Raw genomic sequence first — 144,179 nt, forward strand, 5'->3', positions numbered from 1 at the left:
CTCTGGCTACCTGTTTGTTCCAGACACAATTCAGAGTGCTGGTTATGACCTATAAAGCCCTATCTGGCTTGGGTCCAGGCTATTTGAGAGATCGTATCTCCACATATGAACCTGCAAGAGCCCTAAGATCTGCTGGAGACTCACTCCCACCAAGATCAGAGGCTCACCTGGTGAGGACACAAGAGAGAGCCTTCTTGGTGACTGCTCCATTCTCTGGAATAATGCCCTTCCTCCAGAGGCTCGTCTGGCCCCCTTCCTGCTGGCCTTTCCCTGCTAAGTAAAAACATTTTTATGCCAGCTGGCTTTCTGTACATAATGCATAGCAGACTGGTTAAATGGAGCAGGTGGGCTTTTAATCTGTTTTTAACATGTGTATTATATTTTATGTGATTTTATATTTTATATTTGTTAGAGATTTGGCCTGTAAGGATTCTGTACCTTATTTACAAGTTGTAAACCACTTAGACACTGTTAGTTCGGTATGAAGAGGTATATAAATGAAGCTGTTTTGTTTTGAAGTTGTTTTAAGACACAAAAGACTGCTAATGCTATTTTTATTTTTTCTGCTCATTACAGTAAAGAAAGCTCTTTGGTGAATCTCTGTCTTCCTGAATGTTATTTCTTACCAGGATGAGACTCTAAGGTTTACTGCTGAAGAAACTAAAACTAGCAGTAACCTTAACAATATCTTGAATATTTTATATTATTTTATATATAGACGTTTTAATTGTTTGAATTTTATAACAGTTTTAATGGTTTTATCTGTGACCTGGTCCCTCTGGGGAGAAAGGAAGATGTGAAATAAATAAATAAATACATAAATTACTGGGGGAACAAGAGACATAAGAACGCAAAGGCAATTCACAGAAAACTATCTCTATTAGCATTAATATGACAGATCTAGGGGCAATATTCAAGCCCAGATGGGAAAGAAGAGATGAGGAGAGGCCAAGAGATGCAGCTTTCTTTGCTACACACTTGGACCAGGAACTAACACAGGAGTTTATCGCACACTATCGTCAAACCTTCTGTGGTTTGAACGAGGGCAGAACAGAAAGGATTTTATCACAAAGCCTCATTTCCATAACTTTCTCCTCCAGGACTCTTTCAGTTCCATTCGTGTCATCTTGCTCCAACGACAGGAAAACGTTATAAGGATGTTACTCCCACTGTGTGCGATATTTCTGGTGTCCCGATTGTGTCCCTGTCTCAATCTTTGCATTATGACATTGCGTAGAACCCCTCATCCTGTATTATCTCCTTTCCCTTACAACTGTTCTTGTCAAGATGGGATGGTCAATTCCCGTTGTTCCCCTTAGTAGTATGAAGGGTTTTGATTCTGTCCTTAACAGCTTTTGATGTATCCAGAGTGGAAACGCTTCCTCTATTGCCAAACTACCTCTTTTTTTTCCTTATCAAGAAAGTAGGATTCATATGATGACATAATGATAGCAAGTGGGTGAAAGAAATCACTATGGGAAGATTGACCATTGTTTAATATATATGTATGTATATTTCAATTGTATGTAATTAATAAACTGAAAATAGGTTTTTTTTAATGTTTTGTATATGAAATAATAACACTGTGAAGAAGCAATAAAGAAAAGCCATGGAATGCTGGTGTTAAATACAGAATGTAAGATAAGTGTGTAAGAATGTTACAGGTAATATTATCATATGTTCATAACAAAATATAAGTTCTGTTGACATTTTTAGTTCTCTACCATTAGGGAATTCCATTGTACTTTACGCCAAATCCTCTTTCAGAATTATGCATGCGCAGAGACATGGGGAAGAACGGGTCACGCTTGGGAAGAAACCCGGCTGTGCGGTTATATCCGTTCACAGCCAGGTCAAAAATATGTCATGTTCACAAGTAGCGCTGTGTGATAGCAATCGTTCCCAGTACGTTAACGTAGCAACTGGAATACTCAGTGTGGTAGCATCAGCCCTCAACTCATTTCACTATCTGTCCGCTTTGGGAACTGGAATGGAATGGGGGAAAAGTGAGTGAGCTAAGCTCCATAAGTCTCTTGTGCCAGACGTTTAAGGAGATCTAAGCCCTCCTCAAATACTGTAAGCTACCCCCATAACTTAAGGGCAAGCCACCATGCTCTATTAGACAAAGGACTTTCCCCTGTTTCCAGCAACAGCAGAAATATAAATATAAAAATAAATATAGTCTTTAGCCCCTTGCTAATCCTGACTGTAGGAAATAATATTAACCCAGCAGAAATCAACAGACAATTGGTAAACCAAACCAAAGCAGAAATCAAATTTTCATCCGAAAAAACCAAAGTATTGTCTGTCATCCATTAACCAACCTTCCTTCCTTCCTTCCTTCCTTCCTTCCTTCCTTCCTTCCTTCTGTAATTAACCATAGCAGTAATCAACAGACACTTGGTAAACGTTTGGTAAACCAAACCACTGTTATAAATCCCATTAATTCATTCTGGGACGGATGAGCCGTTGAATTTATCCCAAAGTGGTGAATATACTGGCTTCACAGAAATACATACATGCATTTACACATGGGGGGGGGGGGGGAATCTCAGTGGTTTTTGTATGTTCTCTCAGGAAAAGAAAACCTGACAGAATGAGAACATTTGCTCTGTAAAACTTCAACTGTTTCAGCACATTCACTTTTTGCAACCTGAAAACAGTTGTGAGATATTGCAGAAACCTCCTTCGTAGCATCCCTACTGCCTTTCAAATACATCATTGAGCTTTCTCTTCTTAGGCATCTCTCCCTAATGCATTTATTGCTATTGAAAAACAGAAAAGAGGGTTCACCTGATCATCCAAATGCAATTTCTGAAAACGGTTGTGTGGATTCTTCATAGGAACTGCCAGAAAAAGGAGAGAAGCCCCCCATACACAAATACACACAACATACAAAAGCATTCCCTTTTTAGTCATGCTGTGGAAAGAGAGAAGTTCACCTGTTCTGGGGTCCCTTGAAGTGTGAACCTCTTGCATCTGAGACACTGTATCCTCCTGATCAGTGAAAAGCAGCCTCCAGACCGCAGTGCTCCCTAGTTCCTCCCAGTAACCCCAAAGACCTTCTCTGGCTGATCGTGGAGAGAAGGCTTTGTTTTGAGGGTCAACTGTTCCAAAACCAGGAAAGCAGAGAATCCCCCCCCCCCCCCCCCGGCAGAGAACAATTCAACAGCAATGCATTAAAGGAGGTCACACAGTGATCAAATGCAAAGTGAATAAGGGATCAAATGCAAAGGGGACTTGCTGGTTATTTTTCTTGAAAGTTTGCTTTTATGCATGTATGTGATCTCCAGAGGCATACAGAATAAGAGACTAAAGGGTTCAGGGCCCCCTCCCACTATTGCCAAAGAGCATTTTACCAAAAACACAGCATTTCAAGTCACACATTTCCTGCACAAATGTTGCTATGAAATTTCCGCAAAGGAAGGCGCTAGAACAAGGTTCCCAAATGCATCCAAAGCACAATCGCGGCAACGTGTCAGAGGGTCACTCACTGTTCAGTTGCCTTCTCGCGTGAACATCCGGAGGAGCACCCAGAGATTGGCACAGGGAGCATCCGTCCCAAAAAAGCATCAGTTGTTCTGCAGAAAGGATCCTGCAAGGCCAACAAAGGATGCCCGTTATTCTGGTGCTGCCAAGGAATCACAGAACTTTCACTTTTGGGTGGATTGATCCCACATGAAAGCCTGGGATGTGTAGTTTGGTGTGGCCCCAGAGGTTTCTGACAGACAAGGCTATACATCTCACAAAACTACAAATCCCAGAACTCCATACCCTTGAGCCATGTGAGTGAAAGCAGTGCCAAACTATATCACTTCTACAGTATTGTTGCAACCTTGGTCTCCTGGTCCCTCTCCCAGAGAAAGAGAGAGAAAATGGAGAGGGAGAAGTTGGTCCACTTTCTTGCATGGAAGCAGAAAGCTGCTGGCCAGTAGCAAAAGCCTAGTGGTCACAGCATGGAGCAGAATCCCCAGGGACCATGTTGGCTTTTGGAAGAGCATTTCACTTGAAATTGGTTCTTCCCTCCATCTGAAATATAAGCAGATTTTCACGTTTATACAGTCAGCCCTCCATAGACATGGATTCTTTATGGATTCAAGCATCCATGGTTTAAGAATATTTTAAAAATGTATAAATTCCAAAATTCAAAGGTTGATTTTTGCCATTATATATAAGGGACACACCGTTCTACTATGACACTGTATTTAATTTTTTGTTGCTCCGCTTTGGTTAATTCTCTTTTAGTACTTCTCCTCATTCCCTTCCCATTACTATTTCCCCCCTGGTTTTGGTTTTTAACTTCTTTACTTGCACACATTTTCCTTGGAGGACTTAAAAAACCAAAGTATTCTCTGTCATCCATTTACCCTTCCTTCCTTCCTTCCTTCCTTCCTTCCTTCCTTCCTTCCTTCCACAATTAAAGACTTAAACCACTTGTTAATCCTAATTGTACTTCATAATAATGCTAACTGTAGCAGAAATGAAATTTTCCTTTGGGGACTTAACAAAGTAAGTATTGTGTCCCATCCATTTACCTTTCTTTCTTTCTTTCTTTCTTTCTTTCTTTCTTCTGCCATAAAAGCCTTAAACAACTTGTTAATCCTAACTGTAATAATGCTAACCACAGCAGAAATCAACAGATACTCTATTCACTCAACCTGACTCTCCCTTCACTTCTGATAAGAGAAGGGCATGGATACTGGCAGTTGGGCTGAGACAGCCTTGATCCTTCCGCCGTTGCACGCATCACAATGGCGCAAAACAGTAGTTCCTAGAAGCCTTGGTTCAGTGGAGGGAAAAGTGTTGCTATCCGTTGGGAGATATTTGATGGAGAAAGGACTATTGCTCTATTAGTGGACAGACTGGCTTCACAGAAATACACACACACATACTTTGGAATAAAATCTCTGTGGTTTTTGAAAGACCAGATTGAAAAAATGTGAGAAGGCATGCACATTCCAGAAGTGTGGACATATTGGCATAAGTGTGGACATACCGTCTTCATAGAAAGATGTGTGTGTGTGTGTGTGTGTGTGTGTGTGTGTAGACACACACACACTGGCACACAAACACTTTGAGGAAAATCTCCATGGTTTTTGAAAGACTAGACCTTTTAGAGACTGAGTGTTCACATTCAGTGGCGTTCCTGCACCAGGTGTTACCTGGTGCCAGAGGAGCAGACTTATGGCGTGTGACTTTGGGGGTGGGAAAGGCTGGGGGGAAAACCCAAAGCACACTCTCTCAGCCTCAGGGTGGCAAAAGTGGAGCAAAAGTCTTCACAACACATATTGTTCATTGAATTTACCCAAAAAGGGATTTCCACAACTGTAAAGGCTCTTCCTTGTGTACTTATTGCATGAAAACATGTCACCTTTAAAGATTGGGGGGGGGGGATATCTGCCACCTCTAATAGAATCAGCCTCCATCCCATTGGGATGTCCGAATCATCTTCTAATGCATTTTTTGTGTTGTATTAAAATGGCAGGAGATAACTCTGAACCTTTGTATATTGAGCCTTTTTAAAAATCAAATGCCTGTGTTTTGAAGTCCAGCTGTGAAATCAGAGCTTTTTACCTAGGAATCATTTCCAGGCAGGTAGGCAGCAAAAATTAACACAGAATCTTGTGGCAGCTTGAAGACTAATAAATATTTTTATGGCATGAACTGTTCCCCAAACTGTACACTTCATCTGTTGCATGAAGGGTTGCCTCATCTGGCAGATTTATGTATGTATTTAATTACCAATGTTTATAAATCACATGCCTTTAAAAAAAATATCTAAGTAGTGCACAAACAAGGCCCATCTTTTGGGCAACCTCAAGTAAGATTTCAACAGGTGCTGACAACTCAGAGGGCTCAATGCTTACCTAATTTTTATTGGTAAGGAGTTCCAAAGAGTGAGTAGGTGACATGAACGAAAGGCTATATTCTGAGCTACCTTGGATGTAGGCACTACTAGGACAAATCACGAGTAGCATGATATCTGAACAGGCAGATACAGGTTGAGCAGCCTCTCAAGTCTGTATAAAGGCTTAGGTCCAGACTATCTGAAAGACCGTATCTCTCCATATAAACCATCCAGAGTTTAAAGATCTAAAGAGGAAGGCTTTCTCTTGATCCTGCCACCATTACAGGTTCGCTTGGTGAAGACACAAGAAAGATCCTTTTCCATGGCTGCTCCCACCCTCTGCTACTCCCTTCCATGGTGCTGCCCCTGTCCCTGCTTTCCTTTTGTTAAACAGCAAAACCTTTTTTTAAGCAGGGTTTGAATATGTAACTATGCTACAAAGATTTTTTAACTGGTTTTTTTAAATTATTTTTTTAAACTTGTGTATGTTTTAAAATCATTTTATATTGTTTTAATTGTGACAATTTAATTGTTTTATTTATTTATTTATTTACAGTATTTATACCCCGCCCGTCATCCCTAAAGGCTCTCAGAGCGGCTAAACGTCTTTCTTTAGTTAGTCTCAGAGGTCCTACAAGACCTCTGTACATACTGACTAACACAGCTATATCTTTGAATTCAAGAGTAACATTGGGAGAGTACTCTTCAGTCCTGAGTGTTAAGGCTTGGGGACAACACTATTTTGGCCCCAATGATGGTATGACAGGTTAAGGCTCATTCCTAGATAGGAACAGCCTGATCACTGTGCTTCATTAATTGGTAACATCCAGACTGGATTACTGAAATTCGCTGGTGGATTGCACTGGAGCTTTGTCCAGATGCTGCAGCTCACTTGTCCGGGCATGGCCTATTGACATGTATTATTTCTGTGCTGTGGAAGTTGCACTAGCTGGCTCTATACTAGTGGACCAAGTTTAAGATTTTGGCATTTGTTTCCAAAGCCTCAACAATTCAGGATCAGGATACTTTATTTATATGCCTCTTTTCTCCTGCAGTGGGATCCAAGGCAGCTCCCAGAAGGAAATCAATTAAAATCTACCTGTGCAAATTTTAAAATGATGCATATGTCCTAAGAGGCCAGAAGCCAAAGCAGCACATAAGATGCACATGTCATTTAAACAGCTTACCTCCAAAGTGACCGGAAGCAGCTTTATTTTGTCCTGTCTGTATGGGCTCTAAGATTGATAAAGTGCTAAATCTGGATACAAACCCAGGAGTTTATTGCACCATTAAAAAAACCTGGCTTACCTCTGCTGAGTTGAATTCTAATTCGGGAGGCAGCCGGGCTCTATAGCACATAATTTGCACTGAATCTGCCGGCTGAATGCAGCCCAACTGCATCTTGGGTTCCAGGAGCACTCAGCAAACCACTTTTGAAAGTTGGGAGTTTTCCAACTTTGAAAAGCGACTTGCTGAAACCTGGGATACAGCTGGGCTGTACTCAGCTGTGGATTCGGTGGCAAATTATGTGCTATAGAACCCGGCTGCCTCCCAAATTAGAATTCAGTTTGGGAGAGAGGAGTTTTTTAGTGGTGTAATAAGCTCCTTTGGCTGGAATGAGTGTAGTGATAATATTCTCCAAGGAGGTCTGCAGTTTTTCTGCCACAACTCTTGAGAACCTTCTCCCAGAATGGAATATTTGTAACTGGCTGTCTAGTATCCTGGGGACCATAAATCACAATTGGAAGCAAAAACTACAAATTACAGGAACTGTTCAAGTAATTATCACTGTCTGTACTCCCTTTTTTGCATTTAATTTACCTGTCACCTCAGTTTATAGTCCTTTTACCCATGCAAGCATGGGTATAAATCTTCTGGTTGAGGTAATACTTCACAAATCTGCTGAAGTGGATAGTGTCCATGAAAACTTGTGCCATGATAAAAATGATAGTCTTTGGTTGGAAGCAGACTCTCTGTTGATTTAGTTACAGAGTTTCCCACTTCTATTTTTGTCAGTCATAAATGTTCATATACCCAGATATAATGACCGTTTCTATATTAAGAGGATTACTTGATTCATACATCTGAGGATGTGGGCTTTAGGCCATGAAAGCTCATGTCATAATTAATATGGTAGTTTTATGGTACCCTAAAAACCTGGCTCCGACCAAGACTGTCATATGTCTGTTCTAAATAACTTTAAGTGAAGGTTTGTACAAAGGCTGATATAAATAAACTTTTTTTAAAAAAAGTTTGATTCATACTTATTTGGAAATGACTAGTACTAGAAGGCTACAAAATGTTATTTGTGATTTCATATTTAGATCTCATGTCATGCCTGATGGCCCTCATGGTGTCTAATACTTAAACTGTAATAGTTGTAATCTTACAGAATTTTTACCCAAGAAAAAGAGATGGGACATGACACAATTCCTCTCATTGTGTAATTAGTGCCTTGTAGAAGTATTCACATGTACACCCTTTCACTGTTCCATATTTTGTGGTTTTATGACCCAGAATTGAAGTGGATTTAATTGGCATTGTTACCACTGAAAGTCCGACATATACTTGACACAGCGATGGTGCAAGATGTTTCTTTTGTGGCACAAAGGTAAAGTAGGAAACCTCTGTTTGAAGAGCTGTCCAGTCCACGTCTGATTTAAAGGTAAAGAGCCATAAGAAGGGAGATCTGGGACCTTGAAACTGCAATCCACAAAGTTGCCACCTGGATTATAAATTTAGCAGGCACACGGATCATCTGGTCAGTCTCCCCCAAACTGCATGGAATCTATTTCATTTGTGTGTCATTTTTAAAAATCTACAGCACTATATAAATAAAGTTTAATAATAATAATAATAATAATAATAATAATTTTTGCATTTATAGCTCCAAAGAAAGTGTTTTAAAAATTAAAAATTTCCACTTCAAACCACCTTACCAAAGGCTGCTCTGTTTAAAAGAAAGAAAGAAAGAAAGAGAAGTCCTAGTGCAGATTCAATAAACAGCTATGAAGAGTTAACCCCACCCCCAGGAACAAATGGATGTGGAGGTAACAACAACCAGTAAAACCTAAGTGACTCACTCTTCTTTAGACTAGTCTGGGAGAGCCCTCTGTGGAGTAGCTGAAGTAGACCTCCTTGTCTCATCTTTCCCTCTACAGCAGTCTGAAGAAATGGCTGAAGTAGCCAAATATCAATTGTGGGTATACACTTGTAATATGTAGGTTCATATAATTTTATTTCGATGGAAATTATATTTGTGTACTTAACTGCAAGCCAATGATAATGTTCTCAATGTCTTTAATACAACAGGTTCCTCAGTATGATTCAGTTCTTTCGGATATCAGTTTATGTCAGAAGATGTCAGTCACAATTGGAGAAATTCTAGTTGAAAATATCCAGATACCTGATTTAACCTCATGGTTATAGTGTCTGCTGAGCATATCTTTCTTTGTGTATGCCTTTAGGAGAGCTATACGGTTACATTCCCTCCAACTGTCCCAATTTGGCAGAGACAGCCCTAGTTAATCCTCAGCTGTCCCATTTTCTCGACTGCTTAAAAAATGTCCCATTTTCTCCCTGCTCCTCCTCTCACTTGCCCCCATTGTCTTTGGTTTACTTCAATTGCTGCAAACTGTTCAAAGTGCAAAAGTAGTTTGCACTCAAGACTTTATCATACCAGTACTGGTTTGGCATAATTTCTTACCACACTTTCCTCTGTGATAGAGCTTTGGTGATCTGATTGCATGAACTGTTTTCCGCAGTACCAAACGCATGTTGGCAGCCATGATTGCTGCTTTGCCCCCCTCCCAAAATGCAGGGCTGCTGCATGCACATTCCACAGTGACTCCATGCTTTGAGGGAACGACAAGTGATCGGGGCTGCCAATCGTCTCCCATAGTTGGCTGTTGTGTGAATACGCACACAGCAGCTGGCTTTCGGAAGGCATTGGTGGCCACAATAGGTGTGGAGGGGATCACACTTACTCACACTATGTGACGGGCAGAGAAGTGGAACTGCAGTAGAAGGGACCTATTGCACCAAGGCAATAATGGAATAGCAGTGAGATTGAGAACCTATTGCACTTAGGGTTGCCATATCCTGCTGGGGGGCGGGACAATCCCAGTTTGGGCGGTGCCATCCCGGTCCCGGTCCGGTTTGGCGCCCAAACCGGGACGGCCCCGCCCACCGCAGCCACCTCAGCTGCCGCGGCGGCTCCAAGGCCTTGCTGAGGCCTGGGAAGGCTCTCCGCGGTTGGAGTTCCAGCCGCGGAGACGCTCCCTCCCGGGCCCCAGCGAGGCCAGGGAGGAGGAGGAGGAGGCGGCCGCTTCCCACCGCGGCGATCACCGCGATGAGGGGCGGCCTCCACCTCCTTCCCGGCCTGGGAGCAGGCCGAGGCTTCCTCCCAGGCCAGGAAGGAGGGGGAGGCCGTTTGCCACCGCGGCGATAGCCGCGATGACAGGCGGCCCTGGCCCTCCTTCCCGGCCTCTGTGGAGGCTTGGGCCTCCACAGAGGCCGGGAAAGGGAGTGGGGGCCGCCCGCGATCGCGGGCGCTCTCCTCCCTCCTTCCCGGCCTCTATGGAGGCCCAAGCCTTCACAGAGGCCGGGAAAGGGAGTGGGGGCCGCCCGCGATCGCGGCGATCGCGGGCTCTCTCCTCCCTCCTTCCCGGCCCCTATGGAGGCCCAAGCCTTCACAGAGGCCGGGAAAGGGAGGGGGCCGCCCGCGATCGCGGCGATCGCGGGCACTCTCCTCCCTCCTTCCTGGCCTCTATGGAGGCCCAAGCCTCCACAGAGGCCGGGAAAGGGAGTGGGGGCCGCCCGCGATCGCGGCGATCGCGGCGATCGCGGGCGCTCTCCTCCCTCCTTCCCGGCCCCTATGGAGGCCCAAGCCTTCACAGAGGCCGGGAAAGGGAGTGGGGGCCGCCCGCGATCGCGGCGATCGCGGGCGCTCTCCTCCCTCCTTCCCGGCCTCTATGGAGGCCCAAGCCTTCACAGAGGCCGGGAAAGGGAGTGGGGGCCGCCCGTGATCGCGGCGATCGCGGGCGCTCTCCTCCCTCCTTCCTGGACTCTATGGAGGCCCAAGCCTTCACAGAGGCCGGGAAAGGGAGTGGGGGCCGGGAGGAGGCTGCTTCCCGCCGCGGTGATCGCCGCGATGAGGAGCAGCCCTTGCATCCTTCCCGGCCTGAGAGGAGGCCGAGGCTTCCTCCCAAGCCAGGAAGGAGGAGGAGGACAAGGTTTTAAAATGTAGGACCTTTAAAAAAAATGGTCCTACATTTTTAAGCCTTGTCCTACATTTGTCCCGGTTCGGAGCTCCTCATTTATGGCAACCCTAATTGCACTAGAGTAACAAGCAGAAAGCAAGACAGCAGCAGGATGGACATAGTATTGTGTGATAAGTACCGACGAAAGGAGCTTTTGTCTTAGTGTAATTCTGCTTTATAGCCTGGTGTGATAAAGTCTTTAGTTAGCATAAGGGGATGGAGTCTTGACCTCCCTAGTAGACACCCCCCACTCCCTTTCTCAGGCTTTCCTAAACTGAGTACATACATTCTAGGGTTTGTTTGCAGAAAATAGCCATTTTGTGTGTTCTTCCTCAGAACTTTCACCCTCTTGTTGCCTGACCACACCCTTCTGAACACACTCTGATGTTGCTTGTGTGTCTTGGATTTCATCTTTGAATTGCTGGCAGGTATGAGCATTATACTTAATATACCTCTGTGAGAAAGGACAGTAGATTAATGAACTTAGAGCTTTTTTAGTTCTACAAGCTGTGTAAATTCTTTGGTGCCGAAGGTGTTGGAGCTGACTGCTGCCTCCCTTTATTTCCTCCTTAAGCTTTTATTTGGCAGATAATTAGAAATTCGTTAAAATATTGCAAAGCATTTTAAAACAGTACTAGGGAACCTCAAGTCCTTAGGAAGTTCTGGGGTGCGACTCGTATCCTTTAGCATCATGCTTGCTAGGGTCAGGAAGGCATTTATGCTTGTCACAGTTTAATTCAATTTTTCCTCTTTATTCACATTCACTGAATAATTGCAACATTGTGTGATGCCATGTGATAATCATTGCATTATTGCATGATATTGACGGAAGCATGCCGCTATATCCCCATCTTTTTTGCCAGTGTGATAATCTCCTAAGAATGCAGTTCTATTCCATTGGGAAAACAGCATCTTGCCTTGTTACAAAGGTGACCGCAGGGAGTGGGTGCATTTGGAAATTTGCTATTTTTGTTGTTGTTGTTGTTGTTGTTGTTGTTGCTGCTGCTGCTGTTAAGTGACAAAATAAAAATTACTTTTGCTATTATGGTCTTTTTCTTTTTTAACTGACCCATTTTAGTGAGATATAGAACAATAAAAGAGCTTTGCTCTTTAACTTGACTTTGAGAATTTTCTACCCTCAATTAGGTTTTGGGGGTATCTACATACAGGCTTTCACTATATCAGTCTAGAAGTCTTAAGTATGGGCGGCCAAACTCTTTGTCTTATAATCCTATGGATCCTCCATGCACTGAAATTTGGACTGACACCACATTTTAGTTAAGGCGCATTTAGGGGAACTCATATTAGCAATACATTAAATAGCATTTGTTCAGAATTTCTGAAGCTATTTAAATAATACGTTATGTTTTGCTTTTAATCCTACTTTCTTGGCCTTTGCCTCCATTATTTTCTTTTCCCCTTTACCTAGATGTTAGGATAGGGTTTTTTTTTAGTGATGGTGTAATCTGATGAATTATTTTGTATAAGCAGAAATGTCATATCGAAATACTTTTTGGAGATCCCACTTTTTAAAAATGTATACAAAAATGGAGTGGAGGGGGCAAAGAATTGTTGCTGTCCTCCAGTTCATGACCCATGCGAAAACAACTCCACAGAAGCATATTGTGAGTGATGAGCAGGGAAGGATCACAATTTCTCAGCAACTTGGTTGGCCACCTATTGTCAGGAAAAGGTTGTGAGGAGTGGGATTGGATATGTGTGCACTGAGCACATCAAAACCATATTTACCAGGAGTGTTTCAGATATGAGGGGGCCAATGGGGCCATTGCCCCATAAAATAAGGATTATGCCTCTCCATAAAATTTTCCTTCAGTCCCCAAATTTCTAGCATTCAAGAGAGTGAGACAGTGAAAATTGTTCACACCTAAACTTCTTCTATTTCTTGTGTTTGCATTCCCTTGGTAACTTTGCGTGCCTCATTTCTTTGGTTGCCTAAAATTTATTTCTAAGTACTCAACTGAAATTTAAACTTACTGCAGTGCTAGAAAATGTTGGGCTGAAGGGAAAAAAATTATTGGGGGCAGAATTCTTATTTGGGAGGACAAAGCCCTCATTCCCCTTCCTCCACCCCTAATTCTTAGTCTTTGAAATACTGAAATTACAAAGAATGCTCCAGAACTTCTCCTGCGCCAAATCCCTTGCTTAACCCGACGATGGCCTGCTGTGACGCGTTTAACAACTTCTTCGCAGATAAAATCTCTCAGATAAGAGCCGACTTAGACGCCACTGTTGGAACAGAATCTATAGGCGAGGTGTCCAGTGACTCCGTCAATGAAGTTATTCTGGATCAGCTCCAATCAGTGAGTACCGAGGACGTGGACAAGCTGCTTGGCAAGGTGAGGAAAACAACCTGCCCTCTCGACCCTTGCCCATCATGGCTGGCCGTCCAGGGGGGGGATGCATTGAGGAGATTCCTCACGGATATCATCAATGCATCCTTTAGGGAAGGGCATGTTCCATCTTGTCTGAAGGAAGCGGCTGTTAAGCCGCTTCTGAAAAAACCTTCCCTGGACCCCCTGGATATGAACAACTACAGGCCTGTTTCTTTGCTGCCATTTTTGGGCAAGGTAATCGAGAGGGCGGTTGCTCTTCAGCTCCAAGCTGTCTTGGATGAAACCGATTATCTAGACCCATTTCAAACTGGCTTCAGGACAGGCTTTGGGGTTGAGACTGCCATGGTTGCCTTGACTGACGATCTGCGTCTGAGCATCGACAGGGGTAGTGTGACCCAGTTGGTGCTCTTAGACCTCTCAGCGGCTTTCGATACGATAGATCACAGCATCCTCCTGGACCGCTTGGGGGGATTAGGTATCGGAGGCACTGCATTGCAGTGGTTCCGGTCCTACCTCTCAGGCAGGTCCCAGAGGGTGCTGTTTGGGGACAGTAGCTCCAGAAAGAGGGAGCTCCTTTGTGGAGTCCCTCAGGGAGCTATTTTGTCCCCAATGTTGTTTAACATCTATATGAAGCCGCTGGGTGAGATCATACGGAGTTATGGTGCTGGGTGCTATCAGTACGCTGATGACACCCAAATCTATTTCTCCATGTCTCGTTCGTCGGCCTCGAATTCTAATGGCATCTCTTCTCTCAATGAATGTCTTCGGGCGGTAATGGGCTGGATGAGGAAAAACAGATTGAAGCTGAATCCGAACAAGACGGAGGTGCTCACGGTAGCGGCCCCGAAACCAAGAATTGGGTTGCAACCACCAGTCCTGGACGGGGTCACACTCTCCTCTAGTGACTGCGTTCGCAGTCTGGGGGTGCTCCTTGACTCGTCGCTCCTGATGATAGATCAGGTTAATGCGACGGTCAGGAGCGCCTGTTATCAGCTTCGGCTGATACGCCAGCTGCGCCCTTTTCTGGAAGTAAGGGATCTCGAGACAGTTGTGCACGCGCTGGTAACCTCTCGCCTTGACTTCTGTAATGCGCTCTACATGGGGCTACCCTTGTGCCTGGTTCGGAAACTACAGCTGGTTCAAAACATGGCAGCCAGGCTTGTGTCAGGAACATCCAGAAGGGACCATATCACTCCGGTTTTGAGGTCCCTCCACTGGCTGCCTATTGGTTTCCGGGCCCAGTACAAGGTGTTGGTTATTACCTTTAAAGCCCTAAATGGCTTGGGTCCAAGCTATCTCAGAGACCGCCTCTTCCCATACAATCCTCCCCGCGCTCTCCGGTCCTCTGGGAGGAACTTGTTGCAGCCTCAAAAATCGAGGCTTGCGGCGACCTCCCGGAGGGCTTTCTCTGTTGTCGCCCCTAGGCTCTGGAACGGCCTGCCGGATGAGATCCGTCTTGACAGCCTTTTTGAAGCTGTCCAAAGATGTTAATTGACGGCCTTCCCAGACTGAAATATGCCGGCCTCAGGATCTTAGGATTTCCCCCTCCTCAGTAATGTCTCCAAAGCCCCCTTTTCTTTAGAACTGAAGTTGCAGTGGTTTATTGGTTGGTATTATTTTGTTTAATTTATTGTTATTTTAACTAGTTATTGTGGTTTTAAATTAGATATGTTGTTTAATTACTTTTTAAGGGGGGAGGGAAATAAACTGTTTTTATGCTGTATGTTATTTTAATGCTGTAAACCGCCCGGATTGGTTCGCCACAGGGCGGTATATAAATAAAAATTTATTATTATTATTATTATTATTATTTTGTATAAGGAGGAAATAAAATGCTATAGATAGATCAGCTTCAGCTGTAAACCTGTATGTTATTTTTATACCTGTTTTAAGTGTGATAGTTTACTATTTCACCTTCCTCATAAAAAAAGAAATCACAGGAGTTAGAGTTTGTGGAGCATAGTTTTATAATCCTTCACTCAGTTCCCATCATTACACCACTGAAATAAAACAAGCAGTATGTTACTCTTGAAATGTGATTTTATTGCACCCTCATTATACCCTCTCCCTAAAAGTAATATGTAATAGGCAACACTGTCTCTCACACACATTTTCTTTCACTAATATGGACCATGAGCATGGATTCCTTTTCTGGGCAAGTTGAAACACATTGGTTTGCCCTCCATCCATGACTCTGGTGCATAATAAGTACAATAAATAAGCCAACAGTTGGACAACATTCCACTTTTAGGACTTTGTTGCCACCTTATTCCACTGCACAATGTGCTGGCCAAATGAGAACAAGCTGGTACACGCTCTGAACAGCTCTCCTTGATACGATCAAGAAATAAGACAGATCTTAATTAAAAGGAACGGCATGGCTGAAGCAGTTAAGACAAGCATAAAACAGCCCTTGTCTCCTCAAGTGGGGCAGATGCCAGCTAGCTTTACTCATTTCCTTCTAAAAAGCCAAATAGCTGGATGCAATTGACTCTGAACGCAACAACAATGCCTCTTGCTGTATGCATGGTCCCAGCTGGGAGCTGGTGTAAAAAACTAGTTCCTGTAGCAACACAAAGATGCCCCTCTGAAGGGAGCAAAGATTTTTCTTGTGTACTGAGAGCAGAGTTGGGGAGAAATTAAGTGGAAGATTTGATGGAGAAAAATCCAGGCTTTCAGCAGGCACATAGTTCTACAAAATCACACATCTGATGGAAGAAACCAAGGGTGCTTGTTTCAAGAGAGATAAACAAGTGATTCATAGCATGGTTGCCTGAAAATCCAATAAGTGTTTGCTACTTTGATGGGCTACAGTGCCATGCTCTGTTGCAGATAATTTGAAAAGTTAACTTCAAAATATAATTTTTTCTTACCATGGCTGCCTATTTTCACATTTGAGGATAACACCGGGATTGTAAACATGCCATGTCACCTCACTCTGAAAACATTTAGCTACTCAGAGTTTCTGCCAAATTCAGCTAGGAAAGAAGTGAAATCTAATTCTCAAATAAAACAGACAGGGCTGTCTAGAACAAATAGATTTGAGTAAACAGTGGGAATAAGTAAATGTTTCTTACAAAATAGGCATTGTTTGTTGGAAGAGTGTGTAGGCTACTCTTACCACACTAGTTATTTGAAGTGGAAATATCTCAGTATGTGTGTGTAGAACATTGGACCTTACCACACGGGGGCTTTTTGAGCGTCAGTTCGCATTGGCCGATTCGTATTCGCGTCATATCGCATCGTTCATCCACACTCGCGCTCTCTGAATACACTTTGCCGATTCATATTCGCGTCATATCGCATCATTCATCTACACCTGGGCGGCCTTCCGGATCGAGGTCTTGCGCATCGGCCAATGTGTATTCACGCAAAACGAGGCCAGTGCAGATTGGATCACCACACCAACCCAATACAATGTGTGTTCGCCGATGCGCATCAGCAGCTTTGCGCATGCTCTGTGGGGCTCTGAACGGGGCACAACATTTTTAACTTCCGGGGGTGAAGAATAAGGTCACTGTTTAGCGCGGTATATCGCAAGATTTGCTGCCTTTAGCCACTTACGAAAGGGGTATGCACCATCTGTATATGTGTGTGTGTGTGTGTGTGTGTATGCACACACACAAATACATACATACATACTTATATATATACACATAGTGGTACAGCCAAAAGTGTGTACACACACATTTGTCTGTATGAGAGTTTATATACTGGAGGGACCTAGAAAAGGTAGTATATGCGCTGGTAACCTCTCGTTTGGATTTCTGCAATGCGCTCTACATGGGGCTACCTTTGTATCAGGTTCGGAAACTGCAGCTGATTCAAAATGCTGCAGCCAGGTTAATTATGGGGACACCGAGGTCCGACCATATAACACCTATTTTAAAATCTTTACACTGGCTGCCTATACGTTTCCAGTCCCAACACAAAGTGTTGGTTATTACCTTTAAAGCCCTAAATGGCTTGGGCCTGGGTTACTTGAGGGAACGTCTCTCCCTACATAATCCTCCCCACACGCTCAGAACTACAGGAAAATGTTTACTTGACCACCCTAAGGTGAGATTGGTAACAACACAGCAACGGGCATTTTCAGCTGTAGCGCCCTCCTTATGGAATGCCCTCCCTGAAGATATCCGCCACAGTGGAACGGTGGAAGCCTTCAAGAAGGCTTTAAAGACTTATCTCTTTCAACAAGCCTACCCTCCCAACTCCATCTAAGATTCTACCTCCCCTATTGTTTCTGCAGTTTGGTTTTAATAGATTGCTATGTTTTTAACAGTTTTTTATCCGATGCTTTTACTGTCGTTTGAATTTAATTCTATTTTAATATGTATTTTATGATGTAGACTCTTTTTTACTGTTTTTACTGTTTGATTAACGACATGTACACCGCTTTGATCGTTGGAAAAGCGGTTTATAAATAAACATTTATTATTATTATTATTATTATTATTATGTGTGTGTGTGTGTGTGTCTTTTTAGATTGTAAGCCTGAGGGCAGGGAACCGTCCAATTAAAAAGATTGTATGTACAGCGCTGTGTAAATTTACAGCACTTTATAAATAAAGGTTAATATATATATATATATATACACACACACACACACACACACATATACATACAAAAACACACTGTGCCACAGCCAAAAGTGTGATGCCTTATTTATATGTGTACACACACATCTGTCTGCTTGAGTGTTTATATATATATGTGTGTGTGTGTGTGTGTATATATATATATATATATGTATACACACACACACTTATAGTGTTACTGCCAAGTGTGAAGCCGTATTTATATGTGTATATACACAGCTGTCTCTGTGTGTGTGTATATATATATATATATACACATACATATACATATGCACACTCACGCATATATATATATATATACACACACACACAAACTGTGGAGCAGCCGAAAGTGTAATGCTGCATGTATATGCTTGCACACACATCTGTGTGTGTGTGTGTGTGTATATATATACACACATACATATACATATACACACATGCATACACACACACAGAGTGGAGCAGCTGAAAGTGTAATGCTGCATGTATATGCTTGCACACACATCTTTGTGTGTGTGTGTGTGTGTATACACACACACACATTCCCCCCTCCCCGGACACAAAAGGTTTCTGCTTTATCTCGTTCAGTGGAAATAATGCTCCCCAGCCCCAGCGGTTGTGCTAAAAGGGGAAAGGGCCACCGGAAGGAGAAGGGTGAAATTCCAGCGCAGCATCATGGGAGATTTGTAACCGATGGTCTTCAGGAGAACCAGCGGATTGGATGTACACACCAGCCAAAGCAGCAGAGGTTCCGCACTGGCCATCAATGCGGATCCAGCCGATCCCCTAATTTTGCAGACTCGGAAAACGGAGGAGCCGGCTGCCTTCAGTTCGGAACCCAGCCGTGAATATGCATTGGCCAAAGTGTATTCACGTTATAGCGCATTGGTCAATGTGTATTCAGAGCTCACAGGTGTGGAACTCCAATTCTATATAATGCGAATACGCATTGGCCAATGCGAACTGACGCTCAAAAAGCCCCCGTGTGGTAAGGTCCATTGGCAAGAAGCTTGCAGCCCTCCATATGTTGCACTGCAACTTCATCATCCATCTCAATTATCTGTGCTGGCTAGGAATAGGAATTGCAGTCTAAACTTCTGAAGGGTCCCACCATTTTTGGTGTCTGAGTTAAGATAACAGTGAACATGCAAACAGGTGAGAATTCTAACTGGGAGTAATCATAGATCAGAACTCTTACTCTTCATACTTTGTCATACCCACAGCCAGCACAGCTTGTTTCATGCATTCATGGATAATCTGCAGAAAATATATAATTGCCACAGGGTAGTACAACTCTTGGCTGACATGGTAAGGACAAGCTGGCTTACTTCATGCTGTGGCCGCCCCTCACTTCCATAAAACACACTTTAAACATTGTTTTTATTTACAAAGCTTTAATAGAGCAGAGAGGCACATGAAAAGAGGCATTTTCCAATACACAGGAAGAAGGATGGGGCAGGTAGCTGGTCAAAGGGCTTAGAAAGAGAAAAAGAACACCTCAAACTGTACAGATTGATTGAGTCATGATTTTCAGCTTTCAGGAGGAGGAATGTAATTTTGGAGGGGAGGCAAAAGAGTAAAGGACCACCCTTAGAACTCTTCTCTAGCTTATCAGTCTGAATGTGGCTCAGGTTGCTGGTTCTTGGGGACCCTGTGCTTTCTCAAAATGTATCTGCCCCAGTGATAATGCCTTCAGGTGAAAGGTGGTTCCAGATGAAGTTTTTATTGTGAAACCTCCCTGCTTTGTTCACAGAATTTTACAGATGACTGAGACAACGAACCCTGCTATTTGTGATTCTCCTGTGTTTTTCCACTACTTCTATCTTATTTCCTACTGCACAATACCTGAAAGATAGAAAGGTAGAATTGCTGTACAGTGTTATATTTAGATGGTGGCACTACAATTGTCTGGAGGCACATTAGCAACTAACTTATGTGGATAACAGTGTTGCTGTTGGTTTCACACACAACTATTGCAGAATTTCAGATCTCAATGGAGTTATTACCTCTAAAGAACTGCCATGGATGATAGCCAAAATGCATATATCCTGGGGTGGCCCACAACTTCAGCTGAAATTTCTGGACCTTAGTGCCACGGCCAAAATTCAGCAGCAAGCACTGCCTCCCCACAAAAGCACAACTTCCCTCCTTTAAGACAAATCATACAGAAAACATGTCGTTCCTTTCTAAGCTAGGAGCATGATTTTGCTTAAGAAGAATATGAGTGCTCCCTCTGCATCCTATTTTGCAGTAAAAATGCAGCTCTTTAAATCACCACTGATTTTCTGAAAGTTCAAAGGGTGCTTGTTTTAAAACCGGGGGCCACCCAAAGTGTAGTGATCGATTTGAAAGGAAGGATGCAAAACTGGGTGGGGAAGGTGTACTGTATGTTGTCCACTTCTGATCTAGAGTTGCCACTTTGGATGCAGGATGTGCAACCTGTAACATTAATCCTGAACAGATCATGGTGCAGAATGAAGTATCATAAAGTTCTGTCAAACTGGACAAACTGTCCTCCTTCATACCATCCCAGATTCAACCTGACAATCTACTCTGATCTAGCTCAGGCACTTCAGACAATCACCAACCTGAAGTACGTGCTCACAACCTGTGAATTGCAAGGCATACTAGAGATAGCCATCTCTGCCACCCAGCTCCAGCACTTGGCTATCATGTTTACCTCTGAGCATAGAGGTGTCATTCCTATCTTCGCTGCCCACCAGGTTTCCTTTCACTCTCCCTTGTTCCTCCCTTTCTCTCTACTAAATAATTCACTGAACACAAACCAAACACTGCCAAAAGAAAGACAAATTTGGAACAGAAAAGAGGATAAAAGAGAAAAAATAGTTGTTAAAGGAAATAATTTGATTCGACTTGATGAAAAATGAGAGTTCTCCATCAACAGGACAGCTCCCAGCTCAGCCCTTCACTTCCTGTGCTAGGTGGTAGTGTGGATTGGAGGTGGGGAGGAACGGTTTTCCAGGTTAACAGCACGAGGAGGTCTCTCTTCCCAACTGGAGTGACTCAGTTCCATGACATGATCTACACCAGAAGAAAGGGGAGAAACAATTTTTAAATATATGTTATCCTCAAATTTAGCATATCCGCTGCATCTGCACTACAGAAACAAAGTGGACACCCCTTTAACTGCCATGGATCAATGCTATGGACTCCTGGGATCTGTAGCTTGCTGTAGGCACCCGAGCTCTCTGACAGAGAAGGCTAAATATCCCACGAAACCACAAATCCCAGAATACCACAGCACTGAGCCATGGCAGTTAAAGTGGAGTCAAACTGCATTGTTTCTGCAGTGCAGACACAGCCTGAATCTCAAAAACTCAAAATAATGTCTAATGACTTTCAATGCAATGGTTTTATTTCAGGGAGCCCTTGGAACATTTTCTTGTGATACAGACATTTCAGTAATAATACTGAGTAGTTACAACACAAATCTCACTGGATGATTTTGGGCCAGCCCTATCAATCACACAGTTAATCTGCTTCATGTATGTTGATCCCATATACATAAATTGAGCAACAGCAAATTATTGTAGCTTTGAGAGTTGAATTTGACAACTGAGTTGGTAGTGACACAGTTCTTTCACTTATCGTTTGTACCACTGGACAATGAGGGCATTTGCACTTTTGATAAGTCCAGTAGCAGAGTATTCTTGCCGCTGGGGCCAAGGTGGTCTATGGATTATGTAGCTGGATTTGGTTCCAAGCCTTCCTGGTTGCAAGACTCACCTTTACCACCAACACATAGTGTGGGCATGTTGCTGTCTCAGACTTTCTTTTCTTGTTCATAAAAATGGAAATAATAGAGACCTCCTTAAAAAACACTGTTGTACGGTAAACACACAACATAGATGATAAGTGCTTTTGCAAAACTAGAAATGCAACAGATTAGCCATAGGTAAGGACTAGGCCTAGTACAGGTTTATCTCAGTTAGCAAAGCCTCTGATAAAGAAGCTTCTTTTTACCAAGTCTTTTTATGGAAGAGCAGTCCAGCCTTTTTCTTCCCTGTCCTCTGTCTTGCTGGAAGTTGTTGTTTCCCTCCAGCATTGGGACTGGGAGGATGATGAAGGAGGGCTGGAGCAAGGCAGACTTGCAGTGTTGGGTTGCAGCAGTGAGTTTACAGTAAACAAAACACTACAAACGGAGCTAGGAAAGAATTGGATTCTACTCTAGGTGATCTTACTATGGCTGTATGTTCTTATGTACAACAGGTGAAGTAAACAGTTGCCTCCAGTACCACTTACTGTGATGCTAAGCAACTCAGAGATAGAGCTGCCATCCACCAACATTACCTGTCATTGGTGGGTCTCCCTGACCCAAATCCACCTCTTTCTCTTGGTTCTGTTGCTCCTGGGGTTCTCCACCCTCAGCTTCACCTTCTGTTTTCTCTGATTCATTGGGGACCTCCTCCACAGATCCAGCAAAAGATACTTTCTGACCACCTGGAAGGATCAAATTTCATAGTAACAAAAAGCAAAGGAAAACGTATTCACATAGAATCCTTCAGAGCGATAATGGCTACAAGCATCAGAGATCAAGCAAGGGCATTCATACTTCACTGTGAGCATCTTTTAGAATGTAAATATAGCTTGGACAAAAGTTGCCTTGAATCCCATTTAGAGAGACAGGTGGGCTATAAATCCAATAGATAGATAGATAGATAGATAGATAGATAGATAGATAGATAGAGTTCCTTTTTGAGTTTATGGCTGTTCAGACTGTGGGAATTGTAAACCATAAAAGTAACTTTGCCAAGCTCTGGGGAAAAAATAACCATTTCCACTTAAGAGAATGGTTTTATGATTCTACTCATGCCTCCAAAAGAAGAAAAATTGATGTTTTAAGCGCCAGCCTTAACTTTTGCATCATGTACTTAGTAAACAGATGTATGCTAAGTTTCCATCTTTATGTGTGTGTGAAATGAATGGGGAAGTCCCACAGACATTCTTATGTCCCTGGGACATTATCCTAGAGGCCATAGGAAAGATCGGCTCTCCCTCTTCAACATCACAAATTCAAGACTGTGACAAAGCTTCAGCAATGTCAGAGCATTTTCACCTTGCCTTATGATTGCCCTATTCAACTCTGCAGGTTCTTTAACCTTTGTTTTTACAGAAGAAAATCCATTGAATTCCATAAACTCTTGCTTATTGGGAGTGTGTGGCAAAAATTTAACTTCAAATCAGCTCTATAATATATAGCATTGATTGATATTGCCCTTTAAGAAGATGAAAGCAATGCATAAACATTATTTTAGATCTCTTTACACCCACCTTCTCTTGTTCTTAATATCTCCATATGATTCACATTTTGATTATTCTCTTCATAGATTATCCAATGATATAAAAACTGTAACAGGCAGGAGGCAAAAGAGCCTCCAACATCCTTAGAATGTAGTTGCTGTTTGCTATCATATACAGTAAATCTGGACAGAGATTTCACAAGATGAAGCTGAAATGAGGAGAAGCAACAAGCGAAGCCAGACTACATGAAGCTGAGTCATACCAGTGCGCTTCTCTTTCTCTAGCACACACACACATAGCAGCACTTCTCATGCAAAGACATCACAACCCATGCAGTAGTGATTCACACACACAGTCACAGCAGCTCCCCGTCTCCACCTGCTGTCTTCCACAACGGCCAGCAATCTGCTTGGTGATAGCCACTTTGCTTTTGGAAAGCTGTCTCTGTCTAAAAACCTGAATCAAGAAGCAGTTGCTAAATCACTTGCCCTCAAATAAATATCAGACTAAAATGGAAATTTTTGAAACTTTAGATAATTACAGCAGATTTTCACAAGCAAAAGGAACACCTGCGTTAACACTGACTTAATAATAATAATAATGTAAACTGCCCAATGTAATGTAAAGTATGTAATGTATTCCCCCATGTGATAGTCTAGTATGTTCTAGATGCAAGAAAAAATTGTAGAAAGCATAAGATCCCTAGACTGAAACAGGCAAAAAATTAAACTGTTCCAATCCAGCAGTTCTTCAGCAAAAAATTCTAAAATTTGACAGTATTATACCCCTCTCTACCCAACCCAGGAATATTCTCTATGCCAAATGATGTGCTGACAGAGGACATCCACTTGATTTTATAATAAATCAAGATTTTAGGTTTTATAAGAAAACTGAAAAAGTCGGCTGCGTTAGCTGCACAGCTATTCTCACAGCTATATAATACCATCTTTGACCTCGTTCTCTAAGTCTCCTTGAATCAACCCTTTCTTACCAAACCCCTCTTGTTGTTATAGGGACCCCACTGTGCTGCCATTTTAAATGTCCCAGTTGTGCTTATTTACAGTCCCTATTTTTTTGTATCTATCCCTAGTAAATCACTGGCTCTATTTTGCCTTTGTTGGATGTTTTATTAAAGAGTCCCTAGGACCTAGCTACATATCACATTAAATTAGTTCCTGGCAGCATTGTAGGACATATATGGCATCACATCTGAAAACAGTCCATCAAAATGCCTTGTAAAATTCCCTTTAATTCTAACTTTGACTAGAAAATATTACTTGCTACACCCTCCTAAAAATGCTATTCCTACTGGTTATGTTACTTTTAAAATGTGATTTTGTTATGCCCCCATTGCCAAATAAACCCTTGTAATGTGCTAAGTAGCTGCATTATTTGTGACTCCTTGACTTCCATTTTCTCATTTAATCCATGACTCCCTTGTGATGGGACCTAAAAACGTTTTACACTACACAATTATAACACTTTAACTGTCATAGCAACATCCTATAGACTCCCGGGACTTGCACTTTGGGGAGGCACTACAGATCTCTGGCAGAGAATTCTAAATGCCCCTCTCTAAACTGCAAATCCCAAGATTCCATAGGCTGTTGCAACAGAAGTTAAAGTGGAAACATAGTGCTAGAACTACATACTGTAGTGTGAAATAGCCCATTGCTGAAAAGCTTTTCTGTGGAGAACCTTTTGGAATAATTCTCATCATTCTGACTATCCATTGTCTCCTCCAGAACAGGAAGGCAATGAAAGGGCTCCTTTCATGGATAAACTTTGGGTGAACAACGAAGGCTACTTGAGCTCCTGCATGTTTTTTGGTTTCTTTTTTTGTAATCTGAATTGTAGGGTCATTTCTCACTACAGTTATGGCACTTTGACTCCACTTCAACTGCATGGATCCATACAGTTAAAGTAAAATCAACAGTATTATAACTGTGGGTTTTGAAAGCAGCCCTCATTTGCCCCTGAACCTCATCACTCTTTGGCCCTACCTTCTGGTTTCCAGCTCCTGCTGCCCATGTGTCCCAATCCTGACACTCTACCCTGCAGAGCAAATTGTAAGAAAAGGGAAGCCAAATCTCATTACAGCCAAATGGGAGTCTTCCCCCAGTCGCCAATTGGAACATTTACTTTGCGAGTGGTAATTCTGTCAAAACTCTGGTAGAAGCAGAAACTGGTTTAACTTCCTATGTGTACACATTATGATCCGAATTCAACATGGAACCAACTGCTCTTCCCATTTCAGGTTGAGTCTCCCTTATCCAAAATGCTTGGGATCCGAAGTGTTTTGGATTTTGGATTCTTTTGGATTTTGGAATACTTGTACTCCCATATACATACATAATGGGATATACTGGAGATGGGGTTCAAGTCAAAATACACATATAAGCCTGAACATAATTTTATACAATATTTTAAATAATTCTCTACATGAAACAAAGTTTGTGTACACTGAACCATCAGTAAGCAAAGGTGTCACTACCTCAGCCATCCATAAAAAAGTTTTGGACGTTGGAGTGTTTCAGAATTTCGGACAAGGGAAACTCAAATTGTACAGTGGGCCCTTGGTATCCACTGGGATCTGGTTCCAGGACCTCTGTGGACACCAAAATCCATGGTTGCTGAAGTCCCATTATGTGCAATAGTGTAGTAAAATGGTGTCCCTTATAAAAAAAAAAGTACCATTTACCAACAAAAATTTACTGTCTGAAATTTTATTACACTTGGCCTTCCTTATCCACAAATTTTTTATCCATGGATTCAAGCATCCATGGCTTGAAAAAAATATTTTAAAGTATAAATTCCACATAGCAAACCTTGATTTTTCATTTTATAAAAGGGACACCATTTTGCTCTGCCATTATATTTAATGGGACTTGAGAATCCACAGATTTTGTTATCCACAGGGAATCCTGGAACCAACCCCAGTGGATAGCAAGGTCCCACTGTATTATTATTTTGGAATATTTTCAAACCATGGATGGTGAAATCTGTGGATACAGATGGCTGACTGTACTTTAAAACAAACCTCAGATGGTGCTATAGCCAATATATTTAACATCTAATCTAGCTATATCCACAGTGTGGAGTTCTGGTATTACTACTCTTCCTCTTATTAGGATATTCATAAATTAAATGTGAGTAGGGACATATGTCTTAGTTTTTAGTGTACATGTAGGTAAATGTAAAGCAGGTTAACATTAAAGCACCATACTGTACATAATACCTGCCACTTCGTGCACAATAGCTGATGAAGTATGTTTTGAATAGTTCATACCATAGTCATATGGTCAAATACTTCCAATATTTTAGCGTAGCTTCATTAAAAATAACCATCAATCTCTTGGCATTTAAATCAGTCAGTAACAGGACTATAAACAGCACAGAACAGGCAGTGTAGTATCTCAACATTATGTAACAGTGGAGGGAGTGGGGTTACTGAAGTGTTCCATGATATGAAAATATTTTTCCCCAAACATGAGAATAAATAATATTACAAACATGTGCCTCATCCTGGAAACATTGGAGGATGAATAATTTATCTAATTAGTACATTGTTCTTGGGGAAGTTAATTTTTTAAAAGCCAAACACCTTTGTGGACATCTAGATCATGAAGTGTGCTTCAAGGCACCTTAATGAAGTTCAGTTAACTCTAGGGCTTCCTGCACCCACCCACTCACAGCGAGCCTGGCTGAATGACAGCATAATGATTCTGGAGGAGGACTATATGAATGTTGCACAGATATAGCACACTGATAAAGAACAGAGAGCTCGAACATGTTCTCTATTAAAAAAAGCATGCACACATTATGCTGTCATATCAGGCAGTACATCTGCTGTTTGCATGTGTTTGTGGAGAGGGAGATTCACTGGTGGTATCGTTATAGTTCCATATTATCATAATTCTCCACCAAAGAATCCCACATTCTGCACTTTAAAAGTTAATTTCTCTGCCCTATATATACTATACAAACGTGCACAAATTAACTAATTTTTCATTATCACAGAAGTCATCTCCCCTTCTAATAGCAAACTCAGGTAGTGAATGATGACAGAATTATAGCCAAGGGTGGATCAATGACAAACCAGAAAAAATTATCATTATGTTCAGGGGAACCTCAAGGTTTGCAGAGTTACACAAATAACTGTTTTTGTAGAGGGGGAAAGAGGGCGAAACATTCACCAAAGAATTCAATGAGAGAATTCAACAACCCCATAATGTTTTTACCTGAAAGAACACCTCTCTAGGAATCTCTAGGTCCTCCAGTACACCTCTGTGGTCAATATCTGCCAGAAATTGACCACAGAATTGTGCTGGAGGAGTTACAAATGCCTGGTGGAGTGTTCTGTCTAGGAATCTCTAGGTCCTTCAGTGCGACTTTTGATTAAAGTTGACCACAGAGTTGCACTGGAGGACCTAGATATTCCTAGAGAGAACATATTAATAAAATGTGTGAATAATGAAATCCTCAAAAGTGAAAGCCACAGTGTGGAGGTATGAGTGTATCAACCAGCGGTGTGAAATAAAAGGGAGACTGGTTTGTGTTGCTTTAATTCTAAAGAGAATTGATGCAATGCCTTTCAGGCGAGAACAGGGACGTAGCCAGGATTTTAGGAAGGGGGGGGGGCAGACTAAGTGCCACCATTATAATGGGGCTTGGGTGCAGCGGCGCAGCAGCACACACCATTCATTTTTCTATTGGAAGGGGGGGTCTGGACCCCAAGATCCCCCCCCCCTTGGCCACGTCCCTGGCAAGAAGACACATGGCAAAATTTTGATGGGCTTCTCACTTGCTCCATTTTTAGGTGGTTGAATGACTGCCAGTTTGGAAATGAGATAGGTTCACTTCAAAATAAGGTATTGGAATCTGCATATGCAAAGAACTCTAGGTACAAAATGGCATTTAAGATTTTTTTTAAAAAAATTAAAAGTTAGAAGTCACCAAAAAGACCTCATGAAGTTTCCAAGGTCTTTGATCTTCCAGTACTATGGAGGTTTGAAAGCACAGCTATAAGAGGATAGCATATCATTGTTTGGATGGAGAACCTCCAAATTCATAATGAAAAGCAAAGATAGGAACTCATTTTGCTGGAATACTTATCTCTGTTTCATTCTCTCTCTTCGACCCCCCCCCCCCACCTGCCCAATCACAGCTATGTTAAAATCCTAGATTTCTCTCTGGTTTCTTGTGGATAGATCCCACTTCTGTCCAGGGGAAAGGAGGAGAAGGTCTAAAGTTAGGCAAACTATCCGATCTAAACATTAAGACTGTGGTTGTACGGAGCTGATAAATGGAACAGTGAAGGTGTCAGCTAAGGAGAGGAAATAAGGAAAATGCAAGGACAGAGACTGTTTGATGCCCTACGAGTTTATGCTATACTAAAGGAGAGTTTCCATGTCAGATATATAAATCTTGAAGTTAAAAGAACTCCCCTCTCCTACACCTATGGAGGGATCTATATGGGGTTGAAAAGTCCCACTGAAGTCTTCCAAGTAGAAATCTATAGGATTGCACTGTGTAAAGCAGAGATAATGCTGAGAGGTGCACACAAATAAGATGGAGAGATGGCAGTGTTTAAAATATGAACACATTACAAATGAACAATTTGACAAGATATTTGCACCTGTCCATATCCACATATATTAGTGTGTGTGTGTGTCTACATATATTAGTGCATGTGAATATGTATGTGTATTGAAACAGAATAAAAATGTTTCTTGGAAAAGCACCTGTGCAGTGCAATTTTTTTCTTAGAAAAGCAACAACAAAAACACCGTAGCTGCAACTTATCCTAAACCATCACAACAATACAGGATTTCATCTTAATGAGAGGCATGCATATTGCTGGCATGGTCTCTTACTCCAGTTTTTACACTGGCATGTGGCTCATAAAAACCAGTTCCCACCTGGATTAAAAACACTAGTGTGGCAAGCCAGGGGCTGACCTGGATCAAAAATAGACTAAAGAACATTCAGGAGAAGCTCAGAACATGCTGTCATATTGATTCTACCGATACATCAATTGACATTCACAGCTTGCAGTCAGTCCTGACCCTCAGCTCATGCTGGCTGGAGGACTCTAATTTTTCCATCTCTGCCTTTACCACTATACAGTATAGCAGAGGAAGATTTCAGAATGAAGGGAAAGAGAAATGATATGAATGAAGAGAAAGAGAAAAATATATCTTCTACAAGTCCCCCCCCCCCACCATCCCAAATGGTACAAGGTTTAGATTCCTGTGCTGAGAGATGGCTATAGGCTGGGGATACACTGCAAAACTTTGTTGTAGGGCATTGACAGTATATGCATAGCTTTGTCTACAATTCTGTGACCATGCAACTTGTTGATGACACTCCACTTCCACTCGCTTTAAAAACTCTCATTTGCCTTTGCCAGCATTGGAATCCTTCATCTCCTTCCCAAGCTATACATCCCTTAAAATGTCATACTGTAACACCCAAGGTTACCTTTCCGTTTCTGTGATTTGGAGAGAGATGGATAGACAGGTTCTTTGGGCTTATTTTCCAAGACTTCTCAGGAAATCATGACAAAGATTGGAAAAGGAAGGTGGGAAGACAGACAGAAAGAGAAGAAAAAGGAGGAAAAATTCAAGGCACGTCTTCTCTCAAACCAGCACCTTTCTACAAAGGTAACAATAACATATTTCCTGACAAGTTAAATGTTGTGCATCTTTTTCACTCTTCCTCAGAAGCATGAGGTTGGCTCTCTTTCCTGAGCCATTGCCATTTCTTCAGTGCCCCTCTGCCTGAAAGTTAACCCCACTGATCTAGATTGCGCAGGTGGTATGCGCAGAATCTGGCTTTATCATTGGTTAGAAAAGTTTCTTTTCTAAATAAATAATCCTATGGCCATCTGGTTATTCTATGCCAGCATTTTCTTCTTCCTTCTTGAATGCCCCCCTCCCAACAGCCTTAACATGGTTTAAATCCATCTTGCCTATTCAAATGATTAATTATTTTCTTTAAGATTTGATACAAAGCTGGCTCCTTCTGCATTTCCCTAAAAGAAAGACCTTCCTTGCTACTTAACAATGTTACCTGGTGTGGGAACCTGTGATGGTCCAAATGTTGAAATAAGATTGCCATCATCTCTGAATATCTAGAAATAGTGAGCAACTGCAGAGAAGGCAGGAGCCATTTCTCCCCATGCCCCTCCGGCAGGCCACAGTGCCACCTTTCAGCATATTGAAAAGGACATAATATTACTTCTAGACACCATTTTGGCCTATTTTCAGTCTCTGGGGACTTTGGAGAGCTCTAGGAGGTGCGTGAGTTAAACCACCACATTTATGACAAGTTTAAGCCCGTGTTTTGGGCAAAATAATTGCCTGGAAATTGGCACAATTTTTGAGGTTTGGTGGGAGTCCATCAACATCTGGAGAGCCACTCTTGATGTAATTGGAACTCTTCCCAAGTGATGTTTAAAATGATTAGAAATAGCAAAAGGCAAGGTTCCCATACCTCTTGCAGTTGTATAGAAGAGGGAATTTGAGCATATCCAGTTTTTGAGGGCAGGGTGAGAAATGTTGTACCTGTGGGAATTCACTCTTTGTATTTGCATGTACCTTCAAGCCACCTGTCAACTCATGGTGACCCCGTGACTTTCATAGGATGTTCTTAGGCAAGTAATACCCTAAAGGCACCAGATCCTGTCTGATCATGGAAGCTAACTAGTGTCATCCCTGGTTAATATTTGGATGGGAGACCACCAATAATTTGCAACTGCACAATTCAAAAGAACTCTGTTTTTGACATTTGCTACACTGCTGATTGTTTTAACAACGTAACAGCTTACACATCAGATATGGAATTGGAAGAAGCTGTTTTCTTACCGGTGCATTGCCTTAGCAAGGCTGACTTGGAAGCTGTGCCCAATGGCTTCTGCCCCTTGGATACTGTAAGATATTATAAAGAAAGAGGAGCCAGGAAAGGAAGTCAAGGCTAAGATACTAATCTGCAAATCTGATGTCACCTCAACAAAAGATGGTGCAAAAGTGTTTTAGTTCAACACCATTTTGGAAAAAGAAAGAACTCAAGTATCTAGTCCCCATAACAATACAGTATAATCACCAACCTTTAATTTCTACAAATGTTTGTACAAATCCTAGTTACACTGACATGCCAAATAATGGTAATGGTAATTAATGGTAATGCTCATGATGGTGATGATGGTGATGATGATAATTCTTATTTCTTTCCTGCCTCTCCTCAAGGCGGGCTACAATGTATTAAAATACAAAACACAATTGGGGGGAAAAACCCCACATAAAACCAACAGTGAAAATATCATACTATAAAACCATTAAAGTGCACTAATATGGGTACATTCCTTAAAATTAAAAAGTCATGATTTAAAATAGACTGGGTAGGTCTGCCGGGAAAAATGTGTCTTTCATGTTGTTTTAAATGCTGTCAGCATTCAAATATGGCAGTATTCAGCTGTCATATTAGCACCAATTTTTTGTTTTCTCATGTTGCAATTGAAAAGAGTACCCTGCACCTAAATTCCATGACTCTCTGAAATCTGTAAACTCCACTTTTAAAGAGCAACCAACTCAAGTTTCAACCTTCTGCTCTGGGTAAAACATGGGAAAAGTGAATATATGTGGACAGCGGGACTGGGGGTGGGAGACAGAAGAATGCCTGGTATAGATGCCACCTCTCCCATCTTGCAACTTCTTCCTGCTGAGAAAGAAAGCTGGTTTCCTAGGAGACTGGCAGCTCCCTGCAGTGGGATAAGGAGCAAAAGTATGTGTGTGATGGGAGGAGAGGAACATTTACAGGTTTCTCCCTGACAGCAAAGGTGCTAAATGAAGGGAAATATATTCAGTACACGCAGTGCACCCCCAGAGAGTGGGATCCGTGGTGAACAGCAGGAAAAAGGCCTTTAAATAGAAGTGCATCACCACAGTAACAGCCCACCTGCCTGAGAACTACTTGACCTCAGGAATCAGCTCCCCTTCCCCATAACACCTTTGGAGAGATCACCTCCAAATGAAACTAATACGTGTATTTATTTATTCAGTTTATTTATGGCTTGAAAATGGGGAGGATTTTAGATATTCCAGGGACTTGTTTGTTTGTGGATTAAAAAAACCCAACAACAACAGTTGTTTTGAATTGAGTCAAAATTATCAGGTTGGCTATAAAAAAGGTGAAACATCTCCCCCTTCCCATCCTTATGTCCTTATAATTGCAGATCTGAGTTTCCTAATTAAGGAGATAACTCAGCCTTTTCCAACCAGATGTCCTCCATATGTATTGGACTACAACTCCCATAATCTCTCAGATATGCTGAAATAATTACTTTCTTGGATCGGACCATGGCGCTGTGTAGCACAGCATCCGGTTTCCAACAGTGGATAGCCATATGCCACTGTACATTCAAAATTGGGCTGTAAAGGTGCTGTCCATCCCCTCTGTTTGCACCCCAGCATTCAATAGATGGATGATGTCTCTAATAATGGATTTTCTTTTTTTAACTTCTCATGGTTAATAAGACTTGCTCTCTGTGAACATCCTTCTGCCACCATGACTAGATGAAATTTTGATCTGATGCACATGGGTCTTCCAATAGTTCTGGTGGACATGGGACCAAAACACACTGCAGAAATAATCCAGTCTGAGATCGCTTTAACTGCCCTGGCTCAGTGCTAGGGAATCCTGAGAACTGTAGTTTATTATGGCACTATGGCTCAGCCGCAGCTGTTCCATTTTCATCTTTGAAATGTTTGATGGTATGGAATTCTTTGACTGAGAATTCTAAACACACTTCCCTAAACAGCACTTCCATAACATGCAGACATTGTAGTAATGGAAGGAACCATACTTGTGTAGAGCGAAAGTTTCCTATGTCTCACCCCAAGGGAAGCAACTTGGGAAGTCAAGAAGCCACCAAGAACAAATCAACACCATAGTCTTCATGCATTCAAGAACTGTTAGATTCTAAATGACTTTGTCCTAATTGCTGCATAGCTGTTATGCGCTGAAGAAATGCATGCAGAAATAATTATATATAATTAAATACACAGTTAGCCTGCCCCTTGAACAGGCTTGCCTTCCATGGACTTGAGCTCACACGGAAGGCAAGCCTCAATAGAAACAATGGGGCATGCTATGAGAGCCTGACCAATTATACTTAATGGGATTTGAGCATACGCTCAATTCCCCTTACATGGGGAGGGGGGATCCAGAATGGATCTCCTGTGTAAGGGGTGGGCCAACTGTATATAGTTGATGTAGTGAGGCACTATACCCATTCATGTTGCCTGTTATAGCACTATGATTCCACTAACTGTGATAACAACCTCCATGGGGATTGTAGAATTCAAAGATACTGATTCTAAAGACTACAATGGCTGTATGTAGAGAGATATTGTAGCATCTTCAAGACTAACTGAAAGAAAGAGGTTGGCAGTATGAGCTTTCATAGACTTAAGTCTACTTCCTCAGATGCATTTGAAGAAGTAGACTTAAGCCAAGGAAAACTCATACTGCCAACTTCTTTCTTTCAGTTAGTCTCAAAGGTGCTACGAGATCACTTTACATGTGGTTTGTAGTTTGATGAAGCACCAGAAATCTCTGGCTGAGAATTCTACCCCCCCCCTCCTCCTTAAACTACAAATCTCAGGATTTCACAGGATCTTGCCATGACTGTTAAAATAGAATCATAGTGCTATAAGAGTATAGTGTAAAAGGGCCCCATATTTACCAAACAAAACAAGTGCCATAAAGTGTCAATTCAAGTTGATGTGCAGATAACAACAAGACCAGACTGGCTATCAGATAACCAACAGGAAGGCCCTGAAACAAATTAAAATTGAGATAATATGGCTGCAGAGAGCCTCCTTGAAATTGCCCATCTTCGCAAAGCCAACTGCAAGATGGAAGTTCTTTGCTTCCCCTTGCTGGCTCCACATCCTCTATCCCCCCCATCTCTCCTCTAGTCTGTTGCTATTGTCATTGTTGCTTTACTATCAGACTTACACAGGCCAGGCATCTCCCTCACGGTGTCATCTGAATCCTGAGCTTCTTCCTCTTCCTCTTCTTCGTCCTCTTCCTCCTCCTCCTCTTCCACATCCTCAGCATAGTCTTCTTCCATCCAGGAACTGTTCGATTCCAAATGGCTTTGCGCTAGGCGCTGTACAGCTGTTATGTATTAAAGAAAAAAAATAAGAGAAAAGCTTATGGAAACTCAAAGAGAAAGGGGATCTTGAAACTGGAGAACGTTGGCTTTCCTTTGGACACTTTAAATACGCTTTTCATGTTTCTAATTCTCTGGTGGTAAGGAAAGATGTACAAGCATGTCTAGTGAAAGTCCCAAAACCTTCAGAGTTTCTGAGTGCACAGTGAAGATTATCGTTTTCTAAATCCACAATTATAGTTATAAAACAGTGACTTAAGTGATACTTATCAAACAACTTTGCTTCCCACCCACAGCTGCTATGTCTACAATGCAGTGGTTAGGGTGTCCCTTTTCAGCGATGAGGGCACATCCACCAATGACCTATCAATCATGTGGCAGTCCCATTAGACTTCATGTGCAAAACATCACTTCCATACCAGTTGCAATATTGGCAATGCAATGTCACAGTCTCTCCCCCCCCCCCCCCACAAACACACTATTCCCAAGCAGCCTGATTTAATTTATTCTTCTATTTCTCTTCTTTCTTCTTTCTGAAAATTAAATCACATTAGGAGAAATCTAGAATTGTGTTAAAAAGTAAACAACAACAACAACAACCAACATCACCAAGGAAGAAAAGAAAAAAGAAAGCAGAGGAGGAGGAGATAATAAAAGAAAATGTGGATTTGCATACAATGTGTACCTGCCAATTAAATGCACAGGTGTCAACACAGAAATATAAACACAAGGCATCTCACTACAGAAGAAAGTGAGGAAGATTGTGACCAGGTGACTTGCTGTGTATGTATGTGCTTTCTATCCAAGTCTGCTATCCAGTTGCTAACTATGGGCAGATCCCTGTTCTGCTGTTCCTTCTTGGGATACTTGAACACTAAGATGGACTTGGACTGAACAGTCCTTTAAACAGAGGAAACCTTCAAGAGGACTGAAAAGAAGGACACACAACCACCTTGTTCTCTTTAGTTTGCTATCAAGACCTTGGCAGAGTTCCTGTTTCCCATGTTGACTATCATGTCAGCTCCAAAGCCTAAAGATGAGACCTTGTGGCTGGCAAAAATCAGTTTATCAAGGACGGCAACGCAGATAATCTTCTTTCCAAGTTCTTGATGCCACTGGCATGCTCTCTGCAAGAAGATACCTCTGACATCATGTCTGTTTCTTTTATAAAACAAGAATGGCAATAAGATGCTATGGACTCCCAACTGGCACCCATCCTAGTCCTTTGGCCTATCCTCACCTCCAGGCTGTTTGGGACAACAGAAGGGGCTTCAATGCTGGCTAGTAAGTGGCATGGTAAACATGGTCCGGTTTTAAGCCTGAACTCTGTAAGACCTATCCAAACTGTTGAGCCCATGTTGGCGGCGATGGTGGTAGGTTTCAGCACATTGGATAGTTCCTTTAAAGTTTAGACTAAACCTCAGAGCAGATTCAATGCCCCATTGGCATTTGAGCCACCAGCCAGCATTGAGAATCTGTTTGTTTAAATTGACTAGAAAAGGGCATGAAGGTAATGGGATCAGGGGAGGAGAGAAGAAAAGATAACCGTGTATTCATAATTCATAACACGAAATATCTTCAAAAAGCCAAATGACAAACAGAAACTCTGCACTCGTGTCTACTGAGTTGTTGTGTGGACTTTTATTTGTAGTATGATAGCATGGTTTAAAGGTTATAATAATTATCATATTAACTAATGAATAAACTAAAGGCAGTAGATATGTAAAGGAATCACAGTAAGTTATGCTGGAAGCTATTGTTTCCTTGTTCAGTAAGCAGTGTCTTTTTCTTTTTCTAGTTACATTTGCTGTTAGTCATATGTGTTTTTTCCTTGTATGTTTTTTAGATACAGAAAAATAGTCTGTGTCTGTATGCAGGCTGAGAGCCCATGTGGCACAGCGGTTTGAGCATTGGACTACGATTCTGGAGACCAGGGTTCAATTCCTACCTTGGCCATGAAACCCACTGGGTGACACTGAGCAAGCCCACTCTCTTAGCCTCACAGGAAGGCAATGGCAAACTCCTTCTGAATAAATCTTGCCAGGAAAACCTCATAATAGGTTTGCCTTAGGGTCTCCATAAATCAGAGATGACATGAAGGCACACAACACACACATGCATTTGCATGTTTGGTTGGTTGTTTTAATTAAAAATATTTTTAAAATATGCTAGTGTTGTTGTGCTTTCAAGTCCTTTCTTACTTATGGTGACTCTTAAGGTGAGCCTATCATGGAATTTTCTGAGGCTCAGAGTGTGACTTGCCTGTGATCACCAATGGGTTTCTATGGCCGAGTAGGGATTTGAACCCTGGTCTCCAAGCCAGAGTCCAGTGCTCAAACCACTATACCATTGGCTCCTCAACACAATGCTAAGAGCATACAATTCTTTCTGTTCCTTTGATGTCATGCATCTTCAAATCAAATCTGACTTATGGAGATCCTATCACAGGGTTTCCTTGGCAAACTTACCCAGAGGAGGGTTGCCATTACCTTCTTCTGAGGCTGAAAGAGTGTGACTTGCCCAAGGTCATCCTGTGGATTTTCACAGCTGAGAGGAGAACTGTAGTCTCCCAGAGTCATAGTCCAAGTCTTAAACCACCACATCACCCTGGCCCTCCTCCTGTTCCTAGTCACTCTAATGCTGTCTTCTAGCCAATCTCACCTTTCAGTTCTTTCAGGGATATTCCTTAGTTTATTTGCATTAGGTTGCTGACAACTTCATCCGTACCAATTAAAATGTTCCTAAACATTCCATGCCTTCAAAACTAATAGTTGGGAAGTTTGCTAATCGCCAAGGCTTTAAAACAGATCCTGACTTATCAGGGCAGCCTGAGACTCTCTGCAGGGAATCACATTAAACGCTCCCTGCAGTAAATACACCGTAATATCTGACAGACAAAACCTCCATTGACAGGATGAAAGAACATTAACAGAGGTTTATTTAAAAACAAGAGATTAGCAGCTTCTAGAAAGTACAGGTTCATAGAGGGGGGAGTATGGCAGGAATTTTCTCACAGCACCATGAACAGCTTACAGTCCTACTGAAATGTTTGCACAAAGGAGAAAAATAATTTCCTTGTTCAATGAACTTGGCAAGGACCTAGTCCATAGTGAGGAATGCAATTTGCCTTGTTGAGGAAGAAAAACAACCACAAGGGAGAAAGAGACAGTATCTTTCTTGTTGAGAGAAGGATATTTATTTGCTAGTGTCAGCTTCTTTCTCTAATACCTTCCAGCCTCTCTGCAACCACACCTTGCAAACAAAGAATTAAAAAAAGTCCCATTCTCCTTGTTTACCAAAGGTCAAACATCTTTTAAATTTCATCATTCGCTGTACTTTCAACTTGGTCATGCGTCAGCAATGATTTTATAGGGAAATTTTATGTGGGTGATTTGAAGCCAGAGTTTTGTATGCATACTGGCATATAAAAAGAACTCCATAGGACCCTTTGACACATTACAACCATGTTATGATCCCACTTTAACTGACATGGCAACAGCTGATGGAATCCAGACATTGGCAGTTTGTGTGTGGGTATGCCCTTTCCTTCCTCTGAAATATAGCCTACAGCACCTAGTATTTGTTGGCAATTGAGTGAGCCAGGGAACTCTAGTGGCTCACCAAATTACAAATCCCAGGATTTCATAGGATGCAGTCATGGCAATTCAAGTGGAATCATAGTGCTATAACTGTGTAGTGTGAAAGGGCCCCTACTTATCAATCATGATCATGATGACTGACAGGAGAAAACTGTTCCTGCACATCTTTAAGCAGGTGTATACAAGAAAAGATTTCTGCAGGCACCACAAGTGAGGTAGGAGTAAAAGAAGCGGGTGCCTTTTGAAACTCTTGCTTCTGAACATTTATTGAAAGACACAGGATCGTGTCCTTCCCTTCCCTTCCCTTCCTAGAATTGAAGAACTAAAGATGGTAGGGAACATGCTGGTAACCCCAAGGCTGGACTTGCTCTCTACATTGGGTTACCTTTGTACCAAGTTCGGAAACTTCAATTAGTACTAAATACAGCAGCCAGATTGATCGCTGGTACATCTACGAGTGAACACATCACACTAATATTAAAATCACTCCACCATCTGCCAGTTAGTTTCTGGGCAAAGTACAAAGTGCTGGTTATTTCCTACATGGTTTGGGTCCACGTTACCTACAGGATCACCTCCTTCTGTATGGTCTGCTCTATACACTCAAGTCCTGTGGGGGACATTTACTTTAACTGACCAGGACTAGGCTGCCAACTGTCACCCAGATGACCTTTTTCTCAGCTGCCCCTAGATTGTGGAATGACCCGCCGGGAGAGATTTGACAGCTAAACATGCTGCCTGAATTTAAAACAGTATTAAAGACCTATCTGTTCTGGAAGGCCTACCCAGTCAATTTTAAACTATGGATTTTAAATTTTATGTTAGATGATGGTAATGTGTCCTACGTTTATATATCTTAACCTATATATTTAAATAGTTTTATGTGTTTATTCAGCCTGGCAACTCTAGGCAACATCTTGTGTGTATGTGTTGTGTGTCTTTCAAGTTGTTTCTGACTTATGGTGACCCTATGGCGAACCTGTCATAGGGTTTTCTTGGCAAATTTTTTCAGAGCTGGCTTTCCATTGCCTTCCCCTGAGGCTGAGAGCAAATGACTTGCCCAAGGTCACCCAGTAGGTTTCATGGCTGAGTTGGGAATTGAACCTGGGTCTCCAGAATCATAGTCCAGTGCTCAAACTGCTATGTCATGTTGGCTGTACGGCAATATCTTATTCAAATTAAATAAAGATTTAAATAAAATATACCCTAATGCTTCATCCACTGTTCCAAAGTACAGTTGGCCATCTGTTTTCATGGGGGATCTGTTCCAGGGGTTGCACATATTCAAGCCTCATAGGCTTGAATGGGGTGCGCCAGCGTGTGCCATTGGACCCAGCACAGGTTGCCCCTCCGTGGGTAATTCAGGGTGTGGATCCTAGATCTGCAAGTTAGAAGGGGTGACTGTATAGTAATATTTTATTAAGTTTTGCTCAAAGGGCTGGAGAAACCCGAATTCTCAGTGCCAATATTCCCATAATCATATAGGTGCAGGGAAGTAGCAATGGAAGAAGGGCAAAAATTCTGCCCTGCAAGAATTGTCTCTTCCTGTAGGAAATTTTCTTTCAGTCCCCAAATTTGTATAATTCCAATAACTTAAAATGACAGTTGTGCACCTAGAAATACAATTTAGGCATCCAAAGAAAAGGAGCAGGCAAAGCTCTGAAGGAAATAGAAACACAACAAATGTGGGAGTTCTAGGTGTGAACAATTTTCACTGTCTCACTCTACAATGCTAGAAATTTGGGGAGTGAAGGAAAATTTCATTTGAGAATTTGATAATTCTTACTTGTAGGGGCAATGCCATCATTTTGCCTCCCATGTAGCTAAATGCCTGTGTGTGTGTGTAAGTTCTGAGCAGTTTGGCCAGATTTACATCAGTAGCTCTATCACCAAGCATCCAGCTTTTTGAAAATGGCTTAGAGCCAGCCTTTACCTTGCAAGCCAAAAAAATAAATATATAACACACAGCATTGGCTCAGAAACAAGGAAAGGGTGGTGGCAGCTTTGATCTTGTAAAGTAATGGCCTGTTTGTGGAAAAATTGTTCTAGCAAGGGAGAAATAAAAAACATGTAGCCCAACAGTTTATTAACCCTGATAATGTTGAAATCTGTTTGGTATTCCAGCACTTTTTAGGTCACATAGGCCTGTTACAGACTGCCAAAATAAAGCTGCTTCGGGTCTCTTTGGAGGTATGCTGTTTAAATGATGCATGCATCCTAAGAATCCGGAAGCTGCACCAAAGCTGCACTCCAGTGCTTAGGAATGGAGTGTGGCTTTGGCGCGACCTCCAAACTCTTGCATCATTTAAACAGCATACTTCCAAAGAGACCCAAAGCAGCTTCATTTTGGCAGTCTGTAACAGGCCATAGTTGTTGCTGTATTAAAAAAGAGGCCTGTTTATCTGAGCAGATGTTTAGAAGTTTGGAGTTTCAATAATGTGAAAGAAGAATGCTTTTACAGAATGCTTGTTTGTGGAATAGACAGGAAGCCTAAGACACATTTCAGCATTCTAGTTCATTCCTTCCTCCAACACAAGGAGCAGAGAGAACATTTATATTTATTAATCTTCTTATTTGCCTTTTTCTTCTTCCAAGGACCCCACAGGGATTTACTGTTAAGATGTTTATCACCAATAGATTACAGGAAAACGTATTTTAAAACAGAGTAGAATTAAATTAAATTTAAAACGATTGAACGTGTGGAACAAAAACGTTTAATCGTTTGCCTAAAATTAAACAATACACAGACTTAACTTCTCTAAGGTGGAACAGTGAGTGTGTGAATGCCACCATAGAAAAGCTCCTTTCCATGTTCTCACCAATGTAGCCTCTCTTGGCCGTTTAACATGCAGTGGGGTTTCTAAAACTGATCTCAAATTACAGGCGGGTTCATATGGGTTTATCATATGATGTATCATATCATATGAAAGGGGATATAAGGGGCTGAGTGGGTGATGGCTTGAGGGAGCCAGCACACCAGCCATGTATTCAAGTCTTTTACTGCAAGTCTCAAGGTCCTTGCAAGGTACTCTCAAGTCTTGGAGCCAACTTTAACAGAATAAAGGAGGTGGTGGTAGGGTGTGAGGGCCCCAGCTTGAGATGGAAGCATCCTTCTAAAGCTTTTCAAAAGCTTTAGAAAGTTCCTCCAATAAGCAGTGGGGACAGACTGCTTAGTAGACCTCAACTCTGTCTCAAGCCCACTGTGGGAGAAAGATGGGATATAAATCCTGGAAATAAATAAAACAAATAAAATAAAGACCATTGCCTAACGTGTTTGCTGTTCCCTCCAAGAAATGTGCCCTGTGCTCTGGGCTTGAGGTGGGGCTTGAGGTCTACTGACAGCCCATTATTCTTGCACATTGGAGAAGCCTTCTAAATATTTTCCTAGGAGCACCAGGCAAGACTTACCCCTATAGCGTGGGTTGCATTTCTCGGAAGCTGACCAGTTTATGTACAGGCTAAAACGTGTTGGTTTTTTTAGAATAGCAATAGCATTTACATTTCAACACCACTTACCAGTGACCTCGGCACTCTCTAAGTGGTTTACAATCTGTCAGCCAATTGCCCCAACAAACTGAGTACTCATTTGGCCAACTTACAAAAGGATGGAGCCTTGGAGATTGAATTTACAACCTCATGGCTATACTACCTGCCTTTAACCGCTGTGCCACCAGGGCTCCTTAAATAAATTCAGATCATCAATAATCACGTAAAGCTCAGTCTCCTTGTTTCTGTCGACCCATCATCCCCTTGTCACAGCATCTCTTTTCTAAGAATAGCTGAGATGATCAGCTACATATCTGCAGGAGCAGACTCCATGCTCTCCAGGTACTGAGGCAGTGCCTGGTGATTCAGTATTGCCATCACCTGGCTCCCTTTCTTGAAAGGGAAGATAAGGGGTGACTTGAGGGAGTGAGCACAACAGGGAAAAGATGTATTCCTGTTCACTTTCTTCTTAGAAAAGAGAGTTGTACACATTATTATTATTGCTCAGTTGTACCAGATGTTGCTGAGATGGGTAATGGCTGGTGGGTTGTTGGAGTTTTTATGCATATTTATAGTGTTAGGTTTTATTATCTCTGTCTTTGATTGTATATGTTTAATATTCTGCCCTTTGGTGGAAAGGGTGTTATAAGTAAATGTAATTATTCCTATTCTAAAACTGTGTAAGGCTTTATAAATAAGAACCAGCACCTTGAAATCACCCAGAAAGAAATCGGAAGGCAATGCACAATTGAAATCAAACCATTCATTCTAGGACCTTACTAAAAAAGAAGCATGATTGGGAACTGGCTGAAAATTATCTAGGCTGGTGGAGAGCCAAGAGTTGCCCCCCTCAAAGTAACTCCACCTCACCTTCTTCTAAAGGCATCATAACAAACAGCTTTTCCATAAAGAAGTATGTACTACCTCCAGCACTTCTCTAGACACAGGACATAAGGTGTTTTAAAACTATAAGGTCAGATTCTTGGCTTAAGTACAAACATGGCTCCACAAGGGATTCTCAGTAATGACTGACCTTTTGAGGTTGGAGTGGGTAGAAGCTACAGCAACACAAAATCTACAACACACACACACACACAGGTTGCCAACATATATATATATATATATATATATATATATATATATATAATGCTCCTGTGGGTTTAACAGCGGCAAGACACAAGAAAATTAGGCAGTGAAGTCTCCCCCATAGTTTTACACCAATTCTAAGTTTAACACACTAGACATTTATATGGGTCAGTCTAATGTTAAAGGTACAGGAGCAACCAAAAAAAGTGCCCTTCTTAATGCAAATTACTGTATTGATTTCATGACTACTGAAATTGGGGAACAGTCAAACATCTTCTAGGTTGAGTTTGCTTGCAAATTCCTTCACATGGCTCTCAGAGACCTTGGCCCCATCACCAACAATATAAGGAAAGCTGCTGGACCGGATGGTATGTGGAAGAACTGTTTCCTGACTTTAAAAAAGAAAAACAAATAGTTGTGGGAAGTCAGATACATCTTTATCTGCTGGGTAGGTGAGAAGCAGTACTGTTTTTTCTGATCAACATCATCATTCCCAAACAGCATTTATAACACTGGGATGTAAAATACAAGTCTCCCTTTGAAACATAAGAGAAAAAGCGGCTATCAGAAGGAGGGATGATTTTCATTGAGGAAATGGCTGAAGTGGAATGGGTACAGCAGTTTCCAAAGTCAAACCAACAGTTTCATAGCATGACTTTTAATCTGCAGATACTCAATATCCGTTGTCCCCAATGGTGGTGTGTGCATGCACCCGCACTGCTATTAGGGCAACGGGACTTCAATGGTGGTATGTGCATGTGCCCACACCACCCTTAGGAACAGCCCATGTTGTCCCTAGTAGTGGTGCATGTGGATGGCAAGTCTGCGGATACTGATAACTGACTATATTTGAATCCAGGAATGTTGTTTTTTTGTGTGTCCTAGCAAGCCAGGATTCATAAAGCAGTTTTAAATTGGGGTTTGATGTTAGTTTATGAATCCTGGCTTGCTTCAGAACAATAAATGGTAATTGCAAATTCAAACATAACACTCATATGGTCCCTGGTTTGTTTACTGTCCTATGTAAGTGAGAGGAGTGAAGCAGGACTGACTTGGCTGCATATGCCAGCATTTTCTGTGCAAACTATATGCCAGGATTTCTGGTTTTAAAAGATGTGTGAATATGATCAACAGGAATTATCAGGTGAAAATAGTCTAGTCCACTGATGGTAATGGGATTTGATGCCCCACCTTTTTTTGCATACATGGGATACGGAGGGCCCCCGCTGACAGGCTGTATCTGCACTGCAGAAATAATACAGTCTGACACCACTTTAACTGCCATGGTGCAATGCTATGAATTCTGGGAAATGTGGTTTTGTGATAAATTTAGCCTTCTCTGTCATTCATCCATGGCAGTTAAAGTGGTATAAAAATGCATTATTTCTGCAGTGTGGATGCCGCTTTAGTTAATTTCAAGATTAAACAATTTAAACCACTAGGTAATAAGTGTAGCTTGGAATGGGATGGCCTTTGCATCCAGATATCCTCTTGTGTCCAATACTAGACATCACATAGACACTCTTCATCTGTTTTAGGAGACTGAATTTTGAAGCTCTTACATGAGAAATTTTTGCTGAGATCCAAGTGGGAATCAGTAAACTAAAGGAAGAGTGGGGCAAGGAGAGAGATTATAAGGGAGGGAGAAAATCAAGCAAGAATTAGGTTTTTGGTAAGCTGGCTAAGAAACGGGGTTTTTAAAACTCCATGGAGCTTTCCCCCTCAAAACAGGGACAGAGGGTGCATCTACGCTGTAGAAATAATGCAGTTTGACACCACTTTATATGCTGTAGCTCCATCCTCTGGAATCCTGGGATCTGTACTTTTACAAGGTCTTTAGATTTCTCTGCCAAAGAATGCCGGTGTATCACAAAACTACAGATCCTATGATTCTATAGGATGGAGCCATGATAATTAAAGTGGTGACAAATTGCATTACGTCTACAGAGCAGGTGCAACCAGAATAATTTCTGGCTGGTATTTTTCACCTTCGTTCTGGTAAAGCTTCGTTCTGGAGACACTAAAAAGTTGTAATAGCACAGACATTAAATGGTTGTAACAGTTAAATTTTTCTCCCTTCTATCATAAATGCAATTGAATTTGATTTTTAAAAGCTTCTTAACAATTAGCTAAATGAGCGAACTCGCTTCTACTAACTTTTCTATCTCTGAATCTGCCTATGTCAGACCTTGAGTGCTGGGAACAGGATGTCAGTGTACAAGCTGTGCTTCACAGACACTTCAGCATCACTTTTTCATGAATAAAACTGGAGCTTTGCCCATATTTTCTCATACGATTAATCATTTGTTTTATATTCCCCATGAAATCAAGGGAGCCGCAAATTCCAGCTGAGCACAACTGCAGCTCAATAGGTGCACCACAACTCCCTTTTGGTTACACACACATGAGGGAGAAAGAGAAAGAAAGAACCTTTAAAAGCAACAGTGATGGAACAATATAAAAGCTTTAGGCATGCGTGGGAAGGCAAAGTGCCAACTCCCCCTCAGTAGATCAAATAGTGGTAGAAAAAAAAGAATTACAGAAAGACAGGTGTGAACAATAGGTGCGGGGGTGTGATGATGAGCGCAAAGCCTGCTGGGAAATGGATGAGTGCAGCATCCAGTGTGTTGCGAGCAAGTGACAGTGAGTGTTAATGTCAGGAAAAGGAAGAAAGTTACCTTTTGCCAGCATGCATGTGCCCATGTGAACCTGACAGGACTGTGGTTCTCTCATTACCTTCTGGCACACAACCCAAGACCACAGGCTCTAAAAGACACATAGCTGGTTTTCTTGGAAAAGATGCTAGTCTTCTCTGACCCCTAGTTCTAGGTTCATCCCTCAGTTAGTCCCATATATGATTCTTTCTTACAGTATAATAATAATAATAATAATAATAATAATAATTTATTTAAATATAAAAAATAAATAAAATACAACAAAATAAAAGAGCGACATGAGTTACAGAATTCACAGTTAGACCAGATGGAACTGGGCCTATCTTTTTCACTCCCTTCCAGGGATACTATATACTATATATACTATATACTGTATACTATATCTTTATACTATAAATCTACCATAGGATCACTATCTGTAGTGCTTAACAGGGGTTGTGTGTGTGTGTGTGTGCTGTGTGCCTTCCAGTCATTTCTGACATATGGCAACCCTAAAGTGAACCTATCATGGGGTTTCCTTGGCAAGATTTGTCCAGAGGAGGTTTGCCATTGTCTTCCCCTGAGGCTGAGAGCATATGACCTGTCCAAGATCACCCAGTGCATTTCATGGCCAAGCAGGAATCAAACCCTGTTCTGCGGAGTCACATGGGGAAAATCGGGGGATTAAATGGTCATTATCCCAATCGTGGTGAAAATTTTCACACGACGTCGCAATTAAAGAGGACTTATCCTGGTAATAACCTGGTAATAACCAGCAACAAATAATTCACAGGATTTCCCTGTGAATGAATTGTTACTGGTTATTACCTGGTTATTGCTGGGATAAGTCCTCTTGAATAATCTTCACTGCATTCATGCAACTTTCATGGGATAATAATAATAATAATAATAAATTTTATTTTTACCCCGCCTTTCCAAAAAGATGATCAAGGCGGCTTTCAAAGGATAAAAGCAGTTACAATACAAAATAAAACAATTACAGTATAAAAGTTAAAACATTACTACGTAAAATGGGAACAGGAGTCAGAAAAAATTACACATGTCCAGGGTAATAACAATCAAATCACAATAATCTGGGGTCAAAAAAGGAAAACAAGGGGCAGAGAAAAAACAATTAACTAAATTGAGAAGGCCAACCGAAATAAGTATGTTTTTAAATTCTTTTTAAAAGAATCTAATGAGGCGGCGGAGCGGAGCTCTACAGGGAGCTTATAATGAGTTCAAATCCCCATTTCCCCCATTTGATAAAGTTCATATTCCAGCACCATACTGGCTCTAAGTGGTTAGTGCCAAAAAACCCAAAACAAAATAAAAACACACACACAAAAAAACCCAGCTATGTAAAAACTGCACATAAATAAATAAAATGACGGTCTCTTAACCAACAATGATCCCTGCTGTACCACACCAAGGAGTTCTTGTTGGAAAATTTATGTTTGTATTCTCCTGTCCCTCATTATATAGATAGGGACTCCTTTCCTTTTTCTCATTCTACCATGTGGCTCCTGTCACTTGGAGGCAGTTTAACAGCTCTCTCTCAAGATTCTAAACTGCTAGTAACTGCAGTCAGCAGTCAGTAACCAGTAGCTTGTTCCATCTTCCTGCTATCTTAAAAGATGGTGAGATTTATTTCTTCTTACCCAAACCATCTCCAGTTAAATTAGGTTTTTGTTATTTTACATATATATTTATTAAAGCCATTGTTGTTTGTTTTTAAACCACAAACTGCATGTTTGTTGTTGTTTTCTGAGTAAGTTTTTATTCTTTAGGAAGACAGATTTAAAATAATTGTCTGACCCACACTTTCATTGTTCTGCTGATGAAAGCTGAACTCTAAAAAGTTTAACTTTCATACCTGCAGATTTTTCTTTCCTTTTAAAAGGGTTAGCACCCTGGGAAACTAAAATTGCACCCCACAGTTCTATACTTCTTTCAGGTTTGCAATTCAAAGTTTAGCTCGGTCATGATATTAACTTTGGGAGAAATATTGCCTCTTAGCCTAAATCTCCCTGATGTGAAGATAAAATGTGTGCGTCTCTTTGTTTATGAAGGCATGGATGTCACCCACAGCTTCTCAGAGGAAAGACTGGTTATGTAATGATGTAGTAACTCTCTCATACAGGTTGAGTATCTCTTATCCAAAAGTCTGAAATGCTTCAAAGTCCAAAACCTTTTCACGGGTGGCTGAGATAGTGATACCTTTGCTTTCTGATGGTTCGGTGTACACAAGCTGTTTCATGCACAAAATTATTCAAGATATTGTCTTAAATCAGCTTCAGGCTATGGTGTATATGAACGGTAAATGAATTTCATTTTTAGACTTGGGTCTCATATCTAAGATATGTCATGTATATAAAATATTCCAAAATCTGAAAAAAATCTGAAGCACTTCTGGTCCCAAGCATTTCAGATAAGGGGTACTAAACTAGTATATTTGCAGTGTACTTTCATGGCATAATTATACCTTTCTGGCACAATTTCTATTCAGCTTTACAGGCTCAATTCTTAGCACTAAGAAAAAAATTCTTTGCATTAGGAAAACTAAAATAATGACTCAGGCCCTATACAGACAGGCCAAAATAAAGCTGCTTCAGGTCACTTTGGAGGTATGGTGTTTCAATGATGCATGCGTCCTAAGAGTCTGGAAGCTGCACCAAAGCTGCACTCCAGTCCTTAGGACTGGAATGTGGCTTTGGTGTGGCTTCTGGACTCTTAGGACACATGTATAATTTAAACAGCATACCTCCAAAGTGACTCAAAGCAGCTTTATTTTGGCCTGTCTGTATCAAGCCATAGATAATTTGCATAACTTTGAAGTAGATGATGAAGACATCAAAATAGTCAAACACTTTCTATACATTGACTCAGTCATTAACTTTAAAGTAGACACTGGGATAGATTGCCTATACGTTGGGTCCATCACTGATCAGAATGAAGACTTCAGTTAAGAAATCAGAAGAAGACTAGGACTTGGAAGGGCAGCTATGAAGGAAAAGTAAGAACCTCAAGTGTAAAAATATATAATTGAATATCAAAGTCAGAATCATCCATGCCATAATATTTCTGACTCCTACGTATTGCGAAAGCTGGATGGTGAAGAAACCTGACAACAAAAGAATAAATGTATGTCAAATGTGATGCTGGAGAAGTGTTCTCCAAATGCCATGGATGATTAAAAAGATAAATCAATACATCTTAGGCCAAATTAGACCTGAACTTGCACTAAAAGTGGCGCTGACTAAATGAATAAATCTTAGTCCATATCAGGAATGAACTCTCTCTAAAAGCGAAGATGATTAAACTGAGGTTGTCATACTTCGGACATATGAGACAACATGACTCATTGGAAAAAGCAATGCTAAGTGGAAAGAAGCAGAAAAAGAGAAGACATGTGCAAAAAAATTCTGTTTTCTATTGAAAAAAGGGTGAATTTTGCACAAAATAAGTCCCAAACTGCAAAGAGTCGTCAAAAACTATTCTGTTTTTAAAGTCTACGGCAGAAAGAAAATTGCTAAAATTATCTGTTGCCCCCTATGAGAAAGAAATTAACTAGCAATTACATCCTTAGATGCAGTATCCCTGATGGATGGAGCCTAAATTGAATCTTGTTCAAGGATTCCAGCTCCCTCATCTTTGCTCCTCTCCCAACCTCTTCCAAAATGGTTTCAGTTCCATTTCCAGCTGCTGTGTTGTTGGGACAAAGTTGAGAAATCCTCTATGGCTGGTCCCTTTCTCTTTAGGATGTCCTTCCCTCCGTGGGCTGCATTTCTGCAGGAAACACTCCAACAATTGGCAGTACTCAACGCAAACAGCAGATTGTGGGAAACGTACACGGCAGGAAGAGGAGGACTTTAAATAGGGCTTTGTTGGCAAACACATTTGGTCTCCAACTGCCTTGGCGCTTTCAACCTCCGTTTAGGAAATTACTCTCAATATCACCGGGAAGGAAAAAAAAAAGGATGCTGTTGTTGTTGTTGTCAATGATGCTAAAATTGGAATATTTAAATAGGTGGATTGAAAACTCAGTAGGTGTGTTTGTACGCGCGGGCATGTGAGTACATGTATAGGAGACTACTATCTTCCATTTTTCTATTTAGCATTGCAAAGCTAAAGAATAAAGATTTGGTTTGTGAGGGAAAGAGAAAGGATAAGACTTGGGATCATCATCATCATGATCTGGACTACAGTTTCTAGAATCCTCTAGTTGTATGGTCATGGCCTAGGAGCATCTGGGAAATGCAGTCCAAAAAGTAACATTTACAAATTCTACCTAAGAATGATCTGCTTACAAAAGAATGACAATTAAACATGGTAAAAAAACCCAATGGTGATCTACTGTTGGGGATAGGAACAGAAACACAGGGTATAGAAGGTGAACGGCTCAATTTGAATGCAATACAAGGCCATATCATATCTCTATAGGGTTCCATGTGCTTAGCATCACATGTAAACCATGTTGTTGCCTCTGTACATGAAGTATTAGCATGCCAGGGATCTGTACCTGGAGTTCGTGATGCTACTGGTGTTGTTATTTGTTGTTGTTAACTGCCCTCATGGCTACCCTGTGGTTATTACTTGGATGGGTCCAAGTCACTGTAGGCTATACTTGAGATGAAGGAAGTGGCAAAGTCACCTCTGAGTATCCATTGCCTAAGAAAACCCTATGAAATCTATTGGGTTACCTAAGGTGACAGAGCAATCTGAAAGCGCACACAAATACACGCACACATTGTAGTCGTGACTCATATCCTAAGATACCTCACGTACTTTTAGAAGACTCAATGGGCAATAAATATATAACAATATATGAAAAAGTGCATTTGTTATGTGGTGTTCTGAAACAATACATTCCAATATGCTTTTTAAAGAACAGCTGTATTTAATAATAATCTAAGAGCTATACAACAGTGTGTGTGTGTGTGTGTGTGTGTGTGTGTGTGTGTTCAACTCATGAATATTGTAAGAACCATGTATTATTTTCATATGCTTTCTATACTCAGTAAAAAGGGAGACGGCTAGAATGAGAGAAAAGGACATCTTAATCCTCTTCCACCTCCAGATTAGGGTTCCCTGAGTACCTCTACACTGTAGAAATAATGCAGTTTGATGCCACTTTAATTGCCATGATTTCATCCTACAGAATATTTGGATTTGTAGTTTTGTGATGCACCAGCACTCTTTGGCAGAGAAGGCTAAAGACACTGCAAATGTACAACTCCCAAGTTTCTATAGGATGGAACTATAGTATTTAAATTGATGTCAAACTGCATTATTTCTACAGTGTTGATGCACCCCCAAGATGCCTTTCTTTTTCCCTCTACAGAAAAAGATATGGATACATATTTTCTTTCCCCATGGTGCCAAAACCCTTGATTCAAGACCTTGAACAAGTCACACTCTCTCAGCCTCAGAGGATGGCAATGGCAAATCCCCTCTAAAGAAACCTGGTCAGAAAACCCTGTGATAACTTTGCCTTAGGGTTACCATAAGTTAGAAATTATTTGAAGGCCCACAACAACAACATGGTGGCAAAAGGAACTGGAACAAGTGAAATGAGGTGGGGAGCTATAAAAATGAAATGACTAAGATGCTCTTCCTTGCTGACTTTCCGTATAGAGATTGCAGGCTAAGTGACTGTCTTAGGTAAAGAAAGAAAGAAAAGCAGTGTTTAAAGCAGAGCTGCTGAGATTACACATGAGTAGCAACATATGGATTTGGAGTATGAGCCTTAGAGAAGAAAGAATTTCAAAACATGAAAAAGTAAACTTGTTTAATTAATCAGAGAAAGTTTAAAGGTATCAATTAAATTTGTATATATTTTCATATAAAATAAAAACAGTACTTCTCAAGTGAGAAAAGTGAGATCACTGAACATTTATACAATGGATGAATGTGTCTTAACTGCAATCATCCTAGAAGAGGCATTTGCTTCCATGCATGCATGACAAAGAAAGGAGAATGCTTCTTTGAGGCTAGTTCTTGCTCTTAGTAATTTTTATAAGAATTTTTATTAAATGTTTTATACTCCTGCCCACACACTCAGCTTAGTTAATTGGGGAGGTTTCTTTATATGTTAGAACTATTGCAATTAACTTAAGCAATAAATCAATTAAATGTTAGATCTTGCTTTGAACTCCCTGTTACTTGAATTGACACTTTACATACACACCATTCCATTTAATAGATGGGTGGTTTGATAAGGAATGCAGGAAAGCATATTGTGTGTGTGTGCATGTGTGCATGCATGCACATACACACACACACACACACACACACACATACACAAATACTGTGCTATGAGTCATTTCATCTCCCTAGAAATCTTGCTGCTTTCCAAAATGAAAGTAGTTAATGCAAACTAATACAAGATTCATTTCATGCATATACACACCCACACATATCCACTCCTCCCCCTTCTCTCCATGCCCCCGAGGGCATCTTCACTCTTGCAGTATGGCTAGCTTTGAAACAGATGGAGTTATCAACTTTTTGAAAAATATAAAAATAAAAGTGTAGGGAGGGAAGAAGGGGCACCTGACACATTCAAATTAAGTGTATGAAAAGTCTGTTTCCTTAGAACTGCAAGTTCCCGGAGAGCTGAAAAAAATAGCAGCAGCAAAGGAATTTCATGTGAGAAAAACAAGTTATGAAGTTGGTGGCACTTGTGGCTAAGGTATTCTGGAAGAATTGTCTATACTTTGAAAGCAGGCAGATCACAAATGTGATCACTAGCTAAATGCCACATGATGCAACCAGAGTCCTGCAGTATAAATAAATTAAGCAAATTGTCAAAATTTGCATTGGTTTTTCAATATGCAAAGGGATCTTGTAGCATTTTTGAGAGTAACTGAAAGAGAGAAGCTGGTAGTATGAGCTTTCGTAGACTTGAATCTACTTCCTCAGATGAATGAGGTTGAATGGAGGGTCCAGGGACAGACCTATATAAGCAGGCCAAGTGTGAGAATGGCAACAGAAATGAAAAACTTTGCAGATATGGAGATGATGTGACAAGTTCAGTTTTAAAGATGGTCATTGAAGGACAAACGCAGGAGGAAGAATGTTGCCTAAACCCAAGGTGAGGAGATAACCATATGAATGAGTGTTGGAAGGTAGTGTGGAAACCAGGAAGGAGATGTGATGTAATGTCCCTGAGACACCTCACGGCCGGTGGGTTAACTAGTGTTATAATGTGTTTAGTAAGCCAGGTAACCTTTGTCTCTGTTTAACCACTACAGATGGATTGGAATTTGTGGGTACATTCCAGTTCTGCGATTTCTCTTTCCGATCTTCTTTTGTCATGTCGTTGTTGTTCAAAGACTGCTGTTCTGAAGTCTGAGACAGAATACTCAGGAAGACTGAAATGTTCTGCCATCAGTTTTTGTGTATCCCCATTCCTAATGTGTGAGTTATGTCTATTTATTTATAAACTGGCCTGCTTGCCTAATGTAGAGTGCTGAAGGGCATTGTTGACGCAGATCGGCATATTTCACATTAGAGGATGAACAAGCGAAAGTCCCTCTAATATTGTGAGTAATGCCATCAGGTCCTGGGATGACATTTCCTGAATAGATGTGTGGACAGAGTTGGCATCTGAGTTTGTGGCAAGATCTTGTATCCGTCTCCAGATCGGTGTTGTGTGTCCTCCTGTACTGTCAATCTGCATTGTTTTTCGTTGACTTTTGACTTCTCATAGAACCTACAACCTCCAATGACAGTAACTGAACATGTGGTAGATTGGGGTGGGGCACTGAGCCACCATAGTGTAGTGGCTTGAGTGTTGGGTCAGAAAGACCAGGGTTATATCCCCCCTGGGCCACAGGAACTCACTAGTAACATTGGACAGGTCACACACTCTCAGCCTCAAAGGATGACAATGGGGAAAAAAACCTTTGAACAAATCTTACCATGAAAACCCTATGATAGTTTTGCCTTTGTCTTAGAGCCAGTTTGAGTGTTGGATTATGACTCTGGCGACCAGAGTTCGAATCCCCACTCAGTCATGGAAATCCACTGGGGGGCCTTGGGTAAGTCATACTTTTTCAGCCTCAAAAGAAGGCAAAGACAAGCTCCCTCTGAATAAATCTTGCCAAGAAAACCCTGCGATAGGTTTGCCTTGGGGTTGCCATAAGTCAGAAACAACCTGAAGGCACACGACAAGAAATTGCCATAAATCAGAAAAAGAAACAAAGATGGGGAGTAGAGAAGTAGGTTGGGAAAAGTTAGGCCTGCTGAATTTCTATATTTCAGGTTGCTTTTACAGACTTGTACACAGGAGCCAGATCAGGACTATCTTAGGTTTTCTATTTATTTTCAAGATTTCTTTTTCAACGGCCATAGGCCAGGATCAAATTAGGTAGAAGCACCCAGAAGTAACTGATTTCCCTTCCCATAAATGTATTCTGCACCCTCAAGAACACCTATAGATGGCTAGGTGTGGATAGGGCTATGAGGAGAAGGGGAAATAGAAGAGCATCTTGTTGTGGGTATGCATGGAAGCAAATGGCTCTTTCTCCTGGATTTGCTGACAGCTTTCTTCTGTTCGTGTATACATGCAGCTGGATCCTGACCATAGGGTCCAGATGTATTTTGTAAGACTATCTGTTACCACAGGCATTGGTGTGGAAGCCCACATGGAAACTGTACCCTTGCTCCAATCCTTGGTCCATCTTCTATTTTTCTCTCTACAACCTACTAGGAAATCCCTTCTATAGATGCTCTTGAAACTTCCATCAGGATACTTCCATGGTTTATTTATCAACATGGAATTCACACTGAAGCGTACTTACAGTTCTCTGCCTGCCTAAAGAGAATATTAGCTCCATATAAATGGTGTATATGGAAAAACAAAGATAGACTAGTTGTCTACTTCTAACAATGTTTTTAATAATGATAAAAAAAGTCTTATATATTGTGTATTACCAGAAACTCTTGCAAAACTAACTATCCAGTTGACAGTTTCTCTATAACAGGAATGTTTAGAAATCACTGCAAAATTCAGCATGTTAACAGTCTCGTTGCTATTGCTATTACTAAAGCCTGGCTTTCAGAATGACTTAGCCAGCGTGCCTGTGGATTCTGTGAGGTGTAGTCTAAAAAAGCAGCGCTCTTCAGTTCTGTGTAATGCAGAGCACAACAAATACTGTGAGGCGGGTAGATCATTTCTGCATTACTACCGAAATTGGAAATCACAGTTCGAAAGGAACCTTACCTTTAAGAGAAGGAGGAGTATAGACACAAGGGGAGTTTCTTTTGTTTTTAAGGTGGTAGCCTTCACCCAAAGCTCTCTGGAAAAAAGAAGAGGATGTAACAGTCAACAGTTCAAAGGCAGAACAGTTCTCTAAAGATTTCCCAATGGGCTTAGGAATGGGGGACGTGACTTGAAGTATGGAAAAAAAATGAGAAAAGCAATTACAATCATTTGTTAAATTAAGGTATTGGCTTTGATCCAGGGAGATCTTTTGAGTGCACATAGGTTTTTGTATGTGCTTTAGGCTGGGTTCTTTTTGCTTTTTCCTTTTAACCTTCCAATTTCCCCCCAGCAGCTGCTCCCTTGCACCCCGACACTAGCAGGTTCTGAAACATGTGGGGTTCTGAGCAGGGCTGTAATCTAATTAAATCAATCTCAGCTAATAAACTGTATACATTTAAACTGATTATTCCATTAATTAAATCTGCATGCATTTGCAAATGAATGAAATGATAATTCTGGAAGGAAAAAAGAAGACTCATACTCCATTTTCTAAACAATGCTCACAAAATATCACAGCAGCATTTGCTCTTAGGCATGAATGGAGGAAGAATGTCAGCTCATGACAATTTCTCCCTGTAAGTTTTTGTATTACATAATAATGCAATGGATTCACATTTAGTCATAATTAGAGCAGATTTCACTGACATAAATGACACGTAACGTAGCCGTGACAAATTGTTGATTTCAATAGGCTTACATGAGGTATAACTAAATCTGGATCCAACCTACTGAATTTTTAATTAAAAACTTAATTCAGAGGCAATCCTTTAACCCAAAGTTCAGGGAACTAGTTTGGTGCAAGGGCCAGCTTGCCTCCTGGGATATTTTTTTCCAAGGCCTAGATGATTCTGGGGTAGGGGCAGGCTTCTTCCTGGACCTACCACCCACAAACCTCTCCCACAGTGTCATCAAACTGCATTTCCCAGCTTGGAGTGATATTAGTGTCAACAATGTATAGAAGTGAATAATAGGAGGGGAGAATAAATATGTGCGCACACATAGATGTGTATGTGTCAAAAATGTGTATGTGGAGCGTGTCCAGAGGAGGGTGACCAAAATGGTGAAAGGTCTGAAAACCATGCTCTACGAGGAGCGACTTAGGGTTCTGGGTATGTTTAGCCTGGAGAAGAGAAGTTTAAAAAGTGGTATGATAGCCCTGTTTAAATATTTGAAAGTATGTCATACTGAAGATGGAGCAAGCTTGTTTTCTGCTGCTCCAGAGCATAGAACATGGAACGATGAATACAAGCTACAGGAAAAGAGATTCCACCTCAACATTAAGAACTTCCTGATAATAAGAGACATTCGATACTGGAACATGCTCCCTTGGAGATGATGGAGTCCCCTTCTTTGGAGGTTTTTAAACAGAGGTTGGATGGCCATCTGTCCGGGGATGTTTTGATTGTGTGTTCCTGCATAGCAGGGGGTTGGACTGGATGGCCCTTGAAGTCTCTTCCAGTTCTGTGATTCTCTGACACTGTAAATAAATATGTACCTACTAAAAGAAATATCCAGGAAAAAGCATATTAATTTTCATGTAGTCTTTCTAAAAACTGCCAAATGATGCAGGATTGGGATTAGACAAATGTGAAGTTAGAAAAATAGGAAATGGAGCAAAGCTAAAACCGATGGATTTGGCCACCTTCACTGTTTCCCTGTTTAGCAGCAAGGGCTGACTTGTTCCTTTTCAAAGCAGGGGAATGGAATCTCGCTGCCTTTGGCTAGCATTATGCCAGCACTAATGGACAACACAGAATGATTCACCGACAAGAAGAATAGGACCCTCATGTCAAAAGACATAAAGGTTCCTGCCTGAACATTAGTGGAATATCCTCCCCCATGCAAATAAATTAATTGGTTAGATGAGTGGAATCAAAGACCAGCCTTAAAATCCCAAAAGAACTTTTGAAGGGTCAGAAGTTCACCCACTACACCATCTTGTTGCTATGTGTAGGAGTTCTCAATGTCCCAATAAAACAGAGAGCAAGGAGAAAGAACAGCTACCACACTATTTTTAGGTTTCCTCTGAGATCTCTGAAATTAAGTTAAGGTTTTCCTGAATATATCTTTTGTTTAGTGGTGTTTATTTTGGCCTTGGACTGCTAAAATGCTCTTAACAACTTCAACACGTTGTCTAAACACTGGGCATACACTACAGTTCATATAGTGCAGAAGCAAAAGGCTGTATGCAATGGGCGAAAGAGATGTACTAGATAAAATGGGAACAAGGGAGAGGTTTCATACAGTTCTTTTATTCCATAACTTTCAATGATGGAGAAGAGGGGTCTTGAGAAAGCATACAATGTTTGCGATTTTGTTTGGGGGGGGGGAGTCAACTGATGGATGGTTGAATCCATGGATGCAGGATACGAAGGGCTGACTGTATATATGACTGTAAAACTGTTTGAAGTTTTTCAACTTGCTATAAGTTGTTAATTTTATTTAAATCTAATTAAATTATTTTTATTACTTTAAATTGTTTTTGCTTGTTTACACTAAGTTCCCGCATGGAATGGAACAGAATCTTCATTACACCCATAGACCAACACAGATAAAAGGAGGATACAAAATAAAAGAAAGTGAGAACACAGGTTTAAAACAATATTTAAAATATCCTTTACGATTACACAGCTTCAGTATAGCAAGACAAGATTGGTTTTAGTCTATCGTGGAGGTCATTTCCTGGCAAATTTTAACCCCAGCTGTACAGAATCTGGCAACATTATATATTGTATCAGGGTTGATGTCTGAAAGCAACAAAGAAGTGTAAAATGGATCGGTGTGTCCTTGGTATTGATTTAATAGAGGTGAAATTAGGCTAAGGCAGATCCAGTGGGCCCTTCCCTTATGTGGGGGATTTGTTTCTTGTAAATTTACTGCGCTTTATAAATAAAGGTTAATAATAATAATAATAATGTAAGAGAAATATCATGTATGCTCGAGCCCCACTGAAACAATGGGGCTTGTGGACATGGTGCGGTGTCGGGCGTGTGCGCCATTGCTTCTCCCTGCACACAGCTTTCAGCGTAAACTGAAATCTTTCACCTTTTATTAAAGAGTTTACTTGTATGTCCCCCTGAGGTTTTTTGATATCAGGTATGATGAAAAAACAGAATCATGGAGTTTGAAGGGGCTCTATGGACCACTGGATTCAACCTCCTGCGCTATCTCCAGCTGAGGCATCCCCACCAGGTAGCTGTCTAGCTTCTTTCTGAAGACACACAGAAAAGGAGACCTAAGCAACTGGTTCTCTAGTCAAACCGTGCTCTCACTATCAAGAGGTTCCTTCTAACAGACAGTTAAAATCTATTCTCCTGTAACATAAATCAGTTAGGGGTTATTCAAACTGTGAAAATAATCCAGGATGAACCTGGGTTAAATCTCCATTGTTCACACACATCCCAAATGCACTCAATTAAATTGGGGGGTGGCCTGCAGTTTCCATAAGTCCTGCCTCTCATGTAGTGGGACAAACACGGAGCTAAACTACATCATGAACGCTAAATGATCTAGGATATTTAAACTTCACAGTGAACTGGGAAAGGGAGAGGAGGCTCCTTAACCTGAAAATCCCCATGAATTGTCAAAAGTGGGAGGATGTACTGTTCTTTGAAGCCTTGAAGCTGAATCTATTTCTGCTCTTTCCTCTTCGCTCCTGATTCAAGACTTATTTTTCTGCCTGAAATGAAGCTCAAATACTCCAATTTGGAGTTGCTGCCCTCATCTCTCCCTGCCACATACATGCTGCCTGTGTTGCCCGATTTAGGTTCTTTCCCTTGCTCTCTTCCTTCACTTCCTTCACTTGCCTGTTCCTTGCTTAACGCATGTACTTTCACCAAACAAGCAGCTTAAGAAGTTAAATAGGATTTGTTAAATGAGCTTTAAAAAAGCCCCAGAGTCCAAACAACTAAAAGGAGCTTTAATCAGTAAATTCAGCAACGGACGTGTTAGTTATCTAATTGGTGGTGGAAATTTTTGTAAGGGAGGGGTGAGAATAAAATTCACACTTTAATTTTGGAGGCTATTTTGACTCTTCTGGTGTTACTGCATTACTAAAGAGTAAAGGTGTTGTTGTTTTTTGTCATTGTTGTTAAATGGTTTCCTGCATTAAACTCCCACTTCTCCCATTTCTTTCAATAGCTCTACTATTATTGTATTTCATTTTTTTTTTAAAAGGTAAGGCAAAATCATGACAACTTTGGTCTCAAGCGCACTGCAGAAATTATCCAGGGAATTCTGGGAACTGTAGTTTTATGAGATGTGTAGCCTTCTCTGTCAGAGAGCTCTGGTGCCACAATAAACTACAAACCCCAGAATACCCTAGTATGGAGCCAGAGCAGTTAAAGTGGTGTCAAACTTGATTATTTCTGCAGTGTGTTTTGGACCTTTGTTAAAATATTTGGCATTTAATCAATTGATTAATTAATTAATTAATCCAAAGAAATTCACACCCTCCAACTATCCCAATATGGCCAGGACAATCCCAGTTAATCCTCTGCCATCCCACTTTTTATGCTGCTTTTAAAATGTCTCAACATATTTTTCCTCTTCCCACTTTCTCCTTTTTCCTCAATATGCTTTAGGTGCTGCAAACTGGGTTCAAAGTGCAAAAGTAGTTTCTGCTCAGTTAACTCAGCAGAAGGGAGAAGAAAGGAGAAGATGAAATCTTCTCCAATCCAGTAGACTCAGGCAAAAGCAAACTGCTGCAGCCGCTCTTAGCATCTCTGTTCTTTCTCATTAATAACTTTTGTCATCTTTGCTTGGCCACATGTGTCCCAGTTTTTATCTGTGAAATACTGCAGGGTATGAAACATGTTTTTGTTGAGGCTTAAAATTATTTGTCCAAGAAAACAATATGATATTATGGTACCTGTTAATATCTAGATATGCAAATATGCAATATCCTATTACCCGCATTGATGTTACAGAGGTTGACAATTCATTGTTGCATTGGATGTCTGTATATATTTTGTTTATAAATCCATTTTAAAACTTTTCACTTTCATTTGTGTAATCAGCCTTTATCTGGGAATCAGCAAAATAGTTTGCTTTCTGTCCCTGAACGCTATCACATCTTGGAAAACTTTGGGCCGGGGGCTATTTTAGAGTGGGAAAAGGGTGAAAAAAAGTTATGTATTCCATCTGACCTCTGCCAAGGGCTTTTACCTTTTTAAAATCCGCTGCCAAATGGGGAATGGGGGCAGGGAGGCAAACATTCTCAGCGATTAAAGGGATAATCTGATAAAACAACAGACAAGTCATGGGGTGAGTTTGAAAAGCAGCCAGTCTTTCTCAAAGGCACTAAGCTCCTGGCTCTTGACTTTCCATCCTCGGATCCCATTCCAGTACAGCACTTTGTCTTGTATTCAAGAGGAATCTGATGTGATTGAAGATCAAGGGGAAGTCATAGAAAAAGGCAGAGAAAAATATATTTGCTCCACAGGCCTGCAGAGCAGTGTAGGAGAAATTAACAAGCCAGACTTTGCATTGGGTCCTTTTTGTTTGAGTAAAGTCCAAAAATCTCCTTCCACAGACAAACTGCTTACCACATTACAGTGAGCAAACAAAGGGCTTACAAGGAAGAAATGCAGATTTGAGGTGGAAAAGAATTTTGCTGGATCTTGTGGTCCATAGGCTTTTCATACTTCTCAAGATTCAGTGCAAGAGGAAATGCACCTTGCTTCAGGAATTTACACACTGGTGAGCCATATGGGACATTTTGTAGAAATAAAGTGTGCATAAAATAAACCTACAAATATGCATAATAGAAAAAAACCACACACAAAACACACTGTAGTCCCGCAATAGGGAAGTCTGCCCCCAAACCATTCTTGATGCCTCCACAAAACCCTCCTTTACATTTGTAGTATTTTTTCCATGTTTATTTTGGGGCAGTTTTACCCTCCAAATTATTCCAAAGCTACCCGAACAGCTGCAAATGCAGAGCTCTGTTCTGATGCCAGAATCATAGAATCATAGAGTTGGAAGAGACCGCAAGGGCCATCTAGTCCAACCCTCTGCCATGCAGGAAATCCAAATCAAATCATCCTCGACAGATGGCCATCTAGCCTCTGTTTAAAGACCTCCAAGGAAGGAGACTCCACTACACTCTGAGGGAGTGTGTTCCACATTACAAACTACCATCCCCAGAACTCCATAGGATTGATCCATGGCAGTTAAAGCAGTGTCAAACTGCATTATTTCTGCAGTGTCGATGCAGCCAGAATCTGTGTCAGGATGGATAGTCAATAACTTTTTCTGGACCTGGCCTCACTACAGGATGGGAATATAAGTGTGAGCATCCAGTGGCGGGGGAGTTGCATGTGTTGGTGTTCTCTTTCCCCTCCCTTTTAAAGAGTATAGTGGTCGGATGTGAACTCTGCATTAAAAAAACAAGGAAAATGCTCAGCTCCCATGATTGCTGAAAGTGGATTGTACGGAGATGAAGTCTGAAGGTGGACTGCTGGGGGGTGCGGTGCTTGAAACTGATAATGAGCTTCTTCACTCTTCTGACTCATTAATTCACTTTTTTTTCCTCCATGAATTAAAGTTGGAGGCACATTGAATTCTGAGCCTCCAAAAAAGATCAACTGTCAAGAATACGTAAGAGTATGACTGACGTGCCTTCTGTGGCACCCACCTCCTGTGTTTCTGAATGAATCATGGACCTGAAATTGTTTCCGGATTGAAAGGAGACAAGCCTAGAGCAGTGAGTGAGACACAAGCCTCACATCAGGCACTTGCTGGTGGTTCCAGCAATTTTGGCAGGCTCAATGGCAACTTGTCACAGAAATCACTTGCCGGTTACAGCCCCTTGGGCTTAGTGTGGTTATCAGTGGACCCTTCATGCTACTACATCCTACTTTGATTACCATAGCAATATCTTATGGAATCCTTGGATCTGGAGTTAAGGGTGGAGTATTTTTGCATTCAGGGCTTAAATATCCTAAAGCAGGGTGACGAGACACCCTCCTTTCCCAGGACAAGTCCTACATTTCAACCCTCTGTCCAGAAGACATTTCAAAATGTCCTTCATTTTGAGCATGACTAAAATGCCCATTGAGCATCACCACATCTGCGATTCCCTTTTGAGAAATTAGTTTACTTGGCAGCCTGTTGTTGCTGCAAATAGGAGAATAGGCTGGATCCTTCTAAAGTTCTTTTTTCCTAGGAGCAGGGTGACCGGATGTCCCCCTTTTCTAGGACATGCCCTACATTTCAACCTTCTGTCCAGGAGGAATTCCAAAATGTCCTCCATTTTGAGCGCTATTAAGAAGCGTGCATTTACATTTTTATATGAGTGTGTTTAGCATTTGTTTTGTAACATCCTACATCTTTTTGAACGTCCTACATTTTATGGTGCCTTGTCATCCTTTGCGATGAGGACATCTGGTCACCCTGCCTAGGAACAGGAGCAGGAGCAGGAGCAGGAGCAGCAGCAGCAGCAGCAGCAGCAGCAGAAAAGACTTGCCCCCAGAGCTCAGGCTGCATTTGTTTTTTGGAGGGGAATAGGACAGCAAATGTGTTAGGCAGTGGACTGCTTGAGGTCACAATGTAAATATTGAAAGGTTTTTTCCCCCTTAACATCAGCACAATGGACAAATGAAAGAATCAGTCAAGGGTTTCTTCTAGCAAAATACCATTTTAACCATTTGTCTTGCTCAGAGTTCTGTAAGTACTGTATATTGCAAGCCAACCAGGCAATAGCATTTACATTTCTATACTGCTTATTAGTGAACTCAGTACTCTCTAAATGGTTTACAGTCTGTAAACCAATTGCTCCCCAAAAGCTGGGTACTCATTTTACCAACCTACGATAAGATGGAAGGCTGAGTCAATCCTGGAGCCCTGGGATTGAATTCACAACCATGTGGCTGTAGTAGCGGCATTTAACCACTGTGTCACCAAGGCTCCCCCTTAAAGCATTTAACAAAGGTAAGTTTATAGGGAAAATGCAGTTGTTTCCATAATAAAATACAGTATAAGTACTATAGCTGTAAATAAGCATTGTACTGACATGCAGGGGAAGGCTACAGGTACTGATTTCTTAGGGCAGCTACTTCTAAAATTCCTGTAGTCAGGCCTCTGGGAATATGCAATCATCCTTGCTGCAGACATCAGGTGAAATTACCCAGGCAAAGAAAGGATGATGGAAGAGGCAAACCCAGAGCAGTGAAAACACAGCGGGCTGCAAGCAAATACTTTGGGCTCATGGAGCCTTCAGAAGTTTAATTAATTCATTCCTCTCTCACAGCTCACTAGGGCACACAGTTTGAGAATTCCTGGGCTAATTAATTTCCGCTTCCCTGGGAATTCCCTTTTCAGGCTGCATACTGGTCTTAAGGAGTTTAATTTACATTACAGCTACAGCTGTTTGATAACATTTTAATGCTCATAGCCCCACCCTGTGAATCCTGGGATTCATAGTTTAGTGAGGTCCTGTTACCCCAAGGTCAGGCCCCATTCATTCCAAGATTACCACCCTGGGATATGATTTTGAGTATATCTACCACTGCCTGCAAACTGGCAATTTGATCTCGTCTGAAGCGGGACAGAAAGTCTGTTTGACTTCTACTAGATTCCTCAATAAGACAGTCACTCCTAGCCTGGTCTGAAAGTAAAATTGGAAAAGGAGGATAAGAAAAGATAGAAATAGGATAGAAATAAGACTAATTAATGAAGATGGGGGGGGGATTCTTAAGAAGAAAGGATTTGAGTTAAAGGAGAGAAGTATGTTATGTGAATAAAGGATATAGATGGGGAATAGAGATTAGGAAATCTATTTTAATATGTAATGAAATCGGACATAGTGTTCAGATTGGGTGAAGGGTAGGGACTAGGAGGGCAGGGGAGGAACATTCTGTCATACAAAAGGGGCACAACTGGAGAGAATTTAGTGTGATGTGGTGGGGTTCTTTTGTGTATGTTAAATGTCTTCACTTGTTTTATTGTTCATATGTAATGTATGGATGTGTACAGATGTCTGTTAACATTTAAAAATATAACAATAATAATAATAATAATAACAACAACAACAACAACCCGGTCACCCCACTTGTTGATGTGGCCATTCTGGACACCCCTTGATTGGAACCAAATTTCATGATCAGTACAGTATTACCATTAGCAATTCCTCCACTCTTCACTTTCTCCTACCTTTGCTTCATTAATTCTTGTGTGTACATATGAGAGTGTGTCTTTGTATGTGTGCGGATTAATTCATTAATAAAACTGCAAAACCTATTTGAAATTGCCCCTGGAGTTTTTTGGGATTTGGAACTGATATACACAGGGTTGATCCTAGGCTAAATGTTGAATATAATTTTTATTGGAGCTATTAAAATCTCCCTAAACTATATTAATTTGTGGGTGCCCTCCTGGGACCCCCAGCTTTTTTGGCAACAGTACTTAGACATCTCCACTGGTGATCTCTGGTGTAGCTGATCTCAACCTTTTATCCTTACATATTCAGCTATAACTCCCAGAGGCCACAGAAAATACTGTACCGCCAATGACAAAGGGTTCTGGGATTTGAAGTCAGCTACAGACAGGAAGGCTGCTGTAATCACATTTGCCATTCGAGTGGTGTCAAACCAAATTATTTCGGCAGTACAGATGCAGGTTCAGTAATCTTAAAGTAAGAAACAGTGACAAGGAATCCAAGGGGCAGGATGAGTGTCTACAAGAGAGAGGGCCCTTTCAATGGTAGCATCTAGTTGTAGAATTAGTGTTGTCAGGTAAAATAAGGGACAGGATTCTTGTCTCTTTGATGGCTGGGCAGAAAAGGAGATTTCAGCAGTGTAACATTTTATGCAAGGAACACCTGCTGAATTGCCCAATTCTACACAGTCATTAAATCATTATTTCACCTGGCAACCCTATGTAGAATGCTCTCCTCAGAGAGGCTCACCTCTCTGAGGAGAGCATTCTTGGAACAAGTCTTTTATTCTCCCACGCCTTAAAAACTGTTTTAGTGGTCCTATAAGTTTGCCTTTTTATTGGGTTGCTGGTTTTAATTTGGTTCTACATGCTTAAATGTTTTATTTTCTGTTGCCAGTTTTATTTTGGTTTTACATTCTGTTTTGGTCACTGTTTTATTGTGTCACTGTTGCATTTTATATTTTCAGCAGACTGCAAACTCTGCAGAGAACTTTTGTTAGTAGGCTGCTCAAAGGTGCAGTAAATAAATATATTTTACTCCCTTTTAAAAATATTTCCCTTATTAAATCTCAGAGTTGTGTTTGTCTTGCCTCCAGGCTCTATGCTACAGGATCTTAGCTACTTTATTTCTAGAAGGCACAGGAGGTTTGTTTTGATGGTAGCTGTAAAGGTTTTATAATAGGGACAGCCTTCTGGCATGAATTTCCATTGACCAAGCACATGGTTTTAATAAGGGAAACATAGGAACAATTGTTTTGCTACATTTGGTGTCAGTGACAGGAAAACATGTGTTTTTCCACTACAGCCTCTGTTAGAAGAAAAAAGGAGGAAATCAGCAGCCCTCCTTTTGAAAAATTTTACTCTTTCACCTCTAGATATTCTCTGTTTGTGTGTCTGTGTGAGAGAGGAGATTATCACACAGGGATGGGATCGCTCCCCCATCCTTATTCCATCTGTGACCCGAGTAAAAATGATAGTGCAAATCATTTTCACATGAAAGCAGGCTCAAAAACGCTTTCAGCCATCATGGTAATAATGGGTTCTTCCATTATTACAAAAGACTGGAAGTGACAGTAGAAGTTTAAGCCGCTTTCATGTGAAAGTGATCTGCGCTTTCACTTTCACTTGTGCTTCCCAGGTGGCTAAGTGATGGATGGGTTCAGTGCGCTTGCAAGTGAAAGTGATGTGTGTGATCACTTTCACTGGCGCTTCCTTGCCAAGTCAATGCCAGGTCATGTGTGAAAGTCTTTCCCATGATCAGGCAACCATTTTTTAAAACTACGGAACGTTTCATGAATTTGCGTGTCATCCTTGCACAGGGGCCATGCAAATCTTCTCTATCGTTACAATTTAGTATATGTGCTGCCAAAGCAAGCACAGGCAACCACGTTTTAAGTCAGAAGCTCCCTGACTTCAAAAAAGTGCAGGCTGAGTGAGGGCTCGACCCAGGATGCATCCAGGTGGCGGCATCCCACGTAGATCAGTGGCGATTTAGTTATGATAATATTTGGGGGCATCCCGGATCCAGAATTGAAGCCGGAAGAGGTAAGCCAGCTTATTGGCCAAAGTGGTAAGCTCCAATATTTTTATCTCTAAACAAAGTCCTAGATTTCTCCAGTTTCTAGAAGAGGTTTCCCTCTTCTTATTTCTACCCCTGTTTTAAAATAAGAATAAAAACACAATGAATAACTAATGTGAACCAGAATGGGTGTTGAAGTAGGGCTCTGGAAACTAGGGTTTAATTTCTTTCTCAGTCATGGAAATCCACTGGGTGACTTTGGGCAAATCATCCTCTCAGCCTCAGAGAATGGCAAAGGCAAACCTTCTCTGAACAAATGTTGCCAAGAAAACCTCTTGACAGGGTCGCCTTAGGGTTGCCATAAGTCAGAAATGACTTGAAGGCACACAACAACCACAAATAACTAACCCACAAAACCTCCTGTCTGATTTCTTGACAACCCAAACCGGCTGCCTCAGGCTGGTGCCTCACCCGGCCCTAATGGTAGGGCCAGTCATCTCTGCCTTTTACACGTGAGTATAACTGAAAATACTGACCTGATATGGAGATCCTTCCTCTTCTTTAGTGAGCAAAGGGGGAAATATAGGAAACAAGAAAAAAGAACACAATTAGTACAAACAGAACTTGAAGGAAGCCTTTCATTTTAAGACACTGATGATCCAGATAATTATATTCATGCTCAGGGGGCTGTTTCATAGGAAACTGGTGTTGCTGAAGGCTAGTTCATATATTCAGACAGCTTGGGCAAGTGGACTTTTAAGATGCAACTGTTGGAGGGAGCTCCACATGACATGATTCCACATTTGATCAATTTTAAACAAACAATACAAATTGGGAGTTCACAGTAAGTAGGGAAGGGGACAACTTTATTTAAATGCATTTTTTCTATAAAGAGTTCTTTTAAAGATCAAGAACCCTAAGAAGGCAGAGCAGACAGGGACCTAGACATTCCGCATCAGTGCTTAGCATGTGAAAATATAACTAAAGGTATCCACAGACCCCTATGAGACAGCCTTCCTTGCTACTGTGTGATCTCTTGCATTCTGATTTTGATAGCTATCATCTCTATACTAGCATCTATCTATCTATCTATCTATCTATCTATCTATCTATCTATCTATCTAAATTAGCATATTGCTAGGGACTCTATGTCCTTTTTTGTCGGGGGGGGGGGGATATGTGAGCGGCTGTCCTAGGTCATCATAGCCAAGATTACATTTGCCTCAGGCTGGAATAGGCAGCATAGGATTTCCCTCCCTGTAGTTATGCTCAAGCAGCACTTGGATTGATGAACCATGCTGGTGTGTTTCTTCCCATTCAGTAATTAAGTGGTTAGATCCATTACGCATCACAGCTGCCACCATGTTCATCTCTTTAAGGCCATAGGATCTCTTGATGAATGGAGCCAAGGTGAGATAGTTCAATGTCAAGCCAAATGGAAATCCAGATGGACCCAGTCTAACTCCTGGGGAATCTGTGTTTGCTTTCTAAAGAAATTAAAAGAGATCCTGCCATGGATTTGTAACGTTTTATGTTAATTTGGCATTAAAAGGATTTGTGTCTCCTTTGTATTCTAACAAAATTTAATATGAAGATTCAATTTTTTCCCCACAGCATATCTCATGATTTCAGCTTTCTAATCCTCAGTGGGCATGGAGGTTGACTGCTTGATTCAGTGGTGAGATAGAATGGAAAGAATATTTGAATATACTAAAAAATGATTTTTCTAAAAACAAACAAATATGTTTTTCAAATATTGAGAAATCCTAACGGGGAAAAATCGTGGATTGATGATATTCTTCACAGTTTTGAATTTATTCTGTGCAAAATTTACACATGTTTGTTTTGGCAGAAAACTGTGTTTTCTATGCAGAATATAACATTTCTGTGCTGAAATATTATTTTTGGCATAGAAAATGCTGTTTCCTGTGCAAAACAATCATGTGTAAATTTTGCACAAAGTAAATTGTAAATAAGTTTTGAAAACTGCATGATTTTCAAAGAATTTCTTACGGCAAGAAGAAAATTGCTGAAATTAATTGTTGCTTCCTTCAAGAAGAAAATTAGTAACTAAATACATCCTTATTGGTGCAAATGTCTGCAGGTACAGTTGATTTCCACATGTTCAAACATGCATGAAGCACCTTTGTGTAGTGAGCTGTAGCTCAGTACAGAGCACATCCTTTGCATCCAAAGGTCTTAAGTTCAACCCCAGGCATCTTTACACACGGCTGTGAAAGACACCTGTCTAAACTTAACAAATAGATACTGCAAGATGATACTCTACTAGATGATGATGATGATGATGATGATTATTATTATTATTATTATTTATTTATATAGTGTTCTAGATTTACACAGCACTGTACATGCAAACAATAAAATGGATAAAGAAAACCTGCCCATGGCGTACAATCTAGATGAACCAAAGTGTTGGCTCAGTATGAGCCAACTTTCTACATATAGTGGGGTCTTTGTTATCCGCTGGGGTTTGATTCCAGGACCCCTTGTGGATCTCAAAATCTATGGATGTTCAAGTCCCATTAAATACAATAGCAAAATGGTGTCCTTTCCATAAAATGGCCAAATCAAGGTTTGCTGTTTGAAATTTATATATTTTTGAATATTTTCAAGCAGTGGATGCTTGAATCCGTGGATACAGAGTGCTGACTTTACCTTATGACTCTTATCATCACTACTCAGTTGCTATAGCCACTTGGGGTTAAAAAAAAATAAACCTAAGGCCCGAAAGACAAGCCAGAATAAAGCTGCTTCGGGTCACTTTGGATGTATGCTGTTTAAATGACACACATATCTTAAGAGGCCAGAAGCTGTGCCAAAGCTGCATTCCAATCCTTAGGACTGGAATGTGGCTTTGGCATGGCTTCTGGCCTCCTAAGACACATGCATCATTTAAACAGCATACCTCCAAAATGAACCAAAGCAGCTTTATTTTGGCCTGTCTGTTCAGGCCCTTAGAAAGTAAAAGTAGAACTTGGAAAAGATCCTTTGTTGGATGGCAGCTCCCAGAATCTCCCAGACACAATGGCCATTGGCCAAGCTGACTGGGAATTCTAGGAGTTTTAGTCCAAAAGAAAGATTAGTCTTACACACAAAAAAAATCTGATAAATCATGGTTTCTGGTAACACATTAAGATTAGAAGGTCTCACTGCAGAATTAAGCGAATGTGTCACCCAATATGTGCTATGAGAAATTTCACTTTCAGAGCTCAACCCTGAGGTCTGAAGTACAGACAGCCACTGGCAGCTTACAGCTGAAGTTAAGAAAATATATACACACACAACCTCTGTTCATCCACAGTTTTGGCTGTGAAAGTGTCTTGGCAAAATAAACATAACTGGAGGGTATATTATGGAATGTTCTTTGGAAGGGAACCAACCTGTGGAATAGGTAGATTTTGTCCTGTACACCCAAACCTATCCCTGGACAACAGGCAAACTATTGTCCAGGAGAAGAGGGACAGGGGCTGGAAGACTGCCCACCTTACACAGGAAAGACCCAGAAAAATACTGTAGTTTATTTTCCAGCTCCCGGGACTAAACCTTGAGAATGGGGACAAACTCTGAGGATGAGTCTTCCTGGAAAGAATCTGAAATAAGCCACAGAACTTGGAGAAGTTTCTATTGGGGATGACAACTGAGAACCCTCCAGCAAGCAGGGCCAAATAACAAACTTTTCTAAACTCCAATTTGGCATGGAAGAGAAATACTGTGTGACCTTTTAGTAGGAGAGTGGTGGTTGGTAATCACCATAGGGAATTTTCTTCCTCTGTTTCTAAAAGTAGTTGGAAGGTGACTTTAAAATGGTTCGTTATTTCAAAAGCCATTAGATAGTGGTTTAGGTTATTGTTGTTGTTGATGTATGCCTCCAAGTCATTTTTTTTACTTATGGCGACCCTAAGGCGAACCTATTATAGGGTTTTCTTAGCATGTTTCTTCAGAGGGGATTTGCCATTGACATCTTCTGAGGCTGAGAGAGTGTGACTTACCCAAGGTCACCCAGTGAGTTTTTATGCTCGAGTGGGGAATCAAACCCTGATCTCCAGAGCTGTAGTCCAACGCTCAAACCACTACTTAAAATTGACTCTTCTTTCACCACATTTTTGGTACCCTGGGAAGTTTTAGATCATTTTTTAACAGAGAGTGACCTGAAAATTGATTTCCCATCACTATCTTTTGTAAAAAATAAAGATCTTCCCATAGCCCAAAATGACCCAGAGGGCCAAAAACATGGCAAAATTGCCCCTGTCTAAGAGGCTTTGGGGGCAAAAAAAACCACGAGAGTAGCTTTTTTCCTTTGTGAGTGTGGCAGTGCGTCTGGCCCTCTAAGGTTTCCTTGGGGTTCAATACTCAAGAGTTGCCCATCATTGAACTAAATACTGTAGTTGATTTTAAGTTATGTTATATTAACACTAGAATGCTACAAGTCATTGGCTTGTGTTACAAAACAAATGAAGTTACTTTTCCCTTCCCTTTTGCAACAAGGGCATAACTGAGTTACCCCTTCAGAGGTAGTGTTGTAAATAGCAACAATATTAGCTGTTATAGTAAATAAGATTTCTCAGTTATTTTATACAGTTATTTTTAAAAGTCAATTTTAGAGATGTTTTGAAAGATTTTTCTAAGTTTATGCCATCTTCTCTCAAGTAAACCATGATGTTTCAAGAGTGAGTTAATTGTCTGTATGTTGCTGGATAGAGGCGATAGTGGGAAGAAACAAAGAGATACATCAAATCAGTGTCAAAGCTCAATTGCACAGGTTGTTAGGTACATTGTTTTAGGGATAGACTTCCTTAGACTGGTCTTTTCCAGGTGGTGTTGGACTACAAAGCCCACCACCCCCAGCCAGCAATCTGACCGTGGGATTTCTGTGCCTCTGGAAAATGTCAGATTTGGGAGGACAACTTAAATTCCCAAAAGAACATTTCTGAATGAGCCAAAAATAAAATTTGGCACCCGTAGGCAACAGTGTCAACGGAAGCATTATATGCCATTTTCTCTGTCAATCCTATGGTTTCTGACGTGAATGATTAACATATTGACAATGTGTTAAAATTGTCCCCATCTGACGTTAACCTAAAGCAGATTAGACTTCTGAGTGCACTAATGGTTAACCATTTTAACATAATGTTCTAAAAACTGCTCCACCCAATACTAACATAAAATTACGTACTACATTTTCAAGTTCAGCAACAGTAGGCAAAATATTTTAAGCCTTTTCTATTAACATTCTAAACTCTGGGTATTATTTGGGATGCATACTCTTTTCAGTATCTACTCAAGAGGAAATCCCACTGAGTTCAACAGGGCTTATTTCCAGAAAATTGGATAGAGGACACTACTGTTATTTCAAGTTATCTTTAAGAGACAGAGAACCCTTTCACACTATGCACTTATGACAGTATGATTCCACTTTAACTGCCATGGCCTCATCCTATGTAATCCCAGGGTTTGTAGTTTGGTGAGGAATGAGAGTTCCCTGGCAGATAATTCTAAATGCCCTTCCTTAAACTATAAATCCTAAATTTGCATAGGATGGAGGAGTGGAAAGTAGAAGCAGTGCTATAATTGTATTGTGTGAAAGGGCTCAGAGAATGGAACTGCTCAGATGATGACATATGGCCCATAATGAAAACGTTGCGGGGGGCACTTGTATGGTAAGGTGAATTGTCCTTCCTATTTGAGTCATGGGCCAGTGATAGAGAATAAAATGAGAAGTCTCTACTTCAACTCTTGGCTCAGCTTACTAGGTCAGTGGTGAGAATCTTACAGATCTCCAGCTGTTGCAAGGCTAATGTTCCTCACTATTGGTTATCCTGGCTAGGGGTGACACAAGTTGCAGTCCAAGAACATCTGGAGGGCTATATGATTTCCATCCATGCATAGGGTTGCCAGATTGAAAACTGGAGCTGGCTCCTCTACCTTTAATGGTTGTGTAGAAGAGAAAACATCAACAGGTGTTGGATGTTATGCAACCAGATAACAAGGAAGACCTGCCCAATGTCTATCTTCGGCATGACCATTAACGATATAGGAGTAGTCTCCAGTTTTCACTCTGGCAACCCTACCCTCACACTGGACAACTTGTACTACTCCCAGCTTCATCCTACCCCATCTGCAGTGCAGCAATTATATTACCAGCCAATTTTTCAGTATTATTATTGAGAGTTGCTGAAATATTTTATAACAGACACAGACAGACAGATTTCCTTCCTTAAGGCAAAACTCCTTTGCATTGCCCACCCATCCCTTGAGGTATGTTAACACCTTTGGCATAGGAAGCATGGAAACAAAATGACAGCCAATTCTAATCCTCAGTTCTTTAGCTGGAGCTCAGAAAGAACGCTTTTTGGATTCCAGCTTACAGAATCCCTCAGCCAGCACGGCATTGGTTTTCCATGTTCTGCAGTCATCATCAGGTAAAGATGCTATCGTTGAACTGGGTTTTCATACCTAGTTTGCACAGTTGTACTGGGTTTGATACATAGTTGTACTCAGCCTTTGCCTGAGATAGCAGTGGCCCAGATGAGCCAATGTTCTGGCTTGGCCCAGTATAAGACAGCCTGACTTGGTACAGTATTCATACTGGAGCCTGGAACTGTTACTTGGAAAAGTAACTTTTTCAGACTACAATTCCCAGAATGTCCCAGCCAGCATTGCCACTTTCCAAACCCACCATTTCTCCACTCAGACCAGTTTAAGAAGAATCAAGACTCACCAGGTGAAGTTTCTGACAACTGGAACAGCAGAGCTGGTGTCGGCCTTCGCCGACGGATCTAGGACAAGAATCATAAGAAAGGTGTGCTTAGTATTTCACAAGAGCTTTACTGAGGGAAGTGGGCAAGCACATCTTTTTTGGTGTGTGTGTGTGTGTGTTATGTATGTATGTGTATACGCATGTGCATGCATGTCCAGAGGCAGCGGTCATCCTTATCATTTTTGCCTATATTTTTGATATTTTCCATACACGGCTATTTCACTTTTGCTTGTAGACGTGCCTAACCTGGCTACTGCATGTATTCTCTATTGGACTGCTCTTGTTGTGTTTGGCATCTGCAATTAGTGGATCATTATAGAAGTCAAGGGATCTATAAGAACCTCATGTCCCAGAGCATCAAAATCCTTTGGAGACTGTGGGCACAGTAAAAGTGTTCTTTGGTGGATTGGGGAAGGGGCCTGCCTCTGTTGTTCTCCTTTTCAGGGGCAGTTCTCTTTACAGACCAGGGCACAGTTGTCCGAGGTGCCAGGACTCCAGGGGTGCCACTCTTCGCCTGTGTAAAAGGGACTTGTGGGCTGGGGAATATCCCCTACATGCTAGGGAACAGGAGTGAGGGTCTGCTGCTGATCTCCATTGGCTGCCCAGAGGGAAGGGTGTGTGTGTGAGCAGTATATGTCAATAAGAAAATGGGTGTAGGCAGGGACATAAGTCTTCATGTGCCCTTTCACTCATTATAGAAATAATATTCTACTTTAACTACCATGGCAAGATCTTATGGAACTGGGGGATTTGTAGCTTGGAGAGGCACTAGAACTCTGGCCAAGAATTCTAAATACTCCTCCCTAAACTACAATTTGTAAGATGTCAATGGATGTTGCCATGACCATTAAAGTGGAATCATAGCACTAGAACTACGCAGTGTGAAAGGCCCCCAGGTCAGCTGTTTGTAACTGTACATGTTATTATTACATTGCTCAGTTTCAGAGATTTAAAAAGTCAATTTGGAAGCTATAGTTCCCAAAATCAAGCATATGCATTGAGGAACCAAGTTGCTGAGCTCAGCACCAGGCAGAGATAAGAAAACCTCTCAAATCCCCAGTGTGACCATGCTGAGGGGATTCTGAGAACTGTAATTCCCCAAATTTCCTGAGCCCTGCTTAGCATAAGAGGGGTAAATTGCCTAGCATAGTTAAAACAACAAAACACCTACTAGAAAATTCAGGACTTTCTTGTTGCTCTCTTTTTCTTGCTTCTTCCCCTTGTTACATCTCCTTTTATCACTCTTCAGATATCTACCATGCTTCTTGTTTAAAAGATTGTTAATGCTGTTGAACATTAACAATCCTAATGTATATATACTCTATAAAATGTCATGTACATTGACTGCAAAAATAACAGAGTAGTGCATAGGGCATCTGCTTTATACGCCATGTACATCCATCTATTGCTTGTTATAAACTATGACCTCAGGTGGGCAAATTTTGCATCGTGAAATGTGACATCTCCATAAAGGACCTTTCTCCTACCTGGTCAGCTCCAGGGGAGTTGGACTAGAACCCTCATCATCCCATTATTTCAATGGGCATTCTGGGATGCTGGGAGTTGTAATCCAATGTCTTTAGAGGGTGCCACGTTGGAGAAGTCTGCCATAAAGGCTTTCTGAGTCTCAACAGAATAAAGACTGAGCTAAGGTGGGAGGATCAGGCAGGAGCGGATGAGGTTGAGCCCTTTTACCCCATCCTTATGGCTTTCTCCTTCAGTCTGAGAAAAGGGGGCCTGGAAGCTGCTTGGAGACCTGGAATCTAATATTCCTGCTCAACCATCATCATTCTGGATGGCCCTGAGGCTGCTGAAATGGAAATATCAAAGGGCTTGCTTAGTTGGCACATGGTAAGGAATGGATCAGTACTGCCTAAAGATTGCAAGGTTTGCAGAATGAGTGGAATCTGAAAACCCAGCAGGGTCTGAAGCTGAGCCCTGTAACTGAGATGTATATATAATACTCAGTATGAGAGTTGGGAGGTAGGGGGACTAGGAGTGCCATGAAGGTGTGCGATGTAAGTGGTCTGAAATATAAGAAGCATTTGGTGGCCTCTTTACCCCCATATTCCTCTGTTTGTGTGTGTGAGAGTGTGTGAGTTTCTGTCTTATATCTCTCCGCATGTCACAGATGAAAATGTATAGTCAAGTAACAACCGAATGTGGTCAAGAAGGCAAAAATCATTAACGAAGTAGAACATACAGTGGACCCTCGTTATACACTGGGCTTTGCTTCCAAGATCCCCCATGGATAACAAAATCTACGGATCTCAAGTCCCATTAAATATAATGGCATAGCAAAATGGTGTCCCTTATAAAAAATGGAAAATCAAGGTTTGATATTTGAAATTTATACTTTTTAAAAACATTTTCAAACTGTGGATGATTGAATCCATGTATAAGAAGGGCCAACTGTACAAGCTAGGAGAAGCTGAAGGAGTTTGCTTTCACCTGAGCCTACTGGGAAAAGCAAAATTTTCCCTCCTCCATGCCTTATCTCTCCCCCTTGCTATGTTAAATGAATGCAAACTATTTCTGCGTATTGAATTCAGTTTGCAGCAGTTGAAGTAAGCTGAGAACAAAAGGGAAAAGTAGGAGAAGAGAGAGAAACTGGGACATTTTTACAGCAGCTGAAAAAATGGGACAGAGGATTAATTGCTATGGTGTATGCACTTACTATTATTTCATCAATTTTGCTCATTTTGGCTTCCACAACCCCCTTTCTCTCCAGTGAGACAGCAGCTAACAATTGCTTTCTCTGCACTGGTCCTGGTAAAGTGTACATGTACTTTTACTTTTATATATGCACACACACATCTCTCTGTCAGTGTATGAATATTGTTCAGTACATAAGTGTTCTCATTGATATGGTTAGGTTCAGTAGGAGGGCACATGTTTCCATGGGAAAGCACTTACACACTGGCAAGAACATCTTTTTGGTTCAACCAGGGCCCTAAAAATGAATAATCAAATCTGTTGCATGCCCAGTATGCAAATTAGATTATTATTTTGAACTGACATACCCATATGTGGGCACTCACATAAATTCATATACACATTCTGGAATAATAGGCTGTTAGTGTGTATATTTGACATTTCAGGAACTAAAACTGTAGAGCAGTAACCCGCTCAAAGCTGCTCACCTGATGGCCCAGGGTTATATACATACATTCAGTCCGTCTGTGTGTATTTGTGTTTTAAAATCCCAATTTTGAATCTAGGTAGTCCACATTCTGAAAATTAATAAGGTGCAAAAAATGCACAGATTTACTTATTTGAAGTATATTACCTTCTGTGAAGTCGAAGCATATTATATACTGTGAAGTATATTAGCTTCTGCTAATTGTGGGCACTCAGCCCTGCCATTTTGACCACTGACCAAATCCTGCTCAGCACCCATTTCTGGTTTCAGAGACTTCCACACATTGCACACCTTGGAGTTAGTAATGACAGCAACATGGACATGGAACTGTGTTTGATTAATAATTATCATTAAAGACAATTTTTTCAAGGTGTTGATTTCTGCATCTAGCACAAACTGTTCCTTGCTTGCACATCTTGAGTGAGAAATCATAAAAAGCACATGGGCAAGTGAGAGAAGCACTGATTAGCACTGGATGTGAGCATTTGCCTATAAGGACTTTTTAAAAGCATAAGAAGGAAGTTTGTACCTCTGCTGACTTTGGAAGGTTGAGCATGCAGGAATGAATATATGCACATAAGTATGTCAATGTGCATTGTGAAAATGTGCTTGGATTCAGGTGTGAGTGGATGTAGCACATCTACATGTGCATTTGTGCCTATGGAAACAATCAATCAATCAATCAATCAATCAATCAAGCTGGTGGGTGTATTTCCCCCTGATTGAATTCATAAATGAGTTCAGAGCTTACTTGTGTGTTTGTGCCAATATTATTATTATTATTATTATTAAATGTCAACATTAATACATAGACATAGCCTGGAAAATCAGTTTGCAAAAAGATCTTGCAACACCTCAAAGTCTCAAAGGTGCTGCACAAGAGCCCTTTGCAAACATAAATGCAGTTGCGTTGAGTAATGTTTTGTGCGTTAATGTATTTTTTACTGCCTTGATATGATTTGACCTCTACCCCCCAACGTAGTCCTGAGGCAGCTTGCAAAAAGTTAATAGGACAATAAAATACTAAAACAACCGACACTTTAAAAGACCTGGTGGAATTCAAAGATATGGCTGTGTTAGTCTGCAGAATCAGTAGAGAGGACTTGTAGCTCCTTTGAGATTAATTGAAAGAAAGAAGTTGGCAGCATGAGCTTTTGTAGACTAAGGTCTACTTCCGCAGATGCATTTAGGAAGTAGACTGAAGTCTATGAAACCTCATGCTGCCAATATGTTTCTTTCAGTTAGCCTCAATGGTGCTACAAGATCTCTCTACAACTTTAAAATATGGACAATGAACCACACACATTAGTGATAGGAAACGGGGGGGGGGGGGGGGCTACTAAAACAAATGACAGTACTTGCCCATAGAGAATCATTACAGAATACTTGCCCATAGAGAATAATAGGAGAATACTTGTCCATAGAGAATCATTTATGGATTCCTTTTTTTTTTTTTTTTTGCTGTTGAATGTTTTAGCAACCCAGTCTGTATATTCTCTATGGGCAAGTATTCTCCAATGATCCTCTGGGCAAGCATAGTTTCCCTATGGGTAAGTACTGTCATTTGTTTTAGTAAGTCCCAGAACCAGGCATATTACACAAAAGTGTACTTATACAGTATACATATATAGCTATAGATAGATAGATATAGATGCTTAACCCAATGGTTTGGAAATCAATCCTGCTAATAATTACCACCAGATTAAACTTCCATGTTGTGGGTTGGATTCAGACATGTTCCTCTTCCCTTAGACCCAACTTAGGCTGCATCCACACTGGAGAGATAACCTGGTTTGGCACTGCTTTAACTGCTCTGGCTCAAGGCTGTGGAATCCTGGGAGTTGGAGTTTGTTGTGGAGCACTGGAGCTCCGTCCTAGGGGACTTTGGGATTTGTAGCCTCCTCTGCCAAAGTGGGGGCTGACGGTGCCTCCCCAAACTACAAATCCCAGATGCTGTGGGATGGGAGCCAGGGCAGTAAAAAAGCAGTGTCAAGCGGCAGGTAGATGCACCCACTCTGCCAGGATTCGCACCCAGGACCCGCCTCACCATTTCCACGGCTCGGGGATCCAGCTGGCTGGGAGGAGCAGGGACGGAAAACTGGATCTTCTTCCTCTCCTTGGGGTCCATCGCAGGCAAGGGAAGTGCCCCCCTCCAGGGGAGAAAACTCTTCTAGGCTGAACCTCTTTTCAGTCTCTCTCTTTCTCCTGGGTCGTTTCCCAGCTGTTTGGCTCTTTAGGAAGGGAGATCAGTCCTTCTTTGGCCAGGCTCAGCTTGGGAGGCTCTGCCCGGTGGTGCCCACTTCCCTCTTGGCAAAAAGGCAAGTGTGTCTGCTCTGCTGCTCCTCTGCTAAGCGCCTGGCTCATTCCTGCTGCCAGCCTGCTTTGGGGAGGCAGCAGCAGCAGAGATGGAGAGGAGGAGGAGGAGGAGGAGGCAAGGGAGGGGAGAGGGAGGGGAGGGACACTTGGCCTCTTCCCAGCCCCAATCTGGATTATTTAATCCTCCCCCCCCCCCCAGGTATGTTGGTAAAGAAAAGCACCCAGGTTCTGCCCTCTGCCCAGGTGGGTGCCCAGGAGAAGGTGGCCATTCAGTTAGGGCAGACCTCAAGATGCTTATCTGCTAAACATGACAGATGAACAACTGGAATGGAAAGATGGGAGTTTATCAGACAAGGGAAATTGGAAGTATAATCCAATGGCAATCCAAATGCAATCATGGGTTTTAACATTATTGCGTGATAGACTACCACACGCAATTTTGGGCAACGACAAGCTATTTTCGGGCAATGGGGAGTCAGTTCGAACGCAATTCGCATTCACGTAAATTAGCTGAATGAGCGAATTCACGTGAATGCGTTCTGGCCCCACTTTCTTTCCATTCGAAATTCAGAGAAATTCCTCCCATGTGATAAACTCCTTAGAAAAATGGAAAGCTTTATATTATATGATAAGTGTATCCAGACCATTCTATGCCTCTCTTTGGAAAAAGTCATGAAGGACTAAATTCTCAGGCGTGATTCCCGCTCCCTTTTAAACGGGGTCGCAAATGGGTTTGAACCAGTTCGATTGACCCCAAGTTACCACTTGAACCGAATCGGGGGGGGGGGGGTCCCCACGCGCTAGACTCATTTAACTCGCATCTTTTATTTATTTATTCATATTTTATTGAGTTTTCCCTTAATAAATATTAAAAAATTACAGCAATACCATTATCGTAGCATGACAATAGAAATTATCAAGTTACTTATAACATTCATTCTAATTAAACAAGCATTCTACATACATACCAACTAAAACAACTTCCTAATGTTCGTTTAGATGTATCTTTGAAGGCAAAAAGACACTTATATTGTACCTCTTTTAGTTTGATATTTAATTTTTTCCTGACTTAGCGCCTTTGTTAAGTTGTTTCTCCGTTAAGTCTAAGCGTCTCCTTTAACTTGGTCCTTTCTATCCAAATCTAAAGAGAGAACGTTAACTTATTAGCGATCATTTCTATATTTTTGCTTTCCCTTTCCATTTTTGTATTCCTATGCTTTTTCTCATTGTAGCCGGTTTGCTTCGATCAGGATGAGAAAGCAAGTAAAAACAAAAATAAACCCTATGTCTCCTATAAGACTTATTATTATATTGCACAAATAAGGGTTGTGAGAACATTAACCCGCATCTTTTTGACACTGATTTTCCCCCCACATCTTTTTGGGATACATCAATTCCGTGCAAATGTGAACCAGATGAGGTTGGAATTGATTTAAATCGGCCCTTCAGCCGGCTGGAGTTGGTCCATTTTGAATCGATTCATTCGTGAGTGTGAACCAGAAGTGGGTTATTTTGCAAGGAAAAAAATTCAGTTGGGGCAAATGTAGTGTGAGCCACGCTCTGCTGTCGAACCGATCCATCGATTCGAATCGCAAACTGATTTATTTGCAAGCAGGAATGAGGGCCTTGGTTATTGAAAAATATATGATCTTCTGGAAACGGAGAGATGAACTCCTGTAATTCAAAAGAAACAGCTGGAGAATTTCTATAAAAATTGGGATCCTTTTCGAAAAAAATTTGAAAGAAGAGAAAGGAATGTGAAGTCGAAGGCTTTCATGGCCCACATCCATAGTTTTTTGTGGGTTTTTCGGGCTATGTGGCCATGTTCTAGAAGAGTTTATCCCTGACCTTTCGCCAGCATCTGTGGCTGGCATCTTTTTCGGGCTATGTGGCCATGTTCTTCAGATGCCAGTCACAGATGCTGGCGAAACGTCAGGAATAAACTCTTCTAAAACATGGCCACATAGCCCAAAAAACCCACAAAAAACTAAGAGAAAGTTATACAGGATTTATCCTTGAGTGAATCTTATGGATAATGTAAATGGTTCTATATGAAAGAAATAATAACGACCAAAAACAGATCAGTTAAAGACTTTATGTAACGATGATCACAGAGACACTTCTGTATTTTTATTAGCAAGTTTATCTTAATATCATGGTTATAGAGAATTGGAATGAAGTTAGGAAGCAATTTGAAATATTATGCTAAACTGAACGAGAGATATGTACATATTTATTTTAGATATGAATTTAGCTTGTTATTATATAACTCATAGAATTATATTGCACTGTTATGTTCTAGATGTGGAAATCAATAAAAATATGTTTAAAAAATGAAGGTGGCCATTCAGGAAAGAGATCATGTCTCCCATAGATAGATAGATAGATAGATAGATAGATAGATGTGTGTGTGTGTGTGTGTGTGTGTGTGTGTGTGTATAACATATAAAACACATATAATAGCATTTATAGATACTAATTGTTTTCTAGTACATAATCTTACCAAATAACAACATTCTTCATTCTTGATTTGAAACCCCCCCGAATACTAGTAACCTTACACAGTAACAATAATCTTCATTCTTGATTTTAAAAATCCTAATACTTTCTTCTGACTCTTCACTTACAATGCTTTCTACCTTCCTTTGTTCCTTAAGTCATCCTATCGCCACTGTCCTTTAAGTTGTTAAATGTTCTCATCTAGAAGAATACGCCTTGTTGGGGGCAATTAGCTTACATAGGTTTTTTGGGCTATGAGGCCATGTTCTAGAAGAGTTTATTCCTGACGTTTTGCCAGCAGCTGTGGCTGGCATCTTCAGAGAACATGCCAGCTACACTTGCTGGTGAAACATCAGGAATAAACTTTTCTAGCACATGGCCTTATAGCCCAAAAATGTACAAAAAACTATGGATGCCAGCTGTAAAAGCCTTTGACTTCAAATTAGCTTACATTTTGTAAACCACTAGTGGTCCCCAAACATTTTAGACGTCAGCTCCCAGAATCCCAGCATTTTCTTAGGCAAGGAATGCGCACACATGGTTTTGCTAGTTCCTTCCTCTGAAATACAGCCAACAAAACATGGCATTTTTGGTGGTATCCCAGCACTAACCAGAGCTGACCTTCCTTAGCTTCCAAGATCAGATGGGTTCTAGTGCCTTTAGGGTATTTAGGCCTTTATTATCTAGCAAAGGGAAATAAACATGGGAAATTTAGTCTTGGATTTTCCACCTTCTCATCTGATTTATTTCTTCTCGGGCCTGAATCTTGAGCTTCTCAGTCTATATCTGGAGCTCTGGCAATTCTTGTTCTGAGGAAGCAGGATGCAGCGGGTCCCATGTTACCTGGTAAAACACTAGAGAAAAAGAAGCAATGGCCCCACTCAGAACAGTATTCCTCAGAGCCTGTGTGTATTTGTTTGATCATCACATGATTTTCTCAATTGCAGGCTTTCCTTCTTCTGTGTGCTTTGGAGAAAGAGTGGAAAGGTGGCTGTTGCCTTTGGCAAGGAGGGAACACAACTGCCAATATAGCACTTCCCCCTCCACCACCATGAAATGTCTGTGGATGGTGAGTTTGGGCTTGTTCCCAATGAATAGCTGGAGTGGTGGCCTGGTGTCACTTTGTGCTGGTTAGTGTATGCTTAAGAGACTTGCTTTGGTCACAGGCCAAGATTGCCAGAGTTAATGTTCTCACAAGCATTGAAGCAAACACACACACAATTGTCCCACAGTTGGATCCAGGGTGAAAAAAAGGAAGAAAATAAAACACAGATGCAACCACTGAGAAGAAGCAATTAAGGCTGTAGTCTTATAAACAATGCTGAGCCAATTCAAAATTGCTGGGCTTCACCTTTTAAGCCCTAAATGTCTTGAGACCAAGTTCTTCAAAGGACTAATTTTCACTCACACACTCCTGTTTTTATGTTAAGATCTTGCTCTGGGTATTAGCATCAGTCAGGTTGGTGTGCACAAAGGATATAGACTGTTGAAGTCTCATCCTATTTACTTGAACTGAGCTTTGTCTCCTGAAGTCTCATCCTATTCATTTGGGCTTTGTCCCCTGGACCCCTGTACAGAAGCAAGTCTGGAAGAGGTTCTTCCTCAATGCTGCCTGGAATATAACAATGCTATTATTTTAATATAATTTTGAGCATTTTCTAGATGTATCCTGTGTGCTTGCTAGTGTGAGAACTTGTATTTTTACTGCCTCCCTTTCCTCTTCATTGCACCTCAATAACCTAGGAGGAAGTCCTGTTGAATGCAGTGCAGCTGCCAACTGTACTGCAAATTTGCTTTGTGTTGCAATAGCAGATATGAATGCCTGTGTGACTGCTCAGAAGACGATTCTCCATTTCCTTTTCAGAAACCAGCCTGACACTACAGTCTTCCAAAGACAGCCCCCATTAAAGTGTTAATCTTCCTGGAACATTGTGCCTCTCTGCTTTCACAACAAAACTTGATATATACAGTTTCTGCCTGAAGTTCAAACATCCGCTAGACCCCTGCACACATTTTGCAGTGTGGGAGGAGAAATATACAGTAAAATAAATCGTAATGCAAGATTTAGAGTCAGGCATTTCAGCCGCTATAATTTACCCATTTTACTGCCCTATAGCACATTTCAGTGCACAGAATAAAATGCATAGCACAGCACACACACACACCCCACACACACATCATGGCCAATAAAATCAAATGTTAGAGCAGACAAAAAGTTGATCAGTAAGTAACCTTAGATCTAGACTAAAAACATGATTTTTATAACCTTGTAAAACTTAGATTGTTGGGATGCTGCTTCATATCAAATGTTGTGTTTGTTTAGCGTGATTGCTGAATCAGAATACATGCCTAGTGGCAGCTGGTAACTCCCAACAAGTTCAGCAGGGTGGTGGATCTACTTTGGGTTTTAGTTTGAACTTTAGTTTATATATTCTTGATGCTTCTTGATGCATTCTTGATGCTTTTTTAAGGAGGTTCTTGAGGCTGTTTGATGTTGGATCCTTGGGGATAGGGCCCTATCCTTTGGATAGCTTCTTTAAAAATTAGACAGATGGGCATAAAGGAGCGGCCACCCACGATCGGCCAGAGACCGCAGCACCTGCACGGTCCATTCTCAAAGTGAGCTGCTGCAGTGGTCCCAAAGCCAGCCATTGGTTGGAGCATTTTTTTTTTCCTCCACTCCTTTCTCTGGCAGCTTTGGACTGCCCCTGGTGGCTTTGGAGCAGCTTCTCACTGCTCTGAGGGCATGCGTTATACAAACACCATGCCCCCAAAGTAGGTGGAAGCCACTCCTTTGGGCCCGTATGTTTTGGGCCTAAGGATCCAGCTGCACTGGAGAAATAATCCATTTCGATACCACTTTAACTGCCATGGCTCAAAGCTATGGAATTCTGGGAACTGTGAGACATTTAGCCTTTTTCTATCAGAGAGCTCTGGTGCCACAATAAATGACAATTCCCAAATTCCATAGCACTGAGCTATGGCAGTTGAAGTGGTGTCAGTCTGGGTTATTTCTCAAGTGCAGATGCATCCTCAAACCCAAAACAGATTCACCAGACAGCAGAGCCACTGAGTTACTCCTGCACATAGCTCTTTCTTTAGTCAAACACCCTCCCTTGGTCCCTCTTTCCTTACTTTTGTGTCCTCCCTTTGGAAATTGCTTTGCATTGCACTCCTAGACACTGAATTTCAGTTCCACGTGCTTTTGCAGGCAGGATTTGTACTTGTTGCTGTTGTTACTATTATTACCCTAACCTGTAGCTGTGTTATTCTGTTGCAGCATAGTGAGATATAAAGGAATACAGTAGCATCTTTGAGACTGAGGGCACATCCAGATAATACAATTACAGAGTTGGAAGAGGCCACAAGGGCCATCCAGTTCAAACCCTGCCATGCTGGAAGACGTAAAGCATCCCCAACAGATGGTTAGCCAGCCCCTGTTTAAGAATCTCCAAAGAAGGAGATATCACCTCTCTCTGAGGCAGCATGTTCTACTGTTGAACAGCTCTTACCATTAGGAAGTTTTTTCCTAACGTTGAGGTGGAATCTCTTTTCCTGTAGCTTGCATCCATTGCTCTGGGTCCTAGTCTCTGGAGCAGCAGAAAACAAGCTGGCTCCATCCTCAATATGACATCCCTTCAAATATTTAAACATGGCTATCATGTCAACCTTCTCTTCTCTAGGCTAAACAGACCTAGCTCCCTAAGCTACTAGGGCATGGTTTCCAGACCTTTCACCATTTTGGTCACCCTCCTCTGAATTAGAAAAATCAGAAAGTGTTTAGCTTTGTCCCTGTTGTTACCCAAATAGAAACATCCCAGGAGGCACCCACAATTAATATTCAATTTTACAGTATTACCTCAATTGAAACCAGTGAGAGTGCGCAGGCAACCCTAGCCTGGATATACTGATTCTGAAAAGCAGAACTCCAGAGTGCAAGATCCAAATTAGTTTTACTGTATTTATTAATTGGAAGGAAATCACCATTCACCTAAAGACATTTTCTCACACACACATCCAAGAACTAACCATATAGAAGGTGGTAGCAGACAGTGACTTGAGGGGGTACAGAGGGCAATATTTTATCAATTCCAGAAGTGGGGATCCAAGTGGGGGACACTGTGAAATGGAAGTGGCTCAGCAAGCTGTCTGAGGATCGTGGTGTGGTCAGCAAGCTAAGCAGTTGAGCCAGAAATAGGCAAACAGGTTGTCTGACCTCAAGCAAGCCCAAATTGGTGGTGCTCAAGCAGGCATATTTATATGGCAAAACCTATCTTGGGGCAGAATTTGGGATTAGGGTGGATTGTCCTGGAGAGGAGAATGGGAAGGGAAGTTGGGAATGGTAGGACAATGAATGGAGTTTATCACATGGTTTACTGGGCTGCTCCTGGCATGGAACGAAAGGGGTGGGATGGGAACATAATGGGGGCTATCACCCATTTTATTGCATGTCAGAAAGCCTCTGAGACTGACAGAAGTTCCCATTCCATTCTTGATCTGTTCCAGAGGAGGCAATGTTCAGGAACACTTCTGAACAGTTCCTGAAAATCTCCTCCTCTGGGATGGATCGGGAACAGAATGGGAACTTCTGGCGGTGTTGGCAGCATTCCAGTGTGCAATAAAATGGGTGATAGGCCCCATTCTATTCCCATCCTACCCCCTTTCATTCTATGCTGGGAGTGTTCCAGGGAGCTGTGAGATAAGCTCCAATGCAAATGTCCCTGTACAAAAGAATATAGCTCCCAGGTGGAGGGATTCTTGGATTTCTGTTCACTTGTAAACACGAGGTTTATCTTCCAAAATCGCACTCATCAGTGATGTGATTATGCAGATTCCAATCTTGATCAATTTATCCTTGGCTACATGCTCTTTCACCTCACTATGCAGAACCTCCCAGATCCCCAAATATGGTCCTGGATCTCCTTATACAGTGGGCCCTTTGTATATGCAGGGGATGTGTTCCGGACCCTCCCACCCCGCATATGGGAAAACCCGCAGAACGTTGCTGTAAACTGCCTTGATCCTACGGGAGAGGTGGGATAAAAATAATTATCATTATTATTACTGATAAGCACTGGAATGTGACATTTGACTACAACTCCTAGAATCCACAGACAAGTGTATGTACTGGCTGTCTGGAGAATTTTGGGAACTGTGGTCCAAATGTCACATTCCTAAATTCTGCAAAGTACTCCTTAATCAGTATGTGTCCCTAAGAATGCCTTGCAAGCAGGCAGACTCTTAAAGCCCTGCCGTATGTTGACTAACTTCTAGCAACTAAGATGTGCAGAGCAAAGAGTATTGGCTCCAGAAGACACTTCCATAAAACAAGTTTAGCCAGCTTGCCAGCTCCAGTGTAATCTGGGTGGCCCCTCTAGTCAACAGCCACATCCATTCCCTCTTTGGCCTGCATATTTATTCAGGAGGTCCCTGAAGGATGAAAATAAGCAGTGGGAATTGGTCATGATCCAACAGGGAGGTGGCAGCAACCACCTGCTGCTGGCCAGAGAATCCGAGAAGTCAGAACAACATCACTGCCTGGAATGATGGAAGTAAAATAACATACATCTTTGCCATTTTTTTGAGATTAATTTTTATTAATTTTGAACACAAGCAATCTAATTGCTTTCAAAATAACATACAACCAAAGATAAAGAACCTAGGGGGGGGGGGGGAGGGGGAGGGGAAAGAAAGAAAGAAAGAAAGAAAGAAAGAAAGAAAGAAAGAAAGAAGAAAACGATACAACTACCGTACATACTTGACTATAAATTGACTTCATGTATAAGTCAAGGGCATGGATAAATTGAGGGTAAAACATAGGAGCATGTAACAAAGGATTTAAAATATGAAGTAAAGGAAAACAATGCCAAAGCATTCTCTGAAGATGCCAGCCACAGATGCTGGCGAAACATCAGGAATAAGCTCTTCTAGAACATGGCCACATAACCCAAAACCCCCACAAAAACTATGGATGCCAAAGAACATTCCAAACTCCATCAGGCATAACTGTGCTCACCCTAAAGGCTGGATTTAATCTAGCCTACTTGCTTCTAGCCAGAAAGATGATGCAGAGAAGAGAGTGAGCCATGACCACCATAATAACTGGAATGGAAGCAAGAATTAAATATATAGACCACATGGAACATCTTTCCAAGTTTTAGCAATGTATTGATTAAATTGTGCAAACTGTAGCAAGCCAGCCCTGTCATTAGGTAGGGGACACAGGCACCAGATTTAGAGTGTCATTAAGGGGCAACAAACTGTTAATTAAATCTGACATTTTAAATTTTTTATGTTATTTTGTTTGTTTGTTTGTTTGTTTGTTTGTTTTTACTGCCAGGCAGAAGAAGAAGGGTTTTGAGACACACACACACCTATACAAATATGGGTTTTGGTACTATGCACATCTATTTGAGAGTGTGTGGCGGGTGACAAGGCTGCCTCTTGTTGTTAAGATTCAAACAGCAAAATATATTAAGCCAGCCTTGGGTTGGAAACATAAAGCTCCTCTCTGGTTTCCTGATATAAGACAGTGGATGTATTGTTTGGTTAAACATTGGTGGTTGCAGTGCCTGCTGCTCGTCTCCACTTTTGCTCTACTTATATATTTGTAAAATAAAGCACATCTTACAATGCTGTAAGTCTCCATTGTGTTCTCCTCCAAAGGAAATGAAAGCTGGGTCAAACTGCTCCCACCACTTCACTGATACAATGCTTGAGAAATCTAATCAGTTTGGGGCACATGTTGGTCAGATCACACTCTTGCTGAATGTTTTGGATATATTTTTCAAGAAGACACATTTAGTGACTGCCCTTGTGGCTTTAAGGAAATGAAATTGAAAAAGAATATTAATTGATATTAATTATCTGTACATTGTTGAGTAAAGTGGGAATTAGAGAACTAAACAAGATGCCAATGATAAATCTGAAGGAGTTTGAGAGATCTGCAGTTGAGATGGGTCAACAATCGAATGGATGTTCTACAAGCTGGGCTTTAAGGAATAGCAGCAAGTGTAAAGTCATTGCTGAAGCAAATCCATATCAAAGCCCATTTGGAGTGTGCAAAGAGGCTATATTGGGGGCATGGTGAGTATGTGGACAAAGGATTCCTGGTCTCATGGGACCATCTGAAATGTTTGGCCTGCCATTAAACACTACATGCGGAACAAAGTCAAACAACTTTCATTGCCTTAAGAACACCATTCCCATAATGAAGCACGGTGGGGCAGTATCATGTTGCCTTGGCAATACTTCTTGGCAGGCACTAAGGGCAAGATGGATGGTAATTCTAGAGGAAAATTTGTTTCAAGGGGAAAGGACTGGGGTGGAGGTTCACCTTCCAGAAGAACAATGACTCTTGGTAATGCTGGAGTGGTTTCAAAACGGGAATCTGAATGTCTGAGAATAGCTCAGTCCGAAGCCCATACCATACTCCAATTGAGAATCTGTGGCAAGGCTTGAAAGGGGCTGTTTGGAAACAGTCCCCATCCAACTTGACAGAGTAAAATTCTGAAGATGAAAGGGCAAACATCGTTGGATCCAGATGTACAGTGCTGACCTACCCAAAGAAACTCCCAGGTGTCATTGCTGCCAAAGTTGTCTTCACCAAGTATTGTCTCAGGGAGATGAATGCTAATGCAACCAACAAGTGTTGTTTTTGTTTACTTAAGTTTTGTGCCCTAGTAAAAAAAACATTTGGCACCTTCACAGTGCTGCATATCTTGTGTACATCAAATCCTAGCAATGCCAGTTAAATCCATTTTATTTCCAGGTTGTAACAAAAAAAATGTGGAGAAGTCAAAGTAAGAGAGAGAGAGAGAAAACTTCCGGAAGGCACTCTATGTGTGTAGATGTACTTCAAGACATAATTATGATAGTCAGAAACACAGAACATCTCATTACATCAGGGATGGGAAAGTAATTTGTTCCATTCATATTTCCATTTGGAAATATCTGTATTATGGATCCCAAGTTTAGCAATGGATTGCAGTGCATCTTGGTGCAAAAGCCTGTGCACCTCTGTAGTTTGAGATGCATCTTGGAGGGAATAAAATAGCAGAGAGCTATGCATACATGTTTGAAAAACGTGGACCGCATGCTTTTATCAGGAGAAAAGAATGCAAACAAAATTGTATGTGTTAAAATAGTGCAGATAAAAATGTGTACATTTAAAAAAAAAAACCTGATAAAATGGAACATGTATTTCCACTAGGAAAGAAGGTGGTGGTGGAGGAGCCAATATGGGACCATAGTAGGATGAAAATGCTGCTGTGATTCTGAGCAATGAGAATTAGAATGACTGTGGTTTTTTCCAGCCACACATTTCACTCATTGGGGAAATACTGTGACTAAGCAATGTATGTACCTGCTCAGTCTGCAGTCCAGGTACTAACTTCTAATAGATACTTGCAAGACACATTCTTTTGCCTTTTATTGCTGTCTATCTTTTAACCGGACTTGGACCAGACAACTCTTCAAATAGAGCGCAGTCCTCTGTGAAGTAGGAAACATGCCTTTCCCCACCCCTCTGTGGCCAAAGTGGGTAAGAATTTGGACCAGGACGTGCTCAGTTCAAGTTTCAACCACAATTCACTGGATGGCCTTCTTGAGCAAGACAGTACCTCTCAGCATCAGACTTACTTCTTCCTCATATGTCTTCATTAGAACAGGAATATCAGTAGGCTACCTTACTGGGCTGCTTTGAGAAATGCTGAGATAATTGTTAAGTTGTGTAACCTGGCAAGGAAGAAAAACAAGATAGAAATTCATTAGAATAATGTATCCTGAATGGCTGGGACACTTTCATCTATTGTTGTTATCGATATGAATTTTACCATCTTGAGGTAGGTAGGTAGGTAGGTAGGTAGGTAGGTAGGTAGGTAGGTAGATAAATATCTGAATTAATGGTGAGTTGTCAAAAGATTGTGTTTTTAATGCTTGCAGGTGGTAGATGTGATCCTCTTGGCAGACATAACTACACTGGCAAGGGTGGTGTCAGTGATGTACAGAGGCCTGGGTGACATGGCAATGGAGGGGAACAGGAAAGAAACTCATCACTATCAAGAGACAAATCTGCCCTGCCATCAGAACATTTTTTTCTCATGGTGCAGAGTTAGAAACAACTTTCTTTTCTTTCCTCTTTCCCCTACACAATATTCCAAAGGGAGATTTACATTGGTGCAATAGAGTGTTAGGCCAGTGTAAATCACCACTTTGATTCTGGTCAGTTTCTGCAGGAGTAAGAGGCAAAAGTGTGTGTGTGTGTGTGTGTGTGTGAGAGAGAGAGAGAGAGAGAGAGAGAGAGAGAGAGAGAGAGAAGGAATTCTTGGGAAGAAAGGGAAAGAGAGAAACAGTTTGGCTTGGGAGAAAAGTTATAGATGGGGTGGCCATGTGGCTTATTTTGTAGAGGAGCCTATATAATAATCATAACAATTATTATTATTTCTTACCTGCCATGTCCCATGAATTGAGGTGTGGGAAAACAACAATTAACAAACAACATTTGGTATCGGATGTCAACCCTTTATTTGAAGTTCTCCTCTGTTGGAAGGGCTAACCAGCCTGGTTCCCGTGTAAACACCAAGAACCTTAAGGAGGGAGAACAGGGAGCTTGAAGTTGGTCATCCCCAACAGCAAGTGCCTGGACAGTTGTCCAGCATGCAAACAAGTCATATGGACACAGTCTTTCCCACATACTGCCAGTACAGACCAGCAAAAAAAAGCTGGCTTCCCAGTTCCCAGACACAGGGAACGTGCTGTGAAACAGCCCTGAGCAACCACTTTCTGCTGCTTCTTTTTGCACCGGGAAAATGCTGGGTTGGGTGTGTGGTGTGCGGTTGCTGCAGCCTCAAGCCAGCGCTCAGAGGGCCAGCGTTAACCGTCTGTTTTCGGCCATAGTCTACTATTGTGAGGTGTATTCTATTTCCATTTTAATTGTTCAATTAATTTCTAAATTTAAATATTCATAAATATACAAATCTAAATCTGTGGCCACTTTTCCTGTCTTTTTGCTGATGCATTCCTCCTCCTCCTCTTCCTCCTCCTCATTCCTCAGCTCTGTATTTAGTCTAATGTAATGAAGAATATTTCCTGTTTGCCCAAGCAGAGCTGGTTTGCTTTCACTACACTATGCTTGTATGTCTGCAAAAGAGGCAGACTTTACAAAGACACCAGAAGTTTTCTGTGCAAAGAGAACTAAATTCAGTAGCGTACTAACCTTGAATGTTCTCACCACTTAGTATGGTACTCCTCATAACTGTTGAAAAATGCCACTCACTTCCATTCCCAGCATGAGCCTATAATCTCACTAGTTAAAATCAACTTAAGTTAGCACTGGAATTTTTTTAACATAAGGGAAACACTAACATTTATTTTTTAACTTTAAAAAATTGACTTAAGTTGGAAATGCAGCATAAACTTGGTTCCAGAATTACGTTATTCATTAATTAATGGGAGACAATGCTAGGGAACCAACACTTTCTACATTTAGCACTTGGATCTTTATGCAAAGCCTAGCCCTATTGGATTTTTGCAAAACTACTTTTTGTTAGCCCTCAGGGTTGGGGAATTACAGTATTTAGGTCATAAGATCCATACCATTTCTTTTAGCTCATGATCAGAGTATGACAGTGTAATTAATTCCAACATGAAAAGATTTTGAACCAACAAATAGGAAAAGCATTTTTTGAAGGAGAACATTCAAGGGTCTTTGCATTAGAGGGTCCTCAAGTGTTCTACACCAAGATGCTTCTTATCTGTTCCAGAAAACTATTTTCTGAGAAGTGAAGACTGGGATGTTAGCTGGGATCCATCCATAGGAGGATCAAACTAAAGGGAGAGTGAGGACTAAGAAGATGGGATTATAAGAAAGAGAGAAAGGGAAAGCAACAGAAAGGCTTTGGGGAGGTTGCTGAGAAATGTTATTTTCCAAAATCATGCATCAGTTTCCTTCTTTTCACAGCTCAAAACAGGGAGGTGTAAAATTATGGTTGGTATTTTTTAACTTCATTCGGAAAAGATTTTAAGTGCCAGCATTTATCTTAATTTTAAATGGCAATTTAACATTATATCCCCCCCCCCCTGCTATTATAGTCCAATTAGACTTTTAAGCTATTTAGTTATTAACTGAACACATTAACCCCTTTCTAGTAACTTTCTTGTCTCTGGCATATCTAGAATCGTGAAGAACATCTTTCCCTGCTCCTGTGTATAACTTGCAGGCCATCAATATGGGTAAAACTAGATGGCAGAAAAGTTATGTTTTGGGCTACAATTCCCAGAATTGCCTGAGGGATTCTGAAAATTGTAGTCCACTAACTCTTCTGAGCTCTGCGCAAAATCTAGCAATGATATTTTCTCAGCAGACGTTTTACTGGGGCGATGAGTTTGGAATAGTGTAGCTGGGAGTGGCGGGCAAAAGGAAGGCATTCTCCCCAGAATAAGAATCCTGTTCTCCCCATCAAATTTTCATTTGGTTCCCATGTCAATTTAAAATTTCGATAGAGCATTTTGCAATGCCGTTTAGACATTCAGAGAAAATGAAAGGCGCAGGCAGATTTACTATGGGGATGGGAACACAGCAAATAGAAATGTTGTTGGTTTGAATGATTTTTATTGTCTCACTCGTTGCAGTACCAGAAATACTGTATGAGGACTGGAGAAAAATGTAATACAATTCTTTTGGAGGCACAATGCTTTAATCCCCTATATAGCTACATCCCTGCAGTGCTGGCCAGCATTCGGTCACTGTCACTGGTGCTGAAGAAGATGAACAAAAGAACATTAGGAAGATAGATCCATTTCCTACCCTCATGGTCCCATCCTTAGGTGTCTTGTATCGAAGTGTGCATACATGGAAGGAGTTATTTTGTTTTTAGAAATAAGCCTGGTTCTGATGGCTCCAGAGATTTCTATTTCTTTCTAAGGAGCGCGTGTAGATCAGTGAGAAAATCCAGTAATTTGGCAAATAGAACTCATTATAGAACATTTAGCCTGGCTCAGAAAGCAGCACTATCACGATCCTCAGCAGCTGAAAACTCTGGGAATTTCAAGGCAACTCAGCCGCCTCTGTGGCTGGCTTCCAGCAGTTTGAGAAGGAAGAAGAAAAATATTTATCCTGACAGAATGGGCAGCCAGCAGCAGCTCAATCCTGTCTTCTTTATACCTGGAATTATGACAAAAAAGAAGTTTGTGTGTGTGGGAGTAAATCTATCTGTTTCCTTTCCTGTATTTTTAGAAGAATGTGGGCAAGTCAGAGAGAATTCCAAATCAAAGATTTTATTTTTTAAGATGTTGATGATGATAGTGAAGATGATGTTTTATCATTTTGCTGCTCCTTATCCCTGGAAAAAATGGCGAACATCCAGCTGCTGCAATCTTAACTTTACTTTTCCCTGAATAATTCTGACAGCATTCCCTAAACCTAGTACTCCCCCTTTATTTTGGCTGACAACCCCCCTCTAGGTTGACCAGACATCCTCCTTTTCCCACACATGTCCTACATTTCAACCTTCTGTCCAGGAGAAATTTCAAAATGTCCTCCATTTTGGTCATCATTAAGAAGCATGATTTTATATTTATATTGGGGGGGGGGGTGGTGTTTATTTTGTATTGCCCTACATTTTTCTCAAATGCCCTACATTTTGTGGTGCCTTGTCCTCCTTTGAAGTTAGGACAAGTTTTCTTTCTTCAAACACAACAGTGTAATCATACTAGATGAACCCAGTATCAGATCCTCCCAAATTGCCAGGCACAGTACCAATTTAATCCTCTATTGTTCCACTTTTCAGCTGCTTTTTAAATGTCTTGGTTTCTTTTTCCTCTTCCTATATTTGCCCTTTGTCCTAAGCTTACTTCAGCTGCTTCAAACTGAGTTCAGAGTGCAAAAGTAGTTTCTACTCAATGAACTCAAAGGAGAGAAGGGGGTGAAATCTTGCCCTTCCCAGTAGGCTCTGGCAAAAGCAAAGGGCTGCTGCCTCACCTAGCTTGTGTGGTCCTCCTCATTAGTATCTTTGGCCATTTGACCTCACTCTGATGTTGCTTAACCATGCGTGTCCACGTTTTTGCCTGTGAAATGTTGCATGGTATTTTGCAGTGGCATCACTAGGGAGGTGCGAGCAGGAGGTGCAGAGCACATCAGCTGAGACCCTAAGTGGGGGTGACACCATTATTCCTTGAACACCTACCTTTTGGCAGAAATGGCCTGTGGCATTTACCTGCTTCCCTTTAAAATGCTTTAGGAGATGGTAGGAGTGGGGTAAAGCTCACTGGGAGGAGAAAGGAGAGGCCCCCAATTTTTTAAAATTAAAATTTCAAATTTTATTTTTTTAATTAATTTTATTTTTTTATTCTTTTAAAATGTTTTTTAAAATCACATTTTAACCAGATCTTCACTATATATATGTAAATACATTTCAGTTGTGCATATGATATTGTAATTTGAAGGTATACTTTTAATTTTGCTAGCTGTTTTATGTCATAGCTGTTAGCATTGCATTCAGCAGTATGTGGGAATTACGATTTACGTACATTAGTGCAAAAAAAAAAAAAAAGCATTACTAAGGACTCTGTATGGTGTGAAATGGGAGGAGAAGGTCAATGGACGGTAGCACCATGAGTTACCACTCAGTGACGGTAACCCTAGTGACGCCACTGGTATTTGCTACTACCATCTTTCTCTATTTTGCTATTATAGCACCTGCAAGACTAAATAATATGTTTTTCTTCATGCTGCCAAGGGACTAAAAATGTTGTGCCCTGTTCTTGTGTCTTTAGCAGCTTCCTGATGCTCAGAAAGCAGTAGGCGAAGCTTTTCACAGCATGGTGAGAAATATGACTACCTGCTAATCTCTAATCATCATGACATTGTGAAAAGAGTGTGAGAGGTTTCAAGTTCTCCAGAGCTCTTCAGCTAGTGAAGTGGCAGAAAAGGTGGCGGGGTGGGGGGGGGGGAAGGATAGAATAAAAACATACAAACATTAGGCATTACGTGGCCATGAGATGTGCATTTTAAGTCTCAAGATGTCCACTGAGCTGGGAAGAAATTAGTTTTTCTTTAGGTTTGGCAGTGAAACTGGTCCTGCCAAGGGTGCAGTTATGGGAGAAAGGTAAAGGGTAACAAAATGGGAACATTGCCTCCCAAAAGAATTCTGTACCCAATGATTTTTTCCTCTTCTCCTCAAATTTCTCATATAGCAGTAACTTAAATGTTCACTCGAGCCTTTCAAAACACAGATCAGCCACCAGAAAAGGGGCAGACAAAGTTGCCAAGGGAATGTGCATGGAGCAAATACAAGACCTCTACGAGCGAATGCTTTTCAATGTGTCACCCTCTGCAATGCTAGAAATTTGGGCACTGAAGGAAAATTTCATTGGGGGCAGAATTCTTATGCAGGGGGTACACCTATGGGCGCTTAAATTAGGCAGACCAAGGCATTGATTTGTCAAGCAGCAGATTTTGAATGTAATGAAAAGAGCAAATTCTTACTGAATTTCTTATTGTCATTTTTTGTTGTCAAGTATGAGATATTATTTTTGTGGCTTTGGGTACTCTACACTTTGCTCTGGAGGGGGAAAAATATTTTAATTGTTTTAACTGGTAAATGTCTTAAAAATAGTGTTTTAATTGGATGTATGATTTTAAAAAAATAGATTTAAAATGGTATAAAAATGCTTTTTAAACTTTTGTACTCCATATTGTTTTTGATGATTATATTTTAATTTATGCTGTAAGCTGCTTTGAGTCCCATTTAGGAGAAAAGTGGGTTGATAGATAAATAAACCTGTAAATAAATAAGGTGCGATTAGCTGTATGGTCTCCGGCAGCGGCATACCTAGCCCCAGGTATATGCTACAGGTATGAGGTTACACCTAGGATTCTAAACACAGCAGCAATGGCTGCCTCCCCAGTTTTTGTGACTGTAGAGAGTTGCTGTCAGCAGACATCACTGAGCTAGATGGACAAATTATTTCATATGGAAACAGGTAGCCCTCTGTATTCTCATTTTTCTAACACAGGCATGGCAATTATATAAGCCTGCAAGTGTTGTTGGACTGCAGTTTTCAGCATTCCTCATCATGAGCTATGCTGGTTGAAGATGCTGGGGTTTCAGTCCAACCATCTCTGGAGGGCTGCTCAGTTTGCACCTCTGCTTTATCATATAACATAGATCTTACCTGGATGGATGGACCCACAGTCCATCGTTACCCACTTTTTTCACATACACCACTGGTACATTTAGTCATTTTTTCTGGCATTTACAGATAAGGACCTATCCGTAAAAGTGATTGAGGAATTCAGTATTGATGAATTATCATTTGCATCTCCAACCTGCAGGATCTCATTCCCACTTACAGATAAATTGGTGTGCAATCTGAATCAATGGATCGATTTGACATTGGATCGTGGTTTACACTATACTTGCCCCGATGACATTTTCTATCCTTTTCTGGCATCAAAATAACCCACTTGTGGTTCCCATTCACGAATGAATTGATTAAAAATTATTCGGTTCCAGCTGGCCGAAGGGGAAATTTGAATTGATTCCAATCCGTTTGTGGTTCACACTTGCGTGCAATTGATTTATCAAAAAAGAAGCTGAAAAAATCAATGTCAAAAAGACGTGGGTTAAATGGGTCTGGAGCATGACCCCCCCCCCCCCCCGGAAACGCTTCAGCAATTTGGATTACTTGGGAAACAAGGTCCTTTGAACTGGTTCAAATCGATTTGCAATCCGGTTTAAAAGGTAGTGGGAATGAGGCCCTACACTAATGTGTGGATTGAAGTGTAAGGCCTAAAACCATTTGCTAGTCCCAAACAGATTCAGTTATGCTCATTGAGTCAATTGCTGAATAGCAAGACAACATTTATGTAAGATCTAATGTACTTGAATCACGAACTGGATTTAAGTTTAATTTTCCATTGTAATGCACCATTTCATAACCTCCAAGTGCCCTAATTTGTCAGGGACAGCCCCAATCCATTTTGTGTCTTCCCATTTTTTCAGACGCTTTTAAAAAGTCCCAGTCAATTTCTGCAAAGTGAGCTTCAAGTGAGAAAGAAGTTTGCACTCAATTAACTTGGGGTGGAAGGAAAGAGAAGTTGGCAGAATCTAGCCCTTTCCTGTAAATTCATGCAAAAGCAAACAGATATAGCTCCTCCTAGCTTGTTCTTTCTCATTAATAACTTTTGCCATCCTAACCATATTCTGATGTTTCCTGGCCACACGTGTTCTGGTTTTCATCTGTACAATGTGTTGGAAGAGTATACCATTTCATTAATTTGGTGTCACAGTATTCTTTTTTAAAAAAAAAACAAAATCACACTTTGGTATGGATTTTGATGTTCAAAGTGAAGGGTTTAAGATAAGCTACATATAGAAATGCATATTTTGTGGCAAAGTACATTTAGAAATTTTTATTTTGTGAGAAAATGGGTTCAAAAACATGCATTTAAACACAATTCTATGCAGGTTTTAAAACTTCACAGATTAATGCTGAAATGGGAAGAAAGTTGTGAACAAACACAGTGAATTTGAAACAGGCTGAAAACAGAATGGACCTATGCATACCTTATTAGGAATTACCCATAAAACCTGGATGATATGACCAGTAATCCAAAACCTTTGCACTGTGGGGTGATATTATTAGGGCAGATGTGATTCAGGAAATTAGATTCGGTAGCATCCTCCTCACTCTGTCCATTTTCTACTCAAGACTACTTAAGGCTAATAATATCTGTTGAGTTATGTGTGTAAAGCATGATGTTTCATATTAGTACTCCTGTACTAAGAAGAAGGTGGGGTATAAATAAACATAATAATAATAATACTTTGACTATCAGTTACATGTCAGATGTTTCATATAATCATAGAGTTGGAAGAGACCACAAAACCCAACCAGTCCAGTTTGTAGTTTGAAAGCATTGCTCTGTGTCCTAGACTCTGCAGCAGCAGAAAACAGGCTTGCTTCATCCTCAAAGTGACATCCCTTCAAATATTTAAACATGGTTATCATGTCACCTCTTAACCTCTTCTCCAGACTAAACATATCCAGCTCCCTAAGCATTCCTCTTAGGGCATAGTTCCATAGGCTCTTATTTAGTTTGCACTCCAAACATATTTGTAATACTTGCTTATCTTTCTTTGAAATGAAACCAGGAGCTTATCCAGACTAAGGAGCTATATAAACTGGAAACACAGTCACAGGAAGCCAGAAACAATGAAAACAGTGCGCCAACCACTAAGAATTATGACAAATTAATGAAACGCAAGTTGCCCTTTTCTCAAGTGGAAATCATCTTAACCCACATTAAACAGAATTACTGGGAATGGTGAAATGTCTGGTAAATTATTAGGCTTCAGCAGATATGCAGATATAGTTTCGTTGTCCAAATGAAAGATGCTCAGGGCAGATTCTTGTTACTGAGACAGCAGTTAATAGTCAGCTTAAAACAATTTTATTGGAAGCTCTTTACTGGGCAGAAAATGCCACATCAAAGCACAGAATTTCAGCCTCAGGAGACAAAATAGAATTCTCTAAATTTTAAAGAATCAGCAAAGAGAATGTAAGACATTTAAACTCTCATGAGAGTGCCTAGGTATTACCTAAGGTATTGGTCACTTCAGTCTGAGTGGAGCATTGGGACCTCATTCTGCCCTTGGAAAGACCAAGGCCCACCAATGTTTTAGAACAGGTGGAGAAGTGTGGCTCCTTGAACTTGATTTTGCAGCCCTTGTTGAAACATACTTTTTGGGCCATTATAAGGTAGCATAAGCCTTCATAAACTTAAGTCCACTTTCTCAGATGCATAGAGTGAAGTGACTAGGAACAGATGTTTACAAGTGGGCTGTGTGTGTAAATAACAATACAAATGCAAAACTTGTATGGTGATGAGATGACAAGTTCAGTTTTAATGCTGGTCATGGGAGACAAAGGCAGGAGAAAGGATGTTGTCTAATGCCAAGGTGAGTAGATAACCATATGAAATGGTGTTACACATTTTGGTTGGCCCAACAAAGATATCACTGTTTTGTGGATTGTGTTATTGTAGTTTGCTATATGGCCAACACAGCTACCCCTGGATATATACAGTCGGCCCTTCTTATACACTGATTTTTTATACATGGATTCAAGCATACATGGTTTGAAAATATTCAAAAAAAGTATAAATTTCAAATATCAAACCTTGATTATCCATTTTTTAAAGGGAGACCATTTTGCTATGTCATTATATTTAATGGGACTTGAGCATCCACAGATTTTGTTATCCACAGGGGATCTTGGAACCAAATCCCAGCATATAACAAGGGTCCACGGTATTTTGGAAGGTGGATGGAGCTATTGGAATGTACTGTGATGCTGGCTGGGAACCAGAAAGGAGAAGTGATGAACTGGCTCCGAGAGCCCTCATGAGGCTGGGATGTTAACTAGCATTATAATGTGTGTAGTGTGCCAGGAAACCCTTGTCTCTGTTTAACTCACTGCCGAAGATACAGAGTTTGTGGATATTTTCCCATTCTGTTGTTTCTTTTCCCAGTCTTCCTTTGTAGTTTTTGTTGTTCAAGAACCACTGTCCTGAGGTCAGAGATGGCATGTCCAGGAAGTCTGAAGCATTTGGAAACTGGGTTTTGTGCATTCCCATTCCTAATATCTGATTTATATCCATTTATCCTCTGGTGCACTCCTGGTAGGGTTCTGTCGTTTTCTGTCTTCAGTCTGTTTGGGTCATGGCTGGATATGAGAGCAAGAACAACCATTACAAGGCAAGAAATCCAGTAACAAAGTAACCCAACATTTACTGGAACTATTGGCACATGTGGAGGAGCCCTAACATAGAGAGAACTACTCACAGAAATCAAATAAGAAAACCATAGCAGTAATAGGTTTGAGCATTGAACTATGACTCTGGAGACCAGGGTTTGAATCTCCGCTTGGCCATGGAAACCCATTGGGTGACCTTGGGCAAGACACACTCTCTCAGCCCCTGAGGAAGGCAAAGGCAAAGTCCTTCTGAAGAAATCTTCCAAGAAAACACGATCATAGGTTTGCCTTAGGATCACTATAAATTGGAAATGGCCTCTAGGCACACAACAACAACGACAAATATCTGGACTGGCGGTTATGGTGGAAATGACAGAAGGGAAGCCACAGTCGTGAAATTTGAATAATACTTGTAGAACAGCTACAGGCAGAACACGTAACAACTCCTCTGACAGTAAAGCTCCTTTTTACAAGTTCCTTTCCCCCTTGTCCTCTGCTACTTTTTTTAGTAGTATCAGCATAGAAAAGAGAGTGAAAGACAGTTGAGAAACACAGACTTTAAGTGTCAGGTTGCAGCAGCATATCTGTAGTATAAATTACAACAAATGAACCTTCAACTGAGAAAGAAGGGATTCTAGTCTAGCCAATCCTTCTGTCACTGTGTGTGTCTGCCTACAACAGGCAAGGTAAGTAGCAGCTAACTTCAGATTCCCTTACTGGTATGTGTAAAGAGCAAAACAAAGAGAAAAAGGAAGAGCAGATAAACCTGCCTCACCAGCTGCCCCTAGCATGTTAAAAAATCACTTATAAGTTTACACACACACCGCAAATGGAAACCATACGAAAATGGAAGCTGGTGAAAGCAAAGATATGCCTAGATGCATTTGGGAAGAAGCCTTCAAATGACCTCTAGAAAGTACAAAATGCTTTTGTTTATTTATGTAAGGCTTACTGTCCTGCTTGTTTCATTTCACATATGCGTATTGTTTAATTTTCAATAAAAAAATTGCTGAAATAGGGTGAGGTATACCTTTACTCAATGGGAGGAAAGAATTGTCTTGTGACTGTTGCTTTTCTCCTTCCCTGTCATCTGTCAGGTAAGGACTCCACAGGACTCCTTCTTTTTCTGTCTTTGACCCCCAATGTCTCCTTAGAATCTCCTCCAAACCTCCGTTCCTTGTCTCTTCTGTAGCTCCACAGGGACAAGGAGGGTTGAACTCTGACATTTCGCCAGGAGGCAGCAATACTTCCCAGAAAGATACAACTTCTACTGAATTTTAAATTGTGTGCTTGCTTCTTCTGAGCCACCCTGAGAACTTTGTTGTAGGGCAACCTAGAATACTGTTAATACGGTAAGTCCATGAAAATGCAGCAAGAGCAGCATCCACTGGCATCCCATCCTATGGCAGGATGAGGCACAAAAACTCATTGCTGCCTGGATCTTGGACTTCTGGTGCCAACAGCCAACACTTTTGAGTGTCTGGCCTTGAAAAAGGCATCTTCTTGAGGTTTATTCACTGCATTGCCTTACCTTTGCTTTTCAGTTTTGTTTTTCTCAGGGATGTAGGGACCTAGATGTTCAAGGGGAAGACACCCTGAGGGTCCTCCTGAATGTGACCATCACTTTCAGGACAGAAACTGGAAACAAGGCAGCAGGAAGCAGTAAAAAGCAGTGTCCCTAGATGGGTGCAGGGGTACTGACCACACTGGGCAATACTATCAAAGGGAGTGTCGGCGGTCAGTAGTAAGGCATCTCAAGGCCGATCTCCCAGAAAGAAAGGGGAGACTCTTCTTGGCGTGCCACTCTCCTTTGGGGTTTGAGGACAGGGGTGAAGCCGCAGAGCTTTTTCTCTGTCTCCCCCACCACCACACCAACCTCACCCTCTGTATCTGTTTTGTTCCTTTTCATAATGGAAGCAAATCTTTTGTAATTAAAAAAACCCAAACTGTTCTTGCTCAAGGGAGCATCCTGTCTTTGCTCTTTTGAAAGGGGAGATATTGTAGGCAGGGTGTTGGGTTCCCGGTGAGGAGAACCTCCTCTCCATCTCAGGAGGTCTATAAAGGGTGACACCATGGTGACACCAACCCCAGTTGGTGACACCAACTGTAATGATGACACTAGGAGTAGGCCCCCATTGGTTGGAAGCCTGGGACAATGTCCTGCTGGTCCCATGGTAGCTACACACCCAGTCCCTCTTTTACATGAGAACATTTTTCTTCCATGTTGCCTGGTTTTTGCTTTTCTGCAGGTATTTCTCTCTTTGCTTCAAAAGCTAGCATTTGTAGGGTTCCTCTTACACTGAAAGATTTTTTTTTTTTTTTGTACAGCCCAGGTCTGCAAGCATATTACATATCCTACGCTTAGGACTGGTTCTCCACGTGCCTTCAGGGATTCCTGTGCACATACAGTGGATCCTTGTTATACGCTGGAGTTTGTTTCCAAGATCCCCCGTGTGTAACAAAATCTGTGTATGCTCACGTCCCATTAAATATAATTACATAGCAAAATGGTGTCCCTTATAAAAAATGGAAAAGCAAAGTTTGATATTTGAAATTTATACTTTTTTTGAACATTTTCAAACCATGTATGCTGAATCTGTGTATAAAAAAATCTGTGTATAAGGAGGGCCTACTGTATATATTGCAAGACCACTTTTCTTTTTTCACATGGATGTGTAAGATCCTGGAAAGCTGTTCAGCTTGATTACAACACACAGCTTTTAAACGGCTATTATAGGACTCAAATAGCACCTTTGGTGATACTTTTCACATGACAGTGCCTTTGACCAATTGCCGCTGTATAGTTAGAACATTTTTTTTCTTTGACCAGGGGGAAATCATCAGTAACACTCAATTGTGCCCAATTCTGAGGACTCCTCATGTGTGAAACATTGCTGCTGCTGCAATTGCGAGATTGTTAGTCATGTGATATTACAGTCTCTTCCTCTTTCTATGTCCCCCCTTCCCCAGCTATTCCAAAGAACCCAGACTCACTTTTCTAACAATTTATTTTCTTCTTTTTAAAAAACAAATAGCATTACCACAACTGCGGAATTGCATTTTAAAAAACCCTAAAGGCATGCTGGGTAGGGCACAGGGAAGGGAGAAGGGATAGCTGGAGTGTGGAAGAGAGTGCAATAGCAGCAGCAGCCTCAACCCCATAACTTCAATGTGCAGTAATGGCTGCTCATGAAATCAATATGTTTGTGTCTTCATTTATTTGTGTGATTGCAACAAGAACAGGGCTTGGGTGATAAAGTCCTAAAACAGGATGGATTCCAGCGGCCACCATCAAGGGTTCATATGAGTTGAGTCCAGCATCTGGAAGATGGTGGGTTCCATTGTCCTGCTCTAAGCTACTACAGATCACTAGCATGGGAGGAGAGGTAAAATTAAGACACTGCACACCAAATGAGAATCCTGCCTCTCCCCCCAAATTTTTCATTCGTTTCAAAATTTCTACCATTGCAGAAATTGAGACACTGAAAATTGTTCATACCTAGACACTTCTATTTTCTGTGTTTGTATTCCCTTGGTAACTTTGCCTGCCCCTTTTCTTGGGATGCCGAATGTTTATTTCGGAAGGCTCAACTGAAGTTTTACAGTCAACCAACCAACCAACCAACCAACCAACCAACCAACCAACCAACCAACCAACCAACCAAGACTGCAATGTCAGAAATCAGGAGACTGAAGGAAAATTTCATGGGGTGGGAATTCTTATTGGGGGACAATGCAACAGTCTTGAGTTATCTAAGACATCTTCCCCAAACAGGTACCCTCCTGTTTAGGTGCCCCACTGTAGTTTATGTGTCTTTTTATGGGTTTTTTTTAGTCTTCAACAAAAATGTAATTTAAAAAAAAAGGTGCTCCCCAGATGTGCTGAATTGTAGCTTTCATTTGTCCCACCAAATATGGGGATGATAGGCATTGGAATCAGCAACATTTGGAGGTGGTCAACTTAGAGAAAACAGCCCAAACATTTAAAAATGTCTAGTGCTGATCCAGACAGTATTCCTCTGGTAAAAGTTGGTGGTCAGCCTCCACCATTGGCTATATTGGCTGGAATAAATGGGTGGGTGGCAGACTTCAGTTCAACAACCTATGAAAAGGCCACATATTTCCTACCCTTACTCTATATAAAAGGTTGGCAGTTGGACTATACCTCCCAGATTCCTCACACATAGCTATGTTGGCTATGGCCACTGGAAATTGTAGTGTGGCAATATCAAGAGGGCTGTCATTTCAGCTCTGCTCTGTGCTTTAACGTTTTATTTGCTGGAGGATTTCAGAGTTCCACAAGATAATAAGCAGGGTGAGGAATGAAATGCACACTCTTTTTTGAAAGAGAGTCCCATCACTTGGCCAAAGCATTTGATACAGGTGGGCACCGCCGATCTTGCTGCCACAGTGAGCCATGAGTCACCCAGGAGCCTCTGGAGAGGCAGGCTTTGCCCACGTGTTGCGCAGGAGCTGTGGGTGGAAGAAAGAATGCCTGCTGATTATACCTGCCTGGTTATACAATCCTCCCAGCTTTGGAGAAAAATCTTGAAAGCGTGAAGGCTGCATCTTCAAAAAGATTCAACTCTTCACAGAATGAGGAATGATATTTCAAGGCCTTGGTAGGTAGGGCTGGATGGCACAGTGATTTTCTTTTACATATGAGCCTTCAAGGCCTCACAGGGGGACAGCTGGGATTTGGATTGCTAACTGATGGATGGGCAGACAAAGCAGTGCAAAAAGCTCTTCGATTGCTGGATTAGTTGACAGACTTTTGTTTTAATATAAGTCTAGAATTGAAAATGAGTTACCCATATATTTCAAATTAATCTGGAACTTGGAAAATAAACATGTATATGTTTTAATGGTTGGTGTAGCTCATGCCCAGGGCAGGACAAAGACATATCTAGATTTTCATGGATCCCCCCCCCCCCGTCATAAATATTTTGTACACATTTTTGCATAATACACAATTTTTGGAAGCAATTTTACCCTAATATAATGTGTTTTTGTACTTTTCCTCACTAATCTACCTGATTGTGTGGGCTCTTTGCCCTAATATAAAAACAAACAACAATAGGAAAGTGTCATGTATTATCTAAAAGTCTAAAAGATGAATCACAGCAAAAGTTTTCCTAGATGAGAATCTCAGTTAAGAACACTTGATATAAACTAGTCATGTAGACTCTAGTCTACAAAAACCTTCTGCTGTAATAAATGTATTAGTCTCTAAGCTGTTACAAGGCTCTACCATTCTTGCTGCAATGATGCCAGTTCCTTTGATAGCTCTTTTGGTTTGTGTTAGCTCTTGAGAACAGACTCAGCCAACTGGATCTGAAAGCACCAGTCACAAGAGGAAACAGAATGTACTGATTTTTAGTTCTGCTCCTACCATAGCACACTGGATTACATCACGGAGGAGCCTTTAATATGTGTCCCTGAGGAACATCTGGAAATAATTTCTATGTATAAATTTGGAGATGGAAATGGGTGGTCAAGCATTCCAGCAAGTACAGTCAGCTTTCCATACCCACAGGTTCTTTATTCACGGATTCAGCCATTCACAACTTGAAAATAATTTTTTAAAAGATACATTCCAAAAGCAAACCTTGCTTTTGCAATTTTATATACATTTCACTGCCATTTTATTTCATGGGACTTGAGCATCCATGGATTTTGGTGTCCATGGGGGTCTTGGAACCAAATGGATTCCCAGGGAGCCCAGAATGGTCCCTTCTTTGTTATCCTTCTGCCAGCATGCTAAGACCTACCTGTTTAGACAGGCTTTTAAAATAGAAAGTTTTTAAAGCATGGGATGAAGTTGCATTGTTTTAAAGTATTTTTAACATTTGTATCTCGTAACTGTGTTTTATTCTTTTAATATGTTATTTATTGTAATTATTGTAATAATTTAATTCTAGTTTAATGTACTACTTTTGTATGTTTTTAATTGTACTGTTTTTTAATGTTGTGAGCTCCCCTGAGCCCCAGTTTTGAGGAAAGGGTGGGATATAAATAAATATACTAAATATAATAATAATATTAATATCAAGGGCCCACTGTACATATCTCAGCTCCATACCCTCCAACTCTCCTGATTTTCAGCTGCTTTTAAAATGTCCCAGTTTCTCTTTCTTCCTACTCTCCCTCCTTGTGCTCAGCTTACTTCAATTGCTACAAATTGAATTTGAAGTACAAAAGAAGTTTGACGCAATTAACTCAGCAGAGAGGAGAGAGAGGAAAGAGTAGAATCTTGTTCTTCTCAATAGGCTAAAGCAAAAGCAAAAGCAAACTCCGCAGCCTCTTCCAGCTTGTGTGCTCTTTCCCATTAATAACTTTTATCATCTTGACCACACTTTGATGTTTCTTGGCCACATGTGTCCACATTTTCATATGTGAAATGTTGGCAGAGAAGCAGATGATTACCGGATATATTCCACTATAAGTCGACCTCATGTATAAGTTGAGAGCATGTTTTGGGGACAAAATTATGGATTTTGATATGACTCGTGGATAAGTTGAGGATAAAACTTAGGACGATGTAACAAAGGATGTAAAAGACAAAGTTTATTGTCTTCATACAGAAATGTTTTATTCAGATCCTTCTAAAGTCCAACTCCTCTTGGTGCTCCTTTGAGGGAAGCACCAAAGAGATGCCACCACTGCCAATCTCCCACCCAAGCATTCAAAAAGGCCAGAAGCAGCTTCATGGTGGAAAGAGTAGAGGGGGTTCATGCTTCTTTTGGGTGCTCCCAGGATGAACTAAGCTCTTACCAGAGAAGGGAAAGAGTACAATGTAAAATACAGTACTTATGTACATTGACATGTGGATAAGTCGACCCAGCTTTTGGGGGTCAATTTTTGGACAAAATTTTCTAGACTTATACATGAGTATATACACAGTATCTTACTTGACCATTTCATTGAGAAGTATGTCTCTGAAGTCCAAAGGGGATGTGACAGGACAGCCATGCTGATTTGTATGCCAAACCATTTTAAGAATGAAAGACCCACATACCAATGTGTTGGAAATTTAACTCTGCTCCTTCCACTGCCTTCTTGTGTTAACTTCACTTATTTTTCCTTCCCTGTCACTACAACTTTGGCATGGAATCAGTAGTGTTGTAGTCAGTGATACATTAAGATCTTCAGATATTGCAAAGCTCCAGGCAGGTATTCTGTAAGTGACTGTACCTTTTCTCTGGGACTAATTGCCAAATGGCATGTTGCTGAGCCATTATCAAGGTTCAGTTTACCATGACGCATGGTATGGCATAGTAGTTTGAGCATTGGACTACAACTCTAGAGATCAGGATTTGATCCCTGCTTGGCCATAAAACCCACTGAGGGCCCAAACACAAAGGCCAAAATAAAGCTGCTTTGGGTCACTTTTGAGGTATGCTGTTTAAATTACACACACATCTTAAGAGGCCAGAAGCTGTGCCAAAGCTGCACTCCAGTTCTTAGGACTAGAGTGTGGCTTTGGAGCAGCTTCTGGCCTCTTAGGACACATGAATCATTTAAACAGCATACCTCCAAAGTGAGCTGATGGAGCTTTATTTTGGCCTGTCTTTTCGGACACTCAGTGAGTAACCTTGGCAAGTCACACTCTCTTAACCTCAGAGGGAGGCAAACGCAACCCCCCTCTGAACAAACCTTGCCAAGAAAACACCTTCAGATCGCATAAGTCAGAAACAACTTGAAGACAACAACAACAACAACAACAACAACAACAACAACGAGATAACTACTTCAGGCAGTGGATGATGGGTGCAGCAAAGGCAGATTCCCCTCTATTCAACCTAAACCCCTCAGATTTCCCTCTCTCCTGTAAGACAGGTCCTGGGGCCCCTGAAGCAGTCTCAGGTATAGTGGAGGATGCTGTTCAAGATTCAACTGTCAATCCATCTGAGAAAGCAGACTTAAGTCTACGGAAGCTCATATTGCCACTTCTTTCTTTTGGTTAGTTGCAAATATGGTACAAGATCTCTACATACTGACTTGACAGACTAACTCGGCTATATATTTGAATCCAGTCAGTTTTGATACTCATATGTGCGCTGGGGACAGATATAATCTTGCCATTCACTTTAGGCATCTTGGGTCAGCCCTGACCTTCAGATATATATTCTCAGTAAGACTGAAGGCTGGAAAAGAGCTCTGAGACCTGAGTTCATCTCGGTGGAGTTAACCTGAAACTCAGCCTGGTGGATGCGTCAGGCTTCCTGGTGAGTCATCTGCAGGAAAATGTCAATGAAGGAGCTAGAGATACAGGACTGGATGGAGGACTAAATGTCAGGGTAGTGGGGAAATGCATTTGGAAGTCATCCACAGTGTAGCTTGTTAGGGAAAGAAGAAATGGAGATTTCGCTTGAGTACATTTGAAACTTCGGAAAGAAACAGAGGGGTTGCTAATGGAGAGAGAACAGATAAAACTAAGATTTGGGTGGGAGAGTGGGAAACTTTTTTAGAAAAAATTAAAAACTTAGGATGGAACTGTTACATGAGATGCTGCTGGAACAGTGGAGACTGAGGAGACCTTATGGTTGTTATAGCAACAAGTGGTACATGTAGAAGCACGTGTATGTTTTAAGTACTATTAGATAATATTTCCTTCATTTTTAAAATTGCAGGAGGAAAAAAAACCTTCTCCACTGAGATTACTCCCCCATCTTTGCTTTGACAGGATTTTCTGCCTGATGAGTATGTATGCAGCACGATCTCCCACCATCTCTCCCCCACCCTCAAAATGGGGCCTATCAGCAGGCAAGATCACGACAGCTCACTCAATTCCCCCCATGATCTCCTGGCTTGATCTTCTCAGGTCTTTCAGGGGAAAAGTCTACTTAACCAATGAAATCCTATTCATGTCTACTCAGATGTAAGGATGAAAAAGAATTTGGGTGGTTTGAGATTCTCACTCAGAGTAACCATTTTGCACCTGCTGAGCCAAAAACCACCTTGCCTGAAAAATTCGCAAATTTATGAGACCTTGTGGTGCATTTTGATGGAACACAAAAATATAAAACCAGTTGTTATTGCTGCTGTGGGCCTTCAAGTCGCTTCCAACTTATGGTAACCCTACCCTATTTCAGCAAGATTTCTTGGCAAGATTTCTTCAGAGTTGGTTTCTGTGGGTGAAAGAGTATGTCTTGCCCAATGTCTGCTGGTGGGTTTTCATGGCAATTCAAATCCTTGTCTCCAGAGTCATAGTCCAATACTCAATCCACTATCCCATTCTGGCTCTCTGAAACCAGATGTATTTTTTAAAAAATGTGACTGGCTAAAAATGTGTACAGTTGAAAATGCATGAACAGTCTTCAATGGGGAAACATTAATACAAAAATTATATATATGGGGAATGTACCTGAAAGATTCATATACATTGCCATGAATTTGCAGATGACACTGAATTAGGAGGAATAGCTAATACTCCAAAGGAGAGGATCAAAATTCAAAATTATCTTAATGGCTTGGAAAGTTAGGCCAAATCTAACAAAATGAATGTCAGCACTGAGAAATGTAAGGTACTGCACTTTGGCAGAACAAAATGAAATGCATAGATGTAGGATGGGAAACACCTGGCTTAACGAGGTTATATGTGAAAGGGATCTAGGTGTCCTAGTAGACCACAAGTTGAACATGAGTCAGTAGTGTGATGCGGAAGCTAAAAAGGCCAATGCAATTCTAGGCTGCATCAATAGAAGTATAATGACTCGATCAAGGGAAATAATAGTGCAACTCTATTCAGCTTTGGTCAGGCCCCACCTGGAATACTGTGCCTAGCTCTGGGCACTACAATTCAAAAAGGATGTTAACAAGCTGGAGCGTGTCCAAAGGAAAGGGACTAAAATGGTGAAGGGTCTGGAAACCATGCCCTATGAGGAGAGACTTGGGGAGCGGGGTATGTTTAGCCTGGAGAAGAGAGGGTTAAGAGGTGATATGATAGCCCTGTTTAAATATTTGAAGGGATGTTATATTGAGAATGGAGAAAGCTTGTTTTCTGCTGCTCCAGAGACTAGAACAAGGAACAATGGATGCAAGCTACAGGAACATTAGGAGGAACTTTTTGACAGTAAGGACTGTTTGACAGTGGAACACACTCCCTCAGAGTGTGATGGAGTCTTCTTTTTTGGAGGTCTTTAAATAGAGGCTGGATGGCCATCTGTCGGGTATGCTTTGGTTCTGAGTTTCTGCATGGCAAGGGATTGGATGGGATGGCCCTTGTGGTCTCTTCCAGCTCTTTGATTCTATGATTACATTTTTCAAAAGTCTTGAAAAATCACCACAATTTTATTATTAAATAAATCAAGCCTGTTATAGATTAAACTGATAAACCATGTGGGGAAGAGTCTGCAGTAGAATATAGTCTGCATGTGTCTGTCAAAATGGGGAGAGGCATAGAGGCAGTGATCTTGTGCATTGTGAGACTAGGACTATTATATAAGTATGCTTTATTTTTCCAGTGAGGGAAAAATACTAGTTGTCAAAACTGGATTAAGGTGAATGAGGCCCTGGAGCAATTCCCAAAACGAAGCAATTTCAAAAACAGAGCCCTCTTTATGCAAAGGCACAAGCTCCTTCATGATGGCTGGACCACCTCAGTACAGCCTACGTTTCACAGATGAAAACTTGGTTGTATATGGCCAAGCAACATCACACTGTGGTGAACATGACAAGAGTTATTAATGAGGAAAAGCACACAAGCCAGGAGAGAGTGCAGCAGTTTGCCTTTGCCTCCAACACTCTTGGTTTGGCAAGGACAGCAGTGCTTAATCTATCCCTCCAACATTTCTCAGATGAAAATCCTGGACACATGTGGCCAAGCAACATTAAAGTGTAGTCAAGATGACAAGGGTTATTAATGAGGAGGAACACACAAGCTAGGAAAGGCTGCAGCATTTACCTTTGCCTGAGCCTACTGGGAAAAGCAAGACTCTGACCCCTTTGTCCTTTGACCTCTGCTAAATTAACTGAACACAAATTACTTTTCTACTTTGAACACAGTTTGCTGCAGCTGAAGTAAGATGAAGGCATCCTCAAGTGTGAGGAGTTTATTGCATTGGCTTTGCTCCCGTGATAGATACAGGATGTAACTTTAAGAAGGCGGATCTTATCACATTTTCCCATCTTCCGGCAGTATGAAGCCTGTATGCAACCTGGGCTTCTACAACATCTTTTCAAGAATAAGAAAATCCCATTCTTGAAAAGATGCGAGAGGAGACTGGAGAAGTCCAGGTTGCATATGGGCTGCATACTGCCCAATGAATGACAGGGAAATGCGATAAGATCTGCCTTCTTAAAGTGACATCCCACGTCTATCATGGAATCAAAGCCAATGCAATAAACTCCTGAGTTATAATTTTCCTTCTTCAGCACCTCACAAGGGTGAGTAGGATGTTGCTTTTAAAGGGTCTGTGCAATATCAAAGCCTCATAGTTTAGGATTCCCATATGACTGGATTGGCCAGATTAAATCCAAATTCTAGGTATTGTACCCAGCACCCGTTAGGACCATTAGCTAGCCTGGATTCTAGCCCATCTGGAAGCAAAGATAGATTGCAGAAAAGTAGAGCCCTCTAGTCTTGGGAGTGGGGGGAAAGGTGAGAGCTTGCTTTTGTTACCCAAACATGAACTTCTTAAATGGGTCTTTAAAGTAAATTGTGCCAGCAGATTCCTTTCCCTACTGACCCCTGAAGTCAGTCAGAAGAAGGAGGTTATGCCAGTATAAAGACAACGGAACTAGCCAAAAAAAAGCCAGTTTCGTCAGCACAAGACGCTTCTGGCTATTCCTGTCCTCTTGCATTTGGCACATCTTTGAGTTAGTATTGTACTGTTCCATTTCCTACTCCAGTGTATTCTATAGCAAGGAAACAAAACAGCAGCTATAAGGCAGAGAGGTGTGTAGGACTGGAAGAATGTATTTTTAAAAATGGAAATAAAATGTATGAGGGCAGTGTTAAAGGGGAAACAGGTCTGCCACACTAGAATTATTACTTGATTTGAGCATGTGTGTATCTTTACACAAAGGAAAACAGAGTTTTCAGGGACATAGTCATGTTAGTCTTTTGCAGGAAAGATGTCAAAAGAATCTTGTGGTAGTTTAAAGATTAACAAGTTTTATTTGACATTCTCTCTCATTGATGGCAATGCCCCCAGCAGTCCTACTGCTTAATGTGGGAGATGGGGTACTACACCCACAAGATTCACCAGCCACACAAGGTTAGATGGGAGAGGTGCCATAAACTACAATTCCACAGATACTACCTTTTTGTACTTATTCCAAGCAAGACACCCAGAAAATGGCCAAGGATGCCAACCTGTTAGGAAACCAATGGCACTAAATTCAGCAGATGCATAACACTAGATGGGAGTGATGCCTCAAGTCACAGAAATTGCTCAGGAATCACTTTCTGTTACCCATTCCAGTCAACACATTTGTGTTCTGGAAAATTGCACACAACACCAACATTTCAGACTGCCATGCTTACTGAATTCACCAGTTGTAGAAGAATAAATAGGAAGGATGCAACAAGCTAGAAAAAAAGTTAATAGAAATCAGAGCCAAAGTCTGTATTCTGGAACACAGCCAAAAATGCCAACTTTCTAGAAAAGCATGTCCAACGAAATGGTTCCTGTGGAATTTTTCTGGCTTTTTCATCTCATCCATCTAAAGTTGTATGTGTGTCTGGTGATAATAGTAATAAAATTTATTCGGTCATTGACCAGTATAGTGTGTCTGGTGAATTGGGAGGTATGATTTGTTACATCGCTCCCATCTTTTACAGAATACATATGTTGTGTATAAATTAAACCAATAAGGTAATATAATGCAAAATTTGCAAAAATTACAAATAGACTACATAATTGGAAGCAAAAGATGGAGAAACATTATTCTCCGTGCAAAAACAAGATCAGAAGCAAATTGTGGCACAGACCATGAATTGTTTATATCAAACATTAGAGTAAAGCTAATTACTCTAATGGAGGACACCAAATTAATCGCACTCTCTTATCATTTAGTTGCCAACGTGGCTGTTCACCAAAGCCCTTGGACCTCATTAATGGAGACCAAAAACTGTTATTTATAGTTTTAAAATATTATAAATTTTAAAAATAACTTAACCTGATTATGCTGTTTAATATGCTTTTAGTTTATTTACACTGTCTTAATGTGTGTTTTTAGCCAATTTAACCTGTTTTAATGCTATTGTAAGCCACTCTGAGAACTTTTGATATAGGTGGAATAATAATAATAATAATAATTTGGAGAGAGGATTGCCAGCTATCCAAGCTGGGCTCACAAAAGGAAGAGGCACTGGCAATCTTACTGCAAACATAGTTGGATGTATGTTTTTTCTTTCCCCCCAAAAAAATATGTGTTGTAATTTAAACATATTAATCCACTACTTTCTTTCTTTCTTTTCTGTTTTGTAACAATTATTTTATTTTTTATTTCATTCATTCATGTATTCATTTTTACTGGCATGATTATAAAGTCTGCATTTTTGTATACTGTACAGTATATACAAAGTCCGTCTGCATTTCTTTTCTGGTCATTACTACTGAAAATGATTATTACTGAAAATAATTTTGTTGGGGTGGTGTTTAAAAAATCCACACTGGATGTCAAATACTCTTCCTCCCTAGGGCCAGAGTTATTATCATTATTAGTATTAGTATTATTATTAACCTTTATTTATAAAGCGCTGTAAATTTACACAGCGCTGTACATACAATCTTTCATTTTAGGTCTAAAAGGAGGAATTGGCCCTCCTTTTTCCAAGTCAGAATGACTAAGGTTAGATTCCCAAAGACAGTAATTATCAGCATGCCACCTACCTCTTCACAGACTCTGAAACTGGGGAATGGAGCTGGGAAGGGTGGTGTTAAATGCTGTCAGCCCTTGGGGAGGGTGAAGGGAAGGATATTTAAAATCCTTGAATCTCCCTTGAAGTATTACTTGCTTCACTGTATCACAGTATAATAAGCAGTGTTTCTATGTGTGCATACCCTCCAAAATTTCATAGATGAAAACTGGGATGCATGTGACTGAGCAGCATAAGAGTGTAGTCAAAAGCCAACAAGGCAATAAGAGGGCAAAAGTGATTAAAGGGGGGGGGGGGGGGAAATAAACTACTATTTTATGCACAGAATCCCTGGAATTTAGGTATTGGGTTTAGGAAAAGCTGGGGGGGGGGGATCCAAATGATTTCAGAAGGACATGGAGACAACAACTTCCTCCCTTGATTCTCTCCTGTTTGCTGAGTTGAGTACAAACTACTTCTGTATTTTGAACTCAGTTTGCAGCAGTTGAAGAAACAAGGATGACAGGGGCAGTGGGAAGAGAAACCATAATATTTTAAAGCAACTAGGAAAGTGAAATGTCAGAGGATTTACCATACCTTTCATTATCTGGATCTGGCAAGGATGGCCCCAGTTAACCCTCTGTTATCCTGCTTTTTCGGCTTCTTTGTTTTAGGTACCGTATATACTCATCTACAAGTCAAAAAATTTAAAATGGGATCCCAAATCCTAGGTAGATGTATATACGTTCAAGATGGTAATACTTCTCTGTAAGCCTTGGCTTATACATGAAGTCAACTTATACATGAGTATATACAGTATGTTTTAAAATATTTTTTTGTTTTTGTTTTGATTTTAAAACTGTTTTATCTAGATGGTTTAAAATGTTTTGATTTTTTTATTGTAAAGTCTTTAAAATGTTTTTATTTTGTGAGCTGCCTTAGGTCTCTGTCAGGGAGAAGGATGGCATAAAAATTAAATAAATAAATAAATAAATAAATGTGTGTGTGTGTGTGTCTCCTTCCTAACCCCTGAGAATCTCAGTGCATTTACTGCACCATGATAAGTCTTGCTTGCCAGTACTGCTGGAATGAGAGGGGTATGTAAGTCATGTGCTTGTGTTTGTGTGTAAGAGGGTTTATTTGTGGTACATGTGTGCACAGTGCATGGCAATATGCAATAAGCAAACCCTAACCACTAACACACATGCTGAGTATCTCTCAACCCAAGGGAAGTTGCCCATCCCTGTTTAAAATACATGGGAACTGGGGGAAATTACTGTTTGGGCCTGCAGCTCCCAAAATCCCCACAGAAACCTGTAGCCTTCTGTGAGTTGTAGTACAAAAGTAAATGGATCTCCTTTAGTTGGAACAACCAATAGGATTCAGGCAGAAGATACCAGTTGACCAAGCAGGTACCATTCAATGCTGAGATGTCCACACCCATTAGAGTTGCCAGGTTAAGACTATACCAGGCCTTGAGATTTCAGGGCAAAGCCTGGCACTTGAGAAGGCACTTGTGATGTCATGGATGGTAGATCTGGGTCATGGTAAGCCCTAGTAATGTCATCGAGCATAATAGATTAAGTGTGAACTACAGCTGCACAGAAGATGCACAGAATTTTTGAACACACATGCACACACACAACTTTAGGCAATGCTCTGACTCTGAGAGTCGTTCCCCTCTTCTTGAGGACTGGAGAAGCAGGACCAGGCCTGAAGATCAGGCAACCCTAACATGAATGCGGTCTTCCCCATCTACCATCACTTCCTCAAATGTTTACAATATGTTGCTTTGTTACCCCTCCATCTCACTGACCATGGGCTACTGGGGGGGTCTAAACAGCCACTTTCCTGCCCCCAACCCAATTGTTCTGTTGCTGCTGGGAAAGGCTGCATTTTGCCGCAGCGGCAATTTCACTTTGTGAGCAAGCGTGTGAAAGTGTTCGCATAAAAATAGAAGAACATTTGTGATAATTACCACTTACAGCCTCACCCTCCTCAAGGAATTAAATTATATTTTATGACTTTAGGTTATTTTGATGGAGCATAATGTCTCTCCCCTTCTCTTTTGTTACAGAAAAGTCATCAACTTTGGTGATAGGGAAGGAGAGATGAATTGAGGGGAGATACACAGAGAACCAGCATGCTCCCTACTCCATCCCAGCAAATGCAATTTGCATGCAGAAAAAAAATGTTCTTGCATGCAGACCAGCTGTATGGGTTGCACAGAAGCCTGCAGGGCACAGGGAGATTGAAGCTTCATTTTACTAATTTTAAGACTGTACTCTGCTAAATTCACATCTTTTCCCAGAAACTTATAATGGGACCTGTCATCCATCACTGATTCTCCTATATAATGTGCTGTTAAGGAAGAGTGTCAGTTGTGAGAATGCACTCTTAGTTCATGTTGTGCAATAATGGCTCCTGCCACACTGCAGAATTAATGCAGTTTGACATCACTTTAACTGTCATGGCTCCATCCTATGGAATCCAGGAATTTGTAATTTGTTGTCGCACCAAACTACAAATCCCAGAATCCCATAGTATTGAGCCATGGCAGTTAAAGCAATGTCAAACTGCATTAATTCTGCAGTGCACATGCAGCCTATGAGGTCCAAACTGAAAGGATCACTATTGTTCTTGTTATTGTTGGACTACAGGACCCTGAATGCTCTAAATAACATTTCCAGGTTTCAGATTCCATCAGACAGATCACCACTGTTCCAATCATTTGATGGATATTTCCAATACCATAATTTGAATAATAGCATTAGGCCAGAAATATCCTATCATCCAAACATCCTCATTTGGCAAGGATAATTAATCCTATGTTGTCCCACTTTTTCATGTGCATTAAAAATGTCCCAGTTTCTCAAAAAGAAGAGACACGAAGAAATAGAAAATAATGAAAAACAGAAAATAAGAATACTAACAAGAGGAAAAAAGAAGAAACACCGACTAGTAAATACTGGATATACAAGAGGGATAATTAAAGAAAGAAATCGTATACAGAAAGGAATTTATGAATTAGGATGACACTGTGTATTAGTAAGTATATTAACTGTATTTTGATAATTTGGTAAATGGAATTGTAAATGTATATGCAATATTTGTGAAGAAGATAGCCAAATAAAGATTAAATAAATAAATGTGCCCGTTTCTCTCTCCTCCCTTTTGTTCTCAGCTTACTCCAGTTGCTGCAAACTGACTTTAAATGCAAAAGTAGCTTTCAGTAAATCAACTCAACAGAGGAAGAGGACTGGAGGGGACAGAATCTTGCCTTTCCCAATAGGCTTAGGAAAAATCAAAGTGCTGCAATCTCTCCTAGTTTGTGCATTATTCCTCATTAATAACTTTTCCCATCTAGAAAACATTGGACACACATGTTCCACATGTTTTTCATATATGAAATCTTGGTGGTTATGTAATAGCATCCATCACTTTAATGCCACCGTTTCAAACTAATTCTCCCTGAAGTAAGTCTCACTAGTCAGGGCTAGTCATAGTTCTTCCCTGTATTGTTTCCACTGCCTTTTTATTTGTTCTTGGTCATGTAATGTGTTCCCTTGCTAGTTGCATAGCATCCTCACTCTTGGTTTAAATTTCTCTTTGATTTCTCAAAACGTCTGGACAGGTGTCTTATTCTTTTTTTGTTTTCATCTTCTGTTTCTCTGCATTTATATTACTATAGCTGTTCTCTTTTGACCCTGCACACAAAGTGCTAAGCAGTTGCATTCAGGTTTCTGGCTCTATTTCTGTCACCTTTTACTTTTACTTCTTGTCTGCCCTTAGTTGCTTGAAGAGTTTCATCTGTCATTCAGATTTCTATTTCTTTTGTCTGCAGATAGGGTCTTTTTGCATTCTCCCCTGACAGTGTTCCTGGCTTCTGTCCAGACTTCATCTGGCTCCTGTTCACTTAGGCTTAATAGTGCAAATCTATTATTTTTACAACATATTTAAATTCTATGGGGTTGTTCTTAAGGTTGCATTTTGGTTTTTGTTTGGTTTAGTGTTTTTCTTTCACTTTACTCTCATTTTTTATATTAGCTGTTTGTGGTCTGTGCCAAATTCTGGTCTTGGTGTTGGTTTTGCAGAGAGAATGGACCTTCTCCATCTTCTGCTTCCAATTTTGTAGTCTTTTTGATTTCTATATTGGCTACCAGGTGAGATCCACATATATACAGTCACCTCTTGGTTGCTTGAAGAATGTATTTGCAATGAACATCTGCTGGCCTCACAAATTCAAGCAGTTGCCCTCCTCATTAATTTCTTGATCATAGGCCAAATTTTTCTACAGTGTTTGATCCTGCTTGGTTTCCTACTTTTCCGTCCCAATCGCCTATGATTAGCAAGAAATCCTGTTTTAGTGTGTGGTTACCTTTTTCCTGGACACAACATAGAATCTTTCAGTTTCTTCTTTGTCTGGCTGTGTCTGGAGCATAAAGTTGGATTATGGTTACATTGGTGGGTTTTCTCTGAAGTCTTATTGATATTATTTGGTCAGATTTTGCATTATATCCTTTCATTGCTTTTGCTATATCTCTCCTCACTGTTAATGCCGCTAGATTTCCGCTTAGATTTTCATTTCTTAAATAAAATTATATGACTCACATTGCCTTATCCCTGTCCACTTTAGTTGTCTCATCCCAAGTATTGCAATCTTTATTCATTCTATTTCTTGTTTTGCTGTCTAGGTTCCCCTCATTCATGCTTCTCACATTCCATGTTCCTATAATATATTTTGTGCAGCTTCACCTCTGAGCATGTCAACATCTGAATGTTGAGTCCAGTTATATCATTAGCCACACGCTACTCATAGTCAAACTCTGCCGTGCCCCAGTAGCTTGTTGAGTGCCTTCTGAGCTAGGAGTCTCATCTATCTGTTTCATCTTGAATTCTCTCATCATAGTGTTTTCACGTAACAGATATTCAAAAGGGGATACTGTGCCTCCTTCTGTGCAGTACTAACAAATGTTAGATATGGTACCACTGCTGTCGTCTCTGGGAGATCCTCCACTGGTCTCACCCTCACTACTGTTTCACATTTAGGGGTCATTCTCACTGGCAGAATGAATCGCTTCATGATTCGCTCCTGCCCTGGTTTGGAAAGCGATTTCAAAAGACCCCTGGTTCTCACTATGAAAGGGGTTTTTCCCCCCTTACCCATTGTGATCAGGGTGTTTTTGAGGCGTTTGTGGTTCCCACTGGCCGCACCGCTTTAAACTTCCCTGTAAATCATCTGATGTAAGTCTGGCTTGGAAATTGGTGGGGGGGGTTGGAGGCTGAGATAGTGTGACAAGGAGGATTGCAATGGAGCAAGGCAAGGTGGGAGAAGTGGAGAAGAGGAGGAGGAGGAGATGGGGCAAGGCTGGGAAGGGAGCTTAGGGACCGGGGAAGGGACATCGCCAGGCCGGGAAGGGAGAAGAGGAGGAGGAGGATGACGGAAATGGAGGGGACCCAGGGAGGCTTGTGAGAAGGAGGACAGGGCATCTTTTCTTTTCTTTTCTTTTCTTTTCTTTTCTTTTCTTTTCTTCTTCATTTTTGTAAATATAATTAAGCGCTTAAGCGACAGAGTGGTTTAGCACCTTTGCAAGTAGTTGCTAAACCATTCTGTCACTTCATCGCTTAGTTTTATTTTATTTTTTTTAAAAAGGAACCAAACATCACACCAGTAATAACAAGACAACACTGGGGGGAGTGGGGGTTGACATCCCAAAAACAATGGGGACAGTTGGTAAACACCCCTCTGCCATTAGCCCCTCCCCCCCAGAATGCTGCGATTCCAATCTTTCATTCCCACTTGCTCAACAAGCTTTGGAATCGCATTTTTTCAAAAGAGCCTCTTTTTAGCTGGTGTCTGGAAAAACCGGTTCTTTTGCCTTTGCCTCGCTTCATCATGACAGATTCGATCACATCGCGACAGGAACCAGTTTCAAATGGGAACGAGGGTCATTTAATTCACTCAGCAATCTGATTCTTTTTATAGTGGGAATGAGGCCACAGTCTGGCTTCTCAGCAAAGGCCTGTCTGACATGGGAGACCCTAACAGTAGCACTGCTACCATCACCACTGCCTCTTGCCTTGCAGGAGCAACACAGTCCCACCACTATGGAAAGATAGTTCCATGGTACGGAATTGGAGAGTGAAGAATTTAAAACAACTGTGTGGGTAAGTGAAATTGACATATTTTCTCAATTGGTAATAATTGGAGATAATAATAATAATTAGTAATAATTGGAAATAGTAATTGAAAAGCCAAAAGTGCATTTCTCCATGTAGCCATAGGGGCAGGGGAGGAGGAACAATTAACTCGACCAAGTAGAGGGACTAGTTCTCTAACAAAGGAGCTTATTAATTTGGTTTACCTCTCCCATTTTAAATTTCAATTTGGGCTGCATCCTGATCTTATCAGAAGTTTTTTGTCACTGAATTTGCCACCCAAATTCAGCCCAGGTGCATCCCAGCTTTCAGGAGTGCTCTGTATAGCTCTTTTCGGATCTGGGAGTTTTCCGGCTTAAGAAAATGGCTGCTGGAGCACCCCTGGAAACGGGGATGCACTTAGACTGTATTTCAGCAGCAAATTTGGCAGCAAAAACCTTCTGATAAGATCAGGATGCAGACTGAATGGAAATTTAAACCGGGAGAGGTAAGCCGAATTAATAAACCAAGTCATAAGCTCCAAAGGTAGACACTTCTTGCTGCAGTTTCTCCTTTAGGACAGCAGATAGTATAAACTGAATTTTGAAAAGTTGCTTTTTAAAAAACTTCCAGCTACCATAACAACTAATGGTTATGCTGGCTGGGAGATTACATGAACTCTAGACCCTAAAAAGTAGTTTTCTCAAACTCTGGGCTTCAATGCAACATAGAGTCACATTCTGGTATGACCTAGAGAGCTAATAGATCAGGGCTACAGTCATATTTCAGTTAACAAGGTTCTGACAAAGATGCACCTTTTACAATTTTTAATGCCTCCCCCCCCCCCATCCCTTTCCTCATCAGCATTTAGTGGAAAAGTTTTTAACAGTATTGGCCTTTGGGAACAGGGTAAAGGAAGGCTGGAAAAACACTAAAGTTCAGTGTCAGGATGCAGCGTCATGACTGCAGTAAACAATTCAATGAAGCTTAAGGTGGAGAAACACATGCTTTCACTCTAGCCAGTCCTAATGTAGCTGTGTGTGCTTGTCTACAACAGGCAAGGTAAACAGTAGCTCCTTCCAGAATCCCTTTCTGAGTATTCACATGATATAAAAAGGGGAGACTAGATAAGCCTACCTTACCAGCTTCCTTCAGTATCATTAGAAAGGTGGGGGATGGTGAAAGGGAAAAAAAATGTCCCTGAATGCATTTTTTAAAAATTTTTTATTAAAGTTTTATTATTAAAAAGTATACAAATATGCACATTTACATCAACATTCAAAAAGAAAACCAAAAAAGAAAAGGACAATACATAAGCAAATACATATATACATGTCAACACGTACAAACTTACCCAAACATACCTCATTCATATATTCCTACTTATGAAGTATAATAATATTCGTTATATTATTCCAAGTAAAGAGTAACCTTCAATCCTGCTTCTTCCACTCTTCTTTCTGCTGAGTATTCTAACTCTTCTCTTTCTTTATCCCTCTAATCTCTTCTCTCTCATACTCTCTTCCTATCCTATCCTATCTGTCTACTCTAATCTACCTGCACACACCTTCCTCACCTTCTAACTTCTTCCTTAACAACTCCTTATTACTCTTCGTTAGTTTCACACATACAACTCTCTCTCTCTTCATTCCTACCAATCTCTCCATTTTGACTTCCTCCTACCTTTACTAAATTTTACAGGGTATATGACTTTCTGATACTAACATTGTCACAAGTGGATCCGATTTTCCTTAGCTATCGAGATTTTATCTCCCCGTATATTATATATATCACCTAGCGAGCCTGAGCACTAGTGGATTTAAAAGACATCACTGCTATTTCACCCCATTGCCTCTCTAAAAATTGAATAACCTTTTCCCATTTGTCCCTAACCTGTTCTGTTCCATTATCTCTTAGCGTTTGAGTTAAGTTATCCATCGTGATAGCTTCATACATTTTTATAATCCAATCTTCTAACCTTGGGCCCTTATCGTTTTTCCATTTTTGGTAAAGGAAAACTTTTCAACCATCTTGAGATCACTTGAAAGCATCTTCCAAAATGCATTCAAAAAAAAAATGAAGATGGTTGAAAAGTTTTCCTTTACTTATGCAGGACTTACTTGAGCTGATTGTTTCATTTCACAAGTACATATTGCTAGTTTTGGATAAAACATTTGCTGAAATTTATTGAATTGCTGTTCTTTTTTTCCAGTGTAACAACTGACCCCTATTCTTTCTATGTTATTCCTGCCCCAAAGTTTCTGTTAAAAAAGTAAAGACCAGGAACACATCTATTTCGTTAACTAAGGTATACCTGTATAGAGGCAGGATATTACTTGGCACTCAATGGCTCCTCTTAAGCCAGATTGTAACTTGTTGTCTGACTACTATATAGCAGGGGCATAACAGCCACAGCCTTTATTACTTCTGTAGTTCACTACTTCTTCCTATATCACAGGTCTGGGAGGATCTTTGTGGTCATCTAGTCCATCCTTGTTTGGACTATGCAAAACAGCTCCATCATCTCCAATAAATAGCCTTCTCACTTGCTCAAATATGTCAGGCAAAGAAGAGTCCATTTGCTCTCTCTTTGGCTATAGATGTCTATCACATCACCAGCCATTTAGCTAGCACTAAGTAGAAATGAGCTGATATAGAGTGCTATATGTACATACTTATTTTTTTAAAAAATTACTTACAGAAGGAAACTTTAATCTGTGGCAGGTGCTGATGCAAAAAGAGGTAATGCCAGTACATTCTGAGCATTCATTACTAGTTGACAGTTTGTTTACCCTAGCATGGGATTCAGTCTTGGGACATATCACATGGGTTAACCAAGCAACAGCCGTTAAGGGCAAATATTAAAGTAGGAATGTTCCTCCTAACCCAAGCGTGGACTAGTTACTGGCTTCAATTCTGAAGTGATATATTTCACAACTTTCACACTTTCAACAAGTCTTTTGTTGAGAGCTTAGTCTGAGCCAGATCTCACTCTTGGAGACATGTGACATAATTCGCATCCAAACGATGCAGGAGCCTCCGGAGTTAAATGCCTATGCATATAATGCGCAGGAGAAGTGTTAAATGAACACTACAAATGATCTTTTCACCTGTTTTTTTCATCCTCTGGTTTGTAGGCACCTAGCACTCCCTCCTCCCTATATTTGTAGAGTGGTCTTGAACTTGAAACATTCAAACCTAGAGCAGATCTGTTCCAAATCCCAGAAACAAACAGATTCCCCTGTGGGGGGTTTCCCCCTCCATCTTATCTCATAGAAATAAGAGGTACCAAGGAAGATATCCTAAAGCCACAGCACAATGGATTTTCCGCAATTTCTCAATTCATGTTGACTTCAGACAACAGCCCCCCCTCCCCGCACGCTCAAGGAGGGTGGCCAGTTCCTAAGGAAAAGGGGTCAAAATATGACCCATGAGCCACATGTGGTCTGGAGGTTGTTTTTGTGGCGCACAGTGTTGTTTTTTCCAAACTTTTTGAGGCCCCAAATATTCTCAATTGCTCTCTAGGAGATGTGGGGGACAATGTTCCCCTCTTTTTGGCTCCCTTAAGCCAAAATTTAGGAGATGCCTCTTTTAGAAACAAGAAATTACTGTGTTCTGGTAAGCAACAGGATCAGGCTGCTCTTTCCTCCTCCAGTGGTCAATAGCAGCCACGACAAGCCTGGTTGCACACAGAAGGCAATCAGTGGCCAGGAAAATGGAGCTATGTGAATGCTTTGCAACTGGAACTCTCCTTCTCCAGGGTTTGAAGAAGTACATCTGCAGGCATAACCCCCAGTGACACCTGCATATGTCACCAGCAGGATGCCAGCAATAGCCTATCATTTAAGAAGAAACAGAATGTATCCCAGCCTATTACAGAAGCCTATATACAGTCACCTCTTGGTGACTGTATGTATTACACCTTTGCTGCAAGTAACTGGCAGATGAACCCTTCTTGGTCTCCAGATCGCTAGGCACCCTTTCTGGTTTACACACCAAGGCTGGTTGCCCTTAATGTTTGTTTGTAGTTTGGAGCAGCAACCTGAGCTCCTTTTTCCAGGTTTGGGATCTGGTGTCTCCTCCTCTCCAAAGTTGTCTTGAGGAAACAGTCTTTAGGAATTAGCAATGAGAAGGGCAGCTGTGAAAGAACTAGAAAAGATCCAAAAAAATAAAGTTATATAATTGAGCACAAAAGTTAGAATCATCCAAGCCACTGTATTCCCCACCACCATGGATGGATGTGAAACCTGGACAGTGAAGAAAGTGGATAAAAAGAAAATCAATTCATTTGAGATCTGGTGTTGGAGGAGAGTGCTGAGGATACCATGGACAGCCAAAGAGACGAACAAATGAGTCCTTGAACAGATCAAGTCTGAACATTAAAGATGATCAAACTGAAGCTGTCAAACTTTGGCCACACCCTGAGAAGGCAAGACTCATTAGAAAGGACAATAAAGTGGAGGGAAGCAGAAGGAGAGGAAGACCGCATGCTAGATGGATAGACTATTCTATCAGGAGGTCACAACACAGATATGAATTTACAGCACCTAAACAGAGTAGTGGAAGACTGGGAGTCTTAGAGATGTTTCATCCACAGGATCACCATGAGTCGCCGTCAACTCAAATGCAATTAGCAATAACAACAAAGTTCTGGTCTTTAGGTTTAGTGGGTCCTGAGGCAACCACATCTGGTGGGGCAAGCCAGCCTGGCTTGGAGAGTTTGTCAGAGAAATTACTGTTTGTCAGAGAAATTACCAGTTTTCCCAAACACCATCATGAAGCACAGTGCTTCATCTGTGCAAGCTGACTGCAACTTTGTATTTTCAGTCTTACAGATGTGGAGGAGGTAGAACAATATTAATAAAGGGAAGGGAGGCGGAATGGATTAAAAGCGGACCGACCACAAGTCGTAGGCAGCTAAAGGACTACTCTTGATCCACCAATGACAGTTTCTTAATTCTCTGTGTTATTTGAAGAACTGTCTTCTGTTTCTGTGTGGGGTATGTGTATGTGTATGTGTCTCTGTGCGAGGAAACAGTATTTTAGCCACTATTGCCCCCTGCTGGTTTTATCCTCTCTGGCATGGATTGAAACATTTGGCTTCTACATAAACCAGAAGGATTCCCAAACTTTAGTTGTCAATAAGTATGGCCTTGGCAAACACATGATGTAAAAGGCAAAGACTTGCTAATCTCTCCAGGTCAATATTCCAAGAACAACAGCAAAACAACGAAACAAAAACCCACCCTCACTCAGAAAACTGAACCCTTACATGGGTCCATGTTTATGAAACATTCATGTTTATGAAATTCATATGCGCTAGAAACGTAAAACAAAGTAATCTAGGTAAATAAGAGGTTCTTAAAGGATGACTGACAATTAGTAATGAAATTCTCTGTGTGTTTACTCAGAATAAAGTGCTTTGGGAGCCCTGGGTTGCTTTCTTCCTGGTAAGTGGGCAGAAGGCTATGCCGAGGCAGATTTTTATCAACTTGAATCTAATCTGAACAAGCACAGTATATAATATATACAGTTAAGAGATATATGCATTCAACATTTTTCTGTTCACCTATGGTCTCTGGGCAAGCTGGTTTAGTAGGGTTTTATACTGGTTGAATAAAGTGTCATCAGGACTGATGAAGTGCTTTCATGCAACTATTTATACAAAAGCAAGGATGGCATTTTAGAAGAGGCATCCCTTTTCCGTTTTTCTGTTACAAAGAATGCTTGTTTTTAAGACAGAGTCTGTTTCAAATATTGTTTCAAAAAGAAATGAAGTTTTCTCTTTCTTCCATTTGTTTAAATATTGTTTAATCATATGCAAACGTATGCAGCAAATGGATCAGTTAAAGGTCATACCATGAGTCAACTGAGATTTCTTTAATTGGTTGGCTGCTCTAGGCTGCTTGCAACAACCAAAGGTAGAAAGTAGGACCAGAAAGGGAGACCAGGACAGAGAGCTGGTGACCAAGGGGGATTGGCCACTTTTTAGGGACGAGCGTGACAACCAGAAGAGGACATAGCTAAAGCACACTGACACTAGTCACTGGAACTGCTTGTAAAAGTTACTTTTTAACTTTGAAGTACTGTAACATTTCCAGGCCCCAGGACCTGTGTGTCATTTTCTTGCATTTGCTTTTGCTTAACAGGAAGGTCCAGGGGCCCACCACACAGTTATAGTGCTGTGATACTACTTTAACTGCTATGGCTGTGTTCTGTGCAATCCTGTGGTTCACAGTTTGGTGAGGAGATGTGGTGCTGAGGATCTTTGGGTGGTCAAAAAGATGAACAAATGGGTCCTAGAATAGATAAAACTGGAACACTCCCTGGAAGCCAGGATGACTAAATTGAAGTTGTCATACTTTGAACACACCATGAGGAGGAAAGAATCACTGGAAAAGGAAAGTGAATGGCAGCAGAAAGAGAGGAAGACCACACACTAGATGTCTACACTCAATTGAGCTCATGGTTCTGGATTTATAGGTCCTAAGCAAAGCAGTGAAGCACAGAGAGTCTTTGGAGGTGTCTCATCCACAGCGTCGTCATGAATCAGGGATGACTCTGGAGCAGCTAACAACAACAAAATAATAATAATAATAATAATAAAATTTTTATTTATATACCGCCCTTCCATCAGATCAGGGCGGTTTACAACAATTAAAATACAATAAGCAGTAGACATTAAAATCATACAGTAAATACATGAAACATAAAAACAAAAGGCCCCAGGTTAGCCAGTCCCATTGCCAGTGCGGCGGAAGGAGGCCTATAGGACCTTATTCAGGGAATGCGATCCCAAACAGGAAGGTCTTTAAGTCCCGTCTAAATTGGGCCAGGGAGGTAGCTGAGCGGAGCTCTATGGGCAGCGTGTTCCAAAGGGCCGGGGCGGCGATGGAAAATGTCCTCCTGGTAGTGGAGACAAACCTCACCCCGGGAACCCTAAGTAGTTGCTGCCCAGATGTTCTGAGGGTGCGGGGCGGAATGTATGGGGAGAGGCGGTCCTTCAGGTATCCTGGGCCCAAGCCATTTAGGGTGCCACAAAGCCCTCAGGCTGAGACTTCTAAATGCCTCTCCTTAAATTACACACCGTAAGATTCCATTGGGTGAAACCATGGCACTTAAAGTGGAATCATAGTGCTACAACTATAATTCATAGTACAAATGGCCCCCAGGTCTGCTTAGCTTCAAAGATGGAACTACATCCAGCAAGACCAGTGAAAGTTGCTTTGTTACCAGAGGAGAAAGATAAGATGGTGTCTCCTCCTGTATCAGGCCTAGAAGGTGACAAGACTGGCAGTTCTATCTTACTTCAACTCTTTCAATGGAGAATTGTCTTCTGAACCTGACGACAACAGTCTAGCTCAAAGGGTGCAGGATAGATTGTATGATCTGTCCTTAAATACTTTGTGACCATTCACTACCCCCTTTTTTCTGCCACCTGAGAAAGTCCCCTTTCTCTGCCTAAAGTTAAGCCCAGCTTGACAAGCAGAAACTTCAGGCAAATGTTGAAGTTGCAAGGCACAGTTTTGCTGAAGGAGGCAAGTAGAACAGTGGTCTTAGAGGAAAGCGGAGGGAGTAAAGCCTCCCTTGAGGTGGTAGTAAGTTCTTATAGAGCTCACCAACAAAAAATTTGCCAGTGGCTGTTACTTTAGTTGCAATAATGGTTGGTGACAGTGAATTTGCTCCTTGCTTTCAATTCAGTATAGAAGGAGATACTCCATGGGCTGAACCTATTTGGGAGATAGAATCCAGCACTTAGAAAAATCATTTAAAATCTGGATTCAGAAGGATTTGTTGTCTCACTGACATAAGAGCCATCAGCCGCCCTGCTTAGGTAGCTTCTAAAAAATTGAGAAGATAAAGCTATGGGAGATGGGGGGAAAGCGTTAAGAAAAAGTAATGGTAATGGCACAATGGCTATTGCTGTGCACAGATATCTAAATGGAGCCTCCATAGGCATATATAGTATATCTTTGAATGCTAGAGCCAGTACAGGGTTTATTGCTGTTTTTCAATCCTGACTGTAAGCTTCCAGAGCCTTTTAATAGGGTGCTTTTGCTTTTGGAAACAGATTGCTAGGCAAATGGACTGTTGAACCGATCCAGCAGAGCAGTTTGTACATTCTTATGGTAGCCAATACAGAATTTGGCTGGGCCACCCCAAAACATTTGGCTGCCTGAGGCAAAGGACATAATGGTGCACACAGCACTGGCGATCAGATGTTGGCTTTTCACAGCAACCAAGGGCAACAGGCTACCTGGAAGAAGCACAGGACAATCTGTGGGCACATAAAGATCTCCCTTCCAGCATTGCACCAGTTCTCCTAATCCCCCATCTGCTGCTGGAGGTAGCCACCCCACCCTACCCAATGGTAGGGCTGGTCCTAAATGTTGGCATTTACATTATACTTAAGTGGTGAGAAACCATAACGGGGGGAAACTGTCATTGCCCCACACCAGTGCCTCAGTGCCTCATTTTCAGCCAACAATTGGATGGAACTGTTCTTGGAAATGATTAGAAGTCTAGAAGACTATGTGGCCATGTTCTAGCAGAGTTTATTCCTGACGTTTCGCCAGCATCTGTGGCTGGCATCCAGAAAATGCCAGCCACAGATGCTGGCGAAACGTCAGGAATAAACTCTGCTAGAACATGGCCACATAGCCTGAAAAACCCACAAAAAAACTATAAATGCCAGCCATGATAGCCTTTGACTTCACAGTCTAGAAGACCTTTTTATTTAGGTAGGCTTCTGGTGGGTAAATGTTACTTACATAGTGTAGTGTGCTGTTTGATGTTCTGTTTCTTCTTTTTAAAATGGTTTTTAACTATGCTCTTTTCAACGTATGTTTTAATATTAGTATTGTTTAATTTTTTAAAACTTTTGTAATTAATGTTTTTGTTTTGTCTTTTAAAATTATTGCAAGCTGCCTTGAACCCCATGAATAAATAAATAAATACTTCCAATTTTTATTTTGTTTGTTGATTGATTGATTGATTGATTGTCAATTTTCAGGCAGCATTTACAGAATTTTTGCGTGTGCGTGTGTGTGCGCGCGCGCGCACATATTTTTGTGTATAATTGGGTAGATGGTGTCTGGAGGCTTTGTAGGCTTGGGGAGTCTTGGAGGCCTGACCAGCCAGGCTAGGATGTAAAATTTCTTCACCTCTTGTTTCCATGGAAGAGAAACCCTCTAGAAATGGGGTGCTGGCATGGACATATTTGGGAAGAGGTGAAGATGGCAATAGTTGTTCCCATTCTCTTCGGATAGTAGTCCAGTGTGGTGTAGTGGTTTGAGCATTGGACTATGACTCTAGAGACCAGAGTTCCAATCCCGACTTGGCCATGAAAATCCAGTGGGTTACCTTGGGCAAGTCACACTCTCAGCCTCAAAGGATGGCAAATGACAACCCCCCTCTGAAGAAATCTGCCAAGGAAACCCTATGATAGGTTTATCTTAGGGTTGCCATAAGTCAGAAATGACTTAAAGGCACACAACGCACACAGAGACACACACATACACACACACACTGGGGCAAACAAAAACAACTGGTGTTAAAAAGAACAGATGCCTACTTCTCTGTCTATTTTCCTGCTGACAAGAGATGCTGGGAGCCGGCAATCCCAAGGACAACCAGGAGATGTCAGTCCTTGGCCAGAGTTGTTGGCAAGCCCTCTGCCAGCATCCAGCTTTTGGCAGAGTCCCCATGTCACAAGTTAAGAGCTGGGCATTAGATCAATGACCTTGGCAGGGGGAGATGCGGATGGGAGATGGGGTTGGATTAAACAGAATTTGGCAAATTGCAGCCTGCTGGGCTCTGCCAAGCCTTGCTGGGCAATCAAGGCCCATCTTCGGGTTCTCCTGCAAGACAAGCCGGTTTTTCATGCCAAGGATTCATAGCAGAACAGAATAAAGACTCCTTTTGATTGTTGTGTGTAAATCAGAACTTCACCTGGGATTTTTTTTTTTGGGGGGGGGGAATTGCCTGAGTAATAAACTCATCATAATGCTTCTGAGCATATGCAGGTTACATTTCCTATAAAAAGGAAGGAGGGGGAAATCTAAGCTGAGGATCATAAGGTCTGTTCATCACCCTTCATTCAGGGGTATATAAGATGGTACTTCTCTCAAACACCAGCTTCCTCCTGTGGGTAGATAATACAGCGGTATCCAGAAATCCTGCTAGACTAACAAGACTAATTCTCTTAGCAAATTTAGGTTTATGCACATCATCCCCTTATGACAACTGACATTCTCTAACCACTCTGTGCAGCCCCTTCATTACATTACATTACACAAGTATGCACTTTAATTGCCATGGCGGCATCCTATGAAATCCGAGGACTTGTAGTTTAGTGAGGCATTACAGCTCTCACTCTAGTGGCTGAGGATTCTAAGTACCCCTCCCTTAATGCTATGACAGTTATAGTGGAATCATAGTGCTATGACTGTGTAATGTGAAAAGGCCCAATGTTAACTGTGGTTAACTGTCAATGGGGGAGGATTGTGGGTACAGAACCATGGTGGTTTTGGGGACTATAGCCTGCTAGGACCTCCCCTGGAGAGCCAGTGTGGTACAGTGGTTTGAGTGTTGGACTATGACTCCGGAGATCAGGGCTCAATTCCCACTCGAACATAAAACCCACTGGGTGACCTTGGGCAAATCACACTCTCTCAACTTCATAGGATGGCAATAACAAATCTCCTCTGAAGAAAGGTGCCAAGAAAACCCTATGATAGAGTTGCCTTAGGGCCGCCTTAAGTAAAAAATGACTTGGAGGCATTCATCATCATTATCATCTTCATCATCAAGATCCTCCCCTAGAGAGAGTTGTCTACAACTTTCAAGACTCTAGTCTAAGGCATTCAGAGAGGCTGAAACCATTGCCCACCTCAATCCCTTTCTTCCCCACCCTCCCATTCCTCTTCTGCCTAGTGTGAAGAATGTAACACTTGAATTGTGCACTGCAATATACGGATGTTGTATGAAGGGACCAGTGCAAGAAAGGGCTGTAATCTGATTCAACTGCAGGTGCCATCTCCAGGTGAGGTAGGGTTGCCAGGTTTTCAAAACACCAACAACAGACAGTGGAGAGTTGGCCAGGACATGTGAGGCCATTTCCATCTTCTGAGGCTGAGAGAGGTCACCCAGTGGATTTCCCCCGGCAGAACTGGGATTCGAACCCTGGCCTCCCAGAGACCTAGTCCAATATTCAAACCATTATGTCATGATGGCCCATCCTAGGGTGAATTGCTGGCAATCTTACCTGGATGATTTGCTGGAGAACATAGGAATACAGTAGGGTCTATGACTCACAAGAGACATGAGTCTCCACATCTTCAGAGACCAGTCTTACCATAAACTTTGGGGCATAAAGTGATTACTTATAGTCAGTCACTCAAAGAGGGAACACCAATTTAAAACAACAAAAACAAAAACAACAAACAAGGCTGATAAGCTGCTTTTTAGGGTAAATCCTTCCCAGGTGATGTGCAACATAACTTTAAATAAAACAATACAAAAGTATAATAAAAGAATGATAAAAACAGAAGAGCTATAATGATCATCTCAATCAAATAGCACTGGTTATATAATGGTTCCTGTGCAATTCTCATTAAATTGCAAGCCAAGGTAAGCAATTGAGTCATGGACAAATCTGTCAGTTTCACTTTCCCCACATTCAAATTCTTTTAATCTCAAATTCTTTCCATCCTGTTGATGAAGAAAGCTGGGAAAAATGGTTTTGGTAAATTCCTATCAAGTTCAAACAGAATGACATTCTCAGCCATCTGCCCTGGTCAAATTAAATAGGCATACCCTTTCCTAGTCTGGAGAGATGTTGTAGTAGCCTGATGTGTAGCTTTAAAGTTAAGAAACTGTCAAAATGAAAATAATTTTAATTTAGGGCCACAAATTAGAGTTGTTTCAGCCAGGGTTTGGGGGCATTTTCGAGGAAACTGCTGCTTCAGGCAGTGTTTCCAGACATTTTTATTCCATTCCATTCACCCCAGTTTTGGGTGAGAGGGGTCCAAAGGTTTTAAAGGGCTTGGGGGCTGGGAAAACTAAAATAGGGTGTGAACCACTCAAAAATGAAGTGTTCAGTTCCTTGCATGGGCAAATCTGTTCATTTTGCTTTCTCCCAGATTCAGATCTTTTTAATCTTGAGTTCAGAGATGGGCAATTGTGGCCTATGAGTCCCAACAGCTGCAACTGTCATTGCCAATGATGAGAGATCATGGGAGTTACAGTCCAAAAAATACATTACACAGCCTTGCTTTTACAGCCTGTCTTAGGCCCCATTGAATTTTATGTCACTGCTTCAGGATGAAGCACTGCTCATCTACGAAATAACTAAAATGGGATTAAATAAACTCATGGGTGGAAAGTCTATCAGCCAGCAAAGCTACATACCTCAGTGTTGAGATTCCCTGAAATTTGGTGGGGGACAAACAGAGAACTAGTGTGATGTAAAGCTGGATGTAGAGATGGAAGCTTTCACACCACACATTTATAGCATTATGTTTCCACTTTAACTGCCATGGCTGCATCCCGTGGAATCCAGAGGTTTCTCGTTCAGTGGGACACTAGAGCTTTCTGTCTGAGAATTCTAAATACTGCACAAATTTACAACCCCCAGGATTCCACCATACAAAAAGTGGCATCACAATGCTGTAACTGTACACTATGGAGGGCTTTGGGATTTGGGAGATCCAGGTTCAAGTCTCTGCTGAGCCATGACACTCCCTAGATAACCTTGGGCTGGCCATCCAACCATGCTTTCTTCCTCTTTCTCTCTCTCTGACCCACCTGAAAGGGTTGTTGTGATGGTAAAGTGGGCAGGTGATATATAAAGGAACAAACTGCAAATGAAGGGCAGGATCGTAAGCATCATACTCTGCCAATGGGCTTCCAGGGAAACCTGCTCAGTCCCTCATGCTAAGAGGATTCTGGACTAGGCCAGAACTTGGGAAAGTTCCTTGGTTTGCAATACAACTCCCATCCAGCCAAACCCATTGCCTATTCCTGTGTTTTGCCTACCTCTAATCTCCCTCTTTGTGCTTCTTCTTTGGAAGGAGGAGGAGAATCAACACAAACCTCCAGGCTTACCTACTATCATGACCTTTCCTGTAGTCACAGCTATCTAGAGAAGATGGTGCAAAGAGTGGCATGATGGGCTGCATCTGCATGGCAGAAATAATGCAGTTTGACACCACTTTAACTGCCACGGCTCAATGCTTTGGAATCCTGGGATCTGTAGTTTGCTGTGGCATCAGTGGTGTCAAACTGCATTATTTCTGCAGTGCAGATGCAGCCTTAGACCTTGGCTTCAATTTCTAAGCCCTAAAGGCACGGACAAGGGGGGGGGGGGAACATCTGGTGTTTAAGCATTGATGTAACAAAGGATATATTCAGCGCAAAGTTATTTCTCCGGCAGCCCCCACTGTCTCCAAAATAATGACCACCCAGTCCCAGTCTTCCAGTCACTGTGATGGATGCCACATTGGTTTGGCTGGAGGAAGGCAACACCGTTCTCAGTAAATGGGATGCGTAAGAGAGCGAAGGGCGCCCTCTGTCGCCCCTTCAGAATACTGCAGCCTATCTTTCTAGTCTGAACTTTTTTAAAATGGGGTGAAAATCAATGACAAAGGAATTAAAACCAAACCAATACCAAAGGAAAAAAGAGCTGACGTTAGGAGTTATAAAATGTCACTCAATCTATACAAAAATATAAAAGATACATATATGTATGTGTGCGCGTGTATATATATATTCCTTTCACTTGTCCATTGCGGTGAAATGTAAGGAAAAAAACCTTTTCAATATTTGCACGGTGTCCTCAAGGAGTTCGTTCCCCAAAATCTTTGCTGTCCTTTTCCCTTCCAAAAAACAAATGTTCCCTGAGCTTCGGGGTCAGATTTTGTCTGCTGATGCTCCTAGGAAAAAAGTACTTTAGAAGGATCCATCCTATCCCACCATTTGCAATGAGGACAGGCTGCCGACTAAGCACATTTCTCAAAGCGGAAGAACAAATGGTGTTACTCAATGGGCTTCTTAGTCATGCTCAAAATGGAGGGCATCTTGGAATTCTTTCTGGACAGAAGGCTGAAATGTTGGGCATGCCCTAGAAAAGGACATCTGGTCACCCTGTGCTTAGATTTCCTGCATGGCAGGGGGTTGGACTGGATGGTCCTTGTGGTGGCTTCCAACTCTATCTTTCTATGATTCTGCTGTCAGATGAGAAGCAGCTCTTGCCTGTAGTCCATTCACATCACACTCCTGCAAACACCAGTTCAAGCAGTTTAACCTAGTGCTTCCTAAGCTATCTGATATGAGGAACCAGCAGGGTTGGTTTCTCCCCCAGTGTGTCAGGGACTGATACGTTTGTGCTCATTGACTACAACTGTTTCTTTCTTTCCTGGAATCTCTCTACAGACCAGCAGCTGATGGCACACAGGCCAATAATTCCAGTCCAAAAACCACCACTTTGAGTAGTACTGGTTCAGCCAACAGAGAGAAGCAATCTCCATCTGATAGTGCAGAATGCAGTTAAACTTTGCAGATCTTGAAGTTCTCATCTGGAGGAGCAGACTCTATGCACTTGCATCTTCTATGGCACATGTGCCCTTTCTGGCACACAACGCCATTTCTGAGGGTACTTTCCTGGAGACAGCTGAAGACACTCATCTGTTCCTCTTCTTCCCCTTGACCTCCTGGGCCTTTTGCTGTCTCTGGGGAAATCCCGCCCATGGAAGTCCCACCCATGTAAGGCAGAAGTCCTGCTCATCCCCCTGGAAGTCTCCCCCCCACCCCCCGGCACCGGGTAATACTGACTCCCAGGATAGTAAAGAAGAGAGGGTATTTTGGGGTTCAAATGTAGTCAGGGTTCTTTCCTGGGATTTCTTTCCTGGGATTTGTTTCCAATATTTGCAGTTAACCACTGACCTCACATTGCTTGCTTCAGCACTGTTTCTTTTCTGTATCGGTACACTTTTATTGTACGCCATAGATTTTTGTCTTTTTCCCTCACAGTGGTTGCATTTGCTGAAATGGAAAGGATCACTTTTACTGTATTTAAATTGGTTGCCACAAAATATGCAAGCTTTCAAGTTACACTGAATTCTTCACTAGGCAGAAAGGTAAGACTGCTGATTCTATATAAATACACAGAACGTGACAAAACACAACACCCACCAAAAAGCTGACCTTGAACTACAGTCTAGATGCCCCAGTTCATGGCTGAGCTAAGGTTTCCAAGAAGGAGTTCCAGCTACCAATACACAGTCTTCTGCATGCCTTCTCAAAGTAAGTTCCACTGAGTTCAGTGGGGCTCATTCCCAGTTTAGTATGTCTAGGATTGTCATGGTTTTAGGAGTGTGAAGTAGTAGTCATAGCAGCAGCAACAACAACAACAAATTAGTAATAATACTTAATCTTCCAGCCCTTCCATCTGTAAATAATATTTGTATGTCTTGCAGTACTGTTTTCGAGGTGATGCATGTGAAATATCTTGAAGACTGAAGAATTATATAACTATTAACTATTTTTAAACCTTATTTAAGGCCAGTGTTAGATACATTACATGGCTTTAAGCCCCACTGAATTTTACTGTTGTGGGGGTGATTTACTGCTAGACCAATATGTGCTTGTTTTTAATATCTCTGGCCATGGCATTCATCATCTGGATGCCCTTGGGCCGAATCCAGTCTCACAAAGGATGTTGCTGCTGCTCTTCCTTACCACCATCAACACCAGCTCTCTCTGTTCCTTTTGACAACGTAGAGGAGAATGAAGTATGAAGACAATGATATTCTTGCACCAGCTGGAAACATTAGAATGTGGGATTTGAAATGCTGGCACGGCATTTGGGAATTATGAGAGTCCAAAAGAGGAATGTTTTCCAGCAGCTTCCATGTACATGCACAGACACAGACATCTTCTTGTGGTCTTAGTTATGTGATTGCCCTCAAGCAAAGACAACAGTTTAAGAAAGGGAAGAACTATATTCTTTATCATTTCCTAAACTCACACTTCACCCCCTGGGAGGGAACTCTGATTTCAAGAGATTACCGCACAATGCACTAATGATGGAATAATGATATAATTGAAGTGGAATTAAAGCTTATGATTCCTCTCCTTTTCGCATGATGTCATCACTCGTTCATTGCTGATCCACTGTTATACCAATATTATTGCACAATTTTGCATTGACAGGTATCTCTCATTAACGTGAAATTGTGCAATAATAACGGTATAATGACAGATCAGCAACAAATGAGTGATGATGTCGTGTGAAAAGGAGAGCAATCAGATTGTAATTCCATTTCAGTTCCATCACTAGTGCCTCATGTGGTAATCTCCTCAGTTTCTTCTCCCTTCTTAGCACTGGTCAATAGATATTAAGCTAAAGCAATTACTTTGCCTATAGCTCCAAAGAAATGCAGTCAAGAAATATGGAAGGAAGACACAGATGTTCTTACAGACACTGCCTTCCTATGGATTCCCCCTTTTCGTCCAGGAGTCCAGAGAAATTTTAGTGTCCCTGACAGCTCCTGCCTTGCTTCTTTGGGTGGGTGGGATTTATGTTCAAGACCCATCAAATTGGCCTTTCTAGGAAACACATTGCTAGGACTGGACCAACTGGACTGGACCAGAGGGTAGCTTTGTTCCAAAACATGTGTCTGATCAGGTTTAAAAATAATTTATACGGTTTTTCAATTTCGTATAAACCAAAAATACCAAAATATGGGTGGATACATGGGAGAGAGGACTCAAGTGAACTCCGAGAGGGTAGAATAATCGCTTTTGCCATCCATTCAGTGTCGGTATACCTGGCACATTTGTGTACAGGGAATTTAGCACATCCAGTAATGGACTAGCACATGCTCCAACCCTTGGGAACACTTTTTCATCTGCATATATGTGTGTCAGGCAGATCTTTGGATTCAGGCCATTGTTTAGGAATGTATCAAAAGATCCAAAATCTCAAAATGTGAGAAATCCCTGTTCGTTTCAGAAAAAAATAACATTCTCATACCCCCCCACCCCTCCAGTTTTGTTCTAAAGAGTCCAGTTGTGGAGAACGTGATGCAAAATACATTCCAAAACAGTGTCCGTGGATGAACGCTTTGGAAACAAATGTATAAATAATGCCTTCTGACTTCTTCTGTATAATTGAATGCTTCCAATTTATCAAAAGCACAAGGGTGGACTTGATATATCCTCTTTAAAAACAACAAGAAGAAGACATAATTAGGAAGGCATTAAAAATTTGCCCCCTGCTTGAAATGTTTGAAACCTTTCGAAATATCCAAAAAGGGAGTTTTAATTTATAAAGGGAAACTGGAGCCTCCCCCACTAAATACTGTTCTACAGTATATCTTTCCAGCATGTGATGTTATCAGCTACCCACAGCTATCCTCTTGTTTTACTTCAGCCTTTTTGCTGGGCATCTATTTCGACTGTTCAATGGCAGCAGAAAATGTCATTTCCCTTTGGAAACGAGTAACAGATTTCAAAGTATCCAAAACCCCAAAACCTAAAATAAAATAAAATAAAAAAGGATGGGGAATAATTTCCCAGTGAAGCCTAACAGTTAAGATTTGATTGTATATGTCTGTGTATTTAAATTTTATTTTAAGACATGTTGGCAATGATGTCAATATATTGCATGCTTTCTTGTATGTTCTCTTAAAAGCTGCTACTACTGTAGTGAAACCTTAGGAAGAAATCTTAAAGTGCCATTATCAAATGTATGAAACTCCAACCCAAATGCCATGGCACCACAATGCAATCACTGGAAACTGTCTGGCATGGCTCAGTTTTGCAGCCCTTCTCCCCCCTCTCTCACATCACACACACACACACGCGCACACACACAAAATTTCGCCTCTGGTCGCTCACAGCTGATTTCTGGGCCCATCAGTGGCAGACAGGACCTGGGACCTGTGCCAAGGGAAAGACCTGGCACGTGTCATGGGCACGGGGCAACGGCGCCAGGCTCGCTGCCTCCTTGCAGGAGCGACCTGCTTTGCCACCCCATATGCCAAGTCCCCTGTGCCACTGCCAGACAAGTTTGAACGGCGGCCAAGAACCCAAGATGGAGTCAGCTGCGGCTTTGACCTCTTCACTTCACCCTGCACAATCAGCTCTCTCTTTTCAGCACAGTGAGAAGAAAGCAACCTACTGCAGAGCAGGGGCAAGAGAATCCTGCAGCCACAGACAAAGCCGATCCATTGCAACATGGATCCCAAGAAGGCTTGGGTCATTTCCAGGGGGTCAAAGTAGATCTCATGCACAGATGCTTTGTGTGGCATTATCCCAAAGGCCTCATTTTAAATTGAGAAAGGAGATGCAAGCAGAATTGAAGAAGTGGCAGGGAGGAATGTTTAACCCTTTCTCCAATTCCTGTTTCTTTGCCTCACATCCCCCCCCCCCCCCTTCAAGCTTTTCCTCTGTCAGGTTGTAAACATGTCTTTCCAAAGGAATATATTCAGAATAGCAAGAGCTACACAGAATGTAGCTTGGGCACAAACAGGATAGTAAAGATGTACTGAAGCAACAGAAGGGAGAAGAGATGAAAATCCGTTTGTGATTTCTATCCAAAATGTGGGTGTCTGAATTATACTCTTCAGACAGGAAGACAATGATTGGTTTAAAACAAGAAATAGTGAAAGCTGTAGGTTGAACAATTTGCTATTTTAAATGGGTAGCATGCAATTTAAAGTGGTTGTCCTTTGCAAACTCTATGGAATTCATGGGAATATCATAAGACAGGCAACAAAGTCACACATACACACCCATAGACACACACACATGCTCGCACAGGACTGTATGCATTTAGGAGATGCTCAAACCTCCCTCCCTAGCATGCCTCCTTCTCTCTTCCACAGAAGGTAAAAAAAGAGGAATAATCCATTGGTGCGTTCCATGGAGTGCTTCCAGAAAGAGGTTTCCTGATACTAGCAATTAGAAAGTGCTGGGTAGTTATTCTGACTTAACAGATGTTCCATGGTAAGAAAGAAAGATGGGGAAAGTGGTGGGCAAATGGAAGAGAGGGTAAAGAAAGACAAGACTATGAGTGGTGGATGATGCCACTTGAAGTCACTGTAAAATGCAGTCAATGAGGCTGGATGATGACATAATAAAAGCCCGTAGAGAGATCTTGCAGCACCTTTGAGACTAACTGAAAAGAAGAAATTGGCAGCATGAGCTTTTGTAGTCTTCAGTCTACTTCCTCAGATGTCTACAAAAGCTCATGCTGCCAATTTCTTTCTTTCAGTTAGCTTCAAAGGTGCTACAAGGTCTTTCTACGTACTGATTCTACAGACTAACATGGCTATATCTTTGAATTATAAAAGCCTGGTTAGGAACTGGAAAGGAAACAAGTTCTGGTGAGACCTTTAAAAAAAAGCAAACCAAGGATGCTATTGATTTAGGCTTAAAAACAGAGCTCAAAAATAACTGTCTGGGACTACAATGGCCAGGCTGGGACTTGCAGTCCAAACAAGATCAACCTAAAATTGATGCAAGTGCGAAGAAGTGTGCAAGGGTATATGAGAGAAAGAGAACATACCATCAGGCATGCTGTATGGAAAGAAAAAGAGGAGTACACCCGCCCACTCTTTTGAATGCTGGAGACATCTACAGCTTCTGTCTTCATTTCCCTGTGTATTCCTGTTTGGTGAGGCTTGGAGGCTCAAACAAAAAAATCCAAGTCCAGGTAGGTTCTGCAGGTTCTTTGAAAGACAACCCGATATGAGCTGATTCGCGTCACTAGTCCTACTCCTTCCACCATTCAAACATGACTACACTATCTGACAGGTAAACATCAGCTTCCCTCAAGTAGGATTAACAGGAACATGCCAAGTCACACCTCCACTAGTCATGACAGCCAACCCAAATGTACCCATTCATCATGTATATAATGCAAATTAGGGGAGGAAAAAAATCAGGTAAGCTGCTAAGCCAAGTGTACGATGTTGATCCCAAACTGAGGATAGCCACGTAATCCTTTGGGGAGCATTTGGTAGCTTCTTAATTTGATCCATTATTAATAGCCAGAATAGTTCCACCTCAGCTCTTTAGAATGTTGTTATGCCTTCAAATCAACTCCAACTCATTAACAACTCCATAACAGGGTTTTCTTGCCAAGATTCCTTAAGAGGATGTTTCCCCTTGCCTTCCTCTGTGGCCAAGAGAGTGTGATTTGCCCAAAGTCACCCAGTGGGTATCCATGATAGAGTGAGACTTTGAGACCTGGTCTCCCGGAGTCCTAGTCCAACATTTGAACTGCTACATCACATGAACTCTTTAGAATAGTGTGGAGTGTGTGTGTGCCTATTACACAACCCTAAATGAATAATTAGTCACAGGGACTAGAAACTTGTTTTAATTTAATTTTTAAATGAAAACCGTGCTTTTCAGGAATCTAATTCTTCACCAGCTATCACATTCCGCATGGGATCATGCAGTTATGGAATTACAGATCAGGAACAGGCCTGGCACTAGGAAAGGGATTTATACACTTACACACACATGCACACACCAAACAAATCATTCTCCTCTTTTGCTTTTTCTGCGCTGTAACATGAGATTTGGGGTTGACTGGTCCCAGAGGGTCTCTCCTGGCTCCAGTTTCAATGAATCTAAATGTGGGAATTGGGGACACGGAAAGGAAAAGCTTCTGCCTTTGCCAAGGGGGATGGATTAAATGGCACCCCAGTGGGCTTTTACCCCATCTGCCAGTTTCACAAATCCCTCAACAGCGTTGCATGTAAAGCAAGCATGTGTGTGCGTGTGTCTGAGTGTGTGTTGCATTTCTTTTTTGAAAAAGGGTTCCAAAAAGCAAACTGAAAATCCCCTTCTCTTGCTGCCAACTCTACCAGCTTGAGAGGTTGACCACCTCATTTTAAGGTTGACTTACCTCCCTACTGCTCTGGAATTTGATCTAGGAAGAGTTGAGGGATGGGGGGGGGGGAGTCTGGTTACTTTTCTGTGGAATGGCAGAAAAGCATTTATATCACCCCTTAGGTTGCCTAAATAAGGTCTATTCTAGCTGAGATGAAAAAGCTCTTGAAAAGCCTTTCTTAAACCAATTCCCACAATGACCACAGATTGTTTAGATAACTTTAAAGCAGACAAGGAAGACACTGAAATAGTTAAAGATTTTCCATACATTGGTTCAATCATTAATAAGAATGGAGATTGCAATCAAAAAATCAGAAGACAACTAGGACTCAGAAGGGTAGTTATGAAAGTACTGGGCAAGATTTTGAAATGTAAAGATACATAATTGAATACTTAAGTTAAGATTGTTTATGCCATCATATTTCCTCTTTCAATGTACGGTTGTGAAGGCTGGACACCAAAGAAAGACGACAGGAAGAAAATCAATTCATTTGAAATGTGGTGCTGGAGAAGAGTTCTACAGATATTGTGGCCTGCTAAAAAAGACAAATAAATTAGTCCTAGAGCAGATCAAGCCAAGATGACGAAACTGAAACTGTCATATTTTGGACATATCATGAGAAGACATGACTCACTAGAAAAGACAATGCTTGGTGAATTAGAAAGCAGTAGGAAAATAGGAGGACTGTATTAACAGACAGATAGACTCAACTGAGGAAGTCATGGCCCTCAGTCTGCAAAACCTGAGTAGGGCTGTTGATGGCAGTGTGACTCATTCATAAGGTCATGGTAAATCAAAGGACTTGATGACAGTTAACAGCAACAAAAATCAGTTCCAAGCAAAAACTGTTGAGAAATTCCCCCTAAAATACAGGACAAAGATATCAGGATTAGTTAAGAAAGGAGAAAGCAGGAGAGCCTTTCGTAGAAAAAAAAAATGGTCAGAATGTTTTTTTAAAGTTCAGAAAGTAAATCTGACTAAGGGGATTACAACATGCGCCCTGTTTTTGCTGCAGTCACACATTTTAAAGAGAACACAAACATATTGGTTTGTGATCAGCTATTATCACGTCTTTACAATTGCACAACGGGGGCTGCTGCTGCTGCCATTGTACTCTCTTCTTCTGGAGCCCCTCTTACCCCACCTCCCTGTCCTATGCCATACCTAGCATACCTTTGGTTATTTTATTTTAAACTTTTTCACCCAGTTCCAGAGCTCTGCTACTGTGACTGAAACTTAAAAACACACATATAAAAGAAACAGAAACATAATAATAATATAAACAATCAGCCTGCTTGGGATTAATGAAAGGGAGGAGGAACAGAGAGAAAGAAAGCAGCACTGACACCATGTGAATGGCAATATTGCAACTTCCCTGGGAGCAATGTTTCACATCTGGGGGCTTACATGATTGCAAGCTCATTGACAGGCTTTCCCTGTCGATGAAAAGGGATGCAGCAACTACAGGTCAGGAACACAGCAGCTATAGGTTGGAGGCAGCATTGTGCAATAAGTATCATCAAGTATCTGCTTTTGTACATGTCTAATCGCAGTTTAAAAGCTGTGTGTAGGAATCTCCTAAGGCTGATGTTCTATACCCATTTACCTGAGTATCAACCTCATTAAAGTCAATGGGAGCTATGTTTGAATGGACAAGTATATAGTTATCCTGCCAAACCAAGAAATCTTGTGCATTAAGGACCCCAGATTTTATGTGAAGAGTACACCACAGGAAATATCTATGCATGGCAACATGGTTTTGTTGTTGTTTTATTCACATTGCACCAGGAACATAATACCCACCTTACAGGACTTTTCTCTTCTCATTTAATCCTCACAACAACCCTGTAAGATAGCTGTTTTGAGAAAGAGCAATGGCTCAGGGTTATTGACAAGTTCCATAACTAAGCAGAGATTTGAATTTGTGACTCCCTGTTGCAACTATACTATCTCCCTCAGACTAATGGGTAAAAATAGGCTGAAACATATTACAAGGAGGAAAAAAACAAGAATTAATGTTCTCTATTTGCATAATATGCAAATTAGAATAATATGCATTTTTTAAAAAAATATTTTCTAGGATTTTTTCTATTTTGTTTTTAAGTAACATTCTTATCTATTTTATCAGTGTATATGTGAAGTATTAAATAATAGCTGGGTATGTATTCAAGTTTACAGATTTGTAACCTAAAGTTACGGATCAGTACCTGCTCTGTATTCAACTCATGATCGTGGCACTTTTGCTATGATCATAAATACTCCCCAAGCCCACAATCAGCAGCCATATTGAGCAAAGTAGTTGCAGACTGGGGCACAAAGAGGATGACACTTCCAGTTCCCTTTTGACAGCAGGTGAGGCTGCTACAATCAGAAGGAACTCAATTGTAATTCCTCATCACAAACTTGCTTCCCGGTGAGAAGGGGCTGGAAAGGTTTTCCTCCATGTACCCTAACTTGCAGCTTCTTTACTTGCTGCTACTCCTGGCTGTTGAGATTGGCATGGCCAGGAGATGTTACTTTGGGGCTGGACAGATGGGCAGAAACAGACAGTGAGATGCCGCTCCTTTCTGCCCTGGATAGAGACCATGGCAGCCAAATGCCATGGCCTCCGGGAGGCCTAAAAAGAACCCGCTCCTGGTGGGTTCTTTTTAGGCCGTGCATGGGGTGCCATTGGTGCGCTCGCGCATGATGATGACATCTGTGTGGTGCTGTTTGGGTGCTGCACTGCATGGGTGTCATCATCATGCACCACATATGGGTGCCCACACACGATAATGTCAGCCAGGGTGCGCAGTAGGGTTGCTGAGTGTGTAAATGCTCAGCTTCAGCGCACCCATAGTTTGGGTCCAGGCCTGGGCAAAGTGCCCGTCTGCACCGACCCTCTGTTACACACTGATGACTAAGTAGTTGATATAGGTTATCTATGAATGTTTGTATTTGTTGTCTTTCTGCTCAAGGATCCTGAAGGCCAAAAAGTAATAAATGAATACTTTATAATTAAATACAGAAACATAAACAAATTAGATGCCTGCACTCTCCCCACTACATTGATTTTAAGCCTATGTAAGATTTTTTTTCCCAAACAGGAAATGATTGTCCAGAGAGATCCTTAAGTGACTGCAAGGAAGAGATACAACCCATGGGATTCATTTGACCCACCCCGATCTCTGGCCCAAAACACACTGCAGAAATAATTCAGTGTGAGACCATTTTAGCTGCCCTGCTAGGGAATGCTAGGGAGCTGTAGTTTTGTGAGACATTTAGCTTTCTCTCTCAGGGAGCTCTGGTGCCACAATAAACTACAGTTCCCAGAATTCCATAGCACTGAGCCAGGGCAGTTAAAGTGATTCCAAAGTGGGTTATTTCTGCAGTGTGCTTTGGACCTATGTTAGGAGCTTATCGCTCAGCATTTTAAACCAGCTCTAGCCTCCCAGGCTGGAGCTGGGACGTGGGATAGAAGCGGGGATTATTGCACACTACAGTTTTCCAACTTCTAAAAAGTGCTGGTGGAGAGCAGCTGGGACCCGGCTGGGACCCGGGCTGATGGCGGCTGGCAGTTCGGTGGCAATTTAGTGTGCAATAATCCTCACCTCCATCCCACATACTGGCATCAGCCTGATTCCTATTTTTAGCCTCAGCTAAAGTAGACCTATTGAACCAGTGAGATTACCTACATATTGACTCCCCATTCAACAAGTCGGTGAATGAGTCATAGAATCATAGAACTGGAAGGAGCCTCATGGGCCATCAAATCCAATCCCCTGCTCAGTACACCAATAGTCTCTTTTTGAAGATATCCAGAGAAAGTGACTTCACCATCTCTGCAGGCAGTTGGTTCTATTGCCAAACCACTCTCACTGTCAAGAAATTACCTCCAGTGTCCTCCTTCTGAGTATAAACCTGCTGTTTGTATGATAGTTTCTGCATACAAGTTGACAAATAGGGTGATAGAATGCAACCTTGCTTTACCCCTTTGCCAATCGGGAACCATTCTGTTTTTCCATATTCTGTTCTAACAGTTGTCTTTTGTCCTAAGTACAGATTTCTCATCATGACTATCACATGTTTTTTAT

General features: G+C 41.2%; 1 protein-coding gene and 1 non-coding gene across 4 annotated transcripts; both read right to left on the reverse strand.

Annotated features, from left to right (window-relative positions):
- Positions 1-19,415: 19,415 nt before the first annotated feature.
- LOC149309190 (uncharacterized) lies at positions 19,416-78,061 on the reverse strand. 3 transcript variants are annotated; one of them, XM_089531913.1, is made up of 9 exons: positions 77,727-78,061; positions 72,499-72,556; positions 66,296-66,318; positions 54,539-54,614; positions 34,328-34,489; positions 31,174-31,236; positions 29,789-29,851; positions 22,355-22,504; positions 19,416-21,085 (listed from the first exon to the last, which is right to left on the reverse strand). In XM_089531913.1, exons 1-9 carry the CDS (start codon positions 77,805-77,807, stop codon positions 20,982-20,984), a joined length of 780 nt encoding a protein of 259 aa, XP_089388039.1. In that variant the 5' UTR covers positions 77,808-78,061; the 3' UTR covers positions 19,416-20,981. The 3 variants fall into 3 exon arrangements, with proteins under 3 accessions (XP_089388039.1, XP_089388040.1, XP_089388041.1); XM_089531914.1 differs by lacking the exon at positions 29,789-29,851; XM_089531915.1 differs by lacking the exons at positions 29,789-29,851; positions 31,174-31,236.
- LOC149309191 (U6 spliceosomal RNA) lies at positions 65,515-65,618 on the reverse strand. Its single transcript, XR_016282011.1, has one exon. It is a non-coding gene; the product is annotated as a U6 spliceosomal RNA (small nuclear RNA).
- Positions 78,062-144,179: the final 66,118 nt, after the last annotated feature.

Source organism: Sceloporus occidentalis, unplaced genomic scaffold, assembly GCF_023333645.1.
Source record: "Sceloporus occidentalis isolate IW3139 unplaced genomic scaffold, rSceOcc1.0.p SCAF_7, whole genome shotgun sequence".
NCBI lineage: Eukaryota > Metazoa > Chordata > Lepidosauria > Squamata > Phrynosomatidae > Sceloporus > Sceloporus occidentalis.

What these genes read in the sequence shown, in the direction of transcription:
- LOC149309190 (XM_089531913.1), bottom strand. Translation starts at nt 77,807, where the DNA reads ATGGACCCCAAGGAGAGGAAGAAGATCCAGTTTTCCGTCCCTGCTCCT. An exon ending in ATCCCCGAGCCGTGGAAATG is followed by an intron (nt 72,557 to 77,726) that starts GTGAGGCGGGTC and finishes TTCTTGTCCTAG; the next exon opens with ATCCGTCGGCGAAGGCCGAC. An exon ending in CTTGCTAAGGCAATGCACCG is followed by an intron (nt 29,852 to 31,173) that starts GTAAGAAAACAG and finishes TTTCCTGAGAAG; the next exon opens with TCTTGGAAAATAAGCCCAAA.